The sequence below is a fragment of the Globicephala melas genome, chromosome 3 (genome assembly GCF_963455315.2).
Source record: "Globicephala melas chromosome 3, mGloMel1.2, whole genome shotgun sequence".
In the NCBI taxonomy this organism is placed as follows: domain Eukaryota; kingdom Metazoa; phylum Chordata; class Mammalia; order Artiodactyla; family Delphinidae; genus Globicephala; species Globicephala melas.
Genome location: NC_083316.1, coordinates 161,630,582 through 161,763,663, shown reverse-complemented (window position 1 = coordinate 161,763,663; position 133,082 = coordinate 161,630,582). Strand labels below are relative to the sequence as shown.

Here is a 133,082-nt window from a genome sequence, read left to right as displayed (position 1 = left end):
AACGGAAGATCAGAGACATTTAGGTGAAGGATGCAGGGTTGACCCCAAATCTGTCTGGTGCCACAGCTGGTGCTCTATCAACGCTGAAACCCAGCCCTCTCCTTCCCCTGCTTGAGTGAAGGGCACGGCTTTGCACATCCCCTGGGCCACTTCCTGTGGGTCCAGCGGCAGAGACAGTGATGGCCACATCCTGCCCGTGCTGCATCCTGCCGGCCCCCAGCTGCCCAGTTTTCTGCAGGCCCAGGAAGGCCTTCCAGCTGCCAAGGGCAGAGGACGGCACTGGGAAAGCTGGGGCCCCTTGACCCAGAGACTGGGTCTCATTGGCAGCAGCCTGGGGCTGAGCCGGGAGGCCTCGGGGTCCAGGCCTCCCTGAGCCTGTGGGCGGCCAGGCCCCACTGAGCAGGCTCAAGAGAGTGGTCAGCTGGCTAAGGATCATCCGTTTGTCCGTCTTTCTGTGTGTTGGTCAGTCTGGCACTGGGCTCGGGGTCCTGGGCAGCCAACCCTGCTGTCTGGTAGGTGGACTCTGTGCTCTCTAGATCCGCCCCCCCCCCCCGAAGGTGGAATCTGTGCTCTCTAGATCCTGACCAGAGATTGAACCGGGTCCTAGGCAGTGAAGGCGCTGAGTCCTAGCCACTAAGGGCACCAGGGAACTCCCCCCAGATCCACCTTGTTTGTTGTTGTTTGCTTCGTCTTGTTCTTAATGTTTATTTATTTATGTATTTGGCTGTGCCGGGTCTTAGTTGCAGCATTCAAGATCTTAGTTGTGACATGCGGGGATCTAGTTCCCTGACCGGGGATCAAACCCTGGCCCCTGCGTTGGGAGCGTGGAATCTTAACCACTGGCCCACCAGGGAAGTCCCCAGATCCACCTTTAATGGCTTGCCCCCAACCTGGGTAGCATGGGAGGCACCTCTGCAAACCCACAATGGGGAGGAGAGTAAAACCCTTACCTGCTGGGTTCCCCCACCACCACCCTGGCACGGGATCTGGGGGCTGGGCTTGCGAGTGTGTCGGCTGTGGAGACCAGAAAGGAAAGGTGGAGAGGCAGGGGCTTAGGGGCACAATGCTGAATGCCCTAAGGGGCTCCTTTCCCATCAGGGCCCCATTCTTCCATTTAGCAAACTCAGACTTTGCAGTTATGCTTCTCAGGCTTCAAACTCAACACTGAAACTCCCTGGTTATGCAACCTCAAGTCCCTAAACCTCTCTGGGCCTCAGTTTCCTCTTCTGTAATATGGGGATAACAACAGTCCCTACTTGGGGGAATTCCCTGGTGGCCCAGTGGTTAGGACTCGGTGCTTTCACTGCCAGGGGCTAGGTTCTATCCCTGGTTAGGGAACCTATCCTGCAAGCCAAGAGGCACCACCAAAAGAAAAACAAAAAATAAAACAGAAAAGCCAGTCTCTGCTTGGTAGGGTTGTTCTGAAGACTGGAGATGATTTATGTAAGGAGCTTCAAATAGAGGTTGGTACACAGTAGCACCATGAATAAGCTATGATTAACACTATTGCTGTTGTTTTTTTCTTTGGCATGCATTAGAGGCCAGGAATAATTCTGAGCCCTGGGGATACAGGAGGACAACACAGAAAATGGGTCCTCGCTGCCACAATGTTTTATACATTGTAGAAAACAGACAACACAAGATAAGATGATTTCAGAGTCTTAAGTGTTACGAAGATACTAAAATGGGATGCGCCTGGGCTTCCCTGGTGGCGCAGTGGTTGAGAGTCCGCCTGCCGATGCAGGGGACACGGGTTCGTGCCCCGGTCTGGGAAGATCCCACATGCCGCGGAGCGGCTGGGTGCGTGAGCCATGGCCGCTGAGCCTGCGCGTCCGGAGCCTGTGCCCTGCAGCGGGAGAGGCCACAGCAGTGAGAGGCCTGCGTACCGCAAAAAATAAATAAAATAAAATGGGATGTGCCTTAGAGGAATCGGGGTGGGGGTTTCTGACCCCAGGGTGGTCGGGGAAGGTCTTTCTGTGGAAGTGACATTTTTGCAGAGAGCCTAGGTGCTGTGGGAACGGCCCCGTGGGGAGTGCTGGTTGGAGTGCTGGAAGCACATAAACAGCCCCGTCCCAGGATTTGGGGCCCTGGAGGCGCCTGGGGGTTCCAGCCCTGGCCCTGGCACCTGCGCGGCCCCCACCTCACACCCAGGTGAGGAGCTGTAGGCCCCGGGGCCCTGAGATGCTGCAGAGCCGGTCCTTCCCGTGCCCCCCGGAGCTGCGAGTGCGATGGGGTGCGCTTGCCCTCTGGCGGCAACTCTCGGGATTGCACGGCGACCGTGCCCTGGACAACTGCCTCCCGGACGTCTCACCTGGAGGTGCGCGGGCAACTCCCACTGACCCCACTACATCCGAGCCCCTGAGCGTCCCCCAACCTGCCCTTCCGCTGTCCTCTAGACCCAGCTAATGGCAGCGCTGTCCTGCCAGGTACTGAGGCTCCAAACTTGGCAGCATCTTTAAGCCCCCTCTTTCTCTGACTCCCCCACCCCCAATTTGATATGACTGCAAGTCCCTTCCACTTCAGAATCTACCCAGAATCCGCCCATTTCTCACTCCCTCTTCGGTCACCAACCTGCACATAATCCTCATTATCTCCCACCTGAACCAGTGCAGTCCCTCCACCCTGGTACCCCAGCTCCCGCCTCCTCCCTCCCTCAAAGTCTATTCCTCCGACAGTACCCAGAGGGCTACGCCGGGAACCACCTTACTGAGATTAACAGCCAAAATTCTCCCTGAAGCCCAGCAGGCCCCACCCTGTTTGCTCCCATCACCACCCCACCCTCGTCTCTCCGCACTCTCTCCCCCGTTTTCTCACTCCCTCCAGCCACGCGGACTTCTCTCTTCCGTAGACTCACCCAGGCATAATCCCATAATCCCACACAGTTGTTCGGGGCTGCGACACTCTTGAAGTTTCAACATGGAAAATATAGATAAGAAAAATGAAGTTAAAAAAATTGCACAAGAAGGTGCTGACGTTTTGGGGAAGAGGGATAAGAATTTACAGGTACAATTTTTTAAAATTTATTTTTGGTTGCATTGGGTCTTCGTACGTGCTTTTTTCTCTAGTTGCAGTGCGAGGGCTTCTCATTGTGGTGGATTCTTTTGTTGGGAGCACGGACTCTAGGCGGGCGGGCTTCAGTAGTTGTGGCTCACGGGCTCTAGAGCGCAGGCTCAGTAGCTGTGGCGCACGGGCTTAGTTGCTCTGCAGCATGTGGGATCTTCCCGGACCAGAGCTCGAACCCGTGTCTCCTGCGTTGGCAGGTGGGTTCTTAACCACTGCGCCACCAGGGAAGCCCCTACAATTAAATACAAATTTAATTGTATTTGCACACTGAAAAGAGCAGCAGGATTCTCCTGTTGGGGAGGGACATTTAAATAGGCAGATGAGATTGGGGGGGCGGAGGGGGGAGGGGGCGGTGTCCCTTTAGAATTTAAAAATTCAATGCAAAAAAAAAAAAACCTTAAGGAAAAAGCACAAATGAAAGCAATCAATACCGTTGTTCTGCCCCTTGTTTTTTAAGTGATTTGGGGCATTCAAGTAAGTATAGATAAAAATAGATAAAATATATAATAGGTATAGATAAGTATATAGTAATATATATATAAGTAATATATAATATAGAGAGATAAAAATATAACAAACACCTCTGTACTCATTACCACAATTAAGAAATAAAAGATCACAGATATGAGAGAAACTGACTCTATACTTGTCCCTAATCCCTGAATTTGCCAATTATAATCCTCAGGCCTGTATTCATAGTTTTACCGTATATGTGTCCATTCAGAAAAGATACATAAAATTGTTTTGTTTAAAACAATATACACGGTATCTGAATGTATATATCCTTTTGACTTTCATCTGTCCTGCCCTTCAGTATTTCACTGCACATATATACACCCCAATTCTTTTCTCCATTATCCAATTTTTTTTTTTTTTTTTTTTTTTTTTTTTTTTGTGGTATGCGGACCTCACTGCTGCGGCCTCTCCCGCCGCGGAGCACAGGCTCCGAACGCGCAGGCCCAGTGGCCACGGCTCACGGGCCCAGCTGCTCCGCAGCATGCGGGATCCTCCCGGACCGGGGCACGAATCCGCGTCCCCCGCATCGGCAGGCGGACTCTCAACCACTGCTCCACCAGGGAAGCCCCATTATCCAATTTTTTAACCATCACAAACAATCCTGCAAAGAATATTCTGGAACGTAGCTTTTTTTCACCTAGGTTTATGCACTTACTCTATCTGCGAGAGTTTGCTCCTTATCAGTGGTTCACATTCCTGGCTGCACATTAGAGTCACTTGTAAATGAGGAATCGATGCCCAGAATCTGCTGCAAATCAATTACTACACTGGAATCTCTGGGGATGGGACCCAGGCAGTGGTGTTTTTAAAAAAGCACCTCAGGGCTGCTGTGAACCCATGGGCTGCATCGTTCTATACAGCAGTAGATCTCAAGCTTGAGCCCCGCATCAGCATCACCTGGAAGGCTCTCACACAGATCTGATTCTGGGATGGAGCCTGAGAACCTGCATTTCTAATAAGTTCCCAGGTGATGCTGCCACTGGCCTGAGGACCACACTTTGAGAACCATGACACAGAGAACGCCTTTATTCTTTTTTAACATCTGCATAGTATCTCACTGTACGGATAGTCAGTAATTTCTTTGACAAGTCCTGTATTCTTAGACATTTGGGTATTTTTCATCTTTCATTACTACAAAAAAAATTGCCCATTGTAAGTCAACTATATTTCAATTAAAAAAATTTAATGGTCTACAACAGAATATCATTCAGCTATAAAAAGGAATGAAGTATTATATTAATATGCTAGGGCTGCCATAACAAAGTACCACAGACTGGGGGTCTTAACCAACAGAAATTTACTTTCTTACAGTTCTGGAGGCTAGAAGTCTGAGATCAAGTCGTCACCACACTTGGTTTCTTCTGAGGCCTCTCTCCTTAGCTTGTAGATGGCCATCTTCTCCCTGTGTCTTTACACGGTCTTTCCTGTGTATGTGTCTGTGTCCAAATTTCCTCTTTTATAAAAATACCAGTCATACTGGATTGGGGCCCACCCTAATGACCTCATTTTAACTTGACACTTTTTCTACATATGGTCATGTACTGAATGTTAGCACTTTAACATATGAATCTTGGGGGGACACAACTCAGTCCATAACAAGTACTGATACATGTTACAGTATTGGATGAACCTCAAAAACATGCTAAGAGAGACTTCCCTGGTGGTCCAGTTGTTAAGACTCTGCGCTCCCAGTGCAGGGGGCATGGGTTCGATCCCTGGTCAGGGAACTAAGATTCACACTTAGATTTATTTGGCACAGCCAAATAAATAAATACATAAATAAATAAATAAAACCAACTAAGGAAAAGAATCCATACACAAGTAGTCACATCGTGTATGATTCCATTTACATGAAATGTCCAGAATGGGCAAATCCACAGAGACAGAAAGTAAACTAGTGGTTGCTAGGGGCTGGGTGGGGAGGGGGACTAGAGAGTGACTGCTTAATGGGTACAGGTGATAGAAATGTGCAAGAAGTTAAAGAGAGATGGTGGTTGCGTAACATTGTGAGTAGACAAAATGCCACTGAATCGTTCACTTTACAACGATTAATTTCATGTCATGTGACTGTTACCTCAGTTTAAGGCCTGCCCTCAGAAGCCACTTCCCCATGGCCATTTGGTACCTGCTGGGTGCAGAGAACTCCAGCCAGCAGCTGAAATTCAACCCAAGCTGGTTTGACATCAGAGTGCCTACTTTCAACCTCTAAGCTCTGGTTCCCAGCTTAAAACTCAGAGTGGTTCCCACATTTCCTGGTCTGGTAGGAAACTGTAGCTCAGATGTCCCACACCTGGCTGCCTACTCCTTTGCCTCCACTATAATGGTTTGTTTTTCTCACCCACAAGACTGTGAGCTGTTTGAGGTCAGGGACTGTCTCTACTTCATTTCCTATCTCTTCAAAGGTCCAAGGAGCCAGGGAGGTGTCCACTGAGTTAAACCTGAATGATAAGAAAGAGCCCACCGTGTCTAGATCCTGGAGACAGTTCTAGGCATGATAACAGCAAAAGTAATGAAAAGGCTCTGAGGTTGGTGCAGGTCAGGGACCATGTGGCCCCTTCTGCCTCTTAATGGGTCTTCCTGCTTCTACATGTTGCCCCACTCAATATCTTTTCTGCTCAGCACCCAGAAAAGAATTGTAAGTCATATCCATTACTGCTCTGCTCAGAAACCTCCCATGGCTCCCCATTGCCCTTGGAATAAAACCAGAACCCCTCACCATGCCCTATAATTCCTGCATGGTTGGCCCCTGCCTAACACTATCATTTTACCTCCCCCTTCAATTCTGTTCATTCACTGGACCTCAACCACGCTGGCTATCTGTCCCTCAGCAAACCCTGGGGACAGACTTGTTGAGCACCTCAGGGAAATTTCCCCGTGGGCACATGGGGACACAGACAGGGAGGCTTACTGCAGCATCATTTCTGCAAACAAGAAAAATTGGAGGGACTTCCCTGGTGGTGCAGTGGTTAAGAATGTGCCTGCCAATGCAGGGGACACAGGTTCGATCCCTCGTCCGGGAAGATCCCACATGCCACGGAGCAACTAAACCCGTGCGCCACAACTACTGAGCCCGGGTGCCTAGAGCCTGTGCTCCGCAACAAAAAGAGAAGCCACCGCGATAAAAAGCCCACACACCGCAACAAAGAGTAGCCCCCGCTTGCCGCAACTAGAGAAAGCCCGCGCACAGCAACGAAGACCCAACGCAGCCAAAACATTAATCAATTTTTTTAAAGAAAGAAAAATTGGAAACAAACATCCATCAAAACAGCCTGACAGAATAATTATAGTTTACTCATACTACAGATAATACTGAGCAGATATTTTCTCCAACTTTTTTTTTAACCGCTAAATGCAGTAAGAAATACATTTTACACTGTAAACCAGAGGTAGCGGATTGTACTTTCCAAAGAGGCCTCGACAATATGTCCTATCCTATATGCTCTACATACAATCCTTTGTATGCGACTGTGACAATGTGACTTTGACAATCCTTTGATTTAGTGACAAGGTCTCTGACCCCTCCCCTTGAACCTAGACAACCTTTGTGACTGGCTTGACCAATCGAATACAGCAGAAGTGAGTCCTGTGACTTCTGAGACTCAGTCATAAAAATGCCATGCACTTCAGTCTTGTTCACTTGGGATCCAGCTGCCACGTTGTGAGAAAGCTCAAACTAGCCCACGCAGAGAGACCACTGTGTAGCTGTTCCAGCCAACAGCCCAGCTGAGTATCCAGCCAGAATGAACCATAAACCATGAATAAATAAAGATGCTTTCTGATGATTCTAGCCACAGGGTATAAACTCACTCAACTTTCAATTCTTCCCACTGGGGCTGCAGATAGCAATGGAGCAGAGGCAAGCCACGCCCACCGTGCCCTGCCCAAATTCCTGATCTACACAATGAGCGTAATAAAATGGTTGTTTGGGGAAGGTTTGTTAGGTCAATCACAATTGTACCACCCGTATATACATACACGTATCTGTGACAGAAATAAAAGCTTTACCAAACAATACTTACCCTTACTACACGTGATACAACCTGACATTTTACTTTTATTCTATTTTTTTCATTAATAATAACTGCTATACACCTATGTTCACAGGAGCATTATTCACAGTAGCCAAAAGGTGGATGCAGCCCAAATGTCCATCAGTGGTTGAATGGATAAACAAAATGTGGTAAATACTTATGATGGAATATTATTCAGCCTTAAAAAGGAAGTAAATTCTGACCCATGCTACAATGTGGATGAACTTTGAGGACATTATGCTAAGTGAAATAAGCCAATCACAAAAGGACAAATACTGTATGATTCGACTTGTATGAGGTCCCAAGAGTAGTCAAATTCACAGAGACAGAAATTAGAATTGTGGATTACCAGGGGCTGGGGGAGGGGAGCATGGGGAGTTAGGGTTTAATGGGGACAGATGTCCCCTTCTGTTTGTTTGTTTTTAAGAGTACACACCTTTATTTCTTTATTTTGGCTGCATTGGGTCTTTGTTGCTGTGCATGGGCTTTCTCTAGTTGCAGCAAGCGGGGAATGCTTCTCGTTGTGGTGGCTTCTCTTGTTGTGGAGCACAGGCTCTAGGAGCAGACTTCAGTAGTTGTGGTGCACAGACTTAGCTGCTCTGCGGCATGTGGGATCTTCCCGGATCAGAGATCGAACCCGTGTCCCCTACATTGGCAGGTGGATTCTTAACCGCTGAGCCACCAGGGAAGCCCTAAAAGTAAATAATTTTTAAATTAAAAAAAATGATTTCTATGAATCATCCTTCCCTTAATTGTAAACCTGGAAATAAATAAATAAATGCTGGTTGGAACCCACTTCACTGACTTCCTGAATCAATAACGGCCCTGTCACCCACACTGTGAAAAACACAGCTACACAGTATGTGCAATAAATCTACATGGATCCAGGACTTCCCTGGTGGTTCAGTGCTTAAGAGTCCGCCTGCCGATGCAGGGGACATGGGTTTGAGCCCTGGTCTGGGAGGATCCCACATGCTGCTGGAGCAGCTAAGCCCGTGCACCACAACTACTGAGCCTGCACTCTAGAGCCTGCAAGCCACAACTACTGAGCCCGCGTGCCACAACTACTGAAGCCCACCCTCCTAGAGCCTGTGCTCTGCAACAGGAGAGGCCCCCACAGTGAGAAGCCCGTGCACCGCAACGAAGAGTGGCCCCTGCTCGCCGCAGCTAGAGAGGGCCCACGCACAGCAATGAAGACCCAACGCAGCCAAAAATAAGTAAATAAATAAATTTATTTAAAAGAAAAAAATCTACATGGATCCACCTGGAGATATCTGGAAACCAACAAGCGGAGGGAGAAAAGTTGCAAACTAATACATTCAGGATACCATTTATGTAAACTGTTTAAAATATACATTGATATTGTTTCCACAGACTCCAGATAAGTGGCAAAGGCATAAAGACTGATCCTGGAAGAATATGCTAATTTCAAAGTAACTGTTACTCCTGAGAAATGGGAGGGGGGGTGGGGGTGGAGGGGGGAGCATCTGTAGGCGGAGGCCTTACTGTCATTGGAGGCTTTCATAATAGGGCTCAAGTTATATCAAAAGGAATTTTTAAAAAAATATCTGAAGCAATCGAGCCAAAGTGAATATTTGTTAAACCTGGGTGATGACACAATGACTGTACTCTTCTGTCCCTGTGAAATAATCCATTAACACTGTTAATAAGAATGTATAAGCAACTCTAGGATACATAAGAAACTAACACAAGTGGGGGTGGAGGGGCTCAGACACAGAGGCAGAGGATGGGAGATGGGTGGGGATAAGACTTCTCACTGAAACCCTTTATGTTGCTTGTATTTTCATTTTTTAAATTGTGAAATATAATAAAGCTACAAGAAAGTGTGCAGCCCACACATATAGTTACATACAACTGAAAGAATAATTATAACTCAGGCATCACTGAAGCCCAGATCAAGAAATAACATTGAATAAAGTCCACTTAGAGAAAAGCAAACAGAATTGGAATGCCCAGCTCAATGACCTGTTACAAAGCAAACCCCGCCCACCTGCTGCCACGTGACCACCACCCAGCTGCCTCCACAGCCCGGCGACCCATCCTGACTTCCAGAATGATCACTGCTTGGCTTTTCTTTATCTTTTACCCCTTAAGGTGTGCATCCACAATGACACTAGGATTGTTCAACTTTATAAAAAAAGGACAATTTGTGTAAACTTTCCACAATGAAAAATATTCCTTTATGAAAAGGAATCATTTGGGTCCTGCTTCCTTTGTTGCATAAAATGTCGGTGAGAATCATCCACATTGCTGTGAGCAGCTGTGAATGCTCCTGCATTCCGGTGCAGTATTCTGTTGGCTAAAACATCACAATTTGCAGATGGACTCAGGTGTGGATTGTTTCCGCTTGAGACTTATATATATGAGATATATGTTACTGCTATGAACTATGAACACTCTTGTCCAGGCTTCTTTGCTCACTGAGCAAACTGAATTTTTTTTTTTTTTTTTTTTTGGCTGCGTAGGGTCTTCGTTGCTGTGAAGACCTAGTTGCGGTGAGCAGGAGCTACTCTTCCTTGCGGTGCGCGGGCTTCTCATTGTGGTGGCTTCTCTTGTTGCAGAGCACAGGCTCTGCACATGCAGGCTTCAGTAGTTGTGGCACGCGGGCTCAGTAGTTGTGGCTTGCAGGCTCTAGAGTGCAGGCTCAGTAGTTGTGGCGCACAGGCTTAGTTGCTCCGCGGCATGTGGAATCTTACCAGACCAGGTATTGAACCCGTGTCCCCTGCATTAGCAGGCAGATTCTTAACCACTGCGCCACCAGGGAGGTCCCTTTTTAAATCATTTTTAAGTGTACTGTTCAGTGGCATTAAGCACATTCACAGTGTTCTGCAACCATCATCACCATCCATCTCCAGAACTTTTTCATCATCCTAAACAGAAACTCTATACCTATTAAGCAATAACTCCCATTCCCAATCTCCCTGCCCCTCCCAACCACCATTCTACTTTCTGTCTCTATGAATTCCACTACTCTATGCACCTAAGTGGAATTATACAATCTATGTCCTTTTCTGACTGCTTTATTTCCCTCAGTATTATGTCTTTCAAGTTCATCCATGCTGTAGCATGGGTCAGAATTTCCTTCCTTTTCAAGGTGGAAATCCTTTTTTAAAAATAGTATTTAGGGCTTCCCTCGTGGCGCAGTGGTTGGGAGTCCGCCTGCCGATGCAGGGAAGATCCCACATGCCGCGGAGCGGCTGGGCCCGTGAGCCGTGGCCGCTGAGCCTGCGCGTCTGGAGCCTGTGCTCCGCAACGGAAGAGGCCACAACAGCGAGAGGCCCGCGTACCGCAAAAAAGTATTTAATTTCTACACCACGATCAAAAGTTTTAAACGTTTTAAAATATAAAAAAAATTAAATTAAAAGGCGTAAAGTAACTATTTTCAATAGAATTTAAAATAAAATTTCTACATAAATATCTTAAACAATAGCTACATTCAAATTTAAATGTTTTAAACAGAAATGTAAATATTTAAAATAAATGTTAAGTAAAGCTTTAAATAATTATTGAAAATTAAAATTTTAATAAAGATACTAAGATCAAATTAAAAAGCATAAAATAAATAATGTTATGAACAATATTTAAATAAGTGTTTATAAAATTTAAATATTTCAAATAGATTTAAAATATTTAAATTAAACTATAAAGTACCATGTAGATTGAACTTAAAATTGAAATGACATTTGAATGTTTAAATATTTAAATGATTTTAAATGTTAAACATTTAAATTTTAACATAGAAAGTAATTGCTTTTTTTTTTTTTCTGGGATATTCCCGGACCGGGTCACGAACCCGTGTGTTCCCTGCATCGGCAGGCGGACTCTCCACCACTGCACGACCAGGGAAGCCCATAAGTGCTATTGTTAAAATATATAATTAAATTTTAAATACGACTTTAATAAATTAACTGCTACAATAATATTTAAAATTACACTCGAAGATGTGTAAAAAAATATATTACTCCCTTCTTCTCCCTGCCCAGAACAGAGGCAGTAGGGAAGCTACCGGCCTCCTCCGGGACTTCAGCAAACCTCACGCGCAGGCAGCGCCTTGGCCAGCCCGGCCAGCTCGCGAGGACCCCGTACGGCCAATATGGCTGCGCCCGTACGGCAGGCGCGGAGCCTGCTCGGGTTGGTGACGACCCTAGGCCCGGGCTCCCGCGGCTACCGAGCGCCTCCGCCCCCGCGCCGCTCAAGGGGGCCCTGGTGGCCCGACCCGGATGACCCACTGACCCCGCCCTGGCAGCTGGGGCCGCGCTACGCAGCTAAGCAGTTCGGGCGGCATGGCGCCGCCTCCGGGGTGGCCGCCGGTTCTCTGTGGCCTTCGCGGAAACAGCTGCACGAGCTGGAGGCTGAGGAGCGCGAATGGTACCCGAGCCTGGCGGCCATGCAGGAGTCGCTGCGGGTCCAGCAGCTGGCCGAGGAGCAGAAGCTACAAGCCAGGTGCGTGCGTGCGGTCGGGCAGGCGCGGGGCTGCGGGTGAACTGTGTCCCAACAGCAGTACTTAGTCCATTGGGCAGTTTATCGCGGGGTTTGTATGCAGTATTTACGTGAATCCTCACCTAGATACAAAACAGACTTCTGAATAACAGTTCACTTAGTCATTCATCAACAGATCTTTACTGAGCGCCTACTGTGTGCAAGGCCTTGCCCCCACTACTGAGGACACAGCAGGGAACAAAACAAAGAATTTCAGGTGTCTACAGAGAGCCATTAGGAAAATAAGATTGCGTGGAGAATGCATGCCTGAGGGGGACTTCGGTTTGGTAGGCCTCAGGCCTCTCTGAGAATTTGACGTTTAAATGTTTAAGCAGAAACCTGAATGATCAGTGGTAGTCATGGGAAGATCGTAGGCAGAGCGTTCTCAGTAGCGGGAACAGCTGGTGCAAAGGCCCTGAGGTAGGAATGTGCTTTAAGGAACAGCCTGGACATTAGTGTAGCTGGGGAAGAGTGGGAGGTGATGGGGCATGGAATCAAGGGCAGAGGTCAGCCTTCGAGGCAGGTCTGAAGGATTTGGAGTAGAATGGAAGCAAGACCAGGGACATTGATTGTGCCACTTAACCGAAGGCAGGGGGCAGCCAAAGGCAGGCAGGTGTGTTCCTGGTGTTTATTGTTCTTGTCCTCACAGCAGCTCTAAGAGGAAGAGGGAACCACCCTTATTTCAGAGATAGGACACTGAGGCCTAGGAAGGTGAAGTCACTTGTCCAGTCACTTAGGCAGTGAACGGTGGAGTTAGGATGTGAACACCTCTCTGATAACCCCAGTTATCCCAGCTGGTTGACCCTGCCATGGGGCTTTCAGCTTCATGTTTCTAATTCTTAAAATGGGACAGTGACTCACACCTACAAACTCACAGGATTGGAGGGAAAGGTCCAATCCATTTCTTGCCTTCACTTCTGTGCCTCGAAGTAGGCCTGGCATACAGTGGTTGCTCAGTGATGTCTGTAGGACGGAGGAGTGAGCTGTGGGAATAGCTGGCGTAACACGCAGCATAACATGCGACATTCAGTAGACAGTTCAGGGAAACGTTGCGTTGACTTGGGGTCTGCTCCTAGGAATTACTGGGGCTTGGTTCTCCCATGCTCAAGGCTACACATGTTGGTTTCTCTTCTCCGCCTCTCTTCACTTGTCAAGAATTTTTCTTCAGTTTTAATGGCCACCATAAGTCTTCCCGGTCTTTCATCTGGAGATGTGGGGGCGTTGGGAGAGGCAGGATGTGGGCAAAGGCTTGGGGGTGGGTGGTGGGTGGATGGGTGCTGCTCTGGCTGCCCTCACTGACCACTCTCTTTCCCCTGCAGGGAGCAGCTCATTGAAGAGCGCATGGCCAAGATGCCACAGATGATTGAGAACTGGCAGCGGCAGCAGCAGGAGCGCAGGGAGAAGGAGCAAGCAGACAAGGAGCGGAGGGCTCGGCTGCAGGCTGAGGCCCAGGAGCGCCTGGGATACCACGTGGACCCGAGGAGTGCCCGCTTCCAGGAGCTGCTGCAGGACTTGGAGAAGCAGCATCGCAAGCGCCTCAAAGAGGAGAAACAAAGAAAGAAGAAGGAGGCACGAGCTGCTGCGATGGCCGCTGCTGCAGCCCAAGACCCAGCAGACTCTGCAACACCCAGCTCCTGAGTTGTGTTCTTTCCCAATAAAACTTGCTGCCTGATAGCCCCACCCCTGAAGAGCTCTGCATCCTCTCTTATCACACCCCTCCCTGGGCACCCTGGTTCTTTCCCCAGCACCTGGAGCCAGGGAATCCCCACCCTTCCCTGACTCTGCTCACTTAGGGACTCTAGGCCATGCCGACTAACTCTGGGGCTTCAGGGGGAGTGAAAGTGGGATGCAATGGGGAAATAATGGAGGAGCAGATGGCAGAGGAGAAGAGGGCTTCTGTTTACCAACATTAATCTCCAGTAATTAGCCAATTACCAGGGGGGAAGTGTAGCCAAAACAGACTGTGGTGATGATGGTGGGGGGCAGGGAGAAGCAGCCCTTCCAAGGCTGAGCCAGGGCTGGGGCTCATTGCCTGGGAGTGAGACAGCTTGGGGGAGGGGGAGTGAAGACACTGGGAGCCCCAGTCTGCAGAGGTTGACAGACCCCTCTGCCCTTTCATGGCATTCCCGCATCTCCTGTGTCCAACTAGCCCCAGACCCATACAAGCTGGAGTGGGAAGCCCCAGCAGGCACAAACCACAGGACTGGCTTTTAAAACTTTATTCACTTCAAAATCTTTTATCAGAGACACGGTTCTGTTCTGGGGTGGGGGGTGGCCTTGACCTCCAGAATGACTCTGATGTGTCCCCTTCCCCAGGCAAGACAAATCAGACCTCCTCCTCCCCAGCAAAAGGATGCAGGATGAAGGCCAAGGCCAGACCATGGAGGGGTCTTGGGCCTCTGAGTGCTCACCCCAGATGGAAAGATTTGGGCCACTCCAATGGAGAATCAAAGTTTGGAGCTCCAGCTACCCCTCACCCTGCAGGAGGGCGGGGGAGCTCTCAGGGGCTCTTTGGGGGATGGGGAAGCAAACAGCCGCCTCTCCATCTGGCTGCAGGGAGCTGGGACAGAGGCCAAGAGGGGCCCATCTGTCACCTCCAGTCCTGCCAGCTCCTTGGAGCAGGCTAGGCTCAGGTGGGGGATGGGAGGACAGCTGTCTGGCCCAGGTCTTCTCAGGCCAAGATGGGAATGCAGGGCCACTTTAGGAGAGTGGGAAGTTGGGGTGGAGTGTTTTGGTTTTTATTAGTTTTTGATTTTTTTTCCACTTCTTAAATAAACATGAATATATATATATTTTTTTCTTTTATAAAACTTTTGTGGAGTTGGGGGTGGGGAGGAGGGAGCGGTGGGCGGCCTGGCCTCCCGGCATCACTCGTCATCAAAGTTCTGACTCAGGAGGAAGTTGGCAGCCAAGTTCTCGTTTTTTTCACAAGCGAAGTAGGCCTGGATCACCAGGCTCTCTGGGAAGCCCAGGGCCTTCAACTGCGGGAAGATGGGCAGGTATGAGCAAGAGGTAGGGGCCCTGCCCACCCATAAGGTCACCCCTCTCAGCCAGATCTCTTACCCTCTCTATAGCCTCTTTTTCCTGCGGTGTCACCTGGATGTAGTTCATCTGTGGGGCCTCCTCGCCTATCGCGCCCACCTCACCCTCCACGTCCGAGATGTCTGCCAGCTCCCCAGGGGGCTCGTTCAACATCTGGATGAATTGCTCCTGGTGCCGGCTGATTTGCTGTGGGAGACGGAGAAAGTGGTGGTGACCCACAGCCCTTGTCCCCCGCTTCCCCAAGTCCCTGTCACAGCCCTTGCTTTTTCTTTCATTCACTCAGCAAATATTTAGAGGGTGTCTATTCTGGCCATACAGCCACACGGTGGACATGGGCCCTGTCCTAGAAGGAGCTGATGTTCCAGGGTGGCGAGGCAGGCCGTAAACAAGCAAGCAAGTTGACAGCAACTTACAATGTAAATACTGGGCGTAACATACATTAGGGTAGATCTTGGGCTGGGAAAGACACTTTAGGCCAGGAGCGAGGGCCCTGTGGACTACTAGATGGGGAAGGAAGTTTCCCTCCACGTAGAGCAAAAATCAAGTGCAAAGGCCCAGGGATGGGGTCCATTTGGAAAATTCCAAAAGCAAAAGATCCATGTGGCAAAACAGTAAACAAGGAAGGGAAGGAGGAAGCAGAAGATCAGATCAGAGAGGCCGGGACCAGATATGCTTTCTTCTAGTGTGATGGGACACCACAGTGGTGAGGATTAAATAGGGAAAGACATCTGTGTACCTTTTAAAAAGATTAACTCATCTGGGTGTTGCGTATCTGGGGGTTCTAATATGCCTCTCTCTATTTTTATGTACATCTGAAAATTTACACATCAAAGGAAAAAGTGCTTTTTCAGGAATCTGGCTCCTAGTGGAGAATGGACCGTGGGGGCTGTGCAGATGCAGAGAACTGGGTGGTGGCTGCCAGGGGACCTGGGAGAAGATGAGGTGGCAGCCACAGAGGTGGAGTGCAGGGCTGGGCTGAGTGAGATGTTCTGGAAGTAGAGCAAAGAGGACAGGTGAGAGACAACCCCAGCAGGCCCCCAGTGCCTGGGGCTCAAGCAACCCCAGGTCCTTGCGGGGTTACGGAGGGCTGGGAGGATCTGTTCTGGTCTTGGATATCTAAAAAGCATTTTCATGGAGGTATCAAGTCAGTCACGGGAGAGCATGGCATCCAGAGGGTCCAGACTGGTCATATGGATTTAAGGGTCGCCACAGACTGAAAGCCCCAGGATTGATTGCAAATAAATGGAGATGTGCAGCCCTGGCCCTCCAACATCCGGAGGTGAGCGGAGTCAGCACAGGAGACTGAAAAGTCGGCGGTAGAAGCAGCAGACGCCTGAACCAAGAGAGGCAGGTTTTCACAGAGGACCCAGGAGACCCTGTCACACCCAGGGGCCACTGCCCCTCTGCCCAGGAATCTTCAAGGACAGGATGGAGCCTTGCTGAGCACGGTGGTCCCAAAACCAACTAGGGCACAGCAGTCCTGGGTGCTGCCATACAACCCTATGGACATTCAGAAAGCAACAGCTAAACGCGGAGTGGAGCCAGAGCACAGGATCCAGAGACTGGAGGCAGACACACACTCCACCAGTTGCCAGGCTGCTCCAAGCCTCTGACATCTTCCTCCATGGAGTGGAGATGACAGTAGCACCCACACCTTACAGAGTGGTTGAGAGCATTACGTGAAACCACGTAGGTCATTAGGTCGCACGGAACAGCAGAAGGCTGTCGTTAGTCCTGCTTTCCAAGCATAGAGATGCCTACATACCACGCTGGGCCAGGCTCACTCTCTGGGGCTGTGGTACCCACAGGAGAAGGCAGATGGTACCTGCACTGACTCCCTCTGTCCCCAGGCCTGTACCTGTAAAAGCTGGGGGTTCTCCTGGCCCAGCTGCTGAAGCAGGGCTGGCAGCAGCGCCGGATTCTGCTGAATCACCTGCCGCATGTTCTGGAACTGGGGCTGATCCCGCAGGAATTCCAAGGGGTTCTCTCCTGCTGGCAGGAGGAAAGGGTGCGGTCAGATACCACCCTGGGCTCCCTGAAGTATGGGGGGTTGGGATGAGTCAGGTGCCTTGACAGCAGACACCCCACATGCACACCTCCCAATCCACTCACCTGCTTCTGTGGCTGGCTGCTCGGGTACTTGGCTCTCCTGGACAGAACCGTGTTCCGGCTCGGGGCTCCCAGGAATTCCCTGTCAGGGGTCCTATTTAGTTCAAAGCACAGACTGCCCACTGCCTCCTTCCTGCATACTCAGCCCTGGCGGGAGACACGTGAAGCCTCTGCTCTGCCCTCCACAGGTCCACCCCATCGCTCATGTCCAGGCTCCTGCAGGAGGTCTTTCCTGGCTAGAACCATAACCCAAAGGCTTTTGGGGGCAGATTTTGACCAGCCATCAGGGCACCGAAGCCTGCATGCTCCCTTGAGGACTCCCCAGGCAGCAGCAGCCCCACCTCACCGTGAGTAGATACTCCACGGCCCGGTGGGGATTGTTATAGCTGGCCCTCAGGGCAGCCACGACCCGCTCCCGCTCGTAGCCCATGGACATGATCTCCGTCAGCATCGTCTCGTACTCAGAGCCAGTCACTGTGGAGGGAGTGGCAAAAGGTGGGTCACCAAGGAGAGGGAAGGACAGCTCCCAGGCCCTCCCACACCCCCACAAGGCCCAGTTGATGACTGGGGCACCCAGTCATTTTCGCTCTGGGGACCACCCACCCACCTAGCGTGGAGGCCGCGTCTTCCTCTCGCCCGCTGCTACCTGAAGAGGGAACAGAGCTGCAAATTCAAGAGAGAGAAATCGGACCCTGGCTTCTGGTGGCTTTCCCTCCCCCAAGGTGTGTGGAACCACAAACGTGGGCGCTGAAATGTGCCGGAAAGACAGGGCCCAATCTGGGGCTGCTGCTCCCTGCCTTACCCGGACACAGACTCCGGGGAGGTCGTGGGGGCTGATTCCTCCGATGGGCTCTTGTCCTCTCTGGCGGTAGGTGGGGGATTGGACATGCCTGAGGCAGGGGCCGATGGGAAAGATGTGGAAGACTCCGGGGCAGCAGTGGGTGAAGCCTCTGGGGGTACTGAGGTGCCTGGGCTAGTTTTGGCCTGTGACACCCAGAAAAAGGGAGCAGGCATCAGTAACTCTATCTAGCCCCAACATCCTTCCACATCTCAGCCCCACCCTGTTCATAGCTAATCTCTCTTGGGCACACATGCTCTTTGCCAGCTCCCCAGCTAATCCACCCATCCTCCCAACCAGCATACATCACCCACCTTGGTCACCATGACGACCACGAAGTTCTTCTCATCGATGTGATAGTCCTTGATGGGGACATCATCGCTCAGGATCTTGCCAGCATAGATGAGTTTCTGTCCAGCCACGGGGAAAGCATCACGACCCTTCTCAGCTTCTATCTTCTCCTTCAGCACCTTCACCTGGAGGAAGGGGTAGACAGTCACTGCAAACCCCGAGATTCTCTCTTCCTTTCTAGTTTGGGGGCAGGGGGGAGGCTGCATGCCCTGATGGCTGAGAAGCTAAGCTTCATAATCAAGCATACTAGACCATTCCACCATTAAACAGATATTTGCTGAACACCTGATATGTGCCAGGTGCAATTTTAGACACTGACGGTACAGCAGAGAACAAAACTCAATACAAGTCCCTGTTCTCATAGAGATAACATTTATTTGAGAGAAGAAAAAACACATATTTCAGATGATGTAAACATGATGAAATGCAAATCAAAATAAACGGGAGATAGGACCATTCCTCACTCCATGCTGCTGAGAGTGACCTTTACTAAGAGAATCCTAAGTTGACACCTCTATTGTAAACGTACACGGGTCACAAGTTTAAAGCCTCATATTAACTGGGTGAAACAGTTACCATTAGCCTCATTTTATATTTGAGAAAAACAGAAGTACAGACAGATTAACCAACTTGCCCCAAATCAAAAAGGTAGGCTGGTCAAAAAATCTGAGTCTGTTTCCTTTTCTACAAAAAGTGAACTTCAATGTCTCCCTCGTGGGGGAAATTGTGCAAAAAGTGCCAAGTACATATTTTTGTTAGGTCCTAAATCTCTTTTCAGCTAAAAGGACAGCATCATGTTTAGACCGTGGGCTCTCACTTGAGACAATTCCGAATTGAAACCGCTCTGCCATGACTTGCTGTGTGCATATGCAACTATACCGAAGTTCTTTAATCCAAGTTTCTGCATCTGTGAAGTGGGGAGACTCAGAGTCCCCAAATGACAAGCCTACTTCGCAGATTTAGTAAGATAACATAAAAACGCTCAGCGACTGGTGAAGAACAAACACGGACCACTGAAACTCAAGACCGTTTATTATTATCGTCGTTGCTGTCATCACCCGGCATCTCCTGGTCACTACTCCCAGATTCGGCCACCAATGTCCCGAGGAGAAGCCTACAAAGCTGGGAACTCGGAGCACCCATCCCAGAGCAGGCCGGCCGGGAATCCGAGCCCGCGGCTCCCGCGCCCCGCGAAGACACTGACATTGGACCCGGGGCGGGCGCCCCGGGGGTGGAGCCTCGCCTGGAGAGAGATCCAAGAGCTCCGCCCGAGCCACCAGGGGCTGAGCCGGGGACCATCAGGGTATCTGGGAAAGTCAGGCCCATTGAGAGAATGGGCACTGCCCGGCGCCGCGCCGTCTTCCCCGCCTCTCTTGTCAGGATCCCGGCCTCCCCGCCCCCACCCCGTCCCCGGCACCCGTCGCTCCCGCTCCCGGGCTCCGGCCTGGCTCGCACCGTCTCATCAGGCTCCATGCGGATCTTGAAGGTCTGCTGCTGCAGCGTTTTGAGCGTGATCGTGACGGCCATGGTGGGGCCCGAGCGACGCGGCGGCCCCGGGATCCTCACACAACATGCAACTCACGCCGCCGCCATCTTAGCGCCCAGCTGCGCCGTAAGCCGACCGCTTCCGGGGCAGGCGGTGCGCGCGCCGACCACCGCAGCACGTGTCCTGAGCGCGCCCCCTTTGCCTTCGTGAGCATGCACAAGAGAGCGGCCTCGAGCCAGGCATGCGCAGACTAAACTCTGCTCCGGGGGTGGGGGGGGCTTCTCGCTCAACTGTCACGTGGCTTCCTGCGAGTGACGCCATGCCCGTTAGCGGTGACGTCATGCGGCCACAAAATGGCTCCGACGTCCCCAGTGTCAAGCCTACGACGTTGAACTCTTCATGTACTTGTTATACTTTTATTTCTTCCATAAAATGTTCGTGTTTTTTTGCTCGTTCCAAATGAGTTTTATTCTGGTCTGGCTACCCTGACAGGAAGCCTGTCAAGCCCTGAAAGAACTAAAGTATACTTGAAAGGTCACCAACAATTAAACGAAAACTCTGTAAACACGTTTGGCCAAGGAACTGGGGACACGAGGCCATTTTGTGGTCCCATCCATTCCTGAGGGAAGAGCTGGATTTTTGGAATGAATCTGTTCTAGCTCCTGGGTCCCCCCACGTCTCTGCTGCTCCTTCCCTGATCACTTTGTTCACCCACCTACCGCCAGTCTGACCCCAAAGTTTTTAAGGAAGATGCAACTTTCAAGGCTTCCCTACACCGAATACAAAATTCTCTCCTTAAACTTTCCCTGGATATGCCAATCCTGGAGGCTTTCCAGAAGGGTGGCGCTAGGCCACAGGACACAGGAAGCTCAAAGGAGGCCTATCCAAGGAACAAGGAATCGAAGAGTTGGTTGGCCGAAGCTGAAGAGGGTGCTTTGGCAGACAGGATGGAGGTGATGGTCTCATCTTCCAGTTAATGGGTGGACTCTCCCCCGCAATCCTGAACTGACCACTACCTGCCTCCTAAACTGCTCTTCTCAACATTCCCATCCAAGTAGGACACCAGGCAGTCGCCTGCCACCTGACTCATTACCCAACTGTTACCAGGTCCTACTGCTTCTCCCTTCACTGCATGCCCTGAGCTAAGAAGCTTCCACAAGAATAGGCCAGACTTGGCTGAGGGATTCTTAACCTCTGGCAACAAGGGACATCAGTTCCCAACCACCCACTGGACGTTAAGTGGCAGCCTTCAGGACCCCAACAGAGGTGGGCCTAGGCCAACCTTAGGGGCCCACACTCTCCTCTGCCACTTTTACACCAGCACTTGGTGCCACCTCCTTCCCTCCAAGAGGTTCAAATCCTGACTTGGCCACTGAAGACCACTGGACAAGCTAGATACCATTTCTGAACCTATTTCTCCTTGACTATGAAGAGAATTAATAGCTTTTGACACTGGCTAATATTAAGAAAATGTGTTTAAAACTGTCCAATAGCTCTGTGTAGTCTTGCTCCTTAACAGGTAAGACGTACATATGCGGCGCAGTGTAAAACGGTTGGTACAAGTTGGTGGCTAAGGTGTGGGTTCAAACCCCACCTCTTACTAAATCTCAGTCTCCTCATCAAACACAACTGGTACTAGAACCAAAACTCACCAGTTTGATGCAACGACTCAATGAGCTAATAAGTGGAGTATTTGTAATGGCACTTAGAATAGTTACTCTTTCCCACCCGTTTGGGGTTCTCCGGATAAACAAGGGCCCCTGTAACCTTATGGGACATTCAACCAACACTTGTAGTGGCTGCAAAATGAGCCTCACTTAAGAGTCACCTACCCCAAAAGGAAACACAGGAGGAAGACACAAAACTTAATTTAATAGAAATTTCATTTGTAGTTCTTACATTCTCAGTATGAGCCGAGCTAGAACCCGCTGCCCCACTCGGAACTGGCCCAGTCCTGGGGGCAGGGGAGAAAGGAGAGAGGGAGGTCAGAGCTCAGGGCTTAGGAGCCCCATTCTTCCTCAGTGCTGGGGGGCTGGTGATGCCACCCTCTTCTCCTACCACCCCCCTGTGGGATCCAGGAAGGAGAGCAGATGGAATCTTGGGCCTGGGGCTTCTCCTCCACGCCACACCCCACCCTGAGTCCCCAAGTTGGAGGGGAGCTAAGGGATCTGGGGAGATAAGGGGACAGCAGAAAGCAAAGATGTCAAATCAAGAAAGATGAAGGCCAGGGGTGAGGGGTGAAGGAGGATCAGAGACAAAACACCAGTTAAAAAAAAAAAAAAACTTTAAAAAAAAAAAAAAGGGAGGGGGAGAACAAAAACAAAATCCACCCCAAATTGGAACCCGCCTGGAAAAAAATGAAAGTTCTCCAGTCTCACAGAGACATTATTTGGCGCGGCCGGCTCTGCGGCAGGAGCACTCAGGCCTCAGTCCAGCCCTGGAGGCGGCGTGGCCCCTACAGCTCATCCTTGGCCTGGCCAGCGGCAGCGTCTTCCTCGTCCTCTTCCTCTTTCTCGTCCTCATCCTCCTCATCCTCATCCTTGTCCTCCTCCTCTTCCTTGTCTGCCTCCTCCTCTTCCTTGCGCTTCTTCTCCTCCTCCTCCTCCTTTAGCCTCTGCTCTTCGTCTTGCTTGTCCTTCATTTGTTTTTCTGCTGCCTGTGTGCAAACCACACACCTCAGGGCCCGGACTCCCTTGGCAGCCCTGCCCACCCCCAAGCCCAAGACTGGACCCTGGTCCCACCTTCGTAACGCCCCATGTCTCGTTGCCAAACTCCTCAGCGTATGCTTCGTCGTTGGTGATGAGGAAGTTGTCAAAGATGGTGCCAGACTTGACCTGTAATGGGGCCAGGGAGTAGAGGGGTGGTCGGAAGGGTGGTCAGAGGGGATATACCTGTTGGCCTTGGCCTCGAAAAGGTCTCCCGCCCATATTCCCATAACCACTACACAATGCTACAGTTTAATGTTGCAGTTAAAAAACAGGCTGCCTGGGCTTCCCTGGTGGCGCATTGGTTGAGAGTCCGCTTGCCGATGCAGGGGACGCGGGTTCGTGCCCCGGTCCGGGAAGATCCCACATGCCGCGGAGCGGCTGGGCCCGTGAGCCATGGCCGCTGAGCCTGCGCGTCCGGAGCCTGTGCTCCGCGATGGAAGAGGCCACAGCGGTGAGGGGCCCGCATACCGCAAAAAAAAAACAAAAAACAAAAAACACAAAAAAACACAGGCTGCCTGGGTTCCAACACCAGCTCTGCCATTTCCTGCCTACATGACCTCAGGCTGGTGACTTCACCTCTCTGCACCTCATTTTCTTCATCTGTAAAAAGGGGTCTCACTCCCTTCTTTAAATATTTCTCTAGTACCTACTACGTGCCAGGCACCATTCTAGGTGCAGAAGGTACATCACTGCACAGAACAGACAAAAATTCAGTCCCTGTGAACCTAATTTTCTAATGGTACTATCTAACCACCTGCTAGGTTGCTGGGGGCAATAAAATGAGTTGGTTCCCGTAGGTACTTGAAAAAGTACCAAGAAGTTAGTAAGTACAACTTCAGAGTGGGTGCTGTAAGAATGCCATAAGGACAAACCAGGAATTTCTTTAAAAAAAGAAAAAGCACCATTTTGGAGTCAGACCTCCTTTGTCCCTTTCCTCCTGGGTTGACCCTGTGCACTTGAGGTCCTGGGATCCTTCTCTTCCCTCCGTGTCTCACCTGCCATAGATCCAAGCCCAGTACAGCAAAGTTTTCATAGGCGTAGATGTTGCTATCAGGGGAATACTCAGGGTTGTCGATCTCTGGGTGGATCCAAATGCCCTTGTAATCTGGGTTGTCAATCTGTCGGGGCTTCCACTCACCCTGCAGAAGAAGTGAACTGGTGGGTGAGTGGAGATCAGTGCGTTCCCCACTGTGTACCGCCCTGCTTAGAGCCCCAGGCTCACCTTGTACTCTGGGTTCTGAATCACTGGTGGTTCCCACTCTCCGTCCATCTCTTCATCCCAGTCCTCGGGCTTCTTAGCATCTGGGTCAGGAATGTGCTCAGGCTTGTCCCAGTCCTGCAGGTACATTAGGAGGTCAGAGTTGGCCCAGTTGTCCTCCACACCCTCCATGGTGGGGAGCCCCTGCCCAAGAACGAACCTCAGGCTTGGAGTCCGTAGGGTCATCAACCTTGGCTCGCTCGTCCCAGTCTTCAGGCTTTGCAGCATCAGGATCCTTTATCTTCTTGGGAGGCAAGAAATCCCAATCGTCCTCCAGAGAGCCTGACTCCACCTGGCTGTTGTCAATCTTTACCTCATAGGTATTATCAGGCCGCACAATCAGCGTGTACAGGTGTGTGAATTCATCGTCCTGAAGAGAATGCGAGATCAGTGCCCCGCCCACCAGGCTGGCCTCTGAGCCTTCCCTTACAGCCATTTGTCACCACCCCCAGAGCACACCTTGCAACGGATATCCTTGTTGATCAGCACGTTCTTGCCCTTGTAGTTGAAGATGACATGAACCTTCTTGGTGCCAGGACCACAGATGTCCGGGCCTTGATGAGAAGCAGATCCAGTCAGAACTAGAGATTGTCTACCATTATGAACCCCTCCCCACCCATTTATAAAAAGAAAACTTGGTTCTTAAACTCAGGTCTGTCAAGGTGAAAAGACAAAATTCAGATATCTCTAAGGGACTGTGATTAGGGATTTAAAGAAAAAAAAAAATCAGTGCTCTAGAAGTCAGTATCTTTACTTGCAGAATTAGTAAATGCCTATCTTATAAAATCGCGCAAATTAGCAGTCTTAAATCAACGATAACAATATAGAAAGTTGCTACTAACTGTAACTATTTTCTCAGCTTCTCCTCCAAAGAAATGTTTAACCATTTAAGTGTTTTCTATGATCTTAAGACCACTTTTCATGGGCTATAAAGAACTCATGGGGTTTCGAACTCCCTCTAACTAATCAGAGGTCAGCATCAGGGTGGGGCCCGCTCACCAAACATGATGTTGTATTCAGAGTCTCCATGCATGTCTGTCTGGTCCAGACCATCTGGAAATAGCTTCACGTAGCCGCCCCCACAGTCGATGTTCTGTTCGTGTTTCACGGTGAACTGCACCACCAGTGTTTGACCCTTATTGGAGAAGGGCTCGAATCTGGCCGACAGAGCATAAAACCGGGCATCCTGGCTTGTCTGCAGCCCTAGCAAGGAACGGTAGTCAGATCACGGCTCAGCAACAACCCCCGGGAGACCCTTAGGATGGGAAATACAGACGACTCTCCCTTCCTCCACCTCTTCTACTTCTAGGGATATCCAAACTGTGTGGTGACTAGGGCTTCCTCCAGGAAGTCCTCCTGGATCTGAGCACCCACCCCTAGGCTCTTACCTTTATCTTTCTCCTGGTCACCGTAGAACTTGCCGGAACTGAGAACGAATTTGCCAAAATCTGGTTTGTGTTTGGATTCGATCCAGCGCTCGGTCCATCCGTCTAGGGGACCAAAGGGGCAGGTCAGAGTAGCGGTGCTGATCACCCCCCACCAAACATCTACCAGGAGCTACAAGCTGCTGGGAGCAAGGAAGGAGATTCCCCCTCCCCCCGACTGTCCCCACCCCAACCTCTAGCTTGACAGCTCTGGTGGCTTAAAAGATCCTCGGGCGAACCCTAACTCCCGCCGCGCAAGGCCGCCGCGCCCTCCCCGCTCCCCAGGGACGCAGAAGGAAAGATCGCCTGCGGCTCCAGCCCCTGAAGGCCACTGTGTTGGTCCTCTGAGCAGTAATTACAGGCGACACGCAGATATGGGCTGGGGGGCCAGCCGCATCGTTAGGACGGCCTCAAGGCGGGACTAGCCGTTACCTCCGTCCAGAAACTGCTCCTTGAAGTAAACGGCGGGTTCAGCGGCGCCCAGGCCAAGAAGGCCGAGCAGCACCAGCACGGGTAGCAGCATGGCGGGCCGAGGGGGCGGCGGCGCGCGGGCCCTTTAAGTCACTCTACCAGCAATAGCTCTGCAGTAGGGACGGACGGTGCCACCGGCCGTGCGATTTTATAACCGGCCGCCTCTCAAACCAACCTGGTCCGGCCTCTTGGCCCTCCTCTCCCACTTTATCATTGGTCTGTGGCCACAGCTCTGCCTTTCCATTGGACCCTTGTGGGTTCAGCAAGTTAGGCTGTGCCTCGGAACGCTGGGTTCCCAGATGGCCGATTTCTATTGGCCGCACCGCTGGCCAATGAAGGTCGACCACGCGTTGTGGGGGACGCCCACCGGTGGAGTGGGGGCCTCGAGCCCCTCAGGCCAGGTCATGTGACCAGACCTCGGCCCAACCCCGCCCTCGCCCGCTAGCAGCGCTAGAGGTCTAGGCGTTTAAAGAATTCGCGCGAGAGCAGGTGCAGCTGCTTAGAGCTAGGGCCCTGCTCCAGCATCGACTCCTCTTATCCCCTCTACAGGGATGGGTAGGCAAGGTTTTCCTAACCTTTTCTACCCTGAATTTGGGGAACCCCACCACTCCGACCCTCTCTCTCTCCATCTCTCTCTCTCTCTCTTAACCCCAGCCCCCCGCCCCGCCAGGATGGGGCAGAGGGCATCGAGCCCTAGGGCTTCACTTCACCCCAGCGCCTGAGCCGTGCAGGCCTGCGGGGGGAGTGCCGGCTCTCTCCTCCGTACGGCCCCTAGTTCCCTGGCAGCCTGTCAGACTGCTGCTGTGTGAGCTGGGGCAAGGCATTTAGCCTCTTTGAAGAAGGCACAGGAGCTCCTGAAAGGCCAAGAGGAGCGACCCCGGCCAGCTGCTGGCCGGCAGAAATGCTTTCAAAGCTTTTAGGGATGTCTGGGACAGAGGGAAGGAAGCCCTGAACGGCTCGAAGTTGTGACTATAGGCTGGGTCTCCTACGGTTGTTCACCTTATTGCAGCCTGTCCTTTACCCCTCATCCCCTCCTCAGCCGGTAAATGAAAGGGGTCACAGTCTTGTGGTCTCCCACAAACGGCCTGCTTTTGCAATTAAACGGCTAAAGATGAGAGGGCAGGGGGTTCCGTTGGGGAGGGACAAAATGGGACAGATGGTGGGGAAGATAAGGTTTAAGGGAGGTGGCCAGGACCCCTGAGACTAGAGCCTTCTTAGGAAGGCAGAGGCACATGACTGAAAGTAACACACCAGCTCCCTGCCCCTAGGCTGCAGGAAGGAGGCAGGAGAGGTGGGGCTTTCCCATACTCTGAGCAAATTGGCTCTGGACCTGGGAAGTGGAAGTAAACTGCTGAAGGGGGTGGATCTTGGCAAAAGGGTGGGGAGGGGGTGCTTCCCCTCTACTGGTGGGGACTCAGAAAAGAGAGGAATTAGGAGCCTTGGAGAAGTTGGGGTTCTGCCCCTTCCCCAAGACAGTATCCAGTATTGCCCAACCTGGTCCTCCCCAACGAGGACCCCCCCAAGTCTGGGATGACCACTCCAGGCCTTCCACTGACCTTCCCCCTGCCTTCCCGCCCTTCCACCATGTGTCAGGGACACATGGGCTAGGTGCTGCCTGCCAGAGGGTAGACACTATGCCTGTCTTGTTCACCTCACCATTCCCCCCCGCACCCCACAGTGTCTCCTGCAGCATCAGGCACAGAACAGGCTTAAAACCTACTTGACGTGGGACAGAAGCAAAGAAAGAAGGACTCTTGCTGGAATTAAATAAGCAAAAATGGGGAAAGTGCTTTGAAGCTAAGAAGAGACTTTGAGGGATGCATTCTGAATTTTTATCAGGACCTCACTGTAGGTCCAGCATTGGGGGATATTAGTAACCCCATTTACCACGCTCAAATAACAGTTGTGATGGCTAAATGAGTAAGTGCTTAGAACAGCACCTAACACAGAGTCCACACTCAATTTAGTACCAGCAAGCATTGCATGTGTGTGTGGGTACTATTTCACTTAATTCTCACAGTAACCTGGGCTCATATCATTTCCATCCAAGCGAGGAAACTGAGGCACAGAAAGATTAAGTGATTTGGCTGAGGGACAAAAATGGCAGATCTGGGATTAGAACCTACTTGTGCTGTCTAATGTAGTCTCCACTGGCCACATGTGATTATTGCCTTTTGAAATGCAGCGGCTGTGAAGTAAGCTGTAAGTGGAAAATATACATCAGAATTTGAAGACTTAGTGTGAATAAATAATGTAAAATATCTCACTAGTAGTTTTATATTAAGTGTTGAAATGATAATGTGGACATTTTAGGTTCTATAAATTCTTCAAATTAATTTCACCCCTTTTGTTTTTAACGTTGCTACTAAAATGTGTAAAATTACATTTCTATCTCGAAATATATTTCTTGTTTTGTCTTGGCCAAGCTGCGGCATGCTGACCAGGGATCAAACCCGTGTCCCCTGCAGTGGAATAGTGGAGTCCTAACCACTGGACCACCAGGGAATTCCCAGTATCTTGAATTATATTTCTATAGGACAGCACTGATCTATACTACAAATTATTTTCCTGACATTGGTCTTCTCAGAGCAGGGGTATGGGGAGGAGGGGGCAGGTTCTGGAGTGTTTATAATTTCTGACACTGTCCACCAGCTCCTTGCAGAACCTTGGGCAAGGCATACCACCCTCCAAGCCTCAGTTTTCACATCTGTGAAATATATATTATATCAGTATCTACATCATACAGTTTTGGGGAAAATGAAGTAAGACACCTGAAGCACTTAGCACTGGGCTGGGCACAGGGGAGAACGTCCATACAGGTTAGCTGCAACCTTGAATATATTATTCAATAATATACTATTATTGAGTCCTTCTCCCCTCTATAAATAGGGTTGGTCCCTACCCAGACTCCCTTTTAAAATTTAAAAGTAGTTGACATCAGGGACTTCCCTGGTGATGCAATGGTTAGGACTCCGTGCTCCCAATGCAGGGGGCCTGGGTTCGATCCCTGGCCAGGGAACTAGATCCCACATGCATGCCGCAACTAAGGAGCCCTGGAGCCACAACTAAGGAGCCCATGTGCTGCAACCAAGGAGCTGGAGAGCTGCAACTTAAGACCCAGTGCAACCAAATAAATAGATTTTTAAAATAATAATAGAAAAAATAAAAGTAGTTGACATCAGCAGGATGACTATATCTGGAGTCCACCACCCACAGCCCTCCTGTGGGGGTAAGAAAGAATCCCCAAGGGAGGACTGGTCTGAGGCCCAGAGAGGGGGAAATCCAAGGTCACACAGCCCCTGCTGGCGAGGCTGGGTGCAGCTTAAAACAATGCTGTGAGTCTGTCTTTGATGGTATTAATTTGACCTCTCTGGTCAACAAGAAACCACCAGTCCAGCCAGTACTGGGTCCCTAACCCCCTCTTAAGTTCAAGTGACACGCTCAAGATGGCGGCACCCGAGCCCTGCAGCATAGTCTGCCACACTCAAGATGACGGTGTACGCCCCCCGGCGCCGGTTCCGGTTCCGGTTCCGGTTGTTCTGGCCGCCGGCAGGCGCACGCCGAGCGCCCTGGGAGCAGTCATGGCAGACGGTCCGGTGGCGGAGGTGCTGCTGCAGCGGCTGGAGGCGGCCGATGGCGGCTTGGACAGCGCTGAACTGGCGGCCGAGCTGGGCGTAGAGCATCAGACCGTGGTGGGCGCCGTGAAGAGCCTGCAGGCGCTGGGTGAGGTGAGCTGGGCCGGTGATGCCGGGCCTCCTCGCTTTTGCACCTGCGGTTCCCTTGCCAGGAGGGCTCTGCCTCCAGGCCAGATTATCTCAGGCCTGGTTAGGAGTAATTGTATGTGTCCCGCCCAGGGTGCGCAGGGGGGGAGTCAGGACCGAGTGAGGGCCCCGGGGTACGGATGTTCCTCATGCAGTAAACGTCCATTGAGGCATGATCAGTGTTGAGGGGGTGGAGAGGAGAATGGTGGACCAGAAAGACGCAGTCGCCGCCTTCACGCAGGCTGCGGTATAATGGATATACTCAAGTGACCGGAGTGATGGAGGAAGCACGGGGAACTCAGAGGCGTTAGCAGACCCAGCCTTGAGGATCAGGGAGAGTATCCCAAAGGAGATGACAACTGAGTCGGGTTTCTGCATTGAGTAGAAAAGCCATGGCACTTTAAGGAACAGTGGGGTAGGGAGGTGGCACAAGTGGTGAGAGAGACCCAGCAGAGCCAGATTTTGCGAGGCCTTGTAGGTCTTTATTTCACAGGGGTACTGGGGGGCCATGGCAGGAGCTAGAGCCAATGAGATGTGTGTACTGCCTACATCACTCTTGGAAAGGATCGGTGCGGGCAGGACTGGAGGCAAGGGGGCAGTGGCAGAGGCTGGCACATCCCCAAACTACAGGGTGTGGTCCCTGGCTGTAGGGAGGCAGCTGGAATGGAGAAGGGATTCAGGTGAAGGAATGAAATAAGGTTCATGGAAATGTAGGGGTAGCTCGGATGAAGCCCAGCCTTCTGACTTGGACAAGGGAAGGGTGATGGAGCCAGAGAGGGAGGATGCTGACCGACCCGTGGGTCACCCAGCAGGCTGGATCCATGAGGCTAGGACTCAAAAAACATAGCTGAAAACATCAAACTTACATGATGTGACCTGCTCTGGCCTCAGATTTATTCCTCATCCAATCTTTGATGTGCCCTTCAGTTGATGGCAGTGTTATTATCCCCATATTGCAGATGTGACAACTTCTAAGCACTGGTCAGAATCTTGATCAGTGTCACTAGAAGGAACAGGCAAACCTGGATTTGAAGCCTGAGGTCGTCAGTGCAGAAAGGGATTGAAGCTATGGTGTATGGGATGACAGTACCTTGATGGATGTGAAAGTGACATTTGTGTAGGCTACTGAGGGTTAAGTGTTGGCAGTTTAATGGGGTTCATTGTAAGGATGATGACGATGATATTAATGTAGTAGTAGTTATATTTATGCAGCATTTGCTGCATACTAAGCGCTCTGCATCCTTTCTGTGTATTAATTTAGTTACTCAAAACAACTCTCTGAGGTAGAACCCACCACACCCTTCTCTCATGGATAAGAAAATTTGCTCAGGGACGTTAAGCAACTTTCCCAAGGTCACACAGCAAGAGAGGAGCAGAGCTAGGAATTAAAACGAAAGGGGAGCCTAGGGTTCCTGTGTGTAATGTGGGCAGCCTGGGTTCTTCTCTGACGTCTGGCTACACTGAGATGCATGTAAGTGTGGAAATAAATCATTTCACCCGAGACTTTAAAAAAATCTTTCCCAGGTTCAAAAGTGATAGGATTTGTTCTTTGCCAGGCAGGTAATACCCTCAGTACTTTACCTCACCCTGGGAGGTGTGAATCATTTTTGTCATTTTTCCCATGTCACAAAAGATCTACTGAGGCTCAACGAGGCGAGATCACTCCGCTGGGAAGTGGTACAGCTGAGAGGCAAAGCTGGCATCACAGGCTGTTCTTTGACCCGCGTCCCCAGTGCTGCGGCAAGGGGGTGCCTGGACCTGAACCCTGTCCCTGCCCGTGTCCCCCTGTTTTCCTACAGATAATCGAGGCTGAGCTGCGTTCCACCAAGCGCTGGGAGCTTACCGCTGAGGGCGAGGAGATTGCCCGGGAAGGCAGCCATGAGGCCCGGGTGTTTCGCAGCGTCCCCCCAGAGGGCCTGCCCCAGAGCGAGCTCATGGTAGGAGTCTGAGTGGGCAGGGCCTAGGGAGGTGTTGGGATGAGGGCGACCCTTGTGTCCCCCTCACTGCAGCCTTGCTCCCACAGCGACTGCCCAGTGGCAAGGTGGGCTTCAGCAAGGCCATGTCCAACAAGTGGATCCGAGTGGACAAGAGTGCTGCCGACGGGCCCCGGGTGTTCAGAGTGGTGAGTCCCTGCCGGGCGGTAGTTGGACAGGTAGTCGGACAGTTGGGCCCCCTGCCCTCACGGCCCCTCATGCCCATCACTGTGGCAGGTGGATAGCGTGGAGGATGAGGTGCAGCGGCGGCTTCAGCTGGTCCAGGGTGGACAGGCCGAGAAGCTGGGAGAGAAGGAGAGGAGCGAGCTCAGGAAGAGGAAGCTGCTGACTGAAGTGTGAGTGGGTGCCGCCCCCCCGGCTCACACCTGTGTCACCTGCATGGCCCTGGAGCAGAAGGGGAGCCATTCTGCCCACACTGGGCCAGGGTGCTATCAGTCTCCTCCCAGCCTCCCTTCACACTGTGGTTGTCGAGCACGCACGCCAGGCTCATGCCGTGTCAGGGCCTTTGCCTCTGTTGTGCCTTCTGCTGAGAAAGAGCTTCCTGCTCTTCTTCAAAGCATGTTCTGACATCAAACCTCTGCTCATGTGTCACCTTAGAGAGGCCACCCTGACACCCTTTCCTCCCTTCAAATTCCATAAAAGTTCCTCACTCCTGGCCTCCATCCCTTGTGCCCTGTTGACTTCCTTTACAGTCCTAAGCACCGTCTGAAAGTTTATGACTGCTGGGACCTGGACAGGCTGGGGGCTCTGCCCTCACAGAGCTGACGACTCCTTTGAGCAGACGTAGCAGTGGCCTAGCAGTTATAAGAACACAAACTGGGAATTCCCTGGTGGTCCAGTGGTTAGGACTCTGAGCTTCCACCGCAGGAGGCCTGGGTTCGATCCCTGGTTAGGGAACTAATATCCCATGTGCTGCATGGTGTGGCCAAAAGAAAAAAAAAAAAGACTGGAATGGGGCTGCCTGATTCAAGTCCCAGCTCTGTCATATGCTAGCTGTGTGACCTTGACCAAGTCACCTGATCTGTCCAAGCTTCTGTTTATGCATGTGTAAAATGGCTCCTTTTCACACAGGATTATGGGGTGATTTTATGGAGCAGAGCCTAGTGTGGAGTAAACTCTCTAAACTTGACCTATTATTATCACTCCCAGCTATATGCCTAGTGCCTTGAACAGACCCTGGTACACATTAGGTTCTCAGTAAATGTTTGTTGAATGAGTAACTGCACGAACATAGGGATGTAGGTCGGGGCCAGCTAAGAGGATTCTGGAGATGGTAAGTGTCAGGAAGGAAATACAGCAGAATGACTTGGTGGGTGACTTTGGGGTCAGCATCAGATGGGAGGTCAAGGGAAACCACTTGGAGGAGGTAACAGCGTTGTCCTCTGGCCTCAGGAACCTGAAGACCTACTGGGTGAGCAAAGGCAGTGCCTTTAGCACCAGCATCTCCAAGCAGGAAACAGAGCTGAGCCCAGAGATGATCTCCAGGTAGGGGGTAGCCCCAGAGCTGGGGGCCGATGGGGGTGTGGTAGGCAGCCCCCACCAGACCCATGTACCCTGCATCTCCCCATAGTGGCTCCTGGCGGGATCGGCCCTTCAAGCCCTACAATTTCTCGGCCCATGGCGTCCTCCCTGACAGCGGCCACCTGCACCCCCTGCTCAAGGTCCGCACCCAGTTCCGGCAGATCTTCCTGGAGATGGGGTAAGCATGGGGCCAGGGGTGGGGCTAGCCCACCTGCTTGGCACAGGCAGGACAGTCAGGCTGTGTCTCCCACCAGGTTCACCGAGATGCCGACCGACAATTACATTGAGAGCTCCTTCTGGAACTTTGACGCACTCTTCCAGCCCCAGCAGCACCCAGCACGGGACCAGCATGACACCTTCTTCCTGCGAGGTGGGTGGGCCCCGCTGCGCCATCAGAGGTGCCAGGACTGGACAGAACCTTTTGGGGTGGCATACCGTTTTACAGGATAAACTCCATCCTCCTCAGTGTGGCCGACAAACCTGTGTGAGCTGCTATCATCAACTTCTGTTATCTTCTTCCACCTCCCCTCCTGCCCACCTCAGGGCCTTTGCCTGTGCTGTGGCTTCTGCCGAGAACTGTCTTCTCCCAGGTCTTCATGGCAGGCTCTGGCATGAAGCTTCTGTTCACATATCACCTCAGAGAGGCCACCCTGACATGCCCTTGTCCCCCCAGGTTCTAAAAGCTCCTCACTCACTGCTAGTCTTCAACATTGCTTCCCAGTTCTTTCTTTCTTCCACAGTCCTTAGTACTCTCTGAAATTGAATGACTTTCCAAAATGGTTGTTGTTTCCCCCACCAGCAGGGCAGATGAGGCTGTTGGGTGCCTGTTACCTGGCCAGGAGCAGCAGCGCCATTGTCATCATTTCAGCATCCAAAACTTGCTGAGCCATGGGACTTCCCTGGTGGCCCAGTGGTTAGGGCTCTCCGCTTCCGCTGCAGGGGGGCGCAGGTTTGATCCCTTGTCAGGGAAGTTCCACATGCCATGTAGTGTGGCCAAAAAAAAGAAAAAAGAAAAAAAATATATATATAAAACTTACTGAGCTGTCACTGTCCTAATCTTTCCACCAACTATAGGAAGTAGACTGTTAGCCCTGTTTTGCAAATGAGGAAATTAGGTCTCAGAGAGGGGACATCACTTGCCCAGGGTCGCAGCTTATAGGCGGTGGGGCTGGGATTTGATGTCAGGCTTTTCAGGTGCACTAAAATTGTGTCTCTGGAAGGGACTCATAAGAACTTGCACATTCGTACAGCATAGAGTCTGCACCTATGACTGAGCTCCTGTGTGCCAAAGTCTCTGTGAAACACCTGGGTCACAGCCAGGAATGAGACAGAAATCCTTGCCCTGATGAGGCCCGCATATCCTGGTTGGGTGAGATATGCATTTAATTCTAAGTAAGCTGTAAACCCGGCAATGAAAGATGGCAGTAAATGTGATGGGGGAATTGACGTTATGTTGGTGGGGGAGCACGCTGTCAATTTAAGTTAAAGGCCGCGGGCTTCCCTGGTGGCGCAGTGGTTAAGAATCCACCTGCCAATGCAGGGGACACGGGTTCGAGCCCTGGTGCGGGAAGATCCCACATGCCTCGGAGCTACTAAGCCCGTGCGCCACGACTACTAAACCTGTGCTCTAGAGCCCACGAGCCACACCTACTGAAGCCCACGTGCCCAGAGCCCGTGCTCCACAACAAGAGAAGCCCGCACACTACAACGAAGAGTAGCCCCCGCTCGCCGCAACTAGAGAAAGCCTGCGCACAGCAATAAGACCCAATGCAGCCAAAAATAAATAAAATAAATAAATTTATTTTAAATTAATTAAATGAAGGCTGCTTGGGACTTCCCTGGTGGCGCAGTGGTTAAGATTCCGCCTGCCAACGCAGGGGACACAGGTTCAATGCCTGGTCTGGGAAGATCCCACATGCCGCTGAGCAACTAAGCCCGTGCGCCACAACTACTGAGCCTGCACTCTAGAGCTTGCAAGCCACAACTACTGAGCCTGCATGCCACAACTACTGAAGCCCGTGCTCTGCAACAAGAGAAGCCACCGCAATGAGAAGCCCGTGCACCGCAACGAAGAGTAGCCCCCGCTCGCCGCAGCTAGAGAAAGCCCGCCACAGCAATGAAGACGCAACGCAGCCAAAAATAAATTAATTAAAAAAAAAAAGTCTCCGTGCTCCCAATGCAGCGGGCCCGGGTTCGGTCCCTGGTGAGGGAACTAGATCCCACGTGCATGCCGCAACTAAGAGTTCGCATGCTGCAACTAAGGAGCTGGCGAGCCACAACTAAGGGGCACACCTGCCACAACTAAGGAGCATGCCTGCTGCAACCAAGACCCGATGCAACCAAATAAGATAAATAAATTTTTTTTTTTTTTTTTTGCGGTACGCGGGCCTCTCACTGTCGTGGCCTCTCCCGTTGTGGAGCACAGGCTCCGGATGCGCAGGCTCAGCGGCCATGGCTCATGGGCCCAGCCGCTCCGCGGCATGTGGGATCTTCCCAGACCGGGGCACGAACCCATGTCCCCTGCATCGGCAGGCGGACTCTCAACCACTGCGCCACCAGGGAAGCCCCAATAAAATATTTTTAAAAATAAAATGAAGGCTGCTTAAGCAAAGATGGAAGGAGGTCAGGGAGGGAGCTATGCCTGGGGAAGGAAAGTTCCAGGCAAAGGGAATGGCCAGTGCAAAGGCCCTGAGGCTGGCACATGCCTGGTATGCTCACAGATCAGCAGGGAAGCCCTGTGGCTGGAGGAACTGATCAGTTAGGAGTGGGAGGAGAGAATTCCCCAGCAGTCCAGTGGTTAGGACTCTGCGCTTCACTGCCTAGGGCACAGGTTCGACCCCTGGTTGGGGAACTAAGTCCTGTGCAGGATGGCCAAAAAAAAAAAGAGGAAACGGGACCACGGAAGGTTCTGGGCAGAGGAGAGTTGTGACTGACTCAGGTGTTCCCAGGTACCCTCTGGCAGCTGTGGAGGGCGGGGGAGGGAGCTGCCTGTGTCACTATCTGTTTTCAGTGCGGTGGCTATTTGAGAAATGCTCCTTGACTGACCAGATGTTGCTCTGTCCTGCCCAGATCCAGCCCAGGCCCAGCAGCTCCCAATGGACTATGTCCATCGCGTCAAGCGGACCCACTCTCAAGGTGGCTACGGTTCACAGGGGTAAGGCAGGACCCAGGACTTTGGGTCCTGGGCAGGACACCCAGGGGTGTCGGGGGGAAGAGGTTGGGGGCCGTGAGCTGCATCATGGACTTCCTGTATGTCCCTCTGAAGGTACAAATACAACTGGAAACTGGACGAGGCTCGGAAAAACCTACTGCGCACCCACACCACGTCGGCCAGCGCCCGCGCCCTCTACCGCCTGGCCCAGAAGGTGTGGCAGGGCTTGGGCCGCGTTGGAGGGGCCAGGGCTGACATGCTGACCTTCTCACCCATGCCCGGGCTTGGCCTGCCTCTCATCTCCAGAAGCCCTTCACAGCGGCCAAATACTTCTCCATTGATCGTGTGTTCCGGAATGAGACCCTAGATGCCACGCACCTGGCCGAGTTCCACCAGATCGAGGGCGTCGTGGCTGACCACGGCCTCACGCTAGGCCACCTCATGGGCGTCCTGCGGGAGTTCTTCACCAAGCTGGGTGAGCAGGCGGGCTGGGGTGGGCAAGCAGGAGGATGCCTTGGTCGTCAGCCTGACCCTCCCCCTTTGCCCCTCTCCTCCCCCTTTGCCCCACCCCCACCCCCACTCTGTTTGGCTGCCTCCCCACCCAGGTATCACCCAGCTGCGTTTCAAGCCGACCTACAACCCTTACACCGAGCCCAGCATGGAAGTGTTCAGCTACCACCAAGGTCAGGGTGGAACCCAGTACTGGGACAGGGAGGGAGGTCTCAGGCTGTCCATGGCTCAGCCCAGGTCCCCGTCACTGCCAAGCCCACACCCCACCTCCCAAGCTAACTGCCAGGCCCAGTATCACCCACACAAGCCGCCCCATCGTTCTCGTGCCTTCACAGGCCTGAAGAAGTGGGTGGAGGTTGGAAACTCTGGGATCTTCCGCCCCGAGATGCTGCTGCCCATGGGACTCCCTGAGAATGTGTCAGTCATTGCCTGGGGCCTCTCCCTTGAGCGGTGAGTACCCAAACTACTTAGGGTATTGGCTGCCTTACTCAGGTGGCTTGCCAGGCGTGAGGGCCTGCAGACTTTCAGCCCCATTCATTCGTTCATTCATTTGAGAAACCCTTAGTGAGCACCTGCTGTGTACTGAGTCCTGTGCTGTGATTATGACATACACATCTCTACTTCCATGAAGCCAGGGGTGCTAGTGGAACACAGAGGATGATAATTAGCGAGATAAATAACAAGTAAAGCTTAAAGTATGTCCAAAAGCAGTGTTATAGAGAAAACACAGCAGGGAGGGCTAAGGAGATGTCAGGGAAGGCCTCTCAGAGGAGGTGGCATCTGAGCAAAGACTGAACGTGGGTGAATTGGTAAGCCGTGAGGATATCTGGGGAATGGCGTTCCAGGCAGAGGGAATAGCCAGTGCAAAGGCCCTGAGGCTGGAGTGGGCCTGCTGTGTTTGGAGAACACTAAGAAGGCCAGTGTGGTTGGAGGGAATGAGTGAGTGAAGGTGGAGAATGGGAGGAGATGAGGGTGGGGAGGTGACAGGACAGGTTGAGCAGGGCCTTTTGAGCCCCAGGAAGGACTTGGGCTTTTACTCAAGGAAGGTGATAAGAGAGGTTCTGATCAGAAGAGAGCATGACCTGACCTCATGTTAAACCATGTCATGTCCCCCCTCCCAAGCCCGACAATGATCAAATACGGCATCAACAATATCCGGGAGCTGGTGGGCCACAAGGTGAACCTGCAGATGGTGTACGACAGTCCCCTGTGCCGCCTAGATGCCGAACGGGGGCCCCCGTCGACACAGGAGGCCGCATGACACGAACCGCCCTGGATAGGCCGCCTTCCCCAAGACCCTGCTACCCTTTGCATCCCTGCCAGTGACCCCCTTGTACTTACGAGACCTCTGTGAGGCCAGTCCCCCTGCCCCTGGTATCTCCTCTTCCCCACTGGCCCCAGGGTCCCAGGGACAGGGGAGCGGGTAGCAGGTTCATTCTGTTGTCCACCTGTGAGGGTGGGCCTTGGGGAGCCCTGCAGACCAGCTGCTGGCTAATAAAGTGGGCACTTGCCCTCATCTGGTGCCTTTCCTTAGGGGTGGAGGGGTGCTGGAGCCCCGGGTGTGAGGCGTGGTGGGTTGGAGGTCTTGGATCTTCAGGAACCCCTGGCCAGCCTGAGCCAGATCCCTCCAGGGAAGACTAGCTCCATCAGGCATTTACTGATTTACCTCCTGGTGCCAGGTTCTTCTAGGTGAAGGGAACAGAACCCCCTACCCCTGTGGAAGGGGCATTTGGGAAGGGGAGGCCAAGGCGGGCGTCGGGGCCCCAGGAGTCAGCATTCCCACCAACTGGGAGCCAGCATTGGTGGGGTGGGGCGTATAGCAAGCTAAGCCTTTAAAGCTGCGCTTTTTGTTTTTTTAAGAGCAGTTTTAGGTTCATAGCAAAATTGAGTGGAAGGTAAAGGGATTTCCTATAAACCCCCTGCCTTGACACATCATAATGACCCAAAGTCCATAGTGTACATTACAGTTGATTCCCTGTGTTGTATGTAGGTTTGGACAAACGTATGATGACGTGTATTCATTCACTATTATGGTATCATAGAGAGTATTTTCACTGCTCTGAAAGTCCTCTGTGCTCCACACATTCACCCCTTTCTCGTCCCCCTAAAATTACTACTCTTAAAAAAAAAAAAAAACTCAAGGATTTCAAATGAGCCCAGAATAGAGATGAATGCGTAGGATAAAGCTCCATGAACCCACCACTCACACTGGACAGTGAGCAGCATCTCACACCTGTTTCTATGGGAATATTTCAAAGCCAATCCAAGTCACCACGTCGCTCAGCCCAGATCTTCAGGGGCAGCACGCTTTTGGAAACAGACAATTTTTTATGTAACCATGAGGCCACTTTTATACCCAGGGCAGTTGGCAGTCAGCTGAGACCATGGGTTTTGCTGGTCCCAGGGCCTGGGGGCACCAATCTTCCAAGGGCTCCTCACTCAAATCTTTTGTTTATTTATAATTAAATAATCCAGGAATACAGAAAAATATTCCTTCATTCAATAAATGTACACCTTTATTTTTTTAGTTTTTTTATTGAGGTATGGCTGATTTGCAATGCTGTGCCAATCTCTGCTGTACAGTGAAGTGACCCAGTTATACACATATAGACATTCTTTTTTAGTATTTTTTTTCTTTCTTTTTTTTTTTTTTGCGGTACGCGGGCCTCTCACTGTTGCGGCCCCTCCCGTTGCGGAGCACAGGCTCTGGATGGGCAGGCTCAGTGGCCATGGTTCACGGGCCCAGCCGCTTCGCGGCATGTGGGATCTTCCCAGACCGGGGCACGAACCTGTGTCCCCTGCATCGGCAGGCGGACTCTCAACCACTGTGCCACCAGGGAATCCCTCTTTTTTAATATTCTTTTCCAGTATGGTTTATCATAGGATATTCAATATAGCTTCCTGTGCTATACATTAGGACCTTGTTGTCCATTTGTTCTAAATGTAATAGTTTGAAACGTGCATCTCTTAAGTGCCAGCAGTGTTCATGAGCTGAAGACCCAGCAGTGGGCAAAGCTGGCTCAGGTCCCTGCCTTCAGGAGCTGACGTGGGGTGGGGGTGGGGAGGGACCTGGGGAGGCATGAGAGACAGGATGAACAGATAAAGAAATGGGGGAGGGGTAGAAGCCATGTAAAAAGTAAAGGCTGGTGAGGGTGAAGCATGTATAATATGAAGCATAATACAGTAAACACCCAAGAATCCACCCCTAGTTCATTCGAATCTGAGCATAGATTATATTTGCTTTGGATCTTTCATTTCTTAGATCTGTGCGACTAATGGTTTGAAGACCCTATGAGCTTGTCCTAGTTTCTTTTGCCCCCAGCCCACTAAGGCTGCCGCCTCCTGAATTTGGTATTTATTATTCTCATGTGCTTTTAAACTGTTGCTACTTATATGTGTCACTTTAACAAGACACGGTTTCAATTTGCATGTTTTCAAATGTTACACAGACTGTGCACCATAAAAATCATCCTGCATCTTCTGTGTTGCCTTTGTTTTGGTTTGGTGCCAGTGTGTTTGTGTATGCATGCTTAAAAGTAAGTCTGAGGGGCTTCCCTGGTGGCTCAGTGGTTGAGAGTCCGCCTGCCGATGCAGGGGACACGGGTTCATGCCCCGGTCCGGGAAGATCCCACATGCTGCGGAGCGGCTGGGCCCGTGAGCCGTGGCCGCTGAGCCTGCGCGTCCGGAGCCTGTGCTCCGCGACGCGAAAGGCCACAGCAGTGAGAGGCCTGCGTACCAAAAAAAAAAGAAAAAAAAGTGAGATTTTTCCCAGTAGATAATCCTCAACTCTTCAAATCTGATGCTGCAGGAAGATGCATCTCGCATAACTTGTAGCTTTGCCACAAGATACTGTTAGCCACTGTTTATTAAACTCTTAATGTGTTCCAAATGTTTATCCCTGAAACTCTTATAATAGTCTCATGTTTTAGATTTTATCACCTTGCTATTAGACAAAGATGGGTTTTGAGAGTGAGTGGCAGTTTAATGATCACCCCCATTGGGAAGAGCCCAGATTGAAACCCAGTTCTCCAGAACGTAGGTGTTAAGGTGTGTGCTCTAGTGTGTGGCCAGGGACAGAGCCCTGCACAGAAGGGCTGAGCGATGTGAGCAGATTCCCACTGTCTCCCTTTCGTGAGCAATGTGACAGGTGTCCCGAAGCGGAGCTCCATCTCCTTCTCAGTCAGTTGGGACAAAGTCCCAACCCTTCATCCTTCACCCACTGCTTCCCCCAAGCCCTGCTCGCGCCACCAGGCCTGGCTACTCCTCAAAGGCACTGAGCTTGCTCAGACCTCAGGGCCTTTGGCCAACCATTTCAAATCCTTTGCCTTTTTTTTTTTTTTTTTTTTTTTTGCGGTACGCGGGCCTCTCACTGTTGGTGGCCTCTCCCGTTGCGGAGCACAGGCTCCGGATGCGCAGGCTCAGCGGCCATGGCTCACGGACCCAGCTGCTCCGCGGCATGTGGGATCTTCCCGGACCGGGACACGAACCCATATCCCCTGCATCGGCAGGCGGACTCTCAACCACTGCGCCACCACGGAAGACCCCTTTGCCCATTTTTTAACTGGGGTTTTTCTGTCTCACTGAGTTGCAAGAGGTCTTTGTAGATACTGGATACAAGTTAAATATTTTCTCCCAGTCTGTGGCTCCTTGTGTGCCAGTTACTATTATTGTTGTCACTATTAATTCATTACTGTTATTACTACTCTTATTATTAAGGGGTATGGGCCCAACCCTTAAGGGCCAGGCCCCCATGCTTTCAAGGAGCTTCTGGTTTTGGAGTGCAGGTAACTGATTCAAGATGGTAACTGCATAAACTTTTTCACTGAGGGCAATAGGTCGCAATCAAGGGACAGCAAAGGTCAGAATTTTTTATTGGAAAGACCTCCGGGCAGAGCAGATGAACGGTTGTCCCCATTCCCCTACTGACCTTGGGCCCTGGAACCTCACACATGCGCACACGCGCGCTCAGAGACCACAGGCTCCTCCCGGCGGTGCCGGCTGCGCGCGCAGCCCCTAGACAGCCCAACCGCCACTTAACGGCCGTCCCCGCCCCGCTGCGCGCTCAAGTTCCCAGAAAGAGGCGGGGCCAGGAGTGCGCACCGCTGCCCATCTTGGGAGCGGGCCATTCCGGGGGCGGGGGAGGCGCGTGCGCAGAGGGCGCAAACAAGAAGGCGGGAAAAGACGGAATGGAGCGGCAGGGAGTACGCTGCGCTTGTTTCCATCGCGCGGGCGGCGGGAGGCGGGCTGACGGGCAGGGAATGGCAGCGATCTTGGGCTTCCCCGACGAACCAGAGCCCTGCCGTTTGTCTCCTGCCATCGCGGCCCCTCCTCGCCCGACTGGGCTCCGATTTCCTGACTGACCTACTGGGCCCTGACTAACCGACTGATAGTGTGACTGACGCACTGACAGCCCAGGCAGGACCGACTTCCACGCATGGCGAGTGGCAGGAGTAGGGTAGAGAGAGACTCAGATATCCACGCGCCTCACCCGTTTTTCTTCTTCTTTTCTCCTACCTCTTTTCCCTCCTTGAAGGCCTTGAGCCGACTCGCACACCAGTTAGCCCAGGCCCCCAGCACCCCATCCGGAGCACCTGTCCTCACCCCGGCCCCTTCAGGTCTCCCCACCTCAGTCCTCCTGTGCTCCAGGCACAGGATCCCCGCGGTCCTCGTGGTGCCCGTCCCAGCACCCCCCGTCTCTTCTGCGGGTCCCCAACATGCCGCATCGGCAGACAGAGGTGCCCAGGGTTGACGGGGCGGGAGCAGGGGGATCTGACTGCTTCTCACCCTCCTTCGACCTCTCAAGCGCTGGCCGTGCTCACAGGTGGACATGCCCCAGACAGAGTGCAAGGACCAGGAGCCACAGCTGTTGGGAGAGAGCCAGGAGCAGCAGCAAGGCGAGGAGAGCCGCGAAGAGGAGTCTGGTCGAGGGCCAGCTAGGTGAGGAAGAACCCGGCCCATCGACTCCAAACAGACCCCTGAGTCCCTCTCATTCACCCTTTTCTTCCGCAAGACCCTACCAGTGTCTACTCTTGTCGCATTTGTTGCACATACTCGTCCAGCATCTCCCGTGTGCCTGGGATGGAAGTGCTGGGGACACAGCAGTGAGGTGACGTTCTAGGAGAACGTCTATAAACTTGGGAATATGCAGTAGTCAGGGGATGCTAAGTGCTCTGAGGAAAAAAATAGGGAGGGAGTGACAGGTGACCCGTTTATTTATTTATTTTTAAGTTGATAAAATACATTTTGTTTATTCTGATGCAAAGCCAGTCTAAATCAGCTAAGTCTAAATTATAAAATAAGCTTTTAACAACTAGGAAACAACTTTTATATATATATGCATTAGCCAGTCTAAATTAATCCAGCCAAGTATTGCTTTGAAGAGGCCCTTAGATACCTGGAGTTAATTTGAAAATGAAGAAAAAATTGCTTAAGAACATCATATAGCAGTTCCTGTTCAAGAGAGCTGTGTATTGGGGTGGCCAAAAAGTTTGTTCGAGTGTTCCATAAAATGGTCAGAAAAAACCCGAACGAACTTTTGGGCCAACCCAGTATGATGCCTGTGAACTCCCCTCCTCCCAAGAGGCTACAGCTACATATGGAAAAATTTCCTCTTATAAAAACCTAAAGGCTGGGTTTCCCTGGTGGCGCAGTGGTTGGGAGTCCGCCTGCCGATACAGGGGACACGGATTCGTGCCCCGGTCCGGGAAGATCCCACATGCCGCGGAGCGGCTGGGCCCGTGAGCCATGGCCGCTGAGCCTGCGCGTCCGGAGCCTGTGCTCCGCAACGGGAGAGGCCACAGCAGTGAGAGGCCCGCGTACCGCAAAAAAACAAACAAACAAACAAAAAACCTAAAGGCTGGCTGAGTAATAACTACACATTAGACAAATGAGAAGAAAATCACATCAAAGTGGGTAGGAAAGGCTAGGAAACAATCTCACCATATACCCTACCCCCAGTGCGGTGTCCCACAAGCAGGAGGGAACTCAGACCCTGGAGCTTCTCCCTGAGGACTGAAGGGTTCAAACCCACTCCTCAGGCATTTCAACTTTTTTTGAAGAGGTGAATTGTTGCACCTGAGACCATATGGCCTGCAAAGCAGAAGACTTCCTATCTGGCCCTTTATAGAAGTTTGTAGCCCTCTGGACTAAAAGGCTCCCTCTAGCTGCTGTGTAGAGAATAGATTATTGAGGGCGGGATTGGAAGCAGGGAGGCCAGTGATTAGGCAATTGGAATAATTTATGTGCAAGATGACCCTAACTTGACCCAGGGTGGATCCATGTAGGTGATGAGAAGTGGTCAGATTCTGGATAGATTTAAGAAGATAGAACTAACATAAACTGCTAGGGGATTCGATGTTGGAGTGAGAGAAAGAGTAGTGTCATGGATGACTTTAAAAAGACGTTGTTGTCTTGCACATTTATTCACCAAGTATTTATCAAGGGTCTTCTTTACCCAAACACTGTTTTAGATGCTAGGGATACAATAGTGAACAAATCAGAATTCCTGCTCTCTTGGAGCTGACTTTCTTTCACTTAGTAATACACACTTAGTAATTTACACAATGTACCCCAGTTTATTTATCTACTCGCCTATTGAAGGACATCTTGGTTGCTTCCAAGTTTTAGAATTATGAATAAAGTTGCTATAAACATTCATATGCAGGTTTTGTGTGGATGTAAATTTTCAGCTCCTTTGGGTAAATACCAAGGAACACAATTGTTAGATCATATGGTAAGAGTATTTTTAGTTTCGTAAGAAACTACCAAAATGTCTTCCGAAGTGGCTGAACCATTTTACGTCCCTGTCTTCAATGAATGAGAGCTCCTGTTTCTCCACATCCTCACCAGCATTTTGTGTTGTCAGTGTCTTGGATTTTCCCCATTCTAACAGGCAGTAGTGGTATCATTGTGTTGATTTGCAGCTTCTTTACGAAGTATGAAGTTGAACATCTTTTCATATGCTTGTTTGACATCTGTATATCTTTTTTGGTGAGGTATCTGTTCAGACCTTTTGCTTATTTTTAAATTGGATTTTTTGTTTTCTTATTGCTGAGTTTCAAGAGTTTTTTATATATTTTGGGTGTCAGTCCTTTATCTGATTTGTGTTTTGTAAAGATTTGCCCCCAATCTGAGACCTGTCTTTTCATTCTCTTAATGGTGTCTTTTGCAGAGTAGAAGTTTTAAATTTTAATAAAGTCCAACTAACCAATTTTTTCTTTTGATATTGTATCTAAGAAGTCACCACCAAACCCAAAGCCATCTAGATTTTCTCCTATGATATCTTCTAGGAGTTTTATAGTTTTGTATTTTAATTTAGGGATATCTATTTTGAGAAAAATTTTGTGAAACGTACAAGGTCTGTGTCCAACTTTACTTTTTTTGTATGTGGATGTCCAGTTGTTCCAACACCATTTGTTGAAAAGACTCTCCTTTCTCCACTGAATTTTCTTTGTTCCTTTGTCAAAGATAAGTTGACTATATATGTGTGGGTCTATTTCTGGGCTCTCTATTCTGTTCCATTGACCTATTTTCTATTCTTTCACCGGTACCACACTATCTGGATCGCTGCAGCTTTATAGTAAGTCTTGAAATCAAGTAGCATCAGTCTTCCAACTTCATTCTTCTTTAATATTGTGTTGGCTATCCTGGGTCTATTGCCAAGCTGCCTTTCTAAAAGGTAGATAATTTTTTTAAAAATGTGATTTCACTTGGTGGCAAGTGCTGTGAAGAAACAAAACAGAGAAGGAGCAACTAGAGTGACAGGGAGTTTAGAGTAGCTGGAGATCGCTAAGGAGGTCACATGAGGAGGAGCCAGCCAGGAGGTGCCCAGGACTCCAAACATTCCAGGCAGAGGGAGCTGCAAGTAGCAAGTCCCTGAGGCAGGAGCAGGCCGGGTGTGTTCAAAAAACAGTGGGAAGGCCAGCATGTCAGTCATTGTGATTGGCAGCAGTGACACCCAGGGTACACTGACAGACATGCTCATACACTCCCAGTGCTTCCATCTGACAGGAAAGGCATATACTGAACAAGTACTGACACGGAGGAGCTCAGGTAGCTAGGAAAATGTTTCCCTTGTGGGCAGGGGAGTGAGTGCCAGAGGGGGACTCAGCACAGGCTAGGTTGCAGGGCATTTTGTCAGCTGTGGACTTGATCCTAAGGATTTTTTTTTTTTTTGGTAACAGCTTTATTGAGATATAATTCATATACCATACACTTCACTTACTTAAAATGTACAATTCAATTGTTTTTAGTACATTCACAGAGCTCTGCAACCATTACCACAGTCAACTTTTTAACGTTTTCATTGCCCTGAAATAATCCTTTGACCCCTTAGCCATCACCTCCCAGTCCCTGCATCCTTCCCAGTCCCTGGCAACCACAACTCTACTTTCTGTCTCTACAGATTTGCCTCTGCTGGATATTTCATATAAGTAGAATCATACAATTATGTGGTCCTTTGTGACTGGCTTCTTTCACTGAGCATAATGTGTTCAGGGTTCATCCATGTTGTTGTAACATGTATCAGAACTTCATTCCTCTGTGTGGCTGAATAATATTCTATATTATGGATGCACCACGTTTTATTTATCCATTCGTCAGCTGATGGAAATTTGGGTTGTTTCTGCTCTTTGGCTCTTGTGAGTAATGCTGCTATGAACACCCGTGTACAAGTTTTCATTTCTCTTGGGTAGATACCTAGGTGGGGAATGGCTGGGTCATAGAAGTAACATGCTCAGGTTCCTGTTAAAAAAAGACACCGGCTGCTCTGTGAAGAATAGGTGGGAGGGGGCATGAGTGGAGCTGGGAGATAGGTGGGAGGCTTCTTCAGGGGTGGCATCTAGCAGGGCAGATGGAGAGAAGATGAGGGGGGTCATTTAGTGAGGCATGAGGAAGGTGATGAGCTGAGGATGTCTCCCAGCTGCAGTGTGCTGGAGCCAGCTCCTGCCCGCAAGAGCCAGTTCTACACATCACTTCCCAACCTGGCATTTAGCAACTTCATGTTAGTAGCTTGAAATTGGCTATAGTGGGAGTCTCCGCACCATGGAAACTGGCAGACACTACAAATCAAGGCTTCCCCTGCCACTCCTGCTCCCCGCTTTCTGGCTTGGGGCAGTTTCCAGCTGGCAGAAGCACAAGTTGTATTTTGCCCTTGTTGAGTCTGAGGTGACCAGAGAAATACACATGAATGCGTCCAAGATAGGGGTTGGACTTTCTGATGCAGAATTTGGGGCGGGGGGGGGCAGGGGCTGGAGATGGTGCTGCTTCAGTGAAGGAGCTCACCTGGGGATAGAATGAGGCTCAGGACAGGGCGCCCGAGGACTGCACCACGCACGAAGCCAGCTTCCTCTTGCCTCCCAGATTCCTCAGTTGTAAACCAGACCGCAGGGCGGAATGGTTTCCAGGTGTGTGCAGTCAATTGGAGACCAGAAAAAAAAAGAATAATTGAAGTAGTTTGATAACACCTTCCTGCAAATAGTATGTTTAGACTGGGATCTAAGTGGTGAGGAGACACAGACAATTGCGAATCATTGAGAGACTTCGAGGAGTTCCAAAAGAGCTTTGGGCTGAGAAGCAGATGGATTAGGACCAGTGCAAGGACCAGTTAATAGATCCAGCAGCAGACTCTCAGTGACGTGATTAAAATGTGAGCACATTTCAGGCGAGAAGAGCAGAGGGTGAAAGGAATGGGCTCCGCAGCTTCGATTCAAACCTTCCCCCTTCCTGGCTGTACTTCAGCAAAACATCGTTTCGCCCAAGCGCCAAAGATTCTGTTGTGTTCCTCCTTGAATGTTTAATGAGCTTTCCTCCCCTCCTGGGACTGCCGCCTGCGGTGGTCATAAGTGGCTGGCGGATTGTTTACTTGTGTATCTGTTAGAGGCCATGGAGGGAGGGCCCCACCAGCGGGTGGCTCTGGCTCACACGCCTGCCAATCACAGCTTTACCTGGAGCGAACAGATGGTCTCTTCGCTTAAACCCATTTCCTCCGCAGTTCCCGGGCCCCCTGCCAGCCTGAGCTCTTCTCGGGAACTAGGTCCTAATCCTCAAAGCCGAATTAGGTACTCCTTAGAAGGACAGACCGTCATAGATGAGCGGAGGGATGTGTTCACAGCCCCCATCCCGACCCCCTACTGCCCTACCCCGTGCACACGCGGCCTACTGTGTTGAGCTGACTTCCATTCCCTGGCTTCCATCCAGGGTTGGGCAACAGAGGCAGGCCCGGGAATGGGGGGAAGCCGGTGGAGAGGACATGGTGCATTTTGTTTATTAAAGTTAATTGGTGAATGCAGGCCCAGGGAAGCCTATGATTCATTAGCATCCTGATTATATGCAGCTGCTGAGTATTAGAAAAATGAAATGGAAAGGAATAAATCCCCAAAGGAGAGGTTGGGGAAAATCAAGAAGCTCTCTGCAGACATCTGATGCAGGCCTTTGTCCCATAACGAAATGTGAGTGAGCTGAATTCCACTGATTTTTCACCATTTGTGTAGCTGCCACGAAGACCAGTTCCAGCTTTATCCCTTGAACTTGAAAAAGGAGCAACTCTGAACAGTTAGCAGCTCAAGCAGGTTGTGAGCAATTACACAAAAAGAAGCACCTGGTTCTATCATTGATTTTAATTTCAGAATCCTATACTGTTGGGACAACAAAGCAACTTTGGGTGCAAAGTGGCTTAAGAGCAAGAATGTTACATCTGGCTCTGGCTCCAGCAGCAGTTCATTCATTTAGGTATTCGGCAAATAGTTGTGATGCCTTTGGCATGAAGGCAATGCAGCCCCTGCCCAGAGTGTGCATGGCGCCTGGGGGGAGTCTAGTGTACAAACTGGCAGTGTTGTGATTAGAAAGCAAAGGTGAGGTAAGGATGCTCCAAACGTTGCCTCGTGAAGTTGACAGAAAGGAAAAATCGTTTTGGGCAAAGGCTGATGAGTTTGGTGAAATTGTGGAAAGTTTCAAGTTGCTGGGAGTGGAGTCTGAAAAGAGAAGGTGGAGGCCAGGGCCCTGGAAAGCCTTGTGTGCTGTGCTAGGGAATTTACTTGCTTCTGCAGCTGATAGGGGCTCTTGTAGGCTGTGGAGCAGAAGTGGGACATCAGATTGCGGTTATAAGGTCACTAGGGCCCAGGTGAGAATGATAAGCATGGGGTTGTGAATGGTTGGGTGGCGAGGAGGGGATAGATTTGGGAGAAATTAAGGAGGTGGAAATGAAAGGATTCTGTGACAGGATTTGGAAGGACAGAGAGAAGCCAGGCTCCAGGCTGACTGCTAAGTTTCTGGCTTGGGAACCAGGTGGCTTTTGGTGTCATTCAATGAAATGAGGAGGGAGGACAGCATTGGGCTGGTGTGCAGTTTTTTTTGCTGTTGTTTTTTTTTGGCCGCACTGCCCTGCATGTGGGATCTTAGTTCCTCGACCAGGGATCCCCTGCATTGGAAGCGTGGAGTCTTTTTTTTTTTTTTAAATATATTTATTTATTTATGGCTGCATTGGGCTTTCTCTAGTTGCGGCGAGCAGGAGCTACTCTTCATTGCGGTGTGTGGGCTTCTCACTGTGGTGGCTTCTCTTGTTGCGGAGCACGGGCTCTAGGTGCGCGGGCTTCAGTAGTTGTGGCGCATGATCTTAGTTGCTCCATGGCACGTGGGATCTTCCCAGACCAGGGCTCGAACCCGTGTCCCCTGCATTGGCAGGCGGATTCTTAACCACTGCACCACCAGGGAAGTCCTGGAAGCATGAAGTCTTAACCACTGGACCGCCAGGGAAGTCCCTGGTGTGCAAATTTAGAGGAGTTTGAAATGCCTCTGGGACAGCCAAGTGGAATGGGCCTGGGGATAGTCAGGTACCTTGTTGGGAGCTCAGAAGTTTGGGAGAAGGCTTCCCTGGTGACGCAGTGGTTAAGAATCCGCCTGCCAATGTAGGGGACACGGGTTCGAGCCCTGGTCCGGAAGATCCCACACGCCGCAGAGCAATTAAGCCCGTGTGCCACAACTACTGAGCCTGCGCTCTACAGCCCGCAAGCCACAACTACTGAAGCCGGCATGCCAGAACTACTGAAGCCCATGCATCTAGAGCCTGTGCTCCGCAACAAGAGAAGCCACCACAGCGAGAAGCCTGCGCAATGCAACGAAGATTAGCCCCCGCTCACCGCAATTAGAGAAAGCCCACGTGCAGCAAAGAAGACCCAACACAGCCAAAAATAAAATAAAATAAATAAATTTATTTAAAAAAAAAGAAGAAGTTTGGGAGACATGAAAGCATGGATGGTAATGAAAACCCTTGCTAGTCATTCATTCTTTTATTTGATGCACTTTTATTATTCTTCCCATGAGAGGTAGGTACCGGGGACAGCAAAACATTTTTAACAAGAATGCCCAGGGAGACTTTAGTTGGTCTGTTGTTTTCTAGCTGACATGAGGCTTTGCTATAAAATGTCTGCCTTAATCAGAGGCACGCTTTCTCATCTTGACAAATGCACTGAACACAAGTGTCTGGCTTTGGAGGCAGATGAACTTGCATGCTTTGTGTGAAGCCAGAGGAGGGAGGACTAGATCAGTATCCTTCACTCATTCAGCAAACAGTGGAGGACTTACTATGTGCTGGATGCTGGGAATGCAGAGATAAATGGGGAGATAAGGGTGTGAACAGTGACAAGCATAGGTCATAGGCGGCTTTGAGATGCCGTGGTCTGGGCTAGGTCTCACAGTCAGAGAGCAAATGCAAAGGCCCAGGGGCAAGGAAACTTCTGGTAAGGAATACACGAGGACAAGGACACAGCCAGTGTCTCAGGCCTGAGGACTTTTGTGTCAGTGAGAGCCTGGCTCTCATGCACCCAGGTTTCACTGTGCTTGCATCCTGGGCCAAAATGAAGAGCTCAGGCAGTCGGGGAGAAGTCAAAAAAATAGTTGTATGGAGGAAGCATCCAAAAATCAAGACGTGTTTTTCTAAGTAGCTGTGCCTGCCTTGCAGTCATGGCTGACTTTATGGTTGTGTGTGAATTGGTGTGTTGAGGAACTGCTGTGTTGGCACCTCTGAGTCAGCCATTCAGAGCTGGAAGCACCTCAGGGGGCGAGGAGGAAACAGAACTTTGGGGGAAGCAGGACACAGGCTGGGGGTCAGGCCAACTGGGCGCCACACCCAGCTCTGCACGGACTGGCTGGTGATCCTGAGAAAGTGACACAACCACGCTGAGCCTGTGTCCTCAGATATGAGGTAAAGATGATGGGGATAGACCCCAAAGCGTGGTTGTGAGGATGCAGCAAGATGAGGCATGTAGTTTAGCATGGTGCATGGCAGATAAAGCAAAGAAATGGCCAAAAAAAAAGCAACTTACCTTAAACATTTTAGCTTAATTTAAAACACCAATGGGTCTGCTGATCAGATTGCAACATTTTTCTTTTTTTTGCATAAACATCATTCATAATGCATTACCCACAATTTCCACTTTTGTGTTTTTATAGCGGAGCAAAAACTTACAGGCCTTGACAAAGCGATCTGTATGCAGAATCCTAGATTTTTATGTTCTTGGTCCCAATATATAGCTGTCTCCCCCACACTTGATTTAATAGTTATGTTTTATTAGGGTCACCTTTATTCATTCCATTTAGCTTTATTAGACACCTGTCCCTTTTTCACATGTCACTAGCTAACACGATATTTAATGAATTGCATAATTATAGCCGTGTACAGTGTGGGACAAACATAACTAACTCTTTTGAGGGGTATTTTTTAAATTTTTATTTTTTAACATAACTACCTCTTTTTTTTAAATTTTATTTATTTATTTTTGGCTGTGTTGGGTCTTCGCTACTGCGCGCAGGCTTTCTCTAGTTGCGGTGAGTGGGGGCTACTCTTCGTTGCAGTGCACGGGCTTCTCATTGAGGTGGCTTCTCATTGCGGAGCAGGGGCTCTAGGCGTGCGGGCTTCAGTAGTTGTGGCACGCAGGCTCAGTAGTTGTGGCTCACGCACAGGCTCAGTAATTGTGGCACACGGGCTTAGTTGCTCCACGGCATGTGGGATCTTCCCCCACCAGGGCTCGAACCCGTGTCCCCTGCATTGGCAGGCGGATTCTTAACCACTGCGCCACCAGGGAAGCCCCCCATAACTACCTCTTGACAGGCCACCTTACCTGATGGGAGCAGAGACACGCAGGTACACTAGCCCCAGGTGGTCTGCATGCTCCTATGAGCATCACTAAGTAGGTTTAGAAAGGGATGGAAAGGGATTCAGCAGGCTGGTGACAGGAAGATCATCTAAGAAAGCATCTAAACTATTTTTAATATTATTGATGCTCATTTCAAAGCAGCAAGTTGGTGTAATAAAACGACTGTGGGCTTTGCAGTCAGGCAGATCTTCTTGTTCGGGAACCTTGGGCAGATTTCGTTTGTGCTCCTGGGTCTGTTTTCACAGTTATAAGATGGGATGCCATCCCTGCCTCTCAGGGGTGGGGTGGGGGTGTATGTGTGAATGAAATAAAAAGTGTCACCCACGAGAGACACACAACACAGGTTCTCCTCCCACCACAGAGCTAATTCAGATCAGCCACTGTCAACAGAGTTTGGCACTGATCTCAGTTTCCTATACTTTCAGAAGTCAGGTTTCTAGCCCCTCTAGTGCCACCTCCAGTGCCAACCGCCAGCTGATGATGCTGGAAGGGAAGTCAGGACCCTACTTCTCCTCTCTGGACTCGAGCATCGACATCCTGAAGAAGAGGGCCCAGGAGTTGATCGAAAATATCAACGAGAGCAGGCAGAAGGACCATGCCCTCATGACCAACTTCAGAGACAGCCTCAGGATCAAGGTGACGGATTTCCCCCTACATACTGCCAAGCCCCAGTGAAAGGGGAGGGGGTTCTTTATGTAAAAAGTGAAAGGGGAGGGAATGAACCACAGTTATGTTCCCAGCATGGTGCTAGGCAATTTGCATGCAGTACCTCATTTCACCCTTACAACAATCCTGCAAAGAGATTGGACCCATTTTGTAGATGGGAAAAGTAAGGTTTGGAAATAATTTGCCTAAGTGAGAGAACCAGGATAAGAAGCCAAGGTTCATCTGCACCCACAGCCCAGGCCCTTACTTCATGCCAGGACTAATGGCTGTGGCAGGAGGGCATTGAGGCATAACCTGCATTGTCACACCCATTTGTCCTCCAGAAGTTGAATGATTTGTGACAGGAGAGTGGAGGTCCCTGGACATGGCTGGGGCTTATGTCTAACAAAGCCTGATGTTATGTTCAGGTCTGGTGTTAATGGTTGTCCCCGCCGATGCTTCTTCAGAACGCGTAATGGGTCCTGTGAGCTGGACAGCTTGTGGATTCCACGTCATCTCTCAATGACAGGCTGACTTTTTTCCCTGCCCCCCACCATCCCTACCTACCTTGTACATAGAAAATTTAGAGAGTAGAGAAAAATATAACATAGCAGAAAAAATATAAAAACACCCTGATACCACCACCCAGAAGCCACTTTGTTGCACGTTTTCTTCCAGTCTCTGTTCTATGTACTTTCCTCCTAACCTGGTTGAGCTTATACTATATACATACTTTTGCAACTTGTTTTTTTTAAATATTTATTTTATTTTATTTATTTATTTTCCTTTTTTTTTTTTTGGCTGCTTTGGGTCTTAGTCACGGCACACGGGATCTTTGCTGAGGCACGCGGGATCTTTTTCCTTACGGCACGCGGTCTGCTCAGGTTTCTCTCTAGTTGCGGCGCGCAGTCTTCTCTCTAGCTGTGGTGTGAGGGTTTTCCTCTCTCTAGTTGTGGTGTGTGGGCTCTGCGGCACACAGGCTCTCTAGTTGAGGTGTGGGAGCTCAATAGTTGTGGCACGCGGGCTTAGTTGCCGCACGGCATGTGGGATCTTAGTTCCCCGCCCGACCAGGGATTGGGCCCGCGTCCCCTGCACTGGAAGGCGGATTCTTTACCACTGGACCACCAGGGAATTCTCGCACCTTGCTTTTTAAAAAGAAAAACTTAACATATAGGCAATTTCACCTCCAGTCACAGGAGTTGTTTTTACCACTTTTATAAGATAAATTGCAGAAATCTTAAAGAGCCAGCTAGAACAAATGTCTTGTGATGCCTCTTGTTTGACTTTCCAAGAACATCTTATTCTTTCAAAGGTTTCAGACCTGACAGAGAAGCTAGAGGAGAGGATGTATCAGATTTATAATCACCACAACAAGATCATTCAGGAAAAGCTCCAAGAGTTCACCCAAAAAATGGCAAAAATCAGTCACCTGGAAACAGAGCTCAAAGAAGTGTGCCACAGCGTGGAGACCATGTACAAAGACCTGTGCGGCCAGCCTGAGGTAGGACTGAACTCACGCATGCACATGGGTGCCGCCAGAGGAACGAGAGTTGTAGCAGCTAAGGTGAAAGTAAATGTCAACAGAGAACAAGGACATTAGCACCACCGGGCCCTAAACCCCACAGGGGCCACTATTACTGCAAAAGCCCTGGGGCTCTTGCCATTCCACTTGTGGCGCCGTGCTCCCCTGTAATGTGGGGAGTCCGAACTGAGAAGCTGGACCGTTATTTCCCACACTGTGCGTCAGCTCTGTGGTGACAGAAAGGACAAAGTCCCCTCTGCCCTCAGCCCTGAGCCCTGGCAGTGCCTAACCGGGTTTATTTATTACAGCCGAGCCCAAAACTCAGGCATGGGTCACTCTGGGGCAGGGGAAATCCCCACCAGGTCCCAGCGCGCTTCACAGCCCCGACACATGTTCCTTTCTCCTGTGACTGAAATAACTTCTCGGTGGTTACAAGTAACTGTGGTCCAACACTGTGGGCTCAGACACGCAGACTCTTTATTATTCTCTCTTTCCCCCTCATTCTGCTCCAACGTCCAGCATAAGGCACTTACCCTAAGATGGGAGGGTCAGAGGGCGCAGAGTAAACTCTTGCTGTGTGGAGGGGGTAGTTTGCGTAGTCAGACACCAGGTGGGTCTCACAAGTTGCTTCCACGTCACTCTCCTTCCCTCTCCCTGCTCCCCTGTCAAAGGGAGCTTCTGTTCCAAGGTGAGTGGATTCTGTTCCCATCCACAGTTAAAACTGGATTGAGAAACTCAGTACAGACAGTCCCATCTTCTTTTTTAAGGAACACATTTGAATGACTTCAAAAGGGAAATTTTGATATTTAAAAATCAGCGTCTCTCACTTCCCACCAGAAGAAATGGCTCCATCTGCCACCTCCCTGACTAAGCTCAGAGCGCAGTATCTCCCTGGGAAGGGGTTTGGTACCATCCGGGCTCGCAGGTGAAGTGGGTTCACTTGCTGGCTGTGAACGCCTGGATCCCTGTGATTGCCCTTCCGAGGATCAGAGCATGGATGTCATGAGTGCCTGGGCAAGACAAATGCAGAGTTGGTTTGGAGTCTTAACAGCTTACAACTTCCCTTTAAAGTCAATCTTCATGTCTCCCCACAGGCTACTACTTTGGAAGAAGAACAGACCCACAAAGACAGCGAATGCTGACAGCTGCCAGGAGAGCCCCCTTAGTGGCAGCCACCAAGGGAAGGCTCAGAGGCCACCATTCTGGCCATGCCGAGAAAATTGTTTTTCAGAGTTCTGTAATGCATCTTGGCAAAAACCGACTGACCAACCAACCCAAAGCTCCTTGTGCCAGGCCCAAAACTGCAGCGAGTCCAGCCCCCACCATGGGCCAAGCTTTGGTGCTCCCCGATTCACCCAACCCCAACCCCAAACAGTTGATTAAACATTTGATTTTCAACCCAGCCATGCTTTCTTCCCACAGAGGTGGAAAGAGCTGATGAGCTCTGCAGAAATGGATCAGGCCCTTTCTCACTCACAGGAGGAATGGGAAAGCAAACATCAGACAGTTAGTTGCCTGTCCCAGATGATCCCCCATCCTAGAGCCACCGCCCCACGCCCCACATTCCACATCCCATCCCACATCCACATGTCTAAGTAATACTTTACAGCCCGCAGTGTTCTCATTTGCTCTTCCTCAGCTTCCAGAGGTGGAAGGCAGAGATTATGGCCTCCCTTTTATGGAGCAAAATAATTCTATTTTCTTCCTAAAGTGCAAATCTGACCCTGTCCCTCCCCTGCGTAAAACTATCTGAAGGTGCCCTCTGCTTGTCGTCTGGGTCATTGTCATGCCTGTAGAAACCCCCCACCCCCAGCCCTCCTTCTTGCTGTTTCTGCAATGTCCCATCCAGAATACCACATGGATACTATTTCACCATCTCTGCCCAGGGAGCTCCTACACCTCCCTCAAGGCTTAACATGGTCCCACTTTCTCCCTAAGAGATTGAGTGCCTGTTACAGCTCCCTCTAGTTCTGTGTGACTCACACTGGAATTGTACACCTCTTTTCTTTTTTTTTTTTGGCCGCACCACAGCTTGTGGGGTTTTAGTTCCCCAACCAGGGATTGAACCCAGGCCACCGCAGTGAAAAGGCCAAGTCCTAACCACTGGACCGCCAGGGAATTCCCCACATCTCTTTTTAATTATCTTTTTCTATGTCTGTCTTCCCATGAGGCAAGGGTTTCTGGGCCCCATGTGAGTCACAACTAGTTGTCAGGTGCAAACACCACAGCCTGCAAATGATTTACCTTTTCTCTTTTTTTCTCACATAAAATGGAGTGGTGATTCCTGTGTGTAGCTGCATTCTCACTCCCTTGCATCCACCAGCTCCCTGGGCATTAATGCCCCACTCTGGGAATGCCTGTGGAAGCCATAAGCAGGCTTGGGAACATCCCTCCCCTGGAGCATAATGGAGGAAAGGACTGGGAGGGTTTACTTCCACGGTCCCAGTATGGGCCACTCCAGATGAGGGACACAGGGTGGGACTTGCCCCAGGTCATGCTGCCGACTGGTGACAGCTGGGAGTAGGACTTGTGTCTGCTGTCCTCTTCCCCAGACGTGAGGCCACTGTGAACCCCACCCCAGGGATCCGGCCCCCACCTTCATACGTGTTCACGGCCTCCAGGTTCATGGCATGCCGGATCACGTGATACTCATCAGAAATCCCATTCCCTCCCAGCATGTCTCGGGCTTGGCGGGCAATGTCCAGGGCCTTCCCACAGTTATTCCTCTTCAGCAGGGAGATCATTTCCGGGTTGGCCCTGGGAACAGCACAGACGTGTAACAAGCATTGGATTATAAAGAACTGACCCTGCTTTGGGCATCCAGGCATCCCTACACCCTGGACAAACCCAGCTGGGGAGGAGGGTTACCGTCACAGCAACAGACACAGCTCCTAATGAGGGAGAGGCAGGAAGGGATGGGTCCCAAGGGGCCACCAGGCAGGAAGGACCTCTCTCTCCAGGGCCAGCTGCCACCATGCCCAGAAGGGGCACTGGGTCCTCCCACCACAGCTGCCTCTCACTTCCTCCCCAAACACACAGCCCCTACTTGTCTTGATCCTTCAAGCGGCCGAGCTGCAGGCAGGCATGAAGGCCCAGCGTGATCTCGGTGAGCATGTCCGCCAGCTTCTTCTGAATCAGTTGGTTCTTGGCCAGTGGGACACCAAACTGGATCCTATGTGGTCAGAGTCAGGGTAAGTACAAGGAGGGCCCACTCCCCAGTCCTGTCCCAGGGCCTTCCCATGCTGCCTCAGCCCCCATGCAGCTCACTCTGGCCCTATTGTTGACTGAGCCCCTCACTGCTCAGAAGGACTTCCTCGGCCATTTCACAGAGCAAGGAACTTAGGTCTTGTGGGTGGGGGCCAGGGGTGGGGGGGGTAAGAGATGGAACCCAAGCCCCCACGCACCCCCCCAGGAGTTCTCACGGCAGCCCCTACACACCTGTCCAGGGTGTACTGCCGGGCCGTGTGCAAACAGAACTCAGCAGCTCCAAGCACACCCCAGGTGATGCCATAGCGGGCATTGTTTAGGCAGCCGAAGGGACCCTGCAGGGTTCAGAGGGGGCCTCAGCCCCACCAAGAGGAGATGAGAGGCCTGCGCAGAACTAACTTTTAAGTAGTGGGGGGGAGGCCCCCTCCCCAGATACCCAAGACATGCAGTCAGTGTAAACAAGGGGGACTCAGGGCAACTGTTTAAGTCACACGTGGCCCTGACACCAAAGCTCATGCACATAAGGTCTTGCTCACTGCTGGCTCACTCTTGGTTTGCATACAGTTCTACCCAGCCCAGGGTCTGGATTGGATACTCAGACCCGGGGTTGATGTAAGGAGACAGGAAGATGCACATGCATCAAAGGATTAAGCTCGTTCAGGCCTATAAGTACTGGGCAGAGCCAGCATAAGTGAGATGGTCACCAAAACGGGGCAGCTTCTACACATCAGTGAGCCAGGCAGAGCCCCTCCAAATCACTACTGTGTGAACTCCATGTGTGTCTGTTCCCCAGCTGGGTCTCTAGCGTGGTACCTGCCCAAGAAAAGAGAACCAGCAGGTGACCTGATGCCAGTTCCCAAGGTGGCTGCTGCTTACCGCCAGACCAGACGCCTTGGGCAGCACATTCTCCTCTGGCACTTCCACGTCGTCCATGATAATCATACCCGTGGCCGAGGCCCGCAGAGAAAACTTTCCCTCAATCTTGGGGGCCGAGAGGCCCCGCATCCCCTTCTCCAACAGGAAGCCCCGAATGCAACTATCTTCGCACCGAGCCCACACTACAAACAGGTCGGCCACAGGTGAGTTGGTGATCCTGGAGGCAGGACAGGCAGTGAGGCGTCTGGCCGTCACCCACTGCCCTTGCCCACCTGCCTGAGGCGCCCAGGCCCCTCACCAGGTCTTGGCCCCATTGAGGGTGTAGCTCCTGCCGGACGGGTTCTGGCGGGCTCTGGTCTCCATGCTGCCGGGGTCACTCCCATGGTTAGGCTCTGTGAGCCCAAAGCAGCCCAGGAGCTCCCCCTTGGCTGCAGGCATGAGACAGGGTCACGAGGCTGCCTCTCCCCCATTCATTTCCTCTACTGAAAATTGTCAGCCTTTCCGCTGAGCCAGGCCAAGGCAGGTCCAGCCCTGCCCTCACAGCACTCCCAGGTGGTGGGGGGACAGGTCTCACCCAGGCCATAGTCACAATGCCATGATGGGGTGAGGCCCAATAAAAGGCAGGAAAGGGTGGGCTAAACTGTCTTGAAGGGCAGTGAAAAGGAGTTAAGCAGGAAAAGGTGTGAAGAGCAGTCCTGGTAGAGGGACCAGGATGTGCAAAGGCCTAGTGGTACAACTGAGAATTCCAAGTAGTTGAGGGTGGCTGGGAAGGAGCAATCAAGGGAGTGGCCAGAGATGAGGTGGAAAGATCAGCAGAGGCCTGCTCACGTGGGGTTTTGTGGACCCGGTTAGGAAGTTAAGACTTTAAACTTTGGACTGGAATGGGGAGTACAGAAAGCAAATCACGGGGGCTATGATGGTGGTGAGGAAGGGGCAGAGTTAAGAGAGACCTAGGAAAAAAAAAAAAAGACTTAGGAGAATCAGATGTGGGGGTGAAGCCCAGGGTCTGGCAGGGGGCCTGAGTGGCCACTGGTAATATCCTTGGGGTGAGGACAGAAGGCAGGCCTGGGGATAGCCCTGCCCCTGAGTTTCAGACCATTGGGACTGCCCTCCTTCCACCAAGCTCCACAGGCAGCTGCTCACCCAGCCGGGGCAGGTACTTCTGTTGCTGCTCCTCGCTGCCGTACGCGTAGATGGGGTGCATGACAAGAGAGGACTGGACACTCATCGCTGACCTGTAGCCGCTGTCCACTCGCTCCAGCTCTCGGGCCAGGAGCCCATAGGCCACAGATGAGACTCCAGCACAGCCATACCCTGGTGGGTGGGGGGGAGGGGAGAAATAGGGCAATGGGGGACAAAGCCCTGCCCAGATGAGATCAGTGACTCCTGGGGCCCAAGAGACAGAGCTACATAGGGGCACCCAAGGAGAGGGTACCAAGCTGGCCCTTACTTGAGAGTTTCATCCCCACAGCCACTTCAGACAGAGGGATTAACAGCCTCTCTTTACAGACTGGGAAACTAGGCTCAAGGAAAGGAAGGGGCTTTTCAGGACACAGTGGGGGCTGCAGAGTGTGGAGAGAAATTTGTCCCTACCTTTGATGGTGGGGCCCAGCACACCCAGTTCCCCCATCTCTGAGATGATCTCCCGGTGAAAAACTGCAAAGGGACAGATGCCCAACTTCAGCCTTGGCCCACTGGAGCCCCAACCCAGGGCCAGAGGTGCCCTAAGGCCCAGCTAGAGCAGGCAGAGCTGGTGTGAATGGTGGAGAGTGTGGTTCAGGTGGCAACGGGAGCTCCAGGGTGCCCACCCGCCTGCCTGGGCACCTTCGTTGCGATTGGCCAGCAGGATGCGGGGCATGAGGCGCTCCTGGCAGTAGGTGCGGAAGGTGTCCCTGATGAGGACCTCATCTGCTGTCAGCTGCTCCTCCAGCAATAGTGGGTCCCTCCAGTCAAACTCGGGCCGCGAGGCTGGGCAGAGTTGGAGGAGGTGGGGCTCATCCCTGCCCACCCGATCACCACATCCTCCCCTCCCCAAGAATCATCAGCCCCATCCCTCAACCCCCATTTCGCTCCCAACAAATGTGGGCTGCAAACAGGACTGACAAAGTGGCCTTTCTCGGGGAAACTCACTGCCTCAGCGGCCCTGCCTCCCCGCCTGGGCAGCCCTCGGATTCCGGGACAGAGCCCATCCGGGACAGACAGACAGTTGGACAAGGGCCGCAGACGCACGGCGCGACAAGGGGTCCTTACACTTGGCTGATCGGCTCTGGGTCTTCCCACCTTTTTCTGCAAACACAGGACGGGAAAATCACCCCAGGAAAGTCCCCAAGCCTCAAGTTTCTCCCTCCCCATCCCACCCCAGGTCCGGCACTGACCGGTCTGCGTCGCCGCCGAGCTCCATGAACGAAGGACTCGCAGGCTGGGTCCGCGGCTCAGTAGCCACCCATAGACGCCTCTCAGAGCCATGTGGGCAGCGAGCTGGCGAGCGGAACAACCAAGGCCGACCTGGAGGAATGGAGGCGTCTGAGCGGATTGGCTCCCCTGGCCCTTTGCGCCCTTGGCCCCTATAGCCAGTCCTTACCTGGAGACCCCGGGCTCACCGCACAGGCCACAGGGCTACTGACCAAGGCTTTTGACCTCCGGAGGGGGCGGGCTGGGAAGAGGCCAAATGGGGCTTGTCATTGGTTCGTTCTAGGACTCCGCTCTTTCAAGTCTCTGCCTTTTAAAGGGGCCACGGCAGCCTTGCAGGCGTAAGCAGGCGCGCCCAAACCAAGGCTCCTTAACCCCTTTAAGGGGCGGAAGAGGAAAGGGGCGGAAGGCGAGTGCGCCAACTCGATTGGCCAGCTGTATTCCTGCTCTGATTGGCCCTGGGAGGGAGCTCGGCCCACTCCTGGTGGTAGGGAGCGAGGGCAGAGTCTGTAGTTAAAGTAGGCAACTGAGGCACGAGAAAAATGAGTCCTAGTACCCAGGAGACCAGACCTCAAGGTCTCCTTTAATGGGGTACTCTGTGTGGGAGGAGGAGGTGGGCTCTGGTGGGCGATCTCAGCCCAAGCTGTCTGCCAGTCTGTCCCAGGAAGCTTGCTAGCCACACGTGACTGTGACTTGGTGTGATTCCCTATGCTTTGTGATTCTGTGCGGTTGATTGAGTGACTGTGTATCTATATGTGAATGGGGCTGACTGCTTCTGTGACGTTGTGGGGCTGTTGATTATGGGTGGTTGTGTGCCTGTGTAACTGTGACTGTCTGTGTGGCTGAATGTCTTTGTGGTTTCTTGTCTAATTGTAAGCTCGTGTAATGGTATTCTGTGTGATCGTGTGTTTTTGTGGTACTGTGTGCATGACTCTTTTTTTTAATAATTTTTTCAGGGATACTGATTTTAATTTTTTGTTTTATTGTATTTATTTATTTTTGGCTGTGTTGGGTCTTCATTGCTGCGTGAGGGCTTTTCTCTGGTTGCGGCGAGCGGGGGCTACTCTTCGTTGTGGTGCGCGGTTCCCTCACTGCGGTGGTTTCTCTTGTTGCAGAGCGCAGGCTCTAGGCGCGTGGGCTTCGGTAGTTGTGGCACGCAGGCTCAGCAGTTGTGGCTCACGGGCTCTAGAGCACAGGCTCAGTAATTGTGGCGCACGGGCTTAGTTGCTCCGCATGTGGGATCTTCCCGGACCAGGGCTCAAAGCCGTGTCCCCTGCATTGGCAGGCAGATTCTTAACCACTGCGCCACCAGAGAAGCCCCATGACTCTGTTTTGATGGCTTTCTCTGTAGATGCGGCTGTTATCTTTGTGAGAATATGACTAGATATTTTTGTGTATGTCTGGGCGATTGTATATAACTATATGTGTCAGTGTGATTTGGTCTATGTGTTGTGTGTGGTTGTGAGCTTGAGTATATAGCTGAGTGAGTGGCTATGCTCACCTAGATCACTTTTGTGAGCACTTGTGTGGTGTGCTTTCGAATCTGGATGCATCATGCTTGACCATCTCTGTATCTGAAAGTCACTCATCTACCATGACCGTGTCCATTTCCCAGCTGGGGAAAGGAAGGCTCAGAAAGCAGATTGGTCTTGCTCAAGGTCACAATGGACCAGGCCTCCTGCTTCCCAGGACAGACCCCTCCCTGCTCACCCAGGAACACCTCTTCCCACATAGACAGTCTGGGTAGTTGTGTGTGTAGAATGCTCTGTCTCACACATTGTGGCTGAGGATGATGGGAGTAACCGTGAGATTGTGTCTGAAGGTGATCACTAGCCTGCATATCCCCAAGTGCCTGGGGCCTGGGTGTGTCCAGACTCTTCCACCTTCTGGGCCCTTCTTGCCCTTAATATCCAAATAAAATGATTTGAACTCTCTTCACTCAGTAGGGGGTCCATCACCACCCTGAATTGTCTGGGATTCTACATAACTCTTATTCTTCTGGACACCTCCCTCCGCCAGGAACCAATGGCCTCCCTCCTTCCATCCCTTCCTTTCACCAAAGCTCCCTGCCCTGGAGTTGTTGTGGATATTGGAGTTCTCTGTAGGGGGGTGTAGAGGGTGCTGACAGCATACACATTAGGAAACCCAAATTAAGGTTCAGGCCTTGCCACCCAGGGAAGTCTGTCATCCGTACTGGCTACCTGCTCCCAGAGGCCTTATCTCCCAGCCAGATGCCCACCCCTCCCCCCCGACCCTCAACCTCTTGCCTCACTTTTCAGAGCCAAACATGCCTGTTAGTGCTTTATCCTAAATCAAGGAGATGTCTCCCCAAAAGACACTCTGCTTTCTTCTCCAGGAAACCACTCTAATTTCAAACATTTTGTTTGATTGAAATGAAATTCACATAACATAAAATGAACTTTTATTTTTTGGCTGTGCCGTATGGCTTGCAGGATCTTGGTTCCCCGACCAGGGACTGAACCCCAGCCACAGCAGTGAAAGTGCTGAGTCCTAACCACTGGACCGCCAGGAAATTCCCCAAAATGAACCATTTAAAGTGTACAGTTCAGTGGCTTTTAGTATATTCACAATGTTGTGCAACCACCACCTCTATCTAGTTCCAGAACACTTCCATCACCCCTGAAAGTAGACCTTATACCCATTAAGCAGTCACTCCCCATTTCCGCCTCCCCCCCCCAGCCCCTGGCAACCACTAATCTTTCTGTCTCTGTGGATTTGCCTATCCTGGATATTTCATATAAGTGGAATCATATAATATGGGACATTTTGTAACTGGATTCTTTTACATAGCATGTTTTTGAGGTTCATCCATGTTGTAACATGTATTAGAACTTCATTCCTTTTTATGGCTGAATAATATTCCTTTCTATAGATGGACCACATTTTGTTTATCCATCCGTTAATGGACATTTGGGTTGTTTCCACCTTTTGGCAACTGAAACTAATGCTACCGTGAACATTAGTGTACACATACTTGATCCAGTACATGTTTTCAGTTCCCTTAGGTATATACCTAGGAGTGAAATTGCTGGGTCATATGGTAACTCTATGTTTAACTAATTGAAGAATCATCAAACTGTTTTCCACAGTAGCTGCACCACTTTGCATTCCCACCAGCAGTGTATGATGGTTCCAGTTTCTCGGCATCCTCACCAACACTTGTTATTTTCCTTTTTTGTTGTTGTTAATAGCCATCCTAGTAGGTTTGTCCAGCTGATTTTTCTGATTTTTTTTTTTTTTTTTTTTTTTTTTTTGCGGTACGCGGGCCTCTCACTGTTGTGGCCTCTCCCGTTGCGGAGCACAGGCTCCGGACGCGCAGGCTCAGCGGCCATGGCTCACGGGCCCAGCCGCTCCGCGGCATGTGGGATCTTCCCGGACCGGGGCACGAACCCGTGTCCCCTGCATCGGCAGGCGGACTCTCAACCACTGCGCCACCAGGGAAGCCCTGTCGAGCTGATTTTTACATGAGTCTTTTGCTCCCCCCACCCTTGTTGCACATAATTTTTTGTCTTTTTGTGTGATGCATTTATGGCGCACCAACTCTGGTGATGTACCTCCATCTGGGTGAGGTTGTATGCCTTTCACTACCAGTGTGTCTGATTTCATGTTAGTGTGGTTGTGTTTGGGTGCGCCCCCTGTGGTTGTGCATTAGTAGTTCAGTTGTGTGACTAAATAATTATACACAGTATCAGAGACAGGTGGCTGTGACTATGTAAGGTTGTAGCATGTGATCATGTCTGTGCCTGATGTATAACTGTGTGCCTGACTACATCAAAAGTGTGTTTGTGAATGGTTGTGTGGATGTGTTTTACACTTTTGTGTCTCAGGTTTCGTCTGTGTTTGATGGGATTGTGTGACTGCATCTTCTATAGTTCTGTGACGATATATCCAGGACTCTCCATGTGCCTGTTTGGTTGTGACTAAATCGTGTGTGTGACTGTGTGTGATTTGGGTAACTGTGTATGACTGTCAGCGCCTGATTATAAATTCTATGTCTGAGGGATTGTGTGACTGTAACATCATGTAACCAACGTAGTGGATGGTTGTTTTTGTGCCTGAGAATTGTATGTCTGTTCATGGTCTATGTGACACACAGACACACAAGTATTTGTGCAGGGACTATATGGGGTGTGTGACTTAGGGACCAGGGGATTTGTGTCATTATGTAATTGCATAGTGAGTGTGTGTGTGTGTGTGTGACTATGAACTATGTGTCTGTGATGTGTGTCTGTGTCACCCACCTGGACTCCCTTGGTACCACGGTCTCTGGTACAGAAACCTCAGATTCCCTCCCCCATGTGGGGTAGAAATCAAGAAGCAGCCAGGTCTCCTGCAGGTCAGGTATCTCCTATGGCCCGATCCAACCTTCCCATGCCACGCAGGAGAGGGAGTCACCTCCTCCTTCCCAGCCCCCATCACGCTGGAGCAGCTCTAGTTGCGCCAGCCTCAGCCTCCATGCAGCTACACTCCCTGCAATGCCGCCTGGGTTGGGGGGGGTGTCCACGGTAGACAGTGACGGCTGATTGGCAGGGGCCTCTCCTGCCACTGGGCTCAGACCTGGGAGCTCACTACCCAGGAAATTTAAAACCGAGTTAATTCCCAGCCCCCAGCCCTCCCACTCACCAGGGACAGAGCCTTGGCTCTTCTGGGTCCCCACCTGATAGCAGCCTCCAACATCTGGGGAGTCTGATAATGCTTGGCCTGGCAGGGAGCTCATGCCAAGTCCCGCCATCAGCACAGCTGCTGCTGTTTATGGGGAAGGGGAGAGCTGCAAGGTCCTGGTCAGGGGCAAGGGGGTCTTGAAGCTCCTTCCCAGAATCCCTATTCTGCCTGTCACCCCTTCTCCAGGAAGGTAACTGAGAACAGACTCCAAGTTTCTCCTTCTTTGGGAACCCAGTGCCTCACTTTGCCCAACCCCTGAACCCCCAGCCCCTGAACCCCCAGCCCCTGAACCCCCAGCCCCTGAACATCTGATTGGCTTTGGATACAGGATCAGTCTTTAAGGCTCAGCCCCAAACAGGCCTAGGCGAGGTCTGTTCCCCCAGAAACGGTGACCCCCGCCTTTGCCTGCCCCTTATCAGGGGCTGCAGCCAATCAGCTGAGGGCAGAGAGGAGCCCTCCAAGGGGCCATCAGAGCCTCAGAGCCCACGAGGCCGCCAAAGGAGAGGAGGCCTGAGCCCCAGGGTGGGCACCAGCCAGCCATGGCTGCAGCGGAGACCGCCTTGCCCTCCATCAGCACGCTGACCACCCTGGGCCCCTTCTTGGACACACAGGAAGACTTCCTCAAGGTGGGGCCAGTGGGGTCTAGATGGGCTGCCAGGGGTTCCGGGCCCAGGCCGCAGAGCTGGGGGATCAGGTCTGAATATTGCCTTGGAATTCAGAGACCTGGTCGGCACTGGGTGTCCTCAGTGCCGGCCAGGGGTCTGAACTCGGTCTAAGGGCCGATTTCTGTCATAGAAAACTGAGGCTGGGAACTGAACAACTCAGGGATCTAGGCTCAGTGAGACACCCCCAGATATCAGAGGGAAATGGCAGATGTGTCTAGGGGACATCCAGGAATTAATCTTGGAATTAATCTTGCTGGGGGACAGGGAAGAAGAGGAAGATTCTTGGGGGAAACTGAGGCAAGGCTGAGCCTCCCCCAGCCTTCCATTCCTGACTCTGCCACCCCTTCCCCCTTGCCTGAGTGTGGCTCCAGATAATGTAAGCCTTATCTCCTGTCTCCAGCCTGACCGACAGACCTCTGTCTCTGGAGCTGAGGTGGTGGGGGGAGGGGGGAAGGACAATGTGAGGGACAGACTGACATGACAGACAAGCAAACAAGACCCCTTTACTGAGACTCTAGCCAGTCTGCCCCCATCAGGGCATCCGGCCCCCACCGTCTCCGGGCAGGATACCCTGGTGTCCACTGAAACTTCGTGCTACCGGCTCCCTCCCACAGTGGTGGCGCTCTGAAGAGGTGCAGGACTTGGGCCCAGGCCCCCCCGACCCCACAGGGCCACCCCTTCACGTGAGGCCTGAGTTGGAGGACACGCCCGGGGAGGACGAAGACGATGAGAGGGACGCGGCTACCCCCTGGGACCTGGATCTCCTCCTCACCAACTTTCCGTGCCCAGAGCCGGGCACCGCGCTCCAGACCTGCGTCCCCCAGACTTGCGCTCTGGCGCCTGGCGAAGGTTCCGGGGTGCAATTCCCACTGCCGCCCGAGACTCTGGGCGCGTACGCGGGAGGCCCGGGGCTGGTGGCTGGGCTCTTGGGTCCCGAGGAGCACCCGGGCTGGGCGCGCCCGACCCCACGAACCCCGGCTCCCGATGCCTTCGTGGGCCCAGCCCTGATTCCAGCCCCCGAGCACAAGGCGCTGCCGCTGCAGCCGATGTACCCGGGACCGGGTGCGGGTTCCTCCAGCAGCTATTTCTCCCGGACGGGGCTTTCAGTGCCTGCAGCGCCGGGAGCCCCCTACGGGCTGCTGTCGGGGTACTCTGCGCTGTACCCGATGCCGCAGTACCAAGGGCACTTCCAGCTCTTCCGCGGGCTCCAGGCTCCGGCGCCCGGTCCCGCCACGCCCCACTCCTTCCTGAGTTGTCTAGGGCCCGGGACGACGGGTGCAGGACTCGGGGGGACCACAGGAGACCCAGGAGGGACCGCGGAGGCCGCGCCACCCAAGCGCAGCAGGCGATCGTGGGCGCGCAAGAGGCAGGCTGCGCACACGTGCACGCACCCGGGCTGCGGAAAGAGCTACACCAAGAGTTCTCACCTGAAGGCGCATCTACGCACGCACACAGGTGAGGGGGCAGGGCCCGGTGCAGGGGCGGGGCTGGGTGGGATCTTGGGAGCCTAGAGCTGCAGAGGAGCTGGAAACCGGGAGCAAGGGGCGGGGCTAAAGCAAAGTCTCGGAGCAAAAGGCTGGGCAGAAGGAGCTGGGGACGAGTCTGGAACATCAGGAGCCGGATGGGAAGTAGTGCGGAAAGCATGTGGGGACGGAGAGAGGACATGGAGAACCTGGGAGGCATTTCAAGGAACCGAGGGCTAAGACCTGGGCCAGGGACGGGCCGAAGAGCAGAAAGCCAGGCAAGATGTGTAGGGGCCGGGGCTAGAGGAGGGACTGCGGGGAGAGGACAGCTCGAAATACCAGGGGCGGGGCCAAAGACCCAGGGTTCAGTTTTGGGGCAAGCGGGAACGGAGTTAGGTGTTCTGGGGTGGTAGCCAGGAGTATACAGAGTGGGTTGCTTGGTTAGACTGTAGGGGGCGTGCTGGAGCTCAGGAGAGTTAGTTTCAGGGGCCCGGACGCAGAGGCAGATCCTGGAGAGCAAAGGGAAATGGCTGGGAAATACAGGAGGGTAGGCATAGAAGAAGCCGGGTCCCGAGAAGCCAAAGACAGGGGAGGGGACGTGGAACAGAGGCGGGGAGGAGGAGGAATGAGGCCTATGCATAGGGGTCCGCTCAGAGGATGGGGCCACGTGTACAGACCCGTCCAGGAACGCAGGGAGGAGGGGCCACGTCTAGCAGGGGGAGAGCATGATCACTGGGGACAGGGCCTGGAACACCAGGTGGATTTCGGGGCTCAAGGGCCAAGGCCAGGGACAGGATTGGGCAGCAGCTTGAGGGTCCCCTGGTGCAAAGGAGGGGCTGGGACATAGGGGCAGTGCCAAAGGACGAAGATTGTGGCGGCATTAGGACGCAGGGGCAGGGTACCGGGCACAGGAAGTAGGGCTAGTAGTGTAGAGGGCGCGACTTGTGACCAGGAAGTGAAGAGGGGCCTGGCGCCAGCAGGCACAGAAGAAGAAGGGTCGGGGTAGCAGAGGCCGGTCCTGGGTACAGATTCAGACCCTCCCCAAGAGTGAGTGCCTCCTTAAACGTCACGACCTAGGCGCCTCACTTGCCTCACCCTAGTCTCGGCCAAGGCTAGGAGGGAGGACTCTGGGACCAGGTGTGGGGGACAGTGGCTCTCAAGGCTTCCTCGTCCCCCCCAGGGGAGAAGCCATACGCCTGCACGTGGGACGGCTGTGGCTGGAGGTTCGCGCGCTCCGACGAGCTGACCCGTCACTACCGAAAGCACACCGGTCAGCGTCCCTTCCGCTGCCAGCTCTGTTCGCGTGCTTTTTCGCGCTCGGATCATCTGGCCTTGCACATGAAGCGTCATCTCTGAGCCCCGCCCCGGCACTTGGACCTTTTCTGGGGACTGGGGTGAGAACAAGAACGGATCCAGGCACGGTGGTTTTCCCTCGGAGGAACCCTCGTCTGGACTCTTGGGCCCACAGATCCACCAAGGACTGGCCCATAGACAGACCTGGGGGAGCCTCCAGCAGAAGTTCCCACATGTCCTTGACCAAAGGGAGCCGCAGACACACGGTCATGCAGACCGAGCGAGACAGACCTCCAAATAAACGGACTCAGGTGGATACTTAGATACTTCTGACAAAGAGACAGACCCTCAGAGAGCTGGACCATCAGGCCAGCTCACAGGTGGCCCTAGACAACGGAGGTGTTGTGCGGTGAGGCTTCCCAGAGACCCTGGTTCTAGAAGAAGGCTTCACGCTGTGACTCCTGAAGCTCCAGATAGCGGCTGGCATTGCTGTGAATGGTTACGGGTCTCGTAAAAATGCTCCTCCCAGATAAAGCTTCAGTGTTGGTCTGAATTTGTGGGTTTTGGGTGTGGAAGTTGGGAAGAAGCTTAACCCCAGAGGTGATATTGGGGAGCCATACACACACTACACCCTCCTCTCCTAAAACTGGGCAACCCTCCTCAGGCACTTGCAGCCGGTCCTTCCCCCACCCCAAGGTCAGGCTACATTGTCCCTGTCTCCTGCTTCGAAACCCAGACACATTCACAGGGACCATCTTCCTCCACTTAAGAATCCTCAGCCCCGGGGGCTTCCCTAGTGGTACAGTGATTAAGAATCCACCTGCCAATGCAGGGGACACGGGTTGGAGCCCTGGTGGGGGAAGATCCCACATGCCGCGGAGCAACTAAGCCCAAGGGCCACAACTACTGAGCCTGCGCTTTAGAGCCCGCGAGCCACAACTACCGAGCCTGCGTGCTGCAACTATTGAAGCCCGCACGCCTAGAGCAGGTGCCCCGCAACGAAAAGCCATCGCAATGAGAAGCCCGCGCTCGGCAAAGAAGAGTAGCCCCCGCTCACCGCAACTAGAGTAAAGCTCACGCGCAGCAACGAAAACCCAACGCAGCCAAAAAAAAAAAAAAAAAAAAAAATCCTCAGCCGGGTCCCAGAGCCCCGTCATCCTTCACCCTGTCATCATCCGAAGTGACCCCTTGGCTAGCTCAGCGACGGTGGCGGGGGGTGGGGGGAACGTGCAGAATGAAAAGGGGGAGGACCAGGAGGGCAAGCGCCCTTTAAGGGAGCAAAAATCACAAGAGTTGGACCTCAGGCTGTAAGGCAGGAAAGGAAAAAAAATCCAAATTTACCTCTGACGGAGAAGCCAGGGGAGGAGCGAGGTTCAGCGGAAGAGTGTTGATTGGGATTAGCCAGAATTGAAAGAGACGGAGGCGGGGCCTGCTGGAGGGGCGTGGGCTGTGATTGGCCAGGAGTAGAGCCGGAGGCCGGACACTGGAAACCACCTGGCCATGAGAGGCCGTGTCTGGGCCGAGCCAGAGCGTGGAGCCTATCAGGGACTAGTCTGCCGGAAGCAGGAGGAGGCCCCAGGCTGGCCGGGTCGGGGGCGGAGCCTGCAGGGAGTGACTGTACGGAAGAAAGCCGAGCCCTCTGGAGGATCCTTGACTACCTGTTCAAACCTCTGCTTCTCACCTCGCGGGCGGAGTCTCCATCCTTGTGATGCCTGGGCCTGGGTTCCCAGGCGGGTTTGGGGAAGTGAAAGTCACCAGAGGCCGGGTCTGGCCCAGCTCGTGACCCTGCGCCTTGCGGTCCCGACACAGATTTCTAGACCCCAGCTAGAGCTCTGAGCTCATGGACGCCCTGAGTTTGCTGCTATCGGCCGCGCTGCTCTGGATCCCTGTAGGGACCCTGACCTGCTACGGGGACTCGGGGCAGCCTGTGGACTGGTGAGTGCGCGGGAGCCGACCGTCCCTCCAGGGCCGCATTGGGGATTGCTGCGTTCCTAGGTGAAGACTGGGGTTCCTTCTCTTCTCCCGCTATTCTGTCCATTTCCTAACCTCCAGGTTCGTCGTCTACAAGCTGCCGGCCCACACAGGGCCCGGAGATGCGGCGCAGAGGGGGCTGCGGTACAAGTACTTAGACGAAGACTCAGGGGGCTGGCGCGACGGTGCGGGGCTCATCAGCAGCTCCACGGGGGCCGTGGGCCGCAGCCTGCTGCCGCTGTACCGAAACACCACCAGCCAGGTGAAGACGCCCCCGGCGGAACCAGGGGTGGGACTCTAGGGTGGGCCCGACTTGGGGGAACCTTCAAGTTGCCCCTGTCCATCATCCCCAGCTCGCCTTTCTACTCTACAATGACCAACCGCCTCGATCCAGCGGGTCTCAGGACTCTTCCAGCCATGGGCACACGAAGGGTGAGGCCAGACTGGGGACTGGGGAAGAGTTCTGGTTTCCCTGTGCATTTCCCCCAGCTAACCCATGAGTTGCCAGGGGGGTGAGGGTGGGCTGCTCTGTCAGGCCCTAGCCATCTGTTTCCTTATTTTAAATCAACACTGTCCTTCCTCTGGACTATGAGAATCGATGGCTGTGGAAACTGAGCTCAGCGGTGGTTCTGACACTGCCCACTGGTCCTGTGGTCCAGGGCCCCCTACAGACTGAGTGTTCCTGGGTTGCACATGTGCTCGCTGGGATGCCTCAAGCAGTCCCCCTGATCTCCAGTTTCTGGTTCAGGTGTGCTGCTCCTGGACCAAGAAGGGGGCTTCTGGTTGATCCACAGCGTTCCGAACTTCCCTCCACCTGCCTCCTCTGCTGCGTACAGCTGGCCTCCTAGTGCCCGGAACTATGGGCAGACCCTGATCTGTGTATCTTTTCCTCTCACCCAGTTCCTGGATATCAGTGAGTGGAGACGGGGAGGCAGGGTGAGTCCCTGATTCCCAGGCTAGGATCTTGGAACAGTCCCTCGTTTTCTTCTCCCCTTGCCCTCCAGGCAGACAGCTGACCTTCACCTATCCCCTCGTGTATGACCATAGGCTGGAAGGGGACTTCGCCCAGAAATTCCCCCACCTGGAGGAGGTAGTCAAGGGCCATCATGTTCGCCAGGGACCATGGAACAGCAGTGTAACACTCACATCAAACAAAGGACACGTGTTCCAGAGCTTTGCCAAATTTGGAAAGTTTGGAGATGGTGAGCCTTGAGGTTGACAGTTGGAGAACTTTTTCTGCAGAGGGGGTGTCTGGTGTGTCCATGGCTGAGGGCAGGTCATGGTTAGGGACTAGAACACCTTGGAGTCATAATCACATGAGAGGTAAACAACCAATATACCTGTGTTCAAATGTTGGTTTCTGGCTGTGTGATACACGATTTAACCAGGGCCTCAACTTACCTTTTTGAAAAATGGGAATAATGGTATCAACTTTAAAGGGCTGTTGAGTGGCATGATGCATATAAAGCATTTAGTAAGGGCTGTTAGTCTTAATGTTATAATCCCCCAGATTGCCAGGGATTGATAACTGAGGAAACAGCTCAGAGATGGGAAGTGGCCTAGGGAATCCCTAGCCGTGATCCTCACCCTGTCCATGTCCTCTCTCCATCTTCTGCAGACCTGTACTCTGGCTGGTTGGTGGAAGCCCTTGGCAGTGACCTACAGGTCCAGTTCTGGCAAAGGTCTTCTGGCATCCTGCCCTCCAACTGCTCTGGGGTCCAGCACGTACTGGATGTGACCCAGACAGCCTTCCCTGGGCTAGCTGGGCCAACCTTCAATGCCACAGAAGACCATTCCAAGTGGTGTGTAGCCCCAGAAAGGCCCTGGGCCTGCGTGGGTGACATGAATCGGAACAAAAGAGAGGAGCACCGGGGTGGGGGCACACTGTGTGCCCAGCTGCCCGCCCTCTGGAAGGCCTTCCAGCCTCTGGTGAAGGCATGGGAGCCCTGTGGAAAGTAGAGCAGGGCCTTCTCTCTAGGAAGCCCAGCAGAGCATATAAGAGCTAAGGCTCAGGGGCCAGTTTGGACTTCAGTTTGAATCTGTTTAGTCTCTTCCTATCTGTTCGGCCTTAATCATGTGCCTTAACCTCTCTGTGACTCAGTCTACTCATCTGCAAAATGGGAATCATAACACCTCACTCAGGATTGTTGAGGAATAAAAAGAAATCGGTAAATGAGGCTGTTAGTCTTTTCTTCAGGTGGGCACTGGGACTCAGAACAGCACTGCAGTTTGCTGAGGGTCTGGGGGCAGCTGGCACATAGGGGAGACACAAAGTGGGACCACAAGGAAGGGCCAACCAAGACTCACCTCCCCTCTTTATGGTAACCAGGACTGGAGTTCCACCCCTCAACAAGCACACAGGCAAGGGGGAGGAATCATGATGTCCTGCCTTGCTAGGGGAGGAGGGGCGAGCTCTAGAAAGCTCACGCAGCACGGACGCACTTTATTTATATGTGTACATATGTATACAGGCGGCTGTACAGCGCGGGGCCAGTGGCTCCCTTTGCTATGGGCCCGGAGGCATGGGGCAGGGTGCCCCTTTTTTGGTCGGGGCTGCTGGGGGCACAGCTTCAGCAGGGCACCGGGAAGTCAGCGCCACCTCAGGCTTGGTGGTGGGGACCAGGAGGGAAGCAGGTGGGGCTGGGGGCCCTGCACTGCTGGGTACATTCTTTGTTAGGGCTTGGGAGGGGGTCTGGGGCTCTGGGGAGAGCTTGGGAGAGGCAGGTTTGGAACGAGGCCCGCTCAGCGTGGTCCGCTCCTCCACCACCTCCAGCACCCAGCGCTCCCGGCCCCGCGGGGCCTCAGGTGCGGGAGGTGCCAGGGGTGCAGATTCCTGCAACCCCTTGGAGTCCACACTTGGGAGTTGTGGCACCTCAGCCTTGGCCCCAGACCGCACAGGCTCTACGACAATGGGCACCGGGGGCGTGCCTGCTTCGCCGGAGCTGCTGCGCCGGCCCGTCTCGTGTTCCTGCACCGGGCTCAGCGCCGCCTTGGCCACGGCCCTGGCCGCCCCGCCCGCGCCGTCCTCTGTCTGCACGCTCTGGTGTCGCGTGCCGCTGGCGTCCCGCTCCAGGGTCCGGCCCCCGGGGGTCGTCGCGCGGGGCGGAGTGCAGGCCTCGGCGCCACCCGGGGACTCTTTCTCCTTACTCGAAGCCAGCAGCAGCGGGTCCGCGCCCAGGCTCAGGGGCGACTCCTGGCGGCCCAGGCGGCGGACGGCGACGTGCCGGGTCGCGCCGGGACCCTCGACAGGGGGCGTCTCGCCGTCCGACTCGGCGAGGCTATGCAGCGCTAGCTCGCCGTGGAAGTCCTTGCGGAAATCCGGGTGGCCCACCTCGAGGCTGTGTTTGCGCAGCGCGCCCTTCTTGTCGGCGCCCAGCGAGGCTCCCAGTTTCTCTGCTGATTGCACGCGTTTGAGGAGTGGCGAGCGCGGGGGCTCGGCACTCTTAGGGCGCGGGCGCACCACTGGCGGCGACGAGTGCAGCTTGGCCGGAAAGCTCTGCGTCGTGTGAGAGCTGCCCACCGTGTGGCCCGGCAGCGGCGGCGGCGACGCCTGTGTCGGGGACGGCGTGTGCGCTAGCGGCGACAGCGGGATGTTGCCGGCCGACTTGCAGCGCGCAGAGCGGTACTGGCGGTGCAGCTTCGGCGACAGGCCGTGCAGCGTGCTGGGCCGGATGTGGTGCGAGGCCGACGACGCTGGCGAGTTGGGCGTGCTCGAGGCCGGCGAGCTGCTCTGGGACGAGGCGCCTGTGGACGGGCGAGAGAGGACGATGAGCGCCGCAGGCGCCGCCAGGGCACCGACCCGCCACCGCGCGCAGCTCGGCGCCCGCGCAGGCTCAGGGCCTACCTAGGTAGGCGGAGTCAGGCGTGGAGCGGTAGCTGTGGGTGGGCGAGCGCGCCGGCAGTCCGTGCGTGGGCGAGCCCGGGAGGCTGTCACTGGACGACAGCGAACGGTTCAACGACGACAGAGAGCGGCTAGTGTGCAGCAGGTTCGACTGCTTCGTTATCTTGCGGAAGAGGGAGCTACGCTTCTTGCTGGAGGACAAGGAGGGGACCACCTTCCCTAGACCAGACTCCAGAGCTCCCGGCTCCTCCCACTTCAGGACTTCAAGGTACCTCCTGGAACCACCCACCCTTTCTGACCCCTCCCTCTTCAGCTACCACACAGTTCCAGACCGAAGAACTTCCTTTAGCTCCGTCCCACTTGGCTCCTCCCACCTCAGGTCTACCCATTCCTTTCTGACCACTCACAGTCCAAGCTGGAAACACCCATCAAAACAGAGCCAACCTTTTTTGGCCGCGTCCACCTGTCTAGCCCCTCCCTCTCCAACTAAACCCACCTGTCAGATTGGGAAAAAATTCACTGGACTCAGCCAGGCTTATCTCAAATCCCCACTCACTCCTTGTCCAGGTCAAACCCACTGATCAAAACAGAAAACTCTCCTGGCTCCACCCACCTCTCCTAGTTCCTCCTACATATAAGGGAAGAAATTATTTCTACTGGCCTGGCATACTCATCCCAGATAGAAATCTCTTCTCCCGGCCCCTCTCAGTCGCCTAAATATAATACATCCAGCAAGGCAGAATCATCTCCTGGACGGCACCCTCTTGGTCCACATCTGCTGGCTCAGCTCTGCTCCCACAGTGCCTTTCCTTCAGCCTAGGAGCTTGGTACATCCTCCTTTCCTGACTCCTCCCGCTTTCCCAGCCCCTCCTTCTCCGTTGTCTTGGTTTTGCTCTTCACTTGGTGGCCCCGGCCACCTTTCCTGTGAATGTCCCTTCTCCTGTCCTCACCTATGCCCCTCCCACGTAAGCCCTGGCCATCGCTCATAAACTGGAGTGTTCCAGGGGCCTGCTGTTTATAGCCCCTCCCACTGCACTTGGCCCCACCCACCTCTCCTGGCCCTCCTTGGCAGAGGGCCGCTTGTTCCTCCGAGCCATTTTGGCCTTGTAGCTGCTGCGCCGCGCAGGGCCGATGCGGATGGAGGTATTTTCGAAGGGCGTGGTGGTCACGGCTACTTTGTTGCCACTCTGGGGGAAGAAAGGGGGAAGTTCTCTGCTGGAAGCTGCTCTGGCAACTCCAACTCCCCGGGATCTCCCCCACCCTTCGCCCCACCCTCACCCCAAGACAGTTGGCGCTCTCCCATGGACTCACCTTAAGGATCAGCTCGACGACCTCAGGATGCACCATGCCATGCACAGGCTCCCCATTCACGTGGGTGATGAGGTCCCCGGCACAGAGCCCTGCCTCCTGGGCTGGGCCCCCCTCCTCCACGTGCTGGGGATAGGGAACCCCACAGGAGCAGAATTAACAGGCTTGGTAACAAGGAAAGCTCCCTAAGCTTATGTGCCAGACACCTAGCTCTGCAGGCACGGTCATCTTCATAACAGTTTATGAAATAACAGTTATTCTCCCCAGTTTACAAATGAAGAAACTGAGAGTCAGAAAGGAAAAGTTACAGAGGAGGGTCACAGAGGAGTCTCATCTAGGTTGCCTGGTTCCAGAGTTTGAGCTGTCCCTCACCCCTGGGGAGGGGGCGGTGTCTCTCTCCCCACTCCCACCGTGGAACACAGGCTCCGCCCATTAGTGCTCACCCAGACAATGTGGTGTACACTGTAGACATCTGAGTCACCCATGTAGACGCGGATGGCACGCAGTGTGAAGCCATACTTCTTGCCCGAGCGTTGGATGGTGATGGGGGAGCGAAGCCCACTGACAGCTGGCGAGTAGTCCCGACTCGGTGAGGAGTCCCGTGAGGACGGGTTGGAGGAGAGAGATCGTGGGGACATGGGGCTGGCCAAGGGTGAGCTTCCATGGGGGTCCACTGCAGACACAGACCCATGGTCAGAGGTCAAAGCCAACAGACACAGGTCTCCCTGTGTCCGCTCCTCCCTCCTCCCAAGTCAAAGTCCCAGAGCTCTCACTGGCCCATCCCAGAGCCAGTCACTGTGGACAAGGAAAATGCACCTGGCACCAATGGGGGCAGCCCCTCCCCTGCCAGGCGGGGCCCAGTGTCACCTGCAGGGATCATGACAGACAAGGCAGTGGCCGAGGCTGACTTGATGACTTTGCCCCCAGTTCGAGAAGGCCGCTTCTCTACCACCGGGTCTCCTGACAGCTGCTGGTGCCGCGCCCGGCGCAGAACCAGGTCATTGGTGGCTCTCAGGCCTGATGGGTCCCCATCCTTCGAGGATGGGCAGAGGTCGCCTGGGCGTGGGCGGTCGGCTGCAACAGAGCAGGTGGGTTAGGGGTCACTCCAAGGTTATAAACTTCTCGCACGCTGTTCCCTCTGCCTGGAATGCGCTTCCCACTTCTCTCCCTTGCTGGATTGTGAATTTCATGGGAGCAGGTAACATGCGTCACGAACAGCTCCTGACTCAGAGGAGTGCTCAGATACGTTTGTTGACTGACCATGGAAAACGGGTCTTCCTCATATTGATGAGAATCCCAGATTGGAGTGTGAAGAGTACACGAGAACTTGCATAAACAGTACAGGCTCATTGAACGCTCATATATGACCCCTGAGGAATTGGGGAAGGCGGCAGGAAGGGGCACTCACTGGCCTCCGGGTCCCCGGCGCTGGGGGTGCCATCCCCTTGAGCTGCCTCCTTGGGGGCCCGCGCATCCAGCGAGCCTGGGGGGTCGGAGCTGGGCCGAGCAGACCTGCGCAGCCGGGCCTCATCCTCGTCCTCTTGGGGGGCGCTGAAGCGGCTGGGCTCCAGCAGCGCCGAGAAACGGCGGCGCGCGCCCAACGGAGGACTGGCCTCCCCCTCCAGGAAGCTGGCCTCGGACGCCGAGAAGCGCTTGCTGCGCAAAGGGGGCGTGGTCAGAGGAGTTACTCCCCTTCAGGTCCAAAAGGACCCAAAAGGACCCAAACCCCAAATCCTGCCCCTGCTCACATCTCCGGGGAGCCCCCTCTCCAGGTCTTCTCGCGCAGGGTCAGGCCACCTAGGCCTTCCCGCTTGCCGGCCACCTTCTCCTCTGGGCCCTTGGCGCTCGGCTCCCGCTTGTTGGTCCCCGCTGCTGCCACGGGGGTCTTGGGCTCGTGCTGCGCCAGCTGCTCCATACTGCTATACACCTTCAAGGACGGATGAATGGTGATGGAGGCAAGTCCAGCCCCCAGGTCCCGCCTTCCCTCCCGAACCAATCGAATTCCCGCTACTGGACCCGGCCAAACTACGCTCCGCCCCAGTAAAGCCGGGGTCCCAGCCCCCCAATTCTGGGCCGATCCCGACCACCTACAGTTCTTCAGTTCTGGCCCCACCCCACAAAATTAGGCTCCGACCTATTCTAGACCCTGCCCTGCCCGAGCCCTAAAGAATCTGCTCTCCTTCCTGCCCCGCCTCTCCAGGCCCCGCCCAGTTATGTGTGCCTTCGCCCTAGGCAGGTCCTGCACCCCCGCTACGTGCTGTTCCTAAAAGCGAGACGTTGCCCAGCCTCGCCAAGGCCTGGCCCAGCCCCCTCCATCCCCAGGCCCTGACCCCGCCCCTTCCAGATCTAGCCCCGCCCCACTGTGGGTCCTCATTTCCACAACTCTCCAGGTTCCCGTTAGATTCCACTCGATGCCAAAGGTCGGTTCCAAGACATCCAGCGAGGATGTTCCCCCGCCGCCCCCGCCCAAGCCTCATCACTCCCCGATTCTCACCGCCTCAGTAACTTCTCTAGTCTGAGACCTTGGGCCTGGACCCTGCTCCCCATAGCCTCCTCAGCCCCTGGCCACTTCAGGCCCACCTCCATCCCGTACTTAAACACAGGTCCCCCCTCCCGACGGTCTCACCCCACCTCTGTCCCCGCCTGGCCTCACCTTGCTGAAGCGCGGGGAGCAGGAGGAGAACTGGCGGATCTCCACGGGCTCCTCCTCCGTCGTGTCATCCTCGTCATACGAGTTCACATGGTGATACCTGTCTGAGCGGGCTGGAGTGGAGGTGTGGGTCGTGACCGCGGGCATGGGTCCACTCCTCAAATCACACCCCCACCGGAGCCAGGTTCGGGTCCTGCAGGCCCGGCCACGCCCCTGCCCCTTTCTCGGATCAGATTTAGGTCCTGCCCCCTCGCTGGGTCCCCGTCCCACTCTCTGAGGCTTCGTCTAGCCCCGCCTCCACAGAGGCCACATCCCCAGATTGCACCGAAGGCGCTCTCCACCCTGGCTCCGCCTCTGCCAGCCCAGGCTCTTGCCTCGTGCCGCGTCCTAGCACCGCCTCGTAACCTAGGTCCAGTCCCAGTTTTAGAACTTACTCCTGTCCAGGCCCCACCCCTACCCCAGCTTCCTTTCTTACCTTCTTCTCAGACTGAGCCCCGCCCCTATTCCAAGCCCCGCTCCCGACACAACTTCAGCCCTCTCCTCTCGTCTAAGGGGCTAGTCTCCTACCCAGCTGCGTCCCAGCCCAGGCCATATGCAAGTGCCCCCTCAAAGGATCCCACACCCCGTCCCCGCTCACTGTCAAAGTAGCTGGTGTCATCCTCGGACTCCAGGTGGGGGATGAACTCGGCCTTCTGCCTCAGGAGCCCTGTCCAATCCAGGTCTCGAAAGAAACTGTGCTGCTTCACCTCAAAGGCACCGCCTGGGGAGGAAGGGGTGGAGGGTGTAGGGGAGGGAATTCTTGCGACAGCTATGGCCAGCCAAGCAGCCCAGCTCCCCACCCATTTTCTGGCCCAGGGACACGGCACTTGGAGCCCTGCTCCCGGACAACAGACCCCCCCAGCTCTGCGACCCCTTACCTGCCCCTAGCCGGCCCAAGGGGTTGGTCTGCAGGAGGCTGGATATCAGGTGCTGGGCATCCGTGGGCAGGGCCTCGTCCCCCTCGGGCCACAGGATGTCATCTGCAGAGCAAGGTGTAGGGCTGGGGTTCGCTTTTGGAGTCCATGAGGCCCCGGGCCAGCCCATGTTTCCGTGCCCCCTGCCTGCCCACCGCGGAGGCACGCACCACTGATGACCTGTCCAAAGAGCTCTTCAGGTGTGTCTCCAAAGAAGGGCACGCAGCCCACCAGGAACTCGTAGAGAATGATGCCCATGGCCCACCAGTCCACCGGTTTGCCATAGCCCTGGCGCAGGATGACCTCGGGTGCGATGTACTCTGGGGTCCCACACACCTGGGGGCAGGACGTCAGCCCACGCCCTGGCCACAGGAGGGGCCTCCCGGGGGAGCAGTGCCCCCCGCCAGGCCCTGGGCCCCACAGTCCTGCCGGGTCACTCCACCCGAAGTGACCCCCACTCCCGCACACACACCTGTTTGTCCAGGAACTCCCGGGCGTCCTTCTCAATGTGGCCCTCATATAGGTTGGTGGTTAGGCTCATAAGCCCCATCTTGGAAAGGCCAAAATCCGTAAGCTTGATGTGCCCCATGGAGGTGATAAGGAGGCTGCAGAAACAAGCTGAGGGCTCAGCGGCGAGGACCATCCACTTCACTCCTGGCCCTTCCATGCCAGGGCCTCCCGAGGGGCAGGGAAGGAGTGATGGGAAAGGTCAAGGCTCACTTGTCAGGCTTAAGGTCGCGGTGCACGATGCCATAGTTGTGCAAGTACTCGAGCGCCAGCACTGTCTCAGCGAAGTACATGCGGGCCATCTCCACAGGTAGCGCCCCAATGTTCTTCAGCAGGGTGGCGCAGTCCCCCCCTGGGGGTGAAGGAATAGGCCCACGTGAAGAGGGAGGTACCCCTGGCTCAGAGCTGAGCACTCAACATGCACCGTAGTACCGGGTCCCCATCTCACATTGCCCCAGTTTTATAGCTAAGGAAAACTGAGGCTTCGATAGGGGTCTCCCTCTCCCCAGCTTGCACAGGGACTGCCCTCTACCAGGCTTCTCTTGCCCTCTTAGCCATCCTCCAATGTCAGTATAATCAGCTGATTTTACCCAGGAGGGGACTGAGACTCAGAGAGATGTTGGGTCATGCAGGGAGTTGATGGTAGAGGTAAGGTTTGGTTTGGGCCAAGGCTGCCTGCTTATCTACTGAGTTTAGGCCCTTGATCTGGAGTCTGAAACTTGAGGGTCCGGGGACTTAATATATAAATTACTTGCCCCCACCAGAGTTACTGCAAACAGCATTCATATTTTAGTCTCCTTCAGTGTCCATTTCTCCTTTTTCTTACAAGGGCCAGATTTCCTTCCCGGTTTAACAGCTGGGTCAGCATGTAACCCAAGTTGCGCCAATGACTTTTCCCTATTTTTTCACAAAGATTACTAAGCGCATAGAATGTAAACCGGAATCTGTTGGATAGTAACCCCACTATATCAGGGCCTGTTTAAAGGGAAGTCCACAGAGCCAAAATATGGAGCGATTACTAATGACATGATTTGAGCACCTAGATACAGCCATTCCTGAAGGTGACATGGATTTTTTTCTATCACAAGTCAATAAATTTCTTTCTTTCCTTTTTTTTCCTCTTGAGCCAGGTTTATCTATGTCAGAAACTGATGAATCAGACTTGAAGCCGTGCCCTCTGCAGTGGAAGCACGGAGTCCTAACCACTGGACTGCCAGGGAATCTGAATTTGGGCACCAGATAATCCTGACACACACTTATGCAGAGAATAAAGTGCCCATGTGGCCATGGTCTTCCTGAGCCTTATATCCCTTGTTGCCAACCTCACTACATGAAACAACCTTGTCTCTTTTGGCTTATTTTTCTTGTTTATTGTATGTTTATACAGACTTGAATGTTACCTACATGAGGGAAAAGTGTGTCTGTCTGGGTAACCACCAGCGCCCAGCACAGCATGTGGCATGAGGGAGATGATGAGGGGACACCTGTTGAGTGACTGAATGCTCAATTAAGGCTTGGAAGTGGCACAGTTGTATCCCTGTGAGATCATGTGTGTGTCCTAATAACCATAATACATGTCTGTTTGGATGATAGATGGATTAATGTTGGGGATGGATAAACAGATGAAAAACCTATACAGTGGTGGTTGGATGATTGGATGGATGGCAAATGGACAGATAAATTGATGGATGAATTGTGGATGAATAGATGGATTTAAATAGCTTGCTAGAGAAAATGAGATAGCTGCTAGAATGGAGGTTTGGATGAATGAATAAAACTAAGAACAGTAAATGGATGGATGGAAAGAGGGATGGATAGCCGATGGATTAATAAATAGGTAAATAGGTATTGGTGGAGAGATGGATGGTAAGTAGTTAGGTGAATAAATAGATAGATGAATGAATGTCTAGATACAGAAAAAGATGGATTGATGGAAAACAGATGTACAATACAAGCAATGAACCCTAATATAAATTACGGACTTTAGTTAATAATTATGTATCAATATTTGTTCATCAATTGTAACCAATGTATCATACTAATACAAGATGTAAATAACACGGGAAACTGGGGGGAGGGGGAAGCGAGTATGTGGGAACTCTCAGTACTTTCCAATCAATTTTTCTATAAACCTAAAACTGCTCTAAAAAGTGAAGTCTATTAATTTTAAAAAATAGATGTAGGGCTTCCCTGGGGGTGCGGTGGTTGAGAGTCCGCCTGCCGATGCAGGGGACACGGGTTCGTGCCCCGGTCTGGGAGGATCCCACATGCCGCGGAGCGGCTAGGCCCGTGAGCCATGGCCGCTGAGCCTGCGCGTCCGGGGCCTGCGCTCCGCAAGGGGAGAGGCCACAACAGTGAGAGGCCCACGTACCACAAAAAAAAAAAAAAAAAAAAAAGATGTAATATAATATTGTAAATCAACTATACTTGAATAAAATAAATAACAATGTAATGGATAAACAGAAATATGGATGGACAAACAGACGGATAATCAAATGGATGGATGGATGGAGAGATGGCACATAGATATATGGATAGAAAAACAGATGGATTAGCAAATAAATAGATGAAATGAAGGAAAGGTGGATAATTGGATGGATGTATCTATATTGAGAGAAATGAAGATAAATCAATAGGTGGCTGGATATAAATAAACAGATGGAATGGATGATCAGTGACTGGATGGATAAATGGTTGGATAAACATACAGGTGGGTAGTTAATTTGGTGACTGGGACTCAGGCAGGCCACCCCCAGCAGCCCTGACTAGCGAGCATCCCCTCATCTTCCCTGCAGCCCTGCAGGCAGCCACACCTTCCACATATTCCATGACCATGCAGAGGTGGCGCCGGGTCTCAAAGGAGCAGAACATGCCGACCACAAAGGGGTTCTCAGCGAAGGTGAGGATGTCGCGCTCCACGAAGGCCTGCTGGATCTGGTTGCGCAGGATCAGGTTCTGCTTGTTGATCTTCTTCATCGCGAAGCGCTGCCTCGTTTCCCGGTGCCGCACCAGGTAGACGGCGCTGCAGGGGGAGAGAGCGAGGACCGGCCATCACCTCCGAGACACCCGGCCTCCGCCACCCTCCCCCCGCCAGAGCCCCGGGTGGCTCACCCGTAGGCACCATTGCTTATGAGCTTGATGGTCTCGAAGTCATTCTCTCCAGGTGGTTTCTTAGCCTTGCTGCTTCGGCCCTGCAGGGGAAAAAGGGAGACCACTCCATCATCATCATGAGACTGGCACTCTTGTTATTCCACCTAACACATGGGGAAACTGAGGCACAGAGGGGGTGGGTGTGTCCTTCATCCAAGTGCCACAGTGAGGGAGTAACAGAGTCAAGACGTGAATCCAAGACTGGCTGACCCTGAAGCCATATACTGATACCTAACTTCTCTCCATTAGGAAAGAAACCTACAAAATGGCTAATCACTCTAATTAATATATAAAGAGCTCTCAGACATCAACAAATAAACTAACAATTGAAGAGAAAAAATAGGCAAGATATGTGAATTAGAGTTAGAGCTCTTAACCATGTGAAAAAATGTTAAACCTCACATATAACGACAAAAAGGCAAACTAAAACTACCTCAAGATACCATTTTGCACTCAGAAGATTGGCAAAAAAAAAAAAAAAAAAAATCCAAAAAGCTGACACTCTGTAGGTAAAGCTGTGGGGAAACAGATACTTTTATACCTTGCTGTTGGGAGTATAAATTGGTACAGCCCCCATGAAAGGTACTTGGGTGTATATCAGAATTACAAATGCATGTTCCCTTTAATCCAGCAATTTCACTTTTGAATTCATGCTACAAATATGCTTGCACATGTGAAAAATGACCTATGTACTATCCTGCTCATTGCAAGACTGGAAACAATCCATACACAGGAAATTGGTTAAATAAACACGAGGGGATATAATCTAAAGGAATATTGTACCGTTGTTTTGTTTTGTTTTGTTTTGTTTTGTTTTTGGCTGCATTGCGCCACATGCAGGATCTTAGTTCCCTGACCAGGGATCGAACCCATGCCCCCTGCAGTAGAAGCATGGAGTCTTAACCACTGGACTGCCAGGGAAGTCCTGTACATTTTAAAAATGAGGAATATCTCTGTACACTTATTAGAAAGTTCTCCAAAGTATTTTGTTAAATGGGGAGGGGGGTAAGGAACAATATTACTGTATGCTTTTGTGTAAAAAAGGGGACAAAATATAATCATATTTGAGGTAATAGGGATATGGGGGACAAGAATGGGTATAAGATTTTTCACTGTATGTCTTTTTAAAAAATAATATTTATTTTTCTTAGGGACAAGAGATTTATTACATAAATATTTCACGAAAAGATCTATGAGATATAAAAATATTGAACTCTACACTCCTAAAAATGTAGCCCAAAAGAGTCTGACACAAACATTGACAGAATTACAAAGAGAAATTACTCAGAACAAGAATTTAACACATGGCTCTCAGAAACTATCAGATCAATCCGGCAAAAAAAGAAAGATGAATAGGAAGATGGAAGATTTGAATCACTCAATTCACAAGTTCGATTGAATGGAATTACATAGGATCCTACAAACAACAATTAAAGATAAATACCTTTTTAGAGTTTTAGACTTTTGAGTGATGTCATTCCATTACCTATTCAAAAAATTAAACAAATGGCATGTATAATGAGATTCAAAAAAAAATATATATATATACATATATATATATATATATATGACAGATGTGTGTGTATGTATGTGTGAATTCATAGACACAATTTGAAACAAAAGTCACAAATCCAAATGCCTTCATGGGTCAGGCATACCAGGTGAGAGCCATGGGTGGCTGGGGTGTGGATACCCCATATCATAGGCCAGCCCCCACTCAATGTCAGCTGGTTCCATCACAGTATTGTCAGAACTTCTAATTTTTCAAAAAGGCACAAACCCAGATTCTAATTTTAATCTTCTGATTTCTATATTTTGTTTCACATTTTTGAAAACACTAGGCAGCTCAGAGAAAACACATGCATGACCATTATGGTGGGCAATCTCCACCAGATATGTGGAACATCTACCGAGTGTGGTTGGCCTGGGAGGTGGAATTATAGTAATTTTTACTATGCTGAGCTGTTAACACACAGAGACACTCAACCCACTCAAAACTCCATGCAGTGTTCCTCAAGAAATTAAAAATAGAATTACCATGTGACCCAGCAATTCCACTCCTAGGTATGTACCTAAAAGAACTGAAACATTTGTTCCAACAAATACTTGTACACAAATGTTCACAGCAGCACTGTTCACACAATAGCTAAAAGATGGAAACAACCTAAATGTCCATTGATGAACGATGGATAAACCAAATGTGGCCTATTTTATTCAGCCATGAAAAGGAATGAAGTACTGATTTGTGCTACAGCAGGGATAAGCCTTGAAAACATTATGCCAGACACCAAAGGCCACAGAGCGAATGATTCCATTTATATGAAATATCCAGATTCAGCAAATCCATAGAGACAGAAAGATCTAGAAAGCAGATCAGTGGTTGCCAGGGGCTGTGGGGGAGGGAGGATGGGGAGGAACTGCGTAATGGGCACAAGGTTTCTTTTTGGGATGATGAAAATGTTCAGGAACTAGACAGAGGTAATGGCCACACAACATTGTGAATGTAGTAAATAACAATGTTATGTGTATTTTACCAGGAAAAGAAAAAAGCCTATGAAGGAAGAGCTATTATTAACCCATTTTAGAGTTGGGGAAACTGAGGCTCAGAGTGGGGACCAAGAGGTCCACCCAGCCTGAGGACAAAGAGCCAGGAGGTGAGCCCCGACCAGTCGGGCCAGACCAGAGTGTTGCCTGCTGGGCCACCTGGCCTTACCTCAGAGAGGTCGTCCTGCTCAGGTGTGTTAGAGCCGCCACTGTCCTGTTCCTCCAGGTGTACCACATCTAGGAAGGGAATGAGAGTGAGTGGAGACTGGGGTCCCAGCTGGTTCACCCACAGTCCCCTGCAGCCAGCAGCCAGCACCTGGAAAGGGGTCACGGGTGAGGCCCAGCTGGCGGATGATGTAGCGGGGGATGTCCGTCTTGACAAGGTGGCCCTCCTTCGCATGGCCCTCGGCTGCCTCCAGCAAGTGGTAGAACTCCTCGGGGTTGAATTCCTGAGGCAAGGCAGGGTGCGCTCAGGGTGAACTCCAAGGTGTCCCAGCCAACCCCTCCCCAGTCCCCCACCAACTGCCCCCCGCCCATGCCCAGCCCCCTTACCAGGCACTCCAGCAGCCTCGCTGGGCGTGAAATGATAATGAGCAGCTTCTTCACCAGCTGAGTGACAAAGGCCACCTCCAAGCTCTCGGAACGTTCATAGGCCTGGGGTGCAGGGCATATTGGGGGTGTGGTTCACAGGTGCCTTTCCTGAGCCAGGCTTCTCTCCCATCCCCACAGGAACGGACAATACTGCTGCTGTTGTCCCATTTTACAGATGAGTAAACTGAGGCCCAGGCCACATGGTAAAAATAATCATTATTGTTACAGCAAACATGGTCCTAAAACCTTCACTCACTCAATTCATCTTCAAAACAGCTCTATAATCCAGGCCGAGTTAAAAATCCCTCTGCCTGGCATGCTCTCTTCTCAGATCCTTGCATGGCTTCCTAATTCTCCTCCTTTAGGTCTTTGCCCAGTTGTCAACTCCTCATGGAGCCCTGCCTTGAACCCTCCAATCCAAAATCACACTCCACTACCTGGTAGGACTCTCAATCGCCGTTACTCTACTCTCCTGTTCCTGTTTTCTATCAAACAGGCCACGTATTAATTTATCTATCATGCCTATCAAAGTCAGGACTATGGTGAGGCAAATGAGGCAGTCACCTTGGACACCAAAACCCTCAGTCTTCAAGATAACTAATATTTTAATGCACTATTTGAAAAATCAAAATTAATGCAGAAAAAAATGATAAGCAAAACTTATTTATTTTTTGGCCGCAAGGCTTGTGGGATCTTAGTTCTCTGACCAGGGATTGACCAGGGATTGAACCTGGGCCCTGGAAGTGAAAGCACCGAGTCCTAACCACTGGACCGCCAGGGAATTCCCAGAAAAATTTAAATAAGGACAGGATCCCAGAAGGCTGGGCCAAACCATACTGGAGCTTGAATCAAAAGGAAACGTGTGGGACCGTCTCTACATGTTTTTATGTTTTTCAAATGATTAATGATTTTAATGAAAACAGTATTACTGATTAGTTCGTTTCCATTAAAACCAGGAAAGTTAAATTATAACAAATTTTGGTTTAATTATAAATAAAATATTTAAACTTAATGTTAAGTTTTAACATACTTTTTCTTTTCAATAATTAATGCTCTGAAGAGGGAAAAAAATCACCTGCCTCATCCTAGTCTCAGTCCTGATGCCATTTGAGGAAGTAGCATTTGAGTAAAGATCTGAAGGAGGTGAAGGATGTTAAGTTCCTGCTTCCTGTTTGGGGGGTTGGGAGGGATAAATTGGGAGATTGGGATTGACATATACACACTATTGTATATATAAAATAGATAACTAATAAGAACCTACTGTATAGCACAGGGAACTCTACTCAATACTCTGTAATGACGTATATGGGAATAGAATCTAAAAACGGAGTGGATATACGTATATGTATAACCGATCCGCTGTGCTGTACAGCAGAAACTAGCACAACGTTGAAAATCAACTATACTCCAATAAAATTAATTAAAACAGTGAAAAAAATAAAAGAAACTTTTACATTATTACTGTCAATATCACCAAATTATGTGAAAATCTTGGTTATAACAATATAGTGATTTTGATGAAATAAAGGCAAAAGGTGCATTTTGTGAAATAGATACGTGTATATATAAATTCCTGCTTCCTCCATCAGACCTAGAGCGGGGCTTTAGTCTTTCTCCTCCACCCTTCAATCCACACTAGCCCCTTGGCACGTGGCAGGCGCCCCCTGAGTGGATGTGGGATGAAGGAAACTATGGGGCCATTGAGCCTGATTTGGGGGTTCAGAGCCTGAGGTGTGGCCGGCCTCCTGGTGCACTCACGTCCTGCAGCAGCTTCTCCAGGTTTTCCTGCAATTCGTAGAAGTATACGGTGGTGATGAGGCCGTCGCGGGACTTGGTTAGGCAGTCCCGGGCCAGCTCGATGATCTGGTGGTGAATGAAGCTGAGCACGCCGTCGGCCAGCGGCAGCACGCTGTCAGGTTCGTAGGCGCGGGCGAAGTCGCGCAGCTTCTCTTCCATCTGCGCGGTGGCCTGTGGGAGGGACGGAGGCAGGGCCGGGATGCCGGCGCGGGGCTCAGCCCAGAGGCAGTGGTTGCCAAAGCCTGCACGGCGCGGCGCCGGCCGCCAGGGGGCGCGCGGAGCTAAAGCGAGCGAGGGCTCCGGCCGCCCCGCTTCCCTGCAGCCGCCCCCTGCCCCGCCTCACCTTCGGGAACCTCTCCTTGTAGACATGGTTCATCATCACGATCTCGTTGTCGTAGGAGGAGGGGGAGCGCCCGGGGCTGAGGAGAGAGAAGCCCATCGCGTCCAGCCACTTTCCTCCAAAACTGCAGACAGGCGCCTCGCAGGGCATGAGCCCCCAGACCCACCAGCTTGGACGGGGAGGGGGATTCAGGCCCACCTGAGGCTCCGCGAGCGAGGCCGCACCGCAGGGGAGCGGCGGCCACCATCCTCATCCGTGATGCTCTCGGTGCTGCCGAAGTGTTTGGAGAGGAAGTGGAGCTCGTCCACGGTGGGCTGGTAGGGCAGCTGGTGCAGGCGCTCCTGGGAGGAGCAGGAAGACTGGGGGGAGGGGCGGGGCCGGGGTCAGAGCCACCACGTTCCCCCACAGCTCGGGACCCTGGTCTGGGACCCCCGCGGCTGGCGGGCCACTGAGCAAGGCCAGAATCTGGACCTGGCTTATGATCCTTGGATCCCAAGGCCCAGCTCGGGATTCCTGGCAACAGAGGGGGGCGGGGAGGGGGCAGGGACAGACACAGATGAGAACAGTGACACAGACATGAATGTGGCCCGAGGGAACCTGTGAAAACCTGAGTCAAGTCTCATGCCTCCTCTGTTCAGAACTCTCCATGGCTCCCACGGTACTCATGGTGAATGCCTAAGTCCTCCCCACAGCCCACAAGGTCTTGCAAGATCTGATCCTGTCTCCTTGCCATCACCTCCTCCCACTCTCCCCCTCACCTGCTCTGCTTCAGCTGCACAGGCCTCCTTGATGGTCCTTGAACAAACCAGGCACACTAGTGCCTCAGGGCCTTTGCACTGACTGTTCCCTCTGTCTGTGACACATCTACTATGGATCACTTCTCCTTCAAGTCTTTGCTTTAAAGTCACCCTTCGAGAGGCCTCCTCTGACCACACGGATCATTCCCTCTCCTTGCCCCAACTCGTTTCTTCTTGCTGACTTCTTATCTCATTACTTACTACCGTACATCTTTATGACTTATTTGTTACTGCTGTCTGCTCCTCCAGGGCAGGGATTTGGTTCTGTTTGGCCCCAGTCAGGGCCTGGCATGCAGTTGGGGCAAACACAGACCCACAGACATCAGTGGAGAAACACAAGGACAGCCACCTGATTCTGCAGGCAGGATGATCTTTTTCAACATGATATCACTCACTTTCTTGCTTAAAACTCCCCAACCCATCATTATCTATTAATCTTTTCAGTGCACACAATCTATGACCTACAGAATCAGTAGGTCAGACTGAATTTTTAATTTAATTTAATATAAAGCAAAACAGCCTTTCTATGGCTTCCCACTGCATTTAGAATAAAATCTACCTCACGATCCTGGCCAAGAAGTCCCAGCATGAGGAGGGTTGCTGCCTGCCTCACCTCCATCCCTCCACTTCCAACCCAAAGCTCCAGCCACACAAGGCTATTTTCACCTTTCTAAATGTGAAAAGTTCTCTGTTGCCTCTGGGAGTTTGCACATGCTGCTCCCCTTTGCTGAAACACCCTTCCCTCCCTTCTTCCACCTGCCAACCCCCTGCTGATCCTTTGTCTTGGCTTCAAGGCCACCTCTTCCAGGAAACCTTCTTTGACCCTCCTTCCAGCTCAGTCAGGTGCCTCCCCTCTGCTATCATCCCCTTGCCTTATGCTACCCCCGTCACAGCTCCGACCACCCCAGCACCCCAAGTTATAAATGCCTTCTTACTCATCTGTCTCCTCCCATGAGGGCTTTGTGAATCCTTGGGCCCAGGCCCAGCTTGTAGAGCCCCACACACATGACAGTCATGTGATAAAAGTCTGCTGAACATCATACCAATATATGGAGGAGCGAACCAGAGAGACATGTAGAAAAGAGGGCAGATGGAGAGAGAGACTTTGGGTACTGCAGTGGGGGAGCAAATGGGCTCTGGGTGAAAGGGGTGTGTCCTGGCCCTGGCCAGCTGCAGACACTTGGGCAGTTGGTTTAACACATGAGCCTTAATGTCATTATCCGAGGTAAGTAAAATAAGTAAAAAAGTAAAATAATTAAAATAAGTCCGAGGTAAGTAGGACCCCCAAGAAGATATGTTGAAGATGGAGAACAGGACCTTGGAGGGGACTTGGAACTCACTAAGGGATGGACAGATGACACCCTTGGAGAACAAGAGAAACCCAAAGCTCTCATTTAGGCCAGTCCAGCCAGCCCCCCGCGGCTCCCACCCACCGGCCCCGCCTGCCACACTCACCGAGACGGTGGAGCTGGGCGTGTTGGTGCCATAGCCAGACGAAGGGAGTGAAGCCAGAGACCAACGGCGTCCGTCCGCCCTGGAACCCAGCCGACATGCTCAGAGGCCGCCAGGCCCCACCAGACAGCCCCATTCCTCAAGGTGTGAGAGAAACCACTGGCCGTGGCCAGAGCAGGAGGTGGGGGAATATATCTGCACTCTGAGATTCCTGAAGTCCCCCAGAGTCAAGGAGGTAAAGAGGAAGTCTTCCAGCCAGGTACCCGGGACCTGGAGCAAAGATCAGTCTTCTCTGCTCCTTCCCATTTATACTCCTCTCCTGTCAACCTCATGCCAAACAAGCCCCCAAAGTGAAAAAAGCCCACTCAAGGAAGTCATCCCAGAGGGACCCCAAAAGATGACCGCTAGAGGACCCCCATGAGAAAATTCTCAGAGGAAGATCACTTGGGTCTTTTCAGAGAAGAAATACTCCTTCCTCATACACACACACACATGCATGCTCCCACAGACACAATCACTCTCGTGGCTACACCCATTAGTATTACTGTTACTAGTACGGTTGAGTTCACACACTGAAAGTCACACACATTCACACCACGTGACTCTTCAACACAGACACTCACATGCATTCACTGTTCCATACATGGACCCAAATATCACATGTTTCCAGGCTAACACACAATCATACATGAAAAAAGAGACGTACAGTCACATATAGACATATATACTTACAGAGACTGGTACTCACACACTCTGACATACACACACACTCCCCCACACACTCTAGACTTTCACATTCACGTGACACACATTGAAGACACCCTCACGCAGTCAGTCACGCATTCAAACTCTCAGCCACACACTCATTCACACTCCCACACAAATTACATATTCACGTGGAGACACGCATGGAGGTACATGTTTCCTCAGCTATTCACACACACATTTACAACCCTAGAAGTACACAGTCACACACGTTCACTCTCACACGCTGATACACACCCATGGATACAAAACAGGCATGGGCTGCCTCCCATATTCACAGCCTCACAAACTCACACACATCCCCATCAGCACACAGATTGCACACTCACGTGTACACACACTCCCATGCACTGGAATCCTCTCTCCAGGCAGTGACCTCACTCAGCTCACCTGCTTCCCAGCTCACCCTCCATGTAGGCAACCACATCCGGCCCAATCTTGGAGCCCTTTTCTGGCTCCCTATTGCCCTCAGCTGAATTCCACGGTCGCAGGGAATCCCCACTCTTCCAAGGGAGCCGTCCTCTGTCCCCACAGTCTCCTGTGACTCGCACCCCACAGCTTTCACCAGCCTTTGCGGTGACCTGCGTTGCCTCCCCAACTCAACTCCAAGGATAGAGAAGGGATGTGGTTCACTCCATATCCCAGGTCTCAGAACACAGCAGTTGTTCAGACGTTTTTAGAATGAATAAAGTTCAAAAAACAAAGAGACCCACCCAAACACCCTGGTGACTCCTCAAAGATTCCCCCTCAAAATTCAAAGAATCTCTCTTTCTCCCCCAATCTCGACAAAGCCCCCCAGAAAATTCATCTTAGGGACACTCCAGAAACCCACAGAGACCCCCGGAGGGAAACCTGAGATTTCTCCTCTTGGGCCCTCGAGAAATAGCCCTAGGGGCCCTCCCCCACGTCAAGGACCAAGTCTTTCGATGGGCATCAAGCAGTCTGCGCTTGCGCACTTCCTCCCTGCTTCCCTGTCCTGTTGCTATGGAAACGCCTGGCCTGGAGAGCGAGGCTTGGGAGACTAAGACCCAGGCCCCATAGCGCAAGCGCTTTCACTCCGCGGCAAAGGAAGCTCCGCCCCTTCCCTGGTTCTGAACTGGTGGTTGGCCCCGCCTTCTTATAGGTCCCGTCCCTAAGACTGGGTGCCTGTTCCCGCCAGGACGTTGGGGCACTCTGCGGGTCCCTCAGGCCTGACTCGGGTGCAATTAGAAGGGGAACAGATGGTGGCCCAGACGGTGGGTAGGGAGGGTATGGCCAGGGTTCTGGGGCCCTGGGGAGAGGGACTCACCTTCGGGAGGAGGCGAAGGAGAAATGGGCGGGGGTGTTGGGGGAGAAGTTACGGGGACTGTCCAGGGGACTGCTACCTGTGGCGGAAAGAGAGGGATCTTCAGGCTTGGGATAGAAGGCAATCCCATCAAACCTCCTGATCCTCAAAGCGGGTTCCAAACAGCAGCTTGTCCCCTCTTTAGTCTAATCCCACCCACGTATGGGTGGACCGCTCCCCTTAGCTGTGGCCCTGCCTCTCAAAATGTTTTGGCTACCGAGTCAGCCCAGCCCCTCTCCAGGCCGATTCCGTCTTTTTCGAGGTGGCCCCGCCCCTTAGGTATGGCTCCTCCTTTCTGCTCCATCCCCTTTCCAATCAAGCTCCTCCTGGGCCTCCGCCCACAAATGCCCGTCCCCCTGCGGACCGGCCAAGCCAACACAAGATGGCTCCGCCCCTTGTCCAATCCCGGTCCTCTCCGTCTAGACTCTGGACCACCACTCCTGTGGCATGGACACACCCCTCGCCTGTGACCACGCCTCCTCTAGTCTGGCCCACAAACCCACCACCTGTCTCACCCAGGTGTCCAGGCAGTGGGGAGTGGGGTCGCGGCAGCGTGGGCGAAGTGCTGGTCAGGATGAGACTTTTCCGGTTACTGGTGCGGCAGCTGCGGGGAAGGCGAGGCAAGGGACCGGACCCGGCCGTAGCCCAGTGAGTTTGTGCACCCAACCCGCGGTCCTCCCATCTCAGATCCCCACCTGTCTCCCAACTGTGTGTGCTTGGATGTGCTCCCAAAGGACTGCTCAGAGGAGGAGGCAGTGGAGGCTTCGGTAGGACTGTGTATGGGAGGTGATGCGTATGTGTTGTGTATGTGCAAGACTCCTGGTGTGGATCATGTGTGCCCATGCATGGCACAGTGTATCAGTCAGGGGTGATAGTCATGTCCACGTGATACTAATGGAGATACTGAGTGTCTGTGTGTCTTTGGGTCCTTGCGTGACATTCGCTGTGTGTATCCAGGTGTGGCACCCGTGTGTGAATTCAGCACTGGGAGCATCCTAGTGTGACATCATGTGTGACAGTCCTTGGGTTTATCTTGTGTGACATGACCTGTGGCTTTGTGTGTCTATATGACACAGTGTAACGCCACTTGTCCATGGCTAGATGTGCCACTGTGTGCTGTAAAGTGTGCGTGATGCATGATTTCTGCTACGTGTCTGTCTTTGTGTAGCAATCTGAGTCTGTATGAGATACTGTCCTTGTGTCTGAGTGTGACATTCACCATGTGTGTTCCCGTGTGGCATCTACTGTGTGTGAGTTTAACACCCTGTGACACTGGGCACGTCTGAGCATACCACTGTGTGTGACATGGATGAAAATGAGTGAAAACCTGTGATATTGTGTGTGTCTCCGACTCTGCAAGATTCTGTGTCTGTTATTCTATCATCCGTGTGGCACAACATATGACATGCTTAGGTGATATCGTATATTGTGACATTGCACGGATGTCATTGCCACACATGTGTCTGTGTGCATTTCAGATGGCACAATTGTGTGTGTGGATCACCAGGCATGTGACATCTTACTGAGTGTACACTACACTGTGCCTGTGGGCTTACTTGTCTGTGTGATGCTGCGAGTGTCCTTGTGTGTCTGTGTGTGCCTCTGACCTATGGCCACCATATGGCTGGGTACGCGTGGCGGCTCCCGGGTGTATCTGGGACACTAGGGCTGTTGTGTGTGTATGTGTGTGTGACATCATGTCCTGAGTGACGCTATGTGTCACTATTTTTCGTATGAGGCTGTGTTCTTTGGGGGGCGGTTGTGCTATGATAAAAGCCCCCCCTTTCATTCTGCCCCTCAGGATCCCAGCTTCCAAAGAGGGACCCTCCAGCCCCTCCATTCTCTTCGCACACACCCCCCTCCCCGGCTCAGTGACTGAGCATATTCGCGCGGCCAGAGCACGCGGCATGGGGGTGGGGGGAGGCCAGGCTGCGGCTATTGTTCTGAGGGTGCTAAGCCCCCCACCCTCCCCTTCTTCCCCTACCCTCACCGGGCTGCCGGAGCCCGCAGCGCCATCAGACAAAGGCGCCTCAATCCCCCACCAGGCGCAGCCCCCTCCCCCCGCGGCGGTCCTTTCTAGCGTGCAGTCCCCCCAGCCTCAGCCCACACTGCCCCCCATTCAGCCCCATCCCTGGCAGGAAGGCGCGAGCGAGCACCTCTGGCGCAGCTGGACCGGGTGCAGCATCCCGGGCCCCGCCCTGCAGCAGCAGCCGGAGGGCGGTTTTGGGGGAAGGGCCAGGTCAGGGTCTGAGGGATCGGGGGTCTACCTCTTGGTGCGACGGAACATACTGCCGCCAGGGAAGGAGGGCATCGAGAAATTGGAAAGCGCGGTCCAGAGAGAGTCAGACATGACCCGGCGGCGGCGACATGGTGGCAGGTGCGGCAGCGGCGGCGGCGCGGGGAGCAAACGCGCGGGGCGGAGGCTGGAGCCGCAGCGGGCAGGGTAGGGCGGGGGAGGGGAAGGCCTGCGGCTGCCGCTAGCCAGGAGGGGGCGCTGCAGTGCACCAGCGCGTCTGGCCCCGCCCGCGCGCCCGCCTGGCGCCCCCCACCCGGGCCGGAGAAGGGGCGGCCAGCCCCGCGCGTTTCTCCCCAGGGCTCACCTGCTGCTTTTCCGGGGCAGGGGCAAATCTTTCTGGAAGGCAAAGGAGCAAAAGGATAGAGGTCAGCGGGCACCAGCAGCCACTGCCCAAAAGCCCTGTCAGCCCCCTGGAGGGGTAGAGGTGGGATGGGACAGGTCCTTCATCAGCATGGTCACCTGCGCCCTTGGCCATGAGGTGAGGGCTGGGCTCCTAGGGGAAAAGGGTACCAGGGTGATTCCTCTCCCGACCCCCAGAGGCCAGCAGAGGGCCCCCTATAGGACTCCCGAGCTGGCGTCTCAGTATGTGTTTGTGCAAATGAAAACATCCAGGAGTCGTTATTTGAAAAATATTTCTTGAGCACCTACTGTATGACAGGCCCCGTGCTAGGCACTGGGGACACAGCCGTGAATGAGACAAAAATCCTGCCCTTTGGGGACTAGCATTGAAAGGAAGGAAGCAGACAACCAAGATTAACATAGAAGTGAATGAAATAATTTTAGACAGAAATAAATGTTATGAATAAAATTAAGCAAGGTGATGTGATGGAAAATGGCTAGGAGGGGGACATGATAGTTACAGAGGTCTGCTCTGTGGAGATGATTTTTAAGTTTGTTGCTGAAAAATAAAAGTCAGCCCTGGGAGGCTCTGTGGCGAGAGCATTCCGGGTAGAGGGAATTGCAAAGGCCTGGAGGTAGGAATAAACTTGGCATGCTCAAGCATGAAAGGGTGAATGACTGGATGGATGAATGAATGACTCCTCCACACCTCAATGGTTCTACCCCACTCTCAATCAGATTCACAGAGTTGGGGTGGGGAGAGTTAGGGTGGCTCAAACTGAGATTTGACATGGGAATCAGGTGATGGCTGGGTGGTCTTTTTCAGTAATGGCAGTGATAATAATTGGTAGGTATTGGGACTTCCCTGGTGGTCCAGTGGTTAAGACTCCGTGCTTCCAATGGAGGGGGCGAAGTTCAATCCCTGGTCACGGAAGCCACATGCCATGCGGTGTGGCAACAAAAAAAAAAAGTTAGGTATTAACTCTGTCCACATCACAAGAAGGTTGCATTCTGTTTGTCAAGCACACAGGAAACCACTACAGGGACCAGAAATTACAGAGGTCTGGACGCCTTTCTGAGAGCACTGGGGAGAAGGGTCATCACCTTCCACCCAGTTCTGTGTCCACAGGCTAAGGTGAATAAAAGGGATTGGGTAGGGCTGCAGGCAGAAAGATTCAGGTTAGGGTTCCAAAAGCCCTTTGGTGGGGACTCCAACAAGGGAGAAATGAGGAGTGTTCTAGGATTTTTCTAGAATCTCTGATAGCAGAAAGCCCCGGGTTCAAATCCCAGTTTTGCCACTTATAACCTTGGCAAATGACCTTCCGATAGTCCATTCCTTCTAGAGGATTCTGTCAGATGATGCAGGTGCCTAGCACCTTAGTATGGTGTCTAGCATATAGTAAGTGCTCAATAAATATTAGGTCATAGGAACAGGAGTTATTGTGGATGGACATGCTGCATGGCAGAAGATGGGCCAGAGGGACCTCACACTCCCATGTACAGAGGACAGATGGATGGTCGACGTCAAAAGGAACACTGTCCAGATTGGCAGCCCTGCCATCCTGAGCCAGGGGTGACCGGAAATCTATACCAGGTTTTCCCTCTGTCTTTGCAGGATCAGCTTGAATGAGCGGCCCCTTGGACAAGCCCCTTGGACCAGCCGGCCAGCCAGGGCCAGGCGGCTGCAATGGCACAATCAAAATCAAGACCTGGATTTTCCCCGCCACGGAGCCCGGTACTCCAGACTCGGGTACAATGGGCCTAGGAGGGTGAGCCCCAGGGGGACCTTTAAGTGCTACCTAGAAAAGTCCTCGACTCTAGCCCCATCTGCTAGCATCCCTAAACATTTTAGGGTCGAAGAAAGGGGCAAGGTGGAGAGGTAGAGGATCTGGATCCTTGGCGTCCGTGTAAACAGACGCCACTTCCATCCCCAGCTGCAGAGCTGCTCTGCCCAGCGGATTCTGCATCTCTTCGTGATTAACGGACGGCCCTGTGGCCGGGGCATTCGAACTTAGGTTGCTGTACGATCCCAACTGCACACAGGGGACCTTGGGAGCTCCGTGGTTGTGGGACAGCTCCTAAGGGGTTGCACCAGTGTGTGAGAGTGTATTCAGGCTGCGAAGTGGTTAACCCTGCCAGAAGGGAAGAGGTTCGGGCAGGACTTCGGTGGAGTAGCTCCCTCGGCCTAGAAGCCTGGGGAAGGATGGGTGGATGAGTGGGAGGATCCCGGGTTGGGGGCGTGGTCTTGCGCTGGAGAGCTAAGTCCCGCGTGGCACTGAGCCAATAGGAGTCGGCGCCGGCCCAGGGGGCGGGGACACACCCCATGCAGGCTCCGCCCGTTTCAGCCCTTTTCTGGGGACCCGACGGCGCGGACCCAGTCTAACTGCTTCAGCACTTGCTCTGGTTTTGCAGCAGCTCCCTCCCTTTTATCAGAACCCGTTCTCCTAACCCAGCCCAGGGAAAGGAAGGAAATCCGAGGAAGACCTGAAGAGCCCATCTGGGCTCTGGTTAAAACTCAGGTCTGGCTCCAGCATCATCCAGACGCCAGGGAAGTCCTTCCTGCCCTCTGAAATGGCCCCATCCAAAGATGGACGAGGCCCCTGGGTGATGGTTTGAATCCTCTCCTTCTCTTTCCAAGCTCCAGGCTAGGGATGTAGCCTGAGACTGGGCCCATTCTAGGCTTTATATAAACTTCTCCGGACTACCTAGCTCGGGGCTGCTTCAAGGAGGCTCAGAAAGACCAGATGCCAGGCAAACCTTAGGGTGAAGATTTGACCGATTTCCTCTCTGGGGTTAGTTTGGGGCCAACACCGAACCCCCGTATTAACCCTTAGAAGTGCATGCTGCAGACCGAAGAGAACCCTTCTCAGCTTCAGAATCCCCACCCATCTAGGATGTGGGAGTTCCTGACGCCTGGATTTGTCCCCGCCTTCCCCACACTCCACAGCAAACCTCAGTGTCCCACTCCGCGCAGTGGACCCACGTCTCCTGCGCCTGCGCAGCCTAGAGACCAACATCGTCTAAGGCTGCAAGGAGCTAAAAATCGCTCCCGCCCACCCACAAGCTGGGCTGGACTTGAGGATCGCGGAGTGGGGGTGGGGGGGTAGTGTTGTAGTGGAGCGGGGTGGAATGAAGAGTGAGGAGGGAGGCTGTCTAGATGCCTGTCCAATTAGGGCAGTAGGAAGAATCCTGGTGGCCGAGCAGGTGCGTGGAGGTCGCAGGGGGTCGGCATGCCTCAGGAAGGGACTCCTGGGGTGGTGAGGGGCGAGGCTGCAGCACAAATATGTTTACCACTGCTGCGGCGCCGGCAGCCCCGAGGGGCGCGGGCCCTGGGGCAATAACTTTGTTCTGCGCCCCCTCACCCCCAGCCTGGCTGGGCACCAGGGCAAAGACCTCGATCCCAGCCCCTTCCCCCTCTGACGGGCCGGGAGCCCCTCGGGTTATCCTCGAGGGGAGCGCAAGGCTGCATCCCCCTCTGTCAGATCCCTGGATCCCCGGGCGGCCCCTGAGGGGCGGGGTCCCCAGCGCGGCGGGACGCGCGGCCACCGCGTTCCCCTTAGGTAGAGTCCCGAGGCCATGGGAGAGGGCGCCTGGGCCAACCCTGGCGTAAGTTCTCCCGCCTCCTGCCGGGCCCCGCCCCAGGGCGCCGACCCCTTCCCCTCCACCCGGGGCCAGGGCTGCCGAGTACCTGCAGCCTCCGGCGACGAATCAGGCCCGAATCGTCCATGGCGGCGGCGGCGGCAGAGGCTTCGGCCCCGGGGAGGGAGGTGGGAGGCGGCGGCAGGGGCGGCGGCGGGAGGAGGGAGGCGGGAGGCGGGAGGCGGAAGGCGGGAGGGAGTGAGAAGCCGCGGGGACCGCGGCGGCGGCGGCGGCGGCGGCTGGGGGGGAGGAGGGGGCAGGGAGGTGGCGGGGGCGGAGCAAAGTGGGGCGGACCCGGCGTCGTCACTGCGTCTGGGCGCCCGAGCCCGGCCTCGGCCAAGGCTGCCCGCGCTGGGGGCGGGGGGGGGGGGCCGGGGGGGGCGGGGGCGGCGGACAAGAGGGGGAAGGAGCCTCCAGATGTCCCCAGGGAAGTCAAACTACCGAGAGACCCCTGTAGAGACACGCCAGGGGAGAGACATGCCCATGGGTAGACTCCCAACCCAAGAAACACCCCAAAGGAGACAGTCTCACTAAGATATATTCCTTATGCAGACAACCTCCTCCCCGCGGTGACCCCCTCAGAGAGACACATTCCCACGGGGAGGTAGTCTCCATAGGGAGGCCCTCTCCAATCAGAAACTCCTCTCACCCTGAAAATCATTTCTAAAACAGATGGTCTCTGAGGGGTGACGCTTCCTCTCAAAAGCCCACCCTCCAAAGAGGAGACATTTTCGTAGAGAAAGATCCCCGCGGGTGATATTTCACTTGGGGAGCTTGGTGAGGTTACCCTCAGTGAAAGACCCCACGAAAGCCATATTCTCTATGGGAAATTGTCCCCACCCACGAGACCTCACATCCCAAGGAGATACACTCTTACAGAGTGTGTATTTGCACTGAGGAGACCCGTCCTTACGGGAGAAGCCCCCTCCGAAAATCATTTACATGCTTATACCAACCCGCTTCCCTAGCGATCCCCTCCCTCATCGTCAGGATTAAGAAGCCAGGCCAGGCTGGGCCGTATTTATAGGAACGATTAGCTGGTGGTTGGGGAGGAGGGCAGCCGAAGCGATTTTCACCACTCCCCCGCAGTGTTCCTGCAGCTGAGGCCAAGCCAACCATGCTTCCCCTAGTTGTAGTGAAAAGCGTCGGAGACCTCCCCACGCCAGTCTTGGCATTGGAGGGCATGGTGGGGTGGGGGCTTCCCAAGGGTCTCAGTCCATAACTGTCCCGAAGACCCTGGAGGGCGCGGTCACTGGGCGGGAGCGACCCCTGCCTGTCAAAGGGGGCTACAGCGAGGTCTAGGTCCCGGTGTTCCCCAGGCGCTTGTCTGCTCATCTCTGCGCCTTTGCCTGAGTTGTCTCGGTCTGTTTCTCTCTGTCTCTGTCAGCATGTTCGTGTTGCCATCTCGCTGAGTCTGTTCCTCGCACTTCTCTGTCCAAGGCCGGGAAACCGCTCTTGACGCGCCTTCTCCCGCCGGCTGCCGCGGGAGCTCTCCGTGGTGCTGATTTCTAGCGCTCCAGTCCGTAGTGCTGAAATATGAGCTCAGGTTGGGGGCGGAGGTTAGGGAAGGGGAAGGGTTGTCGGGAGGCACAGCCTAGAGGCTGGACAGATAAGACCCACGAGCACCCTGGACTACCCCAGGATGAACCGGAGAAAGGCTAGGTCCACTGAGTACTGGTTGCTGAAGCTTCCAGGACATCAGTGGGTGTCCTTAGAGGGGCCAGGAGACAGTGCCTCCTGATTAATTTACTCAACAGGTATTGAGCACCTACTGTGTGCAAAGCAGTGTTTTGGATTCTGGGAGTACATCAGTAAAAGAGACAGACAAAAACTCTTCACTATCCGAGAAAAGAGGGAGAGAGATTTGTGGTAGTACTCATTGCTCACAAAAACACATATGCAAACTCTACAAGCACAGGCACGCACACACACTGTGCAAATACACACACACACACACACAAAAAAATACACACACAAACACGAAAGTACCAACACATGCTCAACAAACAGACTCGCATATACCCATTCACACACCCTGCAAACACATACTCCACAAAAACACATATTCTGCAAATACACACACATACAAACACATACTCAGCAAACACAAACTCACAAACACATGTAATCATTTGCAAACATGGAGTTAGCACATAGACACAGAGAGTCTTATGCAAACACATAAACACAGAATACAAACACACACTCAGCAAACACAGAAACACATATTCACATAAACTCACATTCTGGAAACACACGTGCAAACACATACTTAGAAAACACAGACATACACACACTCGGCAATGCAGGCATACACAAACAACACATAAAAACACTCAACAACACAAGCACACACTCATCGTCCCCAAACCAAAGGAAGCTCAGCTGCACACAAACTCTTGTCCAAAATACAGACTCATTATCCTCCCAATGCAAAACATGGACACATATACATACACTCACATACCCACTGGAGGGCTGTTTTTCTTTTCTTTTCTATTTTATTTTATTTTAGAGGGCTGTTTTTTCTTACTGGACTCCCCCACTAAACTATCAGCTCTATGAGGGTTGAGATTTTCATGTCTTAGTCACTACACTGCATCCCCAGAATCTGGCACACACTAGGTGCTCAATAAATGTTTGTTGAATGAATTGAGGGAATGTTTGCAGGGACACAAATTCACAGAAACTGCAAAGGGGCACACACACATACACACACACACACACATGTCAGATGGAGTCCTACACCCTCTCCACACATGACAACACCTTCTTGTTCACTCATTGTCAACATTCATGGTCAATAACCTTTGTCCAGTGACCTATTCACAATAATTTGCACAACATCTATCCTAATCCTTCATCCCCCTCCCCTTCACTTATTATCTGACTCTTACTCAACTGGACACACTTGGCTCTTGGAACACTTACAGACCTCCTTACCCAGATTTTGAGCACACACACACACCACACACTAAAGAGACGCACATAAACATATCGTCACACAACAAACACACATACCCACTCAATACATACACAAACACAAAACACACCCTCATCCCACACACACACACCCTCATCCATCTCCTCACACATATACAGAGTTTAAGTCACAAGCTCAACATAAAGACAAACACAAGGATATATACACACCAGCCTCAGATCCTCTGGTCTTTGGTCAGCTGGAGCAGAGGGCGGGGTGGTGGGAAATCCCTCCCCTGCATCAAACCACGCCCCTTTCAGCTGTTTCCTGGATTTGACCCTGAGGTGTCTCAGCAGTGCCCTAGACTCCAGTCCGGCTAACAGGTGAGGGGTGGCCGGAGGGGGCAGAGAGGGGGAGGGAATTGCCGTGTCTTCACAGATCCCTAGTTCCCCCTGCCCTGGGGCCTTTGGATCCCACTGGCAGAATCCGAGTCCTGCCACAGCCAAGCTTGGGTCCAGAGGTCCAGCCCTGGGTGTCAGCCCCTAAGCTGATTGTGGGCCGAGAGAAGGTGACCATGAAAGGGGCCAGCAGGGATCAAGAGGGAGGGAGGAGACTGGGCAGAAGAGAAGGAAGAATTACTGGACAAGAGGGGGGATTGGAAGATCTGGGGAGGTCCCTTTAGAGGACGGAGGAGGTTGCCTGAGGGCCCATAGGGTGGGAGATCCCACTTTGGGTCGGGGTGGGGGGGAAGGGAACCAATGTCAAACAGGGGTGGGGACACTTGCACCTGAAGGGATGGAGGGGACATGAGTCTGACGGGGGGGGGCTCCTTGGTCAGAGACAGACCTTGGTGGCCCCCGGGGATTTGAGGGTCCTTGGCTATTGCTTCCTCATCAGCTGCCCTTTCTCTGCTCTGCCTGGGACTGTCTCCTGGCTGCGTATCAGGACAGTGCCACCCTGAGCTACCAGAAAGGGACAGCTGAACCTCACCCTGTATCCCAGCTGACTCTTATCTCAGGTGGACATGGTCTGCAGGGGTTGCACTCGACCCAGGGGCCTGGCCTGGGCCCTGCAACTGACCCTGGCATGGATCCTGCTGGGGGCTTGTGGAGGGAGCCACCCACTCCCAGCTAGATCCCAGAGACACCATAGGCTGGTGACCAATTTGGGCACAAGCCAGCTACACCTGGCAGGTAAGTATTCCAGACTTTGCCTAAACTCTAACAACCAGAAACCCCAACTCAACCATAACAATGCCAGAATTTCCTTTGGAGAGGGGTTTAGGGTGACCGGAGGAGGCACCTGGGTCTAGTGGTGGTTAAACAGCACAAACTGCCTAGGTTCAAATCCCAACTCTGCCACTTCATAGCTGTGTGACCCTGGGCAAATCACTTAACCTCTCTGAGCCTCAGGTGGGCCATTAAGAAAGGAGGAGAAATAATAGACCTACCTCATAAGGATGTTGTAAAAGTGTATATGTAAGTATATGAGAATTTATATCACCACCAGGTTGTCATAAATGATAAGCTGATTATGATTAGTGATTATTTCTTGAAGCTCCATTTGCATCACAAGCGAAGTGTCTTTAACTTTTATGTTTGAGAGAACATATATAATTGGGGTCTCCCCGTTCAGAGGAACCCCAAGCCTTGGTTCCCCAACCCTACCTGAGGATCCAAGATGGCAACTCACTGGAGTCCCCTTCTCCATGACACTCTTGTCCCTCAGAGATGAACACACCAGAGGCATCGGACCCTGGGATCGTCTCAGGGAGCTGTGGGGAGCTGAGCCCCGGGCAAGTACAGCAACCTCCAGTGTTTCCTTGTGTTCTTTGCTCCAGCTGTCCCGACCAGGGGACAGAGCCCTTGCGCACCTTGACCTATCTGGGCCTGTCTCTCCCGATATCCAGGTGTGAATCCTTCCTGGGAAACCTCCAGGTTGCCCTCCGCAGTCGTTTCCACCTGCTGCTATTGGGGGTACGCCAGACACAGCCTCTCTGCTCGGAGCTCTGCGATGCCTGGTAGGAGTGGCGGGGCGTGAGGGGTGTGGTCTATGGCTTGGGCGGGGCCGAACGGGGGATCTGCAGCTTGATCCTCCGGGTGCCTGAAGGGGCGTGGCCTGCGTCCAAAGCCACCAAGGTGTACAGGACGAGGCCTGGTGTTTAGAGGCTAGGTAGAAAGGGACGGGGCCTGTGGAGGACCCGCTGCTAAGACTGGCACTACGGAGGACTGGCCTTCCATGGAGCTGGCTTTTTTTTTTTTTTTAAGGGGAGGGCCTCTTGATTGAAAAGAGAAGCTAAAAGGGTGGGGCTGGCCTGGAATAGATGGTCTGAGGTCGGCAGGTGTGAGGCCTGAAGTGACAGAGCCCTGGTAAGTTTAGAGAATATGGGGCAGGCTGAAATCTAGGGGATGGCTTTTGTAGGAGCGTGGTTCTAAGAGGCGGTGCCTGGATCTGGGGAAGGGACATACCCGGGGCAAAGCCTTGGAGAGCAGGAATCCCACTAGGACGTGGCTGCGGAGTCTTCACCCGCCTTCTTTTCTCCACACACCATCCCCAGGTTTGCCACCTGCGAAAGTGATATCATCTGCAGCCCGACTTGGCTCCCACTCCTAGAAAAGAGGGGCTGCGAGCCTGGCTGCACCACCTATGGGCAGGTGAGCATGGGACAGAGGAAGCCAGGAAGAGACTGATACTTCCCCTCACTATGTCCTGGGTTAGCCCGTCTAGGTCCCAGAGTCCGGACTGGCACTCCCAAGGCCCCCACTCCCATCCTTCCCGCTTCCACAGCCCAATCTCCACAGTAGGATATGCCTGTAGCCTCCCTAAGGCCCACTGAGTCTGGATTTGCCCTCCCCAAAGGACGGTCTCTGCTCTAGGCCCGTCCACAGTCCCCCTGGAAGGCCCAGAAACCCGAGTCTCCTTCTCCAAGGCCCCAGCCTTCATCTGGTTCTCTGCCACCCGAGCCCCCTGGGACCCAGTAAAACCTCGCACTCCCCAAGGCCCCACCCCCACTATGGCCCTGCCCCCAGACTCCCGGGATGACCTAGAGGTGAGAATTTCCTGCCCTAAGATCGCGCCGCTGCCCCCAGGGTAGCTGGACTCCACCAACTCGGACCCAAACTTCACCCCTTCCCGCCAGACTTTTGCTGACGGAGCGGAACTTTGCCGCTCGTTTCTGGGCTACGCGGTACCAGTGGCGGATCCTGGCTCTGGTCACTGCCTCAACATTTCCACCTCGGTGCTGCCGCGTCCCAGACACGCACGGAGGGCCCGGGAAACCACTTTCCGGCGCTCCCGACGCCCTCGCACCTGGATCCTGGACGCTGCAAGCAGCGGAAGTGGCAGTGGAAGTGGCAGCGGCCCCTAGGGGGCGCCTGGCCTTGAATGGAAGATGCACCCCCTCTCCCCACCTCCGGCCCCGCCGCTCAAGACACCCAGAGTCCCACCCCTGTCCCTCTCTGCATTCTAGTTTCCAGAGTCCCATCCTTCCTCTCTGGGGCCCCAGAGACTCGCGCCTCTTCAGATTATTTGAGAAATAACCCAATTGTAGTTCATTGTTTTCCTCACCCCCCTGAATAAAGTCGCCAGTTAGAGCACGTGATGTGGCTGCTTCTTGGGGGAAGTAAGTGGAAAGGAGAGTTGCCAGAAAGTGATAGTTGTCTCTCAAATCTTCAGGTCCTAAAGTTAGCCACTGATTCACAGGAGCGTGTAAATGAGGGCTTGTCTACACCCTGGAGCATCTGTCACAACTTGGAATATCCAGGTGTCAGAAATGGGGAGGAGGACTTCCTGGTGGCCAGTGGTTAAGAATCCACCTGTCGGGCCTCCCTGGTGGCGCAGTGGTTGAGAGTCCTCCTGCCGATGCAGGGGACACGGGTTCGTGCCCCGGTCCGGGAAGATCCCACATGCCGCGGAGCAGCTGGGCCCGTGAGCCGTGGCCGCTGAGCCTGCGCGTCCGGAGCCTGTGCTCCACAACGGGAGAGGCCACAACAGTGAGAGGCCCGCGTACCACAAAAAAAAAAAAAAAAAAAAAAAGAATCCACCTGTCAATGCAGGGGACCCAGGTTCTATCCCTGGTCCAGGAAGATCCCACATGCAGTGGAGCAACTAAGCCCGTGCACCACAACTACTGAGCCTGCGCGCCTAGAGCCCATGCTCCACCATAAGAGAAGCCACAGCAATGAGAAGTCCGCGCACCACAACGAAGAGTAGCCCCTGCTCTCCACAACTAGAGAGAAAGCTCACACGCAGCAACGAAGACCCAACACAGCCAAAAATTAATTTAAAAAAACAAAAACAAAAACAAAAAGACACCGCTGGGCCTGTTTAATCAGAGGCGAAGGCCATAAAGGGTTTCTGGAGGTCTGTACAAGTCAGGAAGCTTCTTGGTGGGACTGGTGGCACACAGTGGGAGAGCACACCTCCTCTCCTTGTCAGTCCCTCTTCTGGACCCCTCCCCATTTTTTAAAATTTATTTATTTTTGGCTGCGTTGGGTCTTTGTTACTGTGCACAGGCTTTCTCTCTAGTTGCAGTGAGCGGGGGTTACTCTTCGTTGGGGTGCGCAGGCTTCTAATTGCAGTGGCTTCTCTTGTGGAGCACCGGCTCTAGGCGTGTGGGCTCAGTAGTTGTGGCTCACGGGCTCTAGAGCGCAGACTCAGTAGTTGTGGCGCACGGGCTTAGTTGCTCCACAGCATGTGGGAATCTTCCCAGACCAGGGATCGAACCCGTGTCCCCTGCATTGGCAGGCGGATTCTTAACCACTGTGCCACCAGGTAAGTCCCAAGGGTGTCTTCTTCTTTCCTTCCTCCGCTTCTCCCAAATGTCATTCCTGGACCTAAAGCAAAGGACTTACTCAGATTCAGGATTTGGGTTGTAAACACACTGTAACCACTGGACCGCAAGGAAAGTCCCATGTAAGCACTACCCTTAATCCTCCTCCTTATCCACAGGCTCTAGGAGAACCAGTTTCCTCACCTGAAAACAGGGGCAATATCCCTTTTAGTTCTATTCAATAGAGCAAGATTGGTGAATGCCTTGTGTGTCCAGGCACTGTGCTAAGATAGATAGATCAGGCCCATTCCCTGACCTCAGTGACGGTGAAATAGCATAAGAAGCAAAGTGTCCCACTGGGAGAGTAGTAGACAGGCATCTTTCAGATGCCAGAGACAAATTCAGTTCAAAGTGCCTTTAGCCAAGACAGTGATAAGCTTCAGGAATGGCTGTCTCTAGGTTCTTAAATGATGTTACGAATCTATCTGTATATATATATTTTTTGGCTGTACTCTGGGACAGGATCTCCTCACAGTAGCAAAGATGGACCAGCAACTCCATGATTTTATTGATTAAAATGGGCCTATTTCTCTGTAAAACCAGCAAAGTTCCCAGGGCTGGCTCTCATTGATCCAGCCTCCTCATAAGCCCATTACCAAGCCAATAATTGTGTCAAGGGGCATGCTGTACTCTCACTGGCCTGATTTGGGTTATGCTTGTACCTAAACGCCCATGGTGGGGTGAGCTCCATCTGAACCACATGGACTGATGATGGGGAAGGGGTGTCCCCCCCTAAAGAAAGTCAGGTGATGAAACCAGGAGAAGGGGAAGGAGTGCTGGTCAGGGAGTCATGATATATTGACCACAGAGACTGGTGGTTATGACCTTGACTCTGTAGTGTATCTACCTGGGTTCACATCCCAGTTCTACCGTTTACTCACTCTGTAACCTTGGGCATGTTGCCCAGCACTGATGAGCCTCAGTTTCTTCATGTGTAAAATGGGAATAATAATTGATCCTCCCGTAGGGTTATTGGGAGAATCGAATGAGTTTATGCAAGTTGTTATGGTTATGCATCACTGTGGAACAAACAACTCCAAACTTAGTGCTGTAAAACAACAATCATTATCTTTCATGGTTCTGGAGTTTCCCTGGGCTCAGCTGGATGGCTATTGTTCAAGGTCTCTCATGCAGTTGCAGAGAGTGGCTGGGGCAGAGTCACACTCACGTATCTGGTGGTTGGTACTGGCTCTTGCCTTGAACCTCAGCTAGGGCTGTCAGCCAGAGTTAACTACACGTGGCCAATCATAGTGGCTTGGGCTTCCTCATAACATGGCATTTGGGTTCTAAAGGTACGTGTCCCAAGAAAGAGAGCCAGGTGGAAGTTGTCTCACCTTTGACGACCTAGCCTTAGAAGTCAAACTGTGCTGGAATTCCCTGGCTGTCCAGTGGTTAGGACTCGGCACTTTTCACTGCTGGGGCCCAGGTTCAACCCCTGCTCAGTAAACTAAGATCCTGCAAGCCAGGTGGTGAGGCCAAAACAACAAAAAAAAAGGTCACACGGTGTCACCTCTGCTTTCTATTCACTAACGTAAGTCACTAAAGACAAAAGGGAGGTGCCCTAGACTCCACCTCTTAATGGGAAGGATGTCAAATACAATGCTTAGAAAGTGACTGGCACGTAATTAATTAACACTCAATAAATGCAGACATCATCCATGATCACTGTTGTTGTTGATGATGTTTTATAAGTACTGTTATTGTGACAAGGAGGATAAGCAGGTATTCAAGGAAGAGGAGTGAGGTAAGCCTTTGAAGGAGCTCCAGGTAGATGACCAGAACACAGGGAAGGGCGTTTCAAGCAGGCCTGAAGATTTCAGGTTCTGGGGAACTCCCAGCTGCTCAAAACACCTGGAACAGAGCATGGGAGCTGGGGTCAGATCACAGAAGGACGTGAATGCCTTGCAAAGCACTTGGACCTGTTGATAAGGGGTATGAGAGCCATGGAAGGTTTAAGCAGGGGAAGGTTCATCAGACTGACACTCTTGCTTACAAGCAGGTCTGGGGGAGGGTGAGACTGGAGGTGAGGGGCACCAGTAAGGACCTTGGGACGAGAACTGAAAGATGGGCAGAAGGGGATGAATGAGAGTCAGAGGAATAACCCACAAGGCTGTCCTGAGGAGAGTGGGAGCGATCATTTGAAACTTTCAAGAAGCAGGGGTTGTTTTCAACCTCTTTTGAAATAAAACCCTGGGGATCTTTGGCAGGTTTGGTGTGGGACCCTGAACTTCACATTTCTATTTTTTTTTCTAGCCGTATTTCATTATTAAATACAACTGTATTTATTTGTGACTGGCTTATACCTGCTTTGTGGGTTTTTTTTAATTAATCTATTTATTTTATATTTATTTTTGGCTGTGTTGGATCTTCGTTTCTGTGTGAGGGCTTTCTCCAGCTGCAGCGAGTGGAGGCCACTCTTCATCGCGGTGCGCGGGCCTCTCACTGCCGTGGCCTCTCCCGTTGCGGAGCACAGGCTCCAGACGCACAGGCTCAGTAGTTGTGGCTCACAGGCCCAGCCGCTCTGCGGCATGTGGGATCTTCCCGGACCGGGGCACGAACCCGTGTCCCCTGCATTGGCAGGCGGATTCTTAACCACTGTGCCACCAGGGAAGCCCCTCTTTCTATTTTTTTTTTTTTGACTCACATATTCATTCTTTATTTTCCACCCAACTCCATCTTGTGATTCTCTTGGTTCTCTATCACGGTCTTTGGAAGGTTGTCTCAGTTCCAAATAGCTGGACTCCACATTTTGTACTCCCTGGTGAGCTTGATGCTGCTGGTCTGGGAACCCCACTTTGAAGAGCCAAGGATCCCTAGACTTTTGTTAGTAGAAATATTTGCGAGTTACAGCTTTAGGGTACCCACTCGTTTCTGCTTGTCACCAGATGGGAAGAAAGAGGCGAGCAGTTTCTCCTTATCTTTTTTTAAAAAATATTTATTTATTTATTTTTGGCTGCATTGGGTCTTAGTTGCAGCACGCTGGATCTTTCGTTGCGGCACGCGGGATCTCTCGTTGCGGCGCATGGGCTCCTCATTGCGGTGCCCGGGCTTTTCGTTGCAGTCCGCGGGCTCAGTAGTTGCTGCATGTGGACTGAGTTGCCCCCGGCATGTTGGATCTTAGTTCCCCAACCAGGGGTTGAACCAGTGTCGCCTGCATTGCAAGACTGATTCTTTTTTCTTTTAAATAAATTTATTTATTTATTTATTTTTGGTTGCATTTGGTCTTCATGGCTGCGCACAGGCTCTCTCTAGTTGCGGCAAATGCAGGCTACTCTGTTGTGGTGCGCAGGCTTCTCACTGTGGTGGCTTCTCGTGTTGTGGAGCATGGGCTCTAAGCACGAGGGCTTCAGTAGCTGTGGCTCACGGGCTCCAGAGCGCAGGCTCAGCAGTTGCGGCACACGGGCTTAGCTGCTCCGCGGCATGGGGTATCTCCCCGGACCAGGGATCGAATCGTGTCCCCTGCATTGGCAGGTGGATTCTTAACCATTGCACCACCAGGGAAGTCCCTGAAAGACTGATTCTTAATCACTGGACCACCAGGGAAGTCCCTCTCCTTATCTTACCAAGGCAAATTCCATCAGCAGTCAGAGGGCCTATAATTTCAAGATGAACTGTAATTTTAATAATTCTGAGAGGGAAAGAGGCAAGTCTGAGATACTCTGCATATATGGCATAGAAAACGGCAGAATTACAAATGGAATCAGGTTCTGTAATGTTTTGCAACTATAGTGACAATCACAGGCAGAGGCGTGAATAGAAGATGGCTTTAGGTGGGAAAATGGGGTGGACATGGCTCCTCCCCAAGGTCTGCCCTCATCACGTCTGCTCTAGGGCCTTCTTGTAGCCAGGTACTCTCATCTCAGGGTCTCTGCACTTGCTGTTCCCACACCTTAGAACCCCTTTACCCTCCTGTTATCTGTTCCACCTCTCTCACCCTTCAGATCTCAGCCAGTCAGGTCCTCAGTCTCTATGAGCCCCCCTGGAGCTGGCCTCCCCATACACACTCCAGGGTCCCTCTGTCCTCAATGGGAGGTTTGGGACCCTTTCTGGCTGGTCAGCACGGGCTTCCCCATGTCCAGCACAGGACACGCAGAGTGCAGAGGTGCTCTCTCATGAACTGAATTGCACCCACTGCCCCCCCAATTCATATGTTGAAGCTCTAACCCCCAGTACCTCAGAATGTAACTATATTTAAAGATAAATCTTTAAAGAGGCAACTAAGGTAAAATGAGGTCCCATGAGTGGGTCCTAATCCAATGAGTGGAGTCCTTATAAGTAGCGATTAGGACACAGACACACACACAGGGATGTGATGACATGGGAAAAAGATGGCCATCTACAAGCCAAGGAGAGAGGCCTCAGAAGAAACCAACTCTGCTGATACGTTTATCTTGGACTCTCAGCCTCCAGAACTGTGAGAAAATGAATTTCTGTTGGTTAAGTGCCCCAGTCTATGATATTTCTTATGGCAGCCTTGGCTGTACACACTCCGTAATACTCCCACCATGCCCTGGGTTTCTGTTATCAGAGCATTTATTACAAAGTGAAGAGCCATTCTCTCTTCCTTTCCATTAAAATCTCACTATTCTGGTGACTTCCCTGGTGGTCCAGTGGTTAGGACTCTGTGCTTCCACTGCAGGGGGCACGGGTTTCGATCCCTCGTTGGGGAACTAAGATCCCACATGCTGCATGGCGTGGCCAAAACAATTAATTAATTAAAAAAATCAATCTTACTGTTCAGGAGTGCCCTGGTGGTCTAGTGGTTAGGATTCAGTGCTTTCACTGCTGTGGCCCAGATTCAGGGAACTGAGATCCTGTAAGACTTGTGGCCAAAATATAAAAAACCAAAAAAAGTGAAATAAAATCCTACTGTTTACTGTTCAAGTCAAGGTTGTGGGGGGAGGGTCAACAGTGGGGAGGATGGGAGGATATGGAGTCTCTCCCAACCCCCAGGAACCAATTTTTGACTCTTTACCCCAGATATTCCATTCCCCTTGCCACAGATTACTTCAGGCATAGACATGTTCTACTTTCAGCTAGGAAGGGACAGGGTGGCTGCTTGAAGATGAGGCCTTTGGAGGTTGGGATGTGATGTCTGGAGCTGTTGCAGCCATCTTGGTACGATAAGAGGTAAAAAAAACCCCACCAAAATTGGCAAAACAGAAGATGGATTAAAAAAAGTGTCTTGGGGCTTCCCTGGTGGCACAGTGGTTGAGAGTCCACCTGCCGATGCAGAGGACACGGGTTCATGCCCCGGTCCGGGAAGATCCCACATGTCGCGGAGTGGCTAGGCCCGTGAGCCATGGCCGCTGAGCCTGTGCGTCCAGAGCCTGTGCTCTGCAACCGGAGAGGCCACAACAGTGAGAGGCCCGCGTACTGCAAAAAAAAGATGTATCTGTATGTATGTTTGTAACATGCCAGGATATCTCCAGAGGACCTAGAAGGCACCTGCTATGGTCTGAATATTTGTGTCCCCCCCAAATTCATATGTTGAAATCCTAACCCCCCAAAGAAGATGGTGTTAGGAGGTGGGACCTTTGGGAGGTGATTAGGTCATGCGGGTGGAGCTCTCTCATGAGTGGGATTAGTGCCCTTATAAAAGGGACCCCAGAGATTCCTCACCCCTTCCACCATGTGAGGACACGGCGAGATGGCAGTCTGTGACCTGGAAGAGGGCCCTGCCCCAAAGCTGACTGTGCTGGTACCCTGATCTTGGACTTCCAGCCTCCAGAACTGTGAAAAATAAATATACATTGTTTACAAGCTGCCCAGCCTGTGGTATTTCATTACAGCAGCCCACAAAGGACTGAGACACCCCAGTAAGCCCACCAGGGTGCTGCGGGTAGGATGGGAGGGAAGCTTCTCAGCATACTCCTTCTTAATTTTGCTTCAAATATACCATGCATTTAAAAAATCAAATCAGGGGCTTCCCTGGTGGTCCAGTGGTTAAGACTCCGCACTCCCAATGCAGGGGACCTGGGTTCAATCCCTGGTCAGGGAATTAGATCCCGCATGCCGCAACTAAGATCCCAGCGCAGCCAAATAAATAAATAAATATTAAAAAAAAATCAAATCACATCAATCAATCAATGTCCATCCTGTTTCAGTTCTAGAAGTCAACAACTTGGTCCAGATGCAGACAGAGCACACCTCCACCCTACCGCCACCCCAAAACAGAACCTCCACACTTAGTTTTCCTTGAAGAATTTTAATCACAAACTGGGGGTGGGGTGGGTGTGGGAGGAGGTAAAGGGAGTACAGGCTGGCTGCTAGAGAATGGTGGCTGACTCCAGGCCCCGCTCCTGGAAGTACCGATGGGGGAGGCGGGGGCGGGGGCCTTCGCTGAAGTACGACTTGATCCTCCTAAGTCCCTCCTGATCCCCCGTCTGCGAGTCCTCCCTGTGGGAGAGAGATGGCGACACTGACTTCTGGGGGATCGGCCCTCTCAGGCAGCGCTGAGCCCTGGCTTCTCACCCTCCTTCCTCATAGCACCTCCAGGACACCTACCATGTAACGTCTTCTGCCTCCTTCTCCAGGATGCTCTGGGCTGTGCGCCAACTGAACCGGACAAACTGGGGGAAGCCGAACACAGGGTCCACGTGCTCCCTCAACCACGCTTTTGTCTTGGGATCTGGGGGAAGGGTAGGGTGGACAATGTGCTAGCCCTGAGCCCTGCCGTAATGTCCCAGCTTCTCAGCTTGGCATCTGAGGCCCTACCACCTCATCTCAGTCCTCCTCTGGAGTACCTGAAGCACCGCCCACTGTCTGAGACATCTTCCTGCCTCAGGACCTTTGCACAAGCAGTTCCCCCCAACTCTTTGCCTGGTCAACAGTTGCTTATGGTGCAGTTTAAGGAGACTGCCCTTGAGACATCTCCCTTACCTCCCCCAAGGACATGAGGCATTGAACCAGCATTTGTGGACCATTGAGTTAATGCCCATCTCTCCCATGTAACCACGAACTCAGTGGGCACAAGGAGGTCCTTGTTTGTCTTGCTCATGGCTAAATCTTCAGGGCTTGGCCCTGCAGGTCACATACCAGGTGTTCAGTAAGCAATGAACACTGCCCAAAGTGTCTTTGGCCTGGACCTGGTTTCCTCCCTTTGGCCTCACCTAAGTTCCAATCCTAGACTTGCTGTGTTACCCCACCCAACTGCCAAAGGGTTCCTTGAACCCAGCCACTGAATCTTTGCCTCTGCCCTTGTGTGTCTTTGGGAGAGGTGGAGGGGAGGGGCACGATCATTTCCACTTTACAAACAGGGAGACTGAGTCTCCTAATGAAGAGAAAACAATGGATTCAAGCTGGGGCCACCGGACAGCACTGCACAGGAGCCAGTACCCCTCACTCTGCCCTTTGCGCCTTAACAAATGGACAGATGCCCATCGTGAGTCTCAGTCCTTCACTGGGGCTCCAGAGAGAGAGCAGAAAGGGAGGGAGGGAGAAGGGAAGAGGGAGTCTGCCAGCTGGAATCCAACTTTGCCACATTTTGGCCATAAGCAAGTGGCCCCCCTGTCTGGGCCTCAGCCTCTTCTGCTGCAGAGTGGGGTGGTCAGAACAACTTAGAAAACCTCAGAAGCATGCCAAGCCTGCCTTTTTAGTTTATTGTCACTCACCATTGGGGTAGCCTGAGCCATAATCAGTGTCCAGGTCCTGCAGTTTTTCCACAAACTTCCAGTTCTTCACAGCCTGGTCTCGGGCCACCTGTGGGCAAGATAGGCACTTGGGATCTCCCTCCCCATGAAGCAGCCATGCTTGCCTCCTGCCAGGGGGATGCTGGGAGCTGGCCATGGCCAGCAGGGGCCTAACCTTGGCACAGATACTGGCGGCACTGACCACGGGATAGAGGGCATCTGCCTTGGCCTTGACTGTCACCTCAACACCAGGAAAGCGCTGCTGCAGCCGCTCCTGGTATGTCTCTGGGGGCCCCACAGTGTCCACAAACACCTGCCGTGGTGACAGAAATGTATTCATTCAACAAACATCCAGAAAAACAACTGTGTAGATGATCCAATTTCACAGCCTTTGCACTTGATGTTCCCGCTGCCTGGAATACTCGTCTCTCAGCTCATGCCCAGGCTGCGTCTTCCTCTCGGGGGTCTCAGCTCAAATATCACCCTCTAAAGAGGCTTTTCCTGATCACACTATATCCATTCTACATTTATTAAGCACCTACCTACTGCAAGCCATGGCCTGCTCTATGTGTTGAGGACATAGCAGTAAACATGACAGAGTAGACACCCTGGTGAGGGCCACAGACAAGAAACAGGACAAATAATAAAGAATAAGGGAGATCCAGAAGAGATTATAATTTTAAACAATTTGGGGGTGTTCAGGGAAGGTCACTCTGAGGTGGTGACATCTGAATAAAGGCCTGAAGGAAATGAGCCACAGGGAGATCTGGGAAAGAGTGTTCTAGTGCAAAGGCCCTGAGGTGGGACCATGTCAAGTACCCTGGACAGCAGTACGGGGACCACATGTCTAGAACAGAAATGAGGTCAGAAAAGTAACAAGAAAAGTAATCTCCAGAGCATTTATTATTCTCAAAAATCACCTTTACTATTTGCTTACCAGCTGCCCATCCATCTCCTCTGATTTGGTCATGAATCCGAGGGCAGGCTCCTTGTCTGTCTGCTTCAGTACTGCATGGTCAGCTCCACATTCCAGCCCTGGACCTCAGCCACCTTCTCAGCAAGGCCTCCCTTGTTACATTCTCTATCTCAAGTATATTTACCCTTGTGATTCTCTCAAAACGGTCTGTTCTTTGCCTTGCAAACTCGATGCAATACCAACTTATAATTCTCTCTGGGGATTTAATCTCATTCTTCACTTGCCTGTAAACTTTCCTGATTTAATTCCCACTGTGTTCAGAAAATTAAACATCGAGATTTACATTTCAAAAACGTAAATGACTGTCTGCTGTGTGGGGAGCACATTGTAGGGGAGGGGGCTGGAGGAGGATGGGGCAGGTATCCAGGAGGGGAGGGTGCCCTGGGCTAGGATACAGACTGCGGTCGGGGAGAACAGATGTGGGATTCGTTCTACACACTGAGCCTTTAGAATACGGAAATAGATTAGATGGGGGTGAGGCTGGGGGCCCCACCATGGTCCTCAGTGGGACACACATTTAAGGTAGGAAAAACAGTAGGACATCAACAGCAGTAAAACACATTCCTGAATCATCCATCGCACTTCTATACTCCTATTTTTATCCTGAGGTGATTAAACGGGGGCAATCCAACCAACAGTTAGCTCACCTGGGCCACTTTCACACCTTGGTCCAACGCATACTGCATCAGCCCAGTAGCTGTATCATGAGACAGGGAGTTCAGGTTGTATTTGACCCTGTGGTGGTGGACAGAGCCCAGTCAACATCGTTCCAGCCACCCATCCCTTCCAGCCCATGATGGCTACCCCCCCGCCCCCGGGACCCCTCACCGCCCAAGCATGCTGGTAGAGATGAGGTTTGGAGACAGCACGTCCAGTGCCCAGCCCACAAAGTCTCCGTCCTCCTCCATTTTCGCAAAGAGCCTGTGCCGCTCGCTCTCCGACAAGGTCTTTGAGTCTGGGTGGAGGATTGGGAGAGAAGGGGAGCGGCTGGTTCCCCCAGTTCCTGCTCTCCCCCTCCAGCTTGCACCCGCCCCTGAACATGCCCAGGAACCGCCTCCCTAGATCTACCCCAGGGCTCACCTGCCACTTTCAGGGCCTCCAGATCTGCCAGGCGGGACAGGGGGCAATAGCAGATGGCGTAGACCATGGGGCCTGGGGAAGAGGGGGTCCAAACAGTGAGCCCGTGAAAGCCGCCATCTCTATTCCATCATCACCGCTTTTTTTTTCGGTGCCATCACCAATGCCATCGCCATCACCACTATCACCACCACCACCACCCCCCCGAGTGCGGTGCAATCCCAGCTCCTGTTCCAGTGCAACTTGCATCCACCTTATCACGCCCCTCCCCCACCCGGCCCTGGGGGCGCACCCAGCACCGGGCCCCGGCCCGCTTCATCGACGCCCAGGACGCAGGGCTCCTTGCGGCACACAGAAGGTACAGGCGAGTTCAGGCGACAGCGGCCCGTATTGTCTCTCTCCAGCTCGCTGAGATCCATGCCGCCGCAGCCGCCGCCACCAACGGCAGGAACAAAGTCTGCAAGGAAAGGTCTCTGCGCGCTTTTTCCGCGGGCCCAGAGGCAGTGCTAGCTCTCGACCAATCGCCGCGCAAGACACGCCCCAAACGTTCCCGCCGCCGTTGTCGTTTGCGCAGCACACGCCGACGTCGCTGCCGTGCAGCTTCCTGGGAATTGTAGTTCCCGAGTCTGACAGCCGAGCTCTATGGTTGGGGAACTGGATAGGAGGGGTCGCTTTCCAAGCTCCGCCCGGGTGTCACTGGAGCTCCGCTCGCCGAGGCTGGAGGGAGGAGAGGGAAATAAAGGGGAAATTGAGGGGGGCCTTGAAGGATTCGACCCGGTCAGAGCCTAGAAGGTCAGATACCACTAGACTCCCAGAATACGGTGTCCGCATCACTGAGTTCCTGTCCCCCATCTGGTTTCAGGCTCTTTGTACTCGAGGTCCCTGCTACTCCACACAGTCTAAGCCCCCTGGACTAGGTATCCTGGCTCACGCTGGGCTCAAACCTTCGGACTTAGAGTCCCCCAGCTCTCTCTCTCCGTAGCTCACCGGGAGAGCCACCCCCCCCGCCTCTCGCCTGCTTTCTACCCTCTCTCTCATCCGGGCTAAGCCTCTCCTACCCCCGAACCGAGATCCCAGACCTCTACAGACTCCGGCTCAGAGTCTCCGCCCACCACGCAGGCTCCTTTCCCCTCCATCCCCAATTCAGGGTTCATGCTCCCGCCCCGTCTCCCACCCTTCTCCCTCTTTCTCCCACGTCTTAGCGAGGAGCACGCCTCCCAGATTTGTCCACCACTCCAACGACATGTCTCTTTCTATTCCCTGCTCTCAACAGAGCTCACGCCCTCAGACTGTGGGTTTCTGTTCCTCATCAGGGTCCCAGTTCCTCCATCTGCGTTTTCCCCTCCCCACCCCCACCACCTTTCTTCCTTTCTCCTCGGATATCAGCGGGGCTCCCATCTCCTGACTCAGCCCTCCCTTCCCACGCTGCACTCAAGCCCCAGATTTAGTGCCCCATTGTTCCCTCTTCGAGGCCCGCCTCGTACCCGCCCCCCACAGCCCTTCCTCTCTCCCCTGCCCACCCTGGGAACCCGCGGCCCCGGATTTGCCCATCAGCCCCGGCCCCGCCTCCTCCGCGCCCGAGGCTCACCCGGGCTCAGGGCCTCCAGTCGCAGTCGTTCGGCTCGCAGGATGAACAATCTCGTTGCCGGCAGGGCCGCACCTGAACCAGATTCTCGCGGTCCATGAACACCGGGCCCGGCGCTGTGCCCACAGCCTCGCGGCTGCGCTCCTGCTTGCCCAGGTCGCAGAAACAGCGCCACTTTCCCCACGGGCCAAGGGCAGAGTCTTCCAAGTCTAGGGATGGAGGGCCAGGTAGGAGGGAACCTTTCCCCCCGCACCCCCAGGGAGGGAGGAGGAGAAAGACACTAATACATCACAACAGTTCGTATTTGCTCAGTTGTGCTTCTGTGCCAGGTACCCAGCCATAGATTATCTCTAATCTTACCGTTAGTCCCAGGTGGGGAAACTGAAACTTAGAGAGAACAAGCCACCCTTCCAAGCTCACACAACTGGTGAATGGCCCAGAGGGACTGCAAAATGACACTTCCCACCTGTGCCTGCCTGTCCAGTTGGGAATGTGGTACCACACCCTTGGTGTCCACCATCTGAAGATGACTCCTCTCTCCAGGGGCATGATCTTGAGCCTGTCCAACTGGCACAGTGTCACCTGACCAGCAGGGTTGCCAGGTGGTAAATTAAATGACATAATTGTCATAACGAAGGTACTTAAAGCCCCTGGCGATGTGCTAGTACATAACACAAAAACAATTATTATGATCACTTTCAAAGCAGCTACAATGTTTATTAGACGCCCTTCACAACCCTTCTTTTACTGACTCTTCCCTACAGCCCTAGTTGACAGGTCTTAGCCCAAATCTGTGGCTCACAAAGTCCTGACACCTCATGCCCTCACCAAGCCTCTGCCAGACAACACTGGCCTCTTTCCAGTCCTCTGTCAGGCCGTTTGGCCTTGGCACTTGCGGTTCCAACTCCCTGTTGCACTCTTCCCCCTAAATCTTCGCATTTTGGGCTTTTCCTTGTCATTCCGGCTGCATTGGTTACCTATCTTCAGCCGGGCCTTCTCTGACTTCAGAAGTTTACCTGCACCCTGCCTTTTCTATCTCCGCCTTTCCCAGCACTTATCCATGAGTTTATGGATATGTCTGCGTCGGTATTTATTGCCTGCTCACGTCCCCTCTCCCGGTGTAGGCTGCTTATAGACAGTCTCTATCTCAATTTACAGATGAGAAAACTGAGCCTCAGAGAAAAGTAATCAGCCCGAGGGGCGCCGCCAGTGCATAGCTGGCAGAGATTTTTTTTTTTTTTTTTTTTTTTTTTTTGCGGTACGCGGGCCTCTCACTGTTGTGACCTCTCCCGTTGCGGAGCACAGGCTCCGGACGCGCAGGCTCAGCGGCCATGGCTCACGGGCCTAGTCACTCCGTGGCACGTGGCATCTTCCTGGACCGGGGCACGAACCCGTGTCCCCTGCATCGGCAGGCGGACTCTCAACCACTGCGCCACCAGGGAAGCCCCTGGGCAGAGATTTGAGGTCCCTGAAGGAGGGTCTATTTGCAGCCAGATGGTGACGTGGGGCAATGAAGCACCTTTCTGCACTATCACAGCCGCAGCCTGCAGTTACCTTTCTCCAGATGCTGCAGCCGCAGCTGCTCCCAGGTGTCCCCTTCTCCCTGCTCGCCGAAGTATTGGTAGTCGGGGGAAACCTGGGCAGGAGTTGCCAGCAGCAGGAGTATCAGAGGCAGCAACAGTAGTGTCAAACCGCTCCGGGCCATGCCGGACTCAACCGACCCCAGCTCGCTCCAAAGAGGAGCCCCGCGCATCACCCCCGCGGGCCGACGCAGTGGTCGGGGCCGGCGGCTGCGCGTCTCCCCCTGCCGCCCGCGGGCAAGTGGTCGCGACCGGCTCCTCTTTCCCTCCCCTGCGCTTGCAGTGGACCCGACCGTTCCGCTCGTCCGCCCACCCCTCCGCGCTAGGCGTCATGGTTCGGGCCTAATATAAAAGGCTCCAAGGCCCAGGGCACACTTCGCCCTACGAAAGCGAGTCTGTGCGTCTGCGAGTCTGTGCGTCCCGCCCTTTCCCACGCAGGTATGGACACCTGGAGTGCATCGAGCTGCGGGGAGTCCCCTTGGAGCAGCTTGGGCCCTATCCGGACCTCAGCGCTGGCCGCCTTTGTTTTCCGCCCGCCGTAGTGGCCGCCTTTGTCCTTGCGGGGAAAAACGAGGCCAGAGCCTTGGAGTACAGGCCGCATCCCCAGGCTCCCCGCCCCCAGCTCGCGGCATCTCCTCCTGGGGCGGTGGGCTTGCGCGACCGCGCTCAGGCCGACACGCTAACTGGGGGCCGGCCGGCAGCTGCCCGGCCCCTCTAGCTGTCCAGGGGGGCGGGTCTCCCAAAGTCTCAAGGCCGTGCCAACCTGGTCCCGGAGAAGGTGCGAGGCAGTACTGCTGCCTCCGCCGCTCTGACTCAGTAACTGGGCCCGGTACGCAGCGTGACCTTGGGAAGCGAGGACAAAGGGTCGTCCAGGGCGCACTGACCGGGCGGGGGTCTCGGCTTTCAGTCATGACCTCCGGCTACGCGCACATCGGAAAGCCCGCCCCGGAATTCCAGGCCACCGCCGTGGTGGATGGCGCCTTCAAGGAGGTGAAGCTTTCAGACTACAAAGGTGAGGGCGGCCTGGAGGGGGCCCTGGTGGGGGCGGGGCACAGGCATTAGAGGGACTGAGCCCTAACTCCTTGTCTATTCCCACCCCCTTCCCCAGGAAAATACTTGGTCCTCTTTTTCTACCCGCTGGACTTTACCTTTGTGTGCCCCACGGAGATCATCGCTTTCAGTGAACGTGCCGAGGAGTTCCACAAGCTGGACTGCGATGTGCTGGGCGTCTCTGTGGACTCTCAGTTCACCCACCTGGCTTGGTATGACCAGTGGGGACCAGTAAGGAGGAAGGGTGCAGCTAAACCTACACCTCTATAGGGTCTGAGCTGTGTGTTCTCCTGGCCGGTGCTCAACCTCTGCGTCTCCCTTTCCCATCAAGAAAATAATGGAAATAGTGATTCCCAAGTCCTCAATGATGATGACAGTAATTAGCTTTTGGAAACTAGTTTCGTGGCGTAGAGAGTTAGCAGATGCTTTTTTTCACTTAGGGCAACACAGCCTCCCTCCCGTGAACTATTTCAGCAAGGTGGAAACTCCAGTTCAAGAGAGTGAAGGGCTGGGCCCAGTGACACAGAGCTAGAGAGAGGAGGATGGGGACTCTAAGGCAGGTTCTCTGCCTCAAGGTGCTGGAAACCACCAGTACATGTGAAGCCACTTTGCTAGAATATTAGCTTAGTCTTCCCAGCTGTGAGAAGCAGCCCCAGCAGCCACTTCAGGGTGGGGTGGGTGGCGCTCCCTGGGGTTTGCTCAAAAGCCCCTTATCTCTCACTTCCAGCACCCCCTCTCCAGCCCTTATCACATGCAGGCCCAAAGGGTGAGGACCCTGCTGTGCCAGGCATCCTGAGGTCCCAGCCCTGTCTCCCCCACCCACAGGATCAACACCCCCCGGAAGGAGGGAGGCTTGGGCCCCCTGAACATCCCCCTGCTGGCTGATGTAACCAGAAGCTTGTCCCGTGATTATGGCGTGCTGAAGGAAGATGAGGGCATCGCCTACAGGTACTGTGGGACCCTCAGGAAGCCCCCATCCTCAGAGTGAGGGGATCGCTCTTGGGTGATGCCCTCCCTGCCCCCAGCCCTGTGGCTAGCAGGAAGACGGTGCTCCCTCCCTGGGTCCTGACAGTGGGAACTCTGGCTCCTCACTGTGAACTCTGCTATCTCAGGGGCCTCTTTATCATCGATGGCAAGGGTGTCCTTCGCCAGATCACCATCAATGATTTGCCTGTGGGGCGCTCTGTGGATGAGGCTCTGCGGCTGGTCCAGGCCTTCCAGTACACAGATGAGCACGGGGAAGGTGAGCCGAAACCCACATTCACATGTGTTCACACATGGGTACATATGCAGCCCCTCTGTCATGCACACATACATTCACTGCCCGCCCTGTCGCTTGTGTGGGGTGGTTGTGAGGGCCCCAAAGAAGATTTAACTCAGGGCCTTGTCTGCAGGAAGTTTCTAGTCTGGTGGGAGAGATACCCCAATATAAGGGTGGGGAGCTGGGGAGGTAATAGAAATCTGTAGAAGGTATTTGAGAAGGCCTGTGCCAAGGCAGGCTTGAATGTTAGTTGGATCAGAGTATCTTCTCATGTGAAGGCCACAGCCTGACCACAGGCCCTCAAAGTCCACTGGGGCTGGCTAAGTCCAGCCTGACCACAGGCCCTCAAAGTCCACCAGCCGCCTAAGAGAGAAAGATGCGATTAAAGGAGCCAGAAAGAAATTAAAATGTCAGCCAGGGAATTCCCTGGCGGTCCAGTGGTTAGGACTCTTGCCTTTTACTGCTGAGGGCTCGAGTTTCCCCTGGTCAGGGAAACTAAGATCCCACAAGCCACACGGTGCGGCCAAAAAACTACATAATAAAATAGGTACTTCCCTGGTGGTGGTCCGTTGGTTAGGACTCTGCGCTTCTACTGCAGGGGACACGGGCTCAATCCCTGGTCGGGGAACTAAGATCCCACGTGCCACATGGTGTGGCCAAAAATAAATAAATAAATAAAATAAAATGTCAGTCAGAAAATCCTGCAGCTGGGCTTGGAGGGCTCCTCTTACCATGTGGCATGGTCTTAGGCCTGGACCACTTGGCTCCAGGCTTTTTCTTCTGCAACTCATGCTCTTGCTTTGCCTCTTTTTGTCCCCTCACTACTGCTCTACCTTGAATATGGCACTCTGGCCTCATATGTGCACCCCTGTTTTTCCACAGTCTGTCCCGCTGGCTGGATGCCAGGCAGTGACACAATCAAGCCCAACGTGGACGACAGCAAGGAATATTTCTCCAAACACAACTAGGCTGGCAGAGGGGTGGCAAGCTTGGGCTCTTGGCCCCCATCTGTGCCCCCACCTGGGTGCCCCATACTGACCCAGGAAAGGCCCCTTCAGACTCTACAGTCCATGACCCCAGAGGGCTAGGCCAAGGCTTTCTCAAGCTACCAGCTGAGAGCTGGTGAACGGTGACCCCCTCCTTGGAGCCCACATAGCTGAGAACAGGCCTAGAGGCGACTAATAAAGTATTAGGGACAGATGTAAGTCTGTGTTGGTGTGATTTGTCCTGGCGTGGTACCACTCCCCACCCCCTTCTCCAGACTGTGGCCTGGGAAACTGACATTGTAGTTACCGATCTCCACCACAAGGTGGCAGTCTTGCATCATGCTCACTGCTTACTCTCCTCCCTGTTTCTCCTTGGCCTGAAGACGGGTGGAGGGGCCGGGGGCGATGGTGCTGTTGGCCCCTTGCAGGGAGCAAGTCCCAGGCTGCCTTACAACCTGAAACCTGGCCATGCAGAGCAGCGCCCACACCTAAACAGCAGCCAGCCTGGGTTCAAATGCCGCTTAAGCTGTGATCTTCCCTGGGTCTCTTCAACAGCAAAATGGGAATAAAGACAAACCTACATTTCACCATTTCACGTTAAAAGAGATGAAGTACGTGAAGCTCAGGGCTCTGTTAATGGTTATTAGGACCAAGTTCCTGGGGCTGGAAGAAGGTGGGGACCCAATCCTGAGCATAGAACCAAGAGAGGGAGCTTGAGGTAGAGGCACAGTCCCTGCTGCAAGTTCTACACCACCCCAGGTTGGAAGGGCTGTGCCTCTGCCCCTGAAGTGGAAGGATGAGGGTTAGGCTGGGAGGCAGGTGTTAGGAGCAAGACAGTGTTTGAAGGAGCTCAGTTTGATGCTGTGCATGTTCAGGCAAGTGGCTTTGCCACTCTGAGCCCCCATTTCCTTCCACAGAACAGGACTGACAAGCTCATTTAATCCACAGACCCATTATTACTGCTATCCAGCCTAATGCCCTCCAAGGTCACCCATCTCAGCCTTGGGATTTTATCTACAGTCCTCCCCAAGGCCCTGTGTGGTCTTCCCTGACCTCATCTCCCAACTCCTGGTTCACTCCATTGCAGCACACAGCCTTCTTGCAGTTCTTTAACAGGCTGATCTTGTTCTGGCCACAGGAGCTTTGCATGTGCTGTTCCCTCTGCCAGAACGCTGTTACTCAGGATTTTCTCAGGGCTCAGCTTCAAAGCTGCTGAAAAATCGCCTCATTAAAGTTCCATGTTCCCAATCCATTCTCCAAAGCAGCTAACCTCCCCGGCCCCATCACTACCACTTTGACCATTTTTTTTTTCTTCCTAGCACTTACCACCATCTCCGAATCACGCTTGCTTGTTTATTGTCTGTCGGCCCTGGTCCCGTCTGTGACTCCTGGGCCAGGTTGTTCAGTACTTTATAAATGAATTAATGAAGCGTCTGTTCTACCCCACCTCGCCCCTGTGGCTTGGTTTCTCGATCTGTGTTTTTCTCTGCTGCTCTGGGGGCTTCCAGCTCCGAAGCCAGCCAGATCCCCATCGGGGCTCACCAGCCGCGCTCGCACCCGTCACAGCTGCGGGGGAGGCAGCCCCATGAGAGGGCGGCGGCGGCGCCCGGCGGCTCGAGCAGCCGCCCCGGCAGGACCAGACCTGGCAGTCGCCCCGCTCCCGGCCTGGCACCCGGGAGGGGAAACTGGCAGGCGGGCACCGCCCTTCCTGGCGGGGGTGGGGAGGGGATCGCGGCGGCAACGACGCGCAGGCAACTGCATCCCCCCTCCCGGGTCAGGTCAGACGGAGCTGGCGTGGGCTCGGCAGGACCCAGGCACCAGCCCGATGGGGGAGACTCTGGGGTGGCTCCCGGGGTTCTAGAGTGCGGCCCGCCCACCGCGGACGCTCTGGACCCAGGCCTGGGGCTTTCCGGGCCTTGGTAGCCGCCAGCCTGGGAAAATCCCGGCCCCTTTCCCGGCGCCGCGGCCCTGCCCGGCAGAGCGGGGGAGGGGATTCCCGGAATCTGCCCAGAGACCGCCGCCGCGTCACTGGGCAGAATCAGCCCATGTTTGGACAGCGCTTCCGTAGCGTCAGCGGGGAAAGCCCCGGCGCGCGCGGCTGGGCGGGGCCGCGCCTGCGCACTGCGCGTTTCGCCCCAGGCATCCTGTCCCCCGATGCTGGGGAGTTGCGGGACCTGGTCCCCGCCCTGCACCTTCCAACTCGGGAGATCGGGGGACGCAAGAAGGGTTGGACACCCAGGCTGGGGACGCAAGATGTCTGAACAAAGCTGGCGAGATTGACACAGTTACAGGAGCAAGCCACAAACCGCAGTGGGGTGGGGGCATCCCACTACTCTCCTCCCTCCGCCCGCCCGGCTTGGAAAAAAAGACAACAGAAATTAATAAAGAACCTTTTTTTTTTTTACTTAAATAGATTCAATAAAAAGTAAGAACAACACACACACAAACACATCTTAAAATAAATTCTTTAGATACCGACTGCGCGTTTCTTCCGCACAGTACGGTGCAGAGGGGGGGAGGGCGGGGGCGGGGGTCCCCTCCCCAGTATCTCCGAGGGCTTGAGTACCGGTCGGCGGGGCCAGCTCCGCCGCAATCGCCCCCTCCTCCCCTCCCTGTTAAATACACAAATATATTATATTCAATATGAATTGAGTCCAGCAGAAAAAAAAATACAAAAAAAACGTGGAAGGGGGGCTTGTAAACGTCGAGGTGGAAGGACTGGCCGCAGAGCGGGCGGGCAGGAGTCCAGTGTGGTTTGTGGCGTCCCCAGGCCCCGGGGCCGGTGCCCACCGCCTGCCCCCTCGCCCCATGGGAGGCGTGCGCCCAGCCGTCCAGGTTGGGAAAATGTCCGTACGGGGGATAGGGGGGCGCTCAGAAGGCGTGTCCCTTGACCCCAAGCAGTAGCTGGCAGCCGTTGCTGACGTGGGTCATGACCTTCTGTTTGAGCTGGGCCACCTGCTCGCGGAGGAGGCCGGCAGTGCTGGACAGCCCGGCGTTCTCGGCCTTGAGTGTCTTCACCTTGTCCTCCAGGCGCGCGATGCGCTCCAGCTTCCGCTTCCGGCACTTGGTGGCCGCCAGCCGGTTCCGCAGCCGCTTGCGCTCTACTTTGATGCGCTCCTGGTCTTCCATGTTGATGGGGGACACCGGCGGCGTGGCGTCGCGGCTGCGCGCCTCAGGCACGGTCTGCGGTTCCTCCTTGAAGGTGGAGGCGCCGCGGCCCAGGCCCAGCTGCGCCGGGTGACCGCCGGCGAAGGGCGGCGCGTGTGGGAGGTAGCTGATGGTGGCCGTCGGGTACGAGCTCCCAGTCCCGACGGTGGCCCCGGCTCCTCCGGAGGTCGCAGAGGCTGGAGAATAGCTGCTGAGGTTGGTGTAGACGGGAGGCGGCTCCGGGCCGGCATATACGCCCCCGGGCCCGGCCGGGGGCCCCCCGCTGGCGCCCAGGGACACGTTGGGGGGCGTCACGTGGTTCATCTTGTGCAGGTCGTCCAGAGCTTTTACAAAGCCGTCGGCGAAGCCTTCCTGCTCCTCGGTGACGCCGCCCCCTGCGCCCCCCGCACCTCCACCACTGCCACCCCCGCGGGGGTAAAAGTACTGTCCCGGGGGCGTGGGCGTCGTCGTGATCACGCCGTTGCTGTTGGGGACGATCAGGCGCTCCAGCTCCGATGAGGCGAGCTTGAGCGACGCGCCGGTGTCCGAGCCCTGGCTGGAAAAGTAGCTGCCGCCACCGCTGCCCTCTGGGCCGGGGCCCCGCGCTCCGGGTGCTTTAAGATTTCGGTAGGGGTCGGCCAGGTTGAGCGCCAGGCTGGGTTTCAGGAGTTTGTAGTCGTGTAGAGAGAGGCCGCCCGGGGTCCGGCCGTATCCGGCCGCTGCGTATGAGTCGTCGTGGTAGAAGGGCTGTTCCATTTTAGTGCACATCCGGGCGGCCCGGTCGGTCTGAGGGTCCCTGCGGGGCCGCCCCGGGCCTCGCTGCAGCGAGACGCGCGCAGTCCGCGGAGGTGGCTGGACCAGGTGTCTGGACGCGCGTTCCCGGGGGCCTGTACGGACCGAGAGAGGCCAACAGGCGGCTGTGCACGGAAGCTCTGTGCGGCTTCTCTAGCCCCTCTGCCCCCCTCTGGCGCACTCGCTTTCTTCGTGTTGCGTCCCCCTTGCTCCCCGCTCCCCGTTGGCTCCGATGCTGGCCTGGACGCGCTCAAGGTCCCGGCCGCTCAGCCGGAGCCACACGCCTTTATACGGCGATTGTCAGCTGCGGAAGTGCGCTCCGATTGGCGGTCGCCCGAGCCGGGCCCCCGCGCCCCCCTCCTGGAGCGTGGGGAAGGGGAGGAGGCGGCTCGCGTCATTGTCAGGAAGCGCGTGTCCTTGTAAACAGCGGCCACGGGCTGGGTGGCTCGGAGCGACTGCAGGGGGAGGGGCTCAGAGGACCCTGGTGCGCGAGGAAGGGGGCGCTGGGGCGGTCAGAGGTACACGGGGAGAGGCTTCAGGGAGGGCGATGACTCCCCTGGAGTACTCGATGAGGGATACGAGGAACTGGTACAGAGCAAGTGTGCGTGTGTTGGGGGGACGGGAGTGGTCCCGAGCTGCACACGGAAAGGCCTGAGGGATCTGGAGTCTTCCAGAGGGGCTGGGGGGCTGAGAATACACTGAGAGACCCCCCAAAGGAGAGACAGGAGGGTTAAGCAGGGTAGGGGGGGGAGTGGTAAGGAGACGCCTGACTCAGAAATTGAGTGGGGGGTCCAGGGTACAGAAGAGTTGAGGGACTGGAATTTTCACGAGAGGAACTGAACCCAGGAAAAGTGAGGAAGGGGAGCGATCAAAAGTGTACACGGGAGCTGCTGGACACCCATTATGCAGAAAATGAGTAGGGGTCCTGGAGTCCATGGGAGAGACTGAGAGTCCCCCACAAGTTGGAAGGGGAAGGAATTGGGGGTCCTATATATGGAAAAAGTGAGTGAGGGTCCTGGGGTACACTGAGTCAAGGAAAATATGTGGGGTAGAAGATTAAGACACTGTCAGAGGTTGGAGGTCACTGGGGGTCATCTGCGAAGGCCCGACGGAGGAGAATTAGAAGGGTCGAGGCACCCCTTCAGTACTGAGATAGTACTGACAGAGGGTCTCCGGTTGAGACATGAGAGAAGGAGGGGTCTTTTGAGGATCCTGGGGACCTAGACTGCTGCATCTTCCACGATCGGCGTCCCCTCTTGTGGGTGACCTCTAGGTGCCTGTATACTCTGTCCCCACCCCAAAGACCTCCCCCAGTGACCCTGGACTTGACCGACATAGTGTCGGCTCCTGGTGCCTAGACTCAGCCCGACGGCCGGGGCGCGGTCGCCCAACCCCACTCCTTCCTTAGAAACAGGCTGGGGAAAGAGCGCCGCGGCAGGAAGTGTGGCAACAGCCCAGGGGGAAGGAACAGGGCCCTGCCTCCGTCACTCGAATCCTACGGGACCATGCGCCCCGCCCTGGGTCCAGCCGGGTTCTGCGCCTCGTAAGAGGAACCTGGGCTTGCGACCCCAGAGGAAGCCAGGGGCGTGGGACAGGCCCCGCCGCAGAGGCCTCCAGTCGTCGATCCCCACCCAAGCAATGGTTCAGCCCTTGGCGCCCGCAGGCGATCGCCGAGGCTGGCAGTCCGGGACGATTCCATCGGCCTGACGGAGGGGGACTCACCGGGGCCTGGTCGCCATGGCAACAGGCCGGAGTCCGCGGGCAGGATTGGGGGCGGGGCGGCCCCCGGAGTCTCTCCCCGCCGCCCATATAAGGGCACAGGAAGGGGTGGGGTTAACGCTGTCCTGGAGCCCCGGCCAGGAGCCGGCTGCCCCGATCTGCCAGGTCCCAGGGCGCGCCAGGGCCCCAGGACGGCTAGTCCCGACCAGCCCCGGCCGCCTGGCCCGGCCCCACCCAGCCGCTCTGGGGCCGCGTCCTGCCAGGTCCTGCCCGACTCGACCCAGCCTGGCAGGTCCCCGCCTGCCCGCGGGCCTGGGTCGGACTTCGCCCCCGGCCCGACGGGCGTGGAGGGGGCGGGTCAGTGCCTCGAGGCGACCCCGGTGCCTGGGCGGGCTGGCACGGCTGCCTCCTACCTCGAGCTGGGTGCCCTTACTTTCTGCCAGGAGGTCTGGGGCCCCTCCCCCCATACATCCCTAGGGGCTTGGGGTGTCCCCACCTTCACTCATGTGGGTGACGGGCCCTACTCCTGTTTCAGTGTGCGGGTCGCCTCACCATCCAGAATACCTAAAAGGGGGATCCTTTCCCTCATCTGAGTTGTCTCCCTCATCTGAGGGAACCCCTCCAGAGCCCCTTCCCCAGAAATGGGTGAAGGTTTAGATGGTGAGGCTTCCAGTTAGACTTAAGGTGGGACTTCCAAGCAGATAGGCTGTGAGCCACTAGAACCAGAGGTGAGCTCAGTCTCTCTCTCTCTCTCTCTCTCACTCAGAGAGAGTGTGAGGCCTCTGTCTTTTGGGAGCATGGAAGTTTCTTTAGGGTAGAGAGAGGCTGAGGGTGGGGGGCTAGCCAGACTTTGTAGGGCAAGCGCAGAGCTCACCAAGTGTGGAGGAGAGAAGGAAAACGAAAGAGGCAAAAGAGAAACTGAGCTCTGTGGGGGCTGGGGGAAGTCCGGCAGAGCAGTGGCTTTGGGGAGGAAGGTCCCATGAGAAGCTGGGGGTGTCCCCATCTTTGGAGGGTCCTTGTGATCCCTGGGTACCCCCTCTCCTCCTCCCTTGCTTGAACTGCTCCCCTCCCCCGCCTCAGGCTCAAGGGAGATTCCAGTGGCCGCTGAGTCTGGCAGGCAAGCTGCCAGGCCTGTGTCTCCTGCCCATGCTAATAACTGCAGCTGACATCTGGCTGGGCCCTGCGGGGGCGCAGCGGGCAACGTCGGGGGGCTGGGCAGGCCTGGCTGGAGGGCAGCATATCAGGAAGCCAACCTGCAGGTCCCACAGGCCAGGAGGCCACAGTGAGTCAGCTCTGACCAGTGCTGAGGCTGCCCATGCCAGGGGAGTCCTGGAGAGAGGTGAGACTGGCCCAGTAAGGGTAGAGATGGAGGCCAAGGACCCAGCAAGGAAAAGTGGATGTATGGGGGGTGGGGGTCAGGGCAGGGAGGGATGCAGGGTTAGAGTCATGCAGACAGCAGACTGAGAAATAATAATTATTATTTTTGTAGCTAACACTTAAATGGCTCTTACCATGGGCCAGGCACTCTTCTAAGTGGTTTACATAGAATAATTCATTGCCTGCTTCCAACAGCCCAGCGAAATGCATGCAATTTGTAGCCCCGTTTAACAGACTAGAAAACTTAGGCACAGGAAGGTAAGGAACTTGCCTGAAATCCCACAGCTATAAGCACTGGAGTTGACCTAGAACCTGAGCTGTCTGGCTCCAGAGCATTAGCCACTTTTTATGTGGATAATGACAATCAGAGAGGCATTTATGCAGTGCCAACTGTATGCCAAGCTCTGCAGGCCCTTTCATGAAGGGTCTCATTTATCCAGGCTTGGGCACAGGGCAGAGAGCTGCTGGTGTGTTTGGGGGCAGGTCAGCATGCTCTCTGCAGGGTGTTTGACCAGGGGGTGGGGATTGGGCCAGTGAGGGAGGGCGGGGGCCCAGCTAAGCTGGTACAGCCGGTTCCAAGCCCCTGCCAGTTTCACCCTTCTAGCCTGGGTGCCACCACCTCATGCCGCCCCACTGGCGCCAAGGCTGGCCGTCCCTGTGAGGAAGGTGTGAGGATAGCCCCCTCCTCCGTCTGCCCTGGGTGCCCAGACTAGCATCTGGGTACTGCCCAGGCCCTGGGCTCCAGACTAGCATCTGGCTGAGGAGTCTGTGCCCAGGCTTCCCTCATGCCCAGGGGCTCGGGGCCTGGGGGACTGGATAAGGAGGAAGTTCGCCCCCCCCCCTCCACCTACGGGTCTCTCTGGGGCTTTTGGCCTTGGCAGGAGGGACTTCTCCTTCTTATAAATAGCCTGGCGACCCCCCTCCCCCCTGGCCTACTGGCTGGCAGGGCCCTCACCAGGAAACTGGGCTGGGGGCTGCCTGTGAGTCAGCCAGTGGGCAGGCCAGGACGAGAACCCGCAAGTCATAGCACCCAGGCTCCCTCGTCCCTGCCCCTGGGTGTGGACAGGCAGCTGGCAGGAAGAGGCTGAGGATCACGGAGGCCCTCCCCCAGGAACCCCTGGCTTTCCAGTTACTTCTCTCCTCCACCTCTGTGGTTTGGGGGGTCCCTCACCCCTCTCCTGGAGAGGAAGCTGCTCGGTTTTCTTGGAAGCAGGAAGGAGAGTCTGTCTCCTCAGGCTGACTCAGCTGGGCATGAGGGGAGTTTCCCACAAAGCTGTTTCTGTGCCCCCCACTGCTGGCGAGGTCTTGGGGGGCCTGAGCATGGCTGAGATCCCAGGTGCCCCATTTACGGGGGATGTGCTGAGAAAACAGGCCCACATCCCACCAGGGACTGAGGCTGCTGAGCTGGGCCTCCTAGGGGAAGTGACAAACAGCAGGCCGGGAAGGAGGGGGCGATGGTTGGAGAGAGGAAGCACCAGGATCTCTGGGTGGGGGTAGAGACTGGCTGGGAAGCCCAGAGCCCCGCAGCATGGTCCAGGGGCACGTGTGTGTCTGGTTGGCTGTGGGTTAGTGTGTGGCTGGCCTGTCAGGACATGTGAGAGTGTGTGTGAGGCCTGTCTTCTCAGGGCATGTGTCTGTGTGTTGGCCCAACACTGCAGGGGTGTGTAGGACCTGCCTGCTTTGGCGCGGGGTGGGGGGGTTGGGGGGGGGAGTGTGTGTGTGAGTATGTGTATGGTCTATGAAATAGGTTGCATGTGGCTGGCCTATGTACATGAATGTAGGTTGTTTTGGAGTTCATATGGCTAACCTATTCGTGTCTAGTGTGTCTGTGTGTCTGTGTGTGTGTGTGAGGTCCATGGCTTGCCTGTGTGAGGTCTGTGGCTGGTGTGTGTCTGTGGCTCAGCTATGTGTGTGTGTCTATGTGGGCTCTGTGGCTGGTGTGTGTGTGTGTGTGTGTGTGTGTGTGTGTTAGCCAACAGGTTCTGTCACGGTGTCTCTGTGCCAATGTGTTAGTGAATGTCCGACTGTGGCCTGTCAATGCTTCTCTGCGTTGGGTGTGACTGTCTGGCTAGACCATGTGTGTGCCTGTCAGTCTGTCTGCTTACATCTGCCCAATCTGTCGGAGGGTCTGACGTGTGTGTCATCGGTGAGGTAGTGTGTATCTGTAAGGCTGACTTCTGATGTTCTCAGAGCATCTCTGAGTGTGTGTGCAACTGTGGCGGGAGGTGGGGGGATTCTGTTATGGTCTGTATGTGTCCTTCCCCATAGGTTTATATATGTCCATCTCCCATAGGTTTATGTATGTCTCTCTTGCCTCTGAGTATCTTTTTGAGTTGGTGATCTTGCTAGTGTGTGTTCATGTATGTGTGTGTGTGTGTGCGCGCGCGCGCACGCGCCTGTGTTGCTTTCTTGTGTGTCAGGATCTGACACTGTGTATGAACATCTCTAGTGCAGCTCTTGGAGAGCCTGCACTGAAAGTGACTGTCCCTTCTCTCTGAGTCTATCCACATGCATGTATTGCCCGTCTGTGTCTGACACACAGTTCTGTGTGTCCGTCCTGCCTGTGTGTTTCTGGCCTGTCACATTTGTCTCAGAGTGCCTGTGAGCATGCCACTGTCTGCCAGGCTGTGTGCTTCTCACCAGAATGTCAATGTCCTTCTGTATTTGTGTCTGTCCGTGTGTCCATCTTGCCTGTGTGCTGAGTTGATTTATCTGTGTCACTCACTCCCTGCCTTTATGCTTCTGGCCTGTCGGTGTCTTTGTGTGTTTGGCAGCATTTCAATCTTCCTCTTGAGTCTGCCCTGTCACTGTGTCTGTGTTTGACAGCCGTCTTGCCCAGATTTGTGTCTGACCCTGTCAGTGTGTCCCCGGTTGGCAGTCTCTCTGTGGCCAGGGTGACACGGGTGTTGTGTGTGTGACTGTGTATGTGTACACTCCTTGCCACCCCCCCCAAGTCTGGCCACCCTGGGCCATGTTTACTCTGCCCCCAGCCGATTTCTGCCCTGCCCGGGGAGGGGCTGACCCTCCGGTCTGTCCAGCCAGCAGTCCACAGCCAGCAGTCCACAGGATGTTCCCGAGACGCTGTCTCCGCCGACATCCCCTCCCTTGGGCCACCTTCGGGTCAGGACCCAGGCGTCCAGGGCGGTGGGGGTGGGGCCGCAACGTGGCGGGGGGCATGCCAGGGCCCCGGAATGAGGGTGAGGGGTGGGGAGGCAACGGGCCCAACAGGTTCCGCCT

At 53.4% G+C, this 133,082-nt stretch overlaps 15 protein-coding genes across 50 annotated transcripts in view; 7 read left to right on the top strand and 8 right to left on the bottom strand.

Annotated features, from left to right (window-relative positions):
* Nucleotides 1-436, bottom strand: part of DAND5 (DAN domain BMP antagonist family member 5) — a 4,784-nt gene extending 4,348 nt beyond the window's left edge. The window contains 2 exon segments of the mRNA XM_030880397.1: nucleotides 112-181; nucleotides 183-436. Of these exon segments, the coding sequence (XP_030736257.1) occupies nucleotides 112-181; nucleotides 183-436 (324 nt within the window).
* Nucleotides 437-11,692: 11,256 nt separating this feature from the next.
* Nucleotides 11,693-13,790, top strand: GADD45GIP1 (GADD45G interacting protein 1). The gene is made up of 2 exons (XM_030879916.2): nucleotides 11,693-12,074; nucleotides 13,430-13,790. Exons 1-2 carry the CDS (start codon nucleotides 11,725-11,727, stop codon nucleotides 13,746-13,748), a joined length of 669 nt encoding a protein of 222 aa, XP_030735776.1. The 5' UTR covers nucleotides 11,693-11,724; the 3' UTR covers nucleotides 13,749-13,790.
* A 524-nt stretch (nucleotides 13,791-14,314) lies between these two features.
* RAD23A (RAD23 homolog A, nucleotide excision repair protein) lies at nucleotides 14,315-20,168 on the bottom strand. Of its 2 annotated transcripts, none has more exons than XM_030879914.3 (9): nucleotides 19,906-20,168; nucleotides 18,414-18,575; nucleotides 18,064-18,245; nucleotides 17,869-17,924; nucleotides 17,608-17,735; nucleotides 17,265-17,343; nucleotides 17,011-17,144; nucleotides 15,174-15,338; nucleotides 14,315-15,091 (listed from the first exon to the last, which is right to left on the bottom strand). In XM_030879914.3, exons 1-9 carry the CDS (start codon nucleotides 19,975-19,977, stop codon nucleotides 14,978-14,980), a joined length of 1,092 nt encoding a protein of 363 aa, XP_030735774.1. In that variant the 5' UTR covers nucleotides 19,978-20,168; the 3' UTR covers nucleotides 14,315-14,977. The 2 variants fall into 2 exon arrangements, with proteins under 2 accessions (XP_030735774.1, XP_030735775.1); XM_030879915.3 differs by having other exon boundaries at nucleotides 17,011-17,141; nucleotides 19,906-20,166.
* Nucleotides 20,169-21,788: 1,620 nt separating this feature from the next.
* CALR (calreticulin) lies at nucleotides 21,789-25,931 on the bottom strand. The gene is made up of 9 exons (XM_030879913.2): nucleotides 25,759-25,931; nucleotides 25,291-25,392; nucleotides 24,902-25,105; nucleotides 24,362-24,456; nucleotides 24,063-24,272; nucleotides 23,867-23,980; nucleotides 23,640-23,783; nucleotides 22,678-22,770; nucleotides 21,789-22,592 (listed from the first exon to the last, which is right to left on the bottom strand). The coding sequence occupies exons 1-9, from the start codon at nucleotides 25,847-25,849 to the stop codon at nucleotides 22,392-22,394; spliced, it is 1,254 nt and encodes a 417-aa protein (XP_030735773.1). The 5' UTR covers nucleotides 25,850-25,931; the 3' UTR covers nucleotides 21,789-22,391.
* Nucleotides 25,932-29,339: 3,408 nt separating this feature from the next.
* FARSA (phenylalanyl-tRNA synthetase subunit alpha) lies at nucleotides 29,340-39,785 on the top strand. The gene is made up of 13 exons (XM_030879917.2): nucleotides 29,340-29,525; nucleotides 31,358-31,495; nucleotides 31,582-31,680; nucleotides 31,769-31,887; nucleotides 32,945-33,037; nucleotides 33,123-33,251; nucleotides 33,328-33,443; nucleotides 36,143-36,227; nucleotides 36,339-36,438; nucleotides 36,531-36,699; nucleotides 36,830-36,907; nucleotides 37,070-37,184; nucleotides 37,857-39,785. The coding sequence occupies exons 1-13, from the start codon at nucleotides 29,379-29,381 to the stop codon at nucleotides 37,993-37,995; spliced, it is 1,527 nt and encodes a 508-aa protein (XP_030735777.1). The 5' UTR covers nucleotides 29,340-29,378; the 3' UTR covers nucleotides 37,996-39,785.
* A 2,119-nt stretch (nucleotides 39,786-41,904) lies between these two features.
* On the top strand, nucleotides 41,905-55,417 carry SYCE2 (synaptonemal complex central element protein 2). Of its 2 annotated transcripts, none has more exons than XM_030879924.2 (5): nucleotides 41,905-41,935; nucleotides 42,556-42,671; nucleotides 52,309-52,519; nucleotides 53,841-54,029; nucleotides 55,145-55,417. In XM_030879924.2, exons 1-5 carry the CDS (start codon nucleotides 41,921-41,923, stop codon nucleotides 55,190-55,192), a joined length of 579 nt encoding a protein of 192 aa, XP_030735784.1. In that variant the 5' UTR covers nucleotides 41,905-41,920; the 3' UTR covers nucleotides 55,193-55,417. The 2 variants fall into 2 exon arrangements, with proteins under 2 accessions (XP_030735784.1, XP_030735782.1); XM_030879922.2 differs by having other exon boundaries at nucleotides 41,913-41,935; nucleotides 42,538-42,671.
* GCDH (glutaryl-CoA dehydrogenase) lies at nucleotides 53,305-70,048 on the bottom strand. Of its 5 annotated transcripts, XR_009563549.2 has the most exons (13): nucleotides 60,715-60,790; nucleotides 60,509-60,638; nucleotides 60,384-60,419; nucleotides 59,958-60,101; nucleotides 59,727-59,789; nucleotides 59,277-59,447; nucleotides 58,432-58,561; nucleotides 58,134-58,350; nucleotides 57,489-57,592; nucleotides 57,097-57,222; nucleotides 56,647-56,807; nucleotides 56,295-56,407; nucleotides 53,305-55,060 (listed from the first exon to the last, which is right to left on the bottom strand). XR_009563549.2 is itself a non-coding variant. In XM_030879919.2 (12 exons), the coding sequence occupies exons 2-12, from the start codon at nucleotides 60,597-60,599 to the stop codon at nucleotides 54,987-54,989; spliced, it is 1,317 nt and encodes a 438-aa protein (XP_030735779.2). In that variant the 5' UTR covers nucleotides 60,600-60,638; nucleotides 60,715-60,790; the 3' UTR covers nucleotides 53,306-54,986. The 5 variants fall into 5 exon arrangements, 4 of the variants coding, with proteins under 4 accessions (XP_030735779.2, XP_060153002.1, XP_060153001.1 ...); XM_030879919.2 differs by lacking the exon at nucleotides 56,295-56,407 and having other exon boundaries at nucleotides 53,306-55,060; XM_060297019.1 differs by lacking the exon at nucleotides 53,305-55,060 and having other exon boundaries at nucleotides 56,038-56,407.
* Nucleotides 65,765-68,943, top strand: KLF1 (KLF transcription factor 1). The gene is made up of 3 exons (XM_030879926.2): nucleotides 65,765-65,851; nucleotides 66,505-67,345; nucleotides 68,534-68,943. The coding sequence occupies exons 1-3, from the start codon at nucleotides 65,765-65,767 to the stop codon at nucleotides 68,707-68,709; spliced, it is 1,104 nt and encodes a 367-aa protein (XP_030735786.1). The 3' UTR covers nucleotides 68,710-68,943.
* A 188-nt stretch (nucleotides 70,049-70,236) lies between the features above and the next one.
* Nucleotides 70,237-72,788, top strand: DNASE2 (deoxyribonuclease 2, lysosomal). The gene is made up of 6 exons (XM_030879927.2): nucleotides 70,237-70,581; nucleotides 70,699-70,879; nucleotides 70,971-71,049; nucleotides 71,366-71,530; nucleotides 71,622-71,819; nucleotides 72,236-72,788. The coding sequence occupies exons 1-6, from the start codon at nucleotides 70,487-70,489 to the stop codon at nucleotides 72,574-72,576; spliced, it is 1,059 nt and encodes a 352-aa protein (XP_030735787.2). The 5' UTR covers nucleotides 70,237-70,486; the 3' UTR covers nucleotides 72,577-72,788.
* Nucleotides 72,789-72,791: 3 nt separating this feature from the next.
* MAST1 (microtubule associated serine/threonine kinase 1) lies at nucleotides 72,792-99,062 on the bottom strand. Of its 2 annotated transcripts, XM_060296985.1 has the most exons (27): nucleotides 98,960-99,062; nucleotides 95,237-95,268; nucleotides 93,152-93,240; nucleotides 92,601-92,676; nucleotides 90,551-90,629; nucleotides 88,497-88,657; nucleotides 88,302-88,377; nucleotides 87,920-88,129; nucleotides 86,123-86,224; nucleotides 85,887-86,019; nucleotides 85,740-85,807; nucleotides 82,988-83,067; nucleotides 82,690-82,898; nucleotides 80,090-80,228; nucleotides 79,842-79,974; nucleotides 79,540-79,705; nucleotides 79,334-79,435; nucleotides 79,054-79,176; nucleotides 78,420-78,529; nucleotides 77,515-77,693; nucleotides 77,175-77,422; nucleotides 76,634-76,840; nucleotides 76,210-76,439; nucleotides 75,770-75,892; nucleotides 75,509-75,645; nucleotides 74,462-74,649; nucleotides 72,792-74,361 (listed from the first exon to the last, which is right to left on the bottom strand). In XM_060296985.1, exons 1-27 carry the CDS (start codon nucleotides 98,996-98,998, stop codon nucleotides 73,124-73,126), a joined length of 4,677 nt encoding a protein of 1,558 aa, XP_060152968.1. In that variant the 5' UTR covers nucleotides 98,999-99,062; the 3' UTR covers nucleotides 72,792-73,123. The 2 variants fall into 2 exon arrangements, with proteins under 2 accessions (XP_060152968.1, XP_060152967.1); XM_060296984.1 differs by lacking the exons at nucleotides 95,237-95,268; nucleotides 98,960-99,062 and adding an exon at nucleotides 94,904-95,075 and having other exon boundaries at nucleotides 72,794-74,361.
* On the top strand, nucleotides 93,060-105,421 carry RTBDN (retbindin). 28 transcript variants are annotated; one of them, XM_060296987.1, is made up of 8 exons: nucleotides 93,060-93,284; nucleotides 96,887-97,006; nucleotides 102,154-102,216; nucleotides 102,869-103,026; nucleotides 103,562-103,628; nucleotides 103,743-103,853; nucleotides 104,391-104,487; nucleotides 104,923-105,421. In XM_060296987.1, the coding sequence occupies exons 1-8, from the start codon at nucleotides 93,211-93,213 to the stop codon at nucleotides 105,370-105,372; spliced, it is 1,140 nt and encodes a 379-aa protein (XP_060152970.1). In that variant the 5' UTR covers nucleotides 93,060-93,210; the 3' UTR covers nucleotides 105,373-105,421. The 28 variants fall into 28 exon arrangements, with proteins under 28 accessions (XP_060152970.1, XP_060152974.1, XP_060152971.1 ...); XM_060296989.1 differs by lacking the exon at nucleotides 93,060-93,284 and adding an exon at nucleotides 93,319-93,403; XM_060296990.1 differs by lacking the exon at nucleotides 93,060-93,284 and adding an exon at nucleotides 94,731-95,013.
* Nucleotides 105,422-112,844: 7,423 nt separating this feature from the next.
* RNASEH2A (ribonuclease H2 subunit A) lies at nucleotides 112,845-116,774 on the bottom strand. 2 transcript variants are annotated; one of them, XM_030879962.3, is made up of 8 exons: nucleotides 116,641-116,774; nucleotides 116,352-116,423; nucleotides 116,100-116,226; nucleotides 115,919-116,006; nucleotides 114,471-114,608; nucleotides 114,278-114,365; nucleotides 113,172-113,295; nucleotides 112,847-113,063 (listed from the first exon to the last, which is right to left on the bottom strand). In XM_030879962.3, the coding sequence occupies exons 1-8, from the start codon at nucleotides 116,765-116,767 to the stop codon at nucleotides 112,934-112,936; spliced, it is 894 nt and encodes a 297-aa protein (XP_030735822.1). In that variant the 5' UTR covers nucleotides 116,768-116,774; the 3' UTR covers nucleotides 112,847-112,933. The 2 variants fall into 2 exon arrangements, with proteins under 2 accessions (XP_030735823.1, XP_030735822.1); XM_030879963.3 differs by lacking the exon at nucleotides 114,471-114,608 and having other exon boundaries at nucleotides 112,845-113,063.
* Nucleotides 116,775-116,925: 151 nt separating this feature from the next.
* On the bottom strand, nucleotides 116,926-120,346 carry THSD8 (thrombospondin type 1 domain containing 8). The gene is made up of 3 exons (XM_060296983.2): nucleotides 119,488-120,346; nucleotides 117,937-118,142; nucleotides 116,926-117,065 (listed from the first exon to the last, which is right to left on the bottom strand). Exons 1-2 carry the CDS (start codon nucleotides 119,684-119,686, stop codon nucleotides 117,943-117,945), a joined length of 399 nt encoding a protein of 132 aa, XP_060152966.1. The 5' UTR covers nucleotides 119,687-120,346; the 3' UTR covers nucleotides 116,926-117,065; nucleotides 117,937-117,942.
* PRDX2 (peroxiredoxin 2) lies at nucleotides 119,793-123,029 on the top strand. Its single transcript, XM_030879968.2, has 6 exons — nucleotides 119,793-119,951; nucleotides 120,421-120,525; nucleotides 120,622-120,775; nucleotides 121,389-121,511; nucleotides 121,676-121,806; nucleotides 122,707-123,029. Exons 2-6 carry the CDS (start codon nucleotides 120,423-120,425, stop codon nucleotides 122,790-122,792), a joined length of 597 nt encoding a protein of 198 aa, XP_030735828.1. The 5' UTR covers nucleotides 119,793-119,951; nucleotides 120,421-120,422; the 3' UTR covers nucleotides 122,793-123,029.
* Nucleotides 123,030-125,194: 2,165 nt separating this feature from the next.
* Nucleotides 125,195-127,021, bottom strand: JUNB (JunB proto-oncogene, AP-1 transcription factor subunit). The gene has a single exon (XM_030879960.3). It carries the CDS (start codon nucleotides 126,723-126,725, stop codon nucleotides 125,682-125,684), a length of 1,044 nt encoding a protein of 347 aa, XP_030735820.1. The 5' UTR covers nucleotides 126,726-127,021; the 3' UTR covers nucleotides 125,195-125,681.
* Between the last annotated feature and the right edge of the window lie 6,061 nt (nucleotides 127,022-133,082).

Excerpts from the sequence above, each read along its gene's own strand:
- GADD45GIP1 (XM_030879916.2), top strand. The coding sequence starts at position 11,725 with ATGGCTGCGCCCGTACGGCAGGCGCGGAGCCTGCTCGGGTTGGTGACG. Across the intron at positions 12,075-13,429 it reads GAGCAGAAGCTACAAGCCAG|GGAGCAGCTCATTGAAGAGC; the intron begins GTGCGTGCGTGC and ends TTTCCCCTGCAG.
- RAD23A (XM_030879914.3), bottom strand. The coding sequence starts at position 19,977 with ATGGCCGTCACGATCACGCTCAAAACGCTGCAGCAGCAGACCTTCAAG. Across the intron at positions 18,576-19,905 it reads GCATGGAGCCTGATGAGACG|GTGAAGGTGCTGAAGGAGAA; the intron begins GTGCGAGCCAGG and ends CCCTTCCTCCAG. Across the intron at positions 17,344-17,607 it reads CCGTGGAGTATCTACTCACG|GGAATTCCTGGGAGCCCCGA; the intron begins GTGAGGTGGGGC and ends GACCCCTGACAG.
- CALR (XM_030879913.2), bottom strand. The coding sequence starts at position 25,849 with ATGCTGCTACCCGTGCTGGTGCTGCTCGGCCTTCTTGGCCTGGGCGCC. Across the intron at positions 24,457-24,901 it reads TGAATACAACATCATGTTTG|GCCCGGACATCTGTGGTCCT; the intron begins GTGAGCGGGCCC and ends CTTCTCATCAAG. Across the intron at positions 24,273-24,361 it reads ACAAGGATATCCGTTGCAAG|GACGATGAATTCACACACCT; the intron begins GTGTGCTCTGGG and ends CATTCTCTTCAG.
- FARSA (XM_030879917.2), top strand. The coding sequence starts at position 29,379 with ATGGCAGACGGTCCGGTGGCGGAGGTGCTGCTGCAGCGGCTGGAGGCG. Across the intron at positions 36,439-36,530 it reads TCTACCGCCTGGCCCAGAAG|AAGCCCTTCACAGCGGCCAA; the intron begins GTGTGGCAGGGC and ends TCTCATCTCCAG. Across the intron at positions 37,185-37,856 it reads TGGGGCCTCTCCCTTGAGCG|CCCGACAATGATCAAATACG; the intron begins GTGAGTACCCAA and ends CCCCCTCCCAAG.
- SYCE2 (XM_030879922.2), top strand. Across the intron at positions 42,672-52,308 it reads TCTGGTCGAGGGCCAGCTAG|AAGTCAGGTTTCTAGCCCCT; the intron begins GTGAGGAAGAAC and ends CTATACTTTCAG. Across the intron at positions 52,520-53,840 it reads GAGACAGCCTCAGGATCAAG|GTTTCAGACCTGACAGAGAA; the intron begins GTGACGGATTTC and ends ATTCTTTCAAAG.
- GCDH (XM_060297018.1), bottom strand. The coding sequence starts at position 60,599 with ATGGCTCTGAGAGGCGTCTATGGGTGGCTACTGAGCCGCGGACCCAGC. Across the intron at positions 59,790-59,957 it reads GCTGGCCAATCGCAACGAAG|TTTTTCACCGGGAGATCATC; the intron begins GTGCCCAGGCAG and ends GTCCCTTTGCAG. Across the intron at positions 58,562-59,276 it reads GAAGTACCTGCCCCGGCTGG|CCAAGGGGGAGCTCCTGGGC; the intron begins GTGAGCAGCTGC and ends TCATGCCTGCAG.
- KLF1 (XM_030879926.2), top strand. The coding sequence starts at position 65,765 with ATGGCTGCAGCGGAGACCGCCTTGCCCTCCATCAGCACGCTGACCACC. Across the intron at positions 65,852-66,504 it reads CACAGGAAGACTTCCTCAAG|TGGTGGCGCTCTGAAGAGGT; the intron begins GTGGGGCCAGTG and ends TCCCTCCCACAG. Across the intron at positions 67,346-68,533 it reads GCATCTACGCACGCACACAG|GGGAGAAGCCATACGCCTGC; the intron begins GTGAGGGGGCAG and ends CGTCCCCCCCAG.
- DNASE2 (XM_030879927.2), top strand. The coding sequence starts at position 70,487 with ATGGACGCCCTGAGTTTGCTGCTATCGGCCGCGCTGCTCTGGATCCCT. Across the intron at positions 71,531-71,621 it reads CACCCAGTTCCTGGATATCA|GCAGACAGCTGACCTTCACC; the intron begins GTGAGTGGAGAC and ends CTTGCCCTCCAG. Across the intron at positions 71,820-72,235 it reads ATTTGGAAAGTTTGGAGATG|ACCTGTACTCTGGCTGGTTG; the intron begins GTGAGCCTTGAG and ends CATCTTCTGCAG.
- MAST1 (XM_060296984.1), bottom strand. The coding sequence starts at position 94,986 with ATGTCTGACTCTCTCTGGACCGCGCTTTCCAATTTCTCGATGCCCTCC. Across the intron at positions 86,020-86,122 it reads CGAGGCTGCTGGAGTGCCTG|GAATTCAACCCCGAGGAGTT; the intron begins GTAAGGGGGCTG and ends GCCTTGCCTCAG. Across the intron at positions 80,229-82,689 it reads GGTCATGGAATATGTGGAAG|GGGGGGACTGCGCCACCCTG; the intron begins GTGTGGCTGCCT and ends CTTCACCCCCAG.
- RTBDN (XM_060296986.1), top strand. The coding sequence starts at position 98,555 with ATGTTTACCACTGCTGCGGCGCCGGCAGCCCCGAGGGGCGCGGGCCCT. Across the intron at positions 102,217-102,868 it reads GACTCCAGTCCGGCTAACAG|GGGTTGCACTCGACCCAGGG; the intron begins GTGAGGGGTGGC and ends CATGGTCTGCAG. Across the intron at positions 103,629-103,742 it reads TGTGGGGAGCTGAGCCCCGG|GTGTGAATCCTTCCTGGGAA; the intron begins GCAAGTACAGCA and ends CCCGATATCCAG.
- RNASEH2A (XM_030879962.3), bottom strand. The coding sequence starts at position 116,767 with ATGGATCTCAGCGAGCTGGAGAGAGACAATACGGGCCGCTGTCGCCTG. Across the intron at positions 114,609-115,918 it reads AAGGTGTGAAAGTGGCCCAG|GTGTTTGTGGACACTGTGGG; the intron begins GTGAGCTAACTG and ends TCACCACGGCAG. Across the intron at positions 113,064-113,171 it reads GAGGCAGAAGACGTTACATG|GGAGGACTCGCAGACGGGGG; the intron begins GTAGGTGTCCTG and ends TCTCTCCCACAG.
- THSD8 (XM_060296983.2), bottom strand. The coding sequence starts at position 119,686 with ATGCGCGGGGCTCCTCTTTGGAGCGAGCTGGGGTCGGTTGAGTCCGGC. Across the intron at positions 118,143-119,487 it reads GCTGCAGCATCTGGAGAAAG|ACTTGGAAGACTCTGCCCTT; the intron begins GTAACTGCAGGC and ends CTCCATCCCTAG.
- PRDX2 (XM_030879968.2), top strand. The coding sequence starts at position 120,423 with ATGACCTCCGGCTACGCGCACATCGGAAAGCCCGCCCCGGAATTCCAG. Across the intron at positions 120,526-120,621 it reads GAAGCTTTCAGACTACAAAG|GAAAATACTTGGTCCTCTTT; the intron begins GTGAGGGCGGCC and ends CCCCTTCCCCAG. Across the intron at positions 121,807-122,706 it reads CACAGATGAGCACGGGGAAG|TCTGTCCCGCTGGCTGGATG; the intron begins GTGAGCCGAAAC and ends GTTTTTCCACAG.
- JUNB (XM_030879960.3), bottom strand. The coding sequence starts at position 126,725 with ATGTGCACTAAAATGGAACAGCCCTTCTACCACGACGACTCATACGCA.